The sequence below is a fragment of the Mauremys mutica genome, chromosome 17 (assembly GCF_020497125.1).
Source record: "Mauremys mutica isolate MM-2020 ecotype Southern chromosome 17, ASM2049712v1, whole genome shotgun sequence".
NCBI lineage: Eukaryota > Metazoa > Chordata > Testudines > Geoemydidae > Mauremys > Mauremys mutica.
Genome location: NC_059088.1, coordinates 12621029 through 12765207, shown reverse-complemented (window position 1 = coordinate 12765207; position 144179 = coordinate 12621029). Strand labels below are relative to the sequence as shown.

At 49.7% G+C, this 144179-nt stretch overlaps 2 long non-coding RNA genes across 2 annotated transcripts; both read left to right on the top strand.

Moving 5' to 3' along the window:
* The first annotated feature begins 46921 nt into the window (after window positions 1–46921).
* Window positions 46922–126701, top strand: LOC123352127. Its single transcript, XR_006574105.1, has 6 exons — window positions 46922–47111; window positions 49442–49472; window positions 50366–50398; window positions 52417–52446; window positions 89235–89267; window positions 126668–126701. It is a non-coding gene; the product is annotated as an uncharacterized LOC123352127 (long non-coding RNA).
* On the top strand, window positions 91842–95902 carry LOC123352128. Its single transcript, XR_006574106.1, has 4 exons — window positions 91842–91867; window positions 93276–93308; window positions 94596–94628; window positions 95847–95902. It is a non-coding gene; the product is annotated as an uncharacterized LOC123352128 (long non-coding RNA).
* Window positions 126702–144179: the final 17478 nt, after the last annotated feature.

Here is a 144179-nt window from a genome sequence, read left to right as displayed (position 1 = left end):
TTCATTAACGATCTGGAGGATGGTGTGGACTGCACCCTTAGCAAGTTTGCAGATGACACTAAACTGGGAGGAGTGCTTGAAACACTGGAGGGTAGAGCTAGGATACAGAGGGACCTAGACAAATTAGAGGATTGGGCCAAAAGAAATATGATGAGGTTCAACAAGGACAAGTGCAGAGTCCTGCACTTAGGACGGAAGAATCCCATGCACAGCTACAGACTAGGGACCGAATGGCTGGGCAGCAGTTCTGCAGAAAAGGACCTAGGGGTTACGGTGGACGAAAAGCTGAATATGAGTCAACAGTGTGCCCTTTTTGCCAAGAAGGCTACTGGCATTTTGGGTTGTATAAGTAGGGGCATTTCCAGCAGATCGAGGGATGTGATCATTCCCCTCTACTCAGCACTGGTGAGGCCTCATTTGGAGTACTGTGTCCAGTTTTGGGCCCCACACTACAAGAAGGATGTGGATAAATTGGAGAGAGTCCAGCGGAGGGCAACAAAAATGATTAGGGGGCTGGAGCACATGACTTATGAGGAGAGGCTGAGGGAACTGGGATTGTTTAGTCTGCAGAAGAGGAGAATGAGGGGGGATTTGATAGCTGCTTTCAACTACCTGAAAGGGGGTTCCAAAGAGGATGGATCAAGACTGTTCTCAGTGGTAGAAGATGACAGAACAAGGAGTAATGGTCTCAAGTTGCAGAGGGGGAGGTTTAGGCTGGATATTAGGAAAAACTATTTCACTAGTAGGGTGGTGAAGAACTGGAATGGGTTACCTAGGGAGGTAGTGGAATCTCCTTCCTTAGAGGTTTTTAAGGTCAGGCTTGACAAAGCCCTGGCTGGGATGATTTAGTTGGGTTTGGTCCTGCTTTGAGCAGGGGGTTGGACTAGATGACCTCCTGAGGTCCCTTCCAACCCTGAGATTCTATGATTCTATGATTCCGGGCACATCGAGGGGTTTGGGGCCCTGGCAGGCTGGGGAGAGAATTCCCCATTTTATACCTCCCCCATTGCACAGCAGCAGAGCGGGAAGGGGCATCTCGCACCCCGGGAGCTGCAGCAGCCCAGAAACGTTACGTTTGGGAGCAATGAGACCGTCTCCTTTCCAAGCGCAACGTCTGGCATTCCCCAGAAGGGAGCGGTTAGATACCTGAAGGGCACAGAGGGTGCAGAGTGTCCGGTTGCAGTTCCTCAGAGCTCTCAGGGGGTCGGGGGTGGGAGCGAAATCTCTTGGCACGTTACACAGCTCGGTTCTGTCCCTCCCTCTTGCTCAGTTCCAGGAAACTCGGCAGGTCACTCAGCAGGTGACCGGGCCATGAAGGGATCCCAGATCCCCACGCAGCCTGTGGGTGATGAACGTTCTGCCCCCGTCACACCGAGGATTTCACGGCCTCTCACGGACACGTCCTGAGCCAATGGGACCCTGCTCGCCCCTTCTGCACCCTCAGCAGATGCCCAGGGGCAGGGGGCTCTGGTACAGGCCAGGCCCTGGGGGCTCCTCTGCCCCATGGACTCGTGGGGTCTCCCGGGTCATTGTCCCAGACGCACACTGAGGCACTCGGCACCGTGTGCCCACCGCTCCTGCTGCCTCCTCTGCAGCCCCCGAGCTAGACCTGCTATGAGCAGGGCTGTCCCTGCCCCTGCCCCTGCTGGCTGCCGGCTGCATAGCAGGGAAGGGCAGTGGGGAGTTGGGGTGACCGGTTGCTTGCTGCCCGGGGGGGCTGTGCGAGCCCCAAGGAGAGCTGGATGGGAGCTGGGCCTGAGCCAGGGGATGGGGAACATGTGGCCTCACAACATTGCTGCACTAATCTCGTTGGGTGTCAGCCTAGGAAGGTCGGACCCTGCTGTGCTGGCTCACAGAGTCTCAACCTGGGGCCCCACCAGGGGATCGTAACCCCCCTGCCTCCCCCTCAGGGCTGCTGAGAGAACCTCAAAAGTGTGAGCGGAGCATGAACTGAGGCCTCCATCTGCGACCAGCCTGCAGCAATAGCTCCACGGGAAGGGTTGGTGAATGGGATGATCTATTTTGCAGTAAAAGGGTGATTGGGGTGTGGGTGCTTGGGGGTCTGTGTCTCAGTGAGGGGTGATTGGGCTGAGGGTCGCTGGGGGGTCTGTGTATTATTTAGGTGGTTAGTGGGATGGGAGGGGGCTGAGGTTTCTGCCAGTCCTTTAACAACCCGTCTTCCCATCCTAGACACTGACACAAACCCCTCAGTCTCCTGCTCTCCCCAGAAGCAGCTGTTTAATCCTTTGAAACCCACTGGGTAGCAACTCCTAGACCTGTCAGTCCCTGCCTGGCATCTCATCCAGAAAAACATTGCAGAGAATTCCCGCTTCCCCCCAGACACAGAAGCCCTCTCTCCTCTTCTCACTAATGGTGCACAAGTGGGTGCAGACTTAGCCCCGGCCTCAGGCACCCGGGTTCCCCTCCCCAGGCTGCCCAGGTCGGAGGCAGATGGGGTCTCCGAGAGTGAGGCGCTCCTCCGTGGGCTGAGGGCAGACGTCCCCTCTCTGCTCATCACCAGAAGCTCTGTGATCGGAGAGGTCAGTGTGATCTCCCTGCCCTGCCCAGGTGTGAGGTCAGACAGACGGAGGCGAAGGGCAGCAGAGGCTGGAGCTTGCCAGAGCCAGCAAGCTGCAGCCTGCGGCCCCCCTGCCCAAGAGAGGCCGGCACAGACCGGGCTGCAGGGGCCAGTTCATTGGAATCCAGGAGGAGGTTCGGGAGACTGGCTCTAGCCATTGATCAATGGTGGGTGCCACTGTCAGGCAGGGCCGGCTTTAGGCCGATTCCCTGATTCCCCGGAATCGGGCCTCGCACCTACGAAGGCCCCACTTTGCAGTCAGACGTGACTCTCAGCCAGCCAGTAACACAGAGGTTTATTTGATGACAGGAAGATGGTCTAACACAAAGCTTGTAGGTACCGTGAGCCGGACTCCTCGGCCAGGTCCATTCTGGGGGGCACTGAGCCAGACCCCCACGTCTGCACTTCACTCCTCGTCCCCAGCCAGCTCCAGACTGAAACCCCCTCCAGCCCCTCCTCTCTGCTTTATCCCTTTCCAGGCCAGGAGTTCACCTAATCCCTTTGTCTCCAACACCTTCAGTTGGCACCTTTGCAGAGGAGGGGCCCAGGCCATCAGTTGCTAGGAGACAGAGGGCCAGGCATTTAGGTGCACTGGCCCCTTGCTCTGCAGCAACCACACACCCTTATCCCACCACCTAGATATTAAGAACTGCATAGGGGACACTGAGGCACCAACACAGTATTCAGAGAAAACATTAAGAACATTCCCAGTTCGTCACAGGATCCTTCTTTGCCACGGAAGCCCCGGAGCAGACCCCCCGCTGCTAAAGTGTGGCCAAAGCCCCCGACTGTCACCGGGTATTTGAATCGGGCCCTGCACTGCATACAGCCAGCCCTGGTGCCAGGTGCTCACGGTGCCTCTTGCTCTTTCCCTAACGCTCTCCCTCTGCACTGCCAATGCCGGGCGCCAGCCCAGCCCCCTCCCAGCACTGCAGGCTCCAAACGTATCCCCGGCACTGCCAGTGCCTGACTCTCCCGGTGTCTGACCCCAGCTGTGAACAGGAGCAGGCCCGGCTGCCAGAGCTGTGTGGGGAATGGGGATTCCACTGCCGGGAGGAGTTGCTAGCTCAAAACCCTGCTGGGTTCCCATTTGGGGCAGAACCTGAAATGCTGAAATTTGCCATGAGGGGGAAGGTCGTAGGGTCCATGCAGGAGTGGCACCAGGGTTTTTGGCGCCCTAGGCAGGGGGGTCCTTCCGCGCCCCCGGTCGTTGGCGGCAATTCTATGGCGGGGGGGTCCTTCCCCGCTCCTGGTTTTCGGGGCACTTTGGCGGCGGGTCCCGGAGCGAGTGAAGGACTCGCCGCAGAATTGCCGCCGAAGACCCGGAGCGCGGAAGGATCCCCCGCCACCGAATTGCCGCCCCACCCCAAATCCTGGTGTCCTAGGCGACCATCTAGGTCACCTAAATGGAAGCGCCGGCCCTGGGTCCATGACTCTGGGGCTGCCCATCTGTCCCGCTGCCCTGGAGGCCAGAGCCTGTGGGCTCAGGGTGCTGTAGGGCTGCAAGCCTGGGAACATCACAGCCAGTGCTGCCAGGGGGATTCCGGGGCACGTCGAGGGGTTTGGGGCCCTGGTAGGCTGGGGAGAGACTTCCCCAGTTTATACCTCCCCCATTGCACAGCAGCAGAGCAGGAAGGGGCATCTCGCACCCCGGGAGCTGCAGCACCCCAGAAATGTTATGTATGGGAGCAATGAGACCGTCTCCTTTCCAAGCGCAACCTCTGGCATTCCCCAGAAGGGAGCGATTGGATACCTGCCTGGGCACAGAGGGTGCAGAGTGACCGGTTGCAGTTCCTCAGAGCTCTCAGGGGGCCAAGGGTGGGAGCGAAATCCCTTGGCACGTTACACAGCTCGGTTCTGTCCCTCCCTCTTGCTCAGTTCCAGGGAACTCGGCAGGTCACTCAGCAGGTGACCCGGCCATGAAGGGAACCCAGAGCCGCACACAGCCTGTGGGTAACGCACGTTCTGCCCCCTTCACACCAAGGGTTTCACGGCCTCCCACGGACACGTCCTGAGCAAATGGGACCATGCTCGCCCTTTCTGTACCCTCAGCTGATGCCCAGGGGCAGGGGGCTCCGGTACAGTCCAGGCCCTGGGGGCTCCTCTGCCCCATGGACTCGTGGTGTCTCCTGGGTCATTGTCCCAGATCCACACTGAGGCACTCGGCGCCGCCTGCCCACCGCTCCTGCTGCCTCCTCTGCAGCCCCCGAGGTAGACGTGCTCTGAGCAGGGCTGTCCCTGACCCTGCCCCTGCTGGCTGCCCGCTGCATGGCAGGGAAGGGCAGTGGGGAGTTGTGGTGACCTGTGGCTTGCTGCCCGGGGGGAGGGGGCTGTGGGAGCCCAGGGGGAGATGGATGGGAGCTGGGCCTGATCCAGGGGGTGGGGAACATGTGGCATGTGGCCCCGTAACCTTTCTGTAGTAACATCGTTGGGTGTCAGCCTGGGGAGGTGGGACCCTGCTGGGCTGGCTCACAGGGTCCCAACCTGTGGCCCCACCAGGGGATCGTAACCCCCCTGCCTCCCCCTCAGGGCTGCTGAGAGAACCTCGAAAGTGTGAGTGGAGCATGAACTGAGGCCTCCATCTGTGCCCAGCCTGCAGCAATAGCTCCGCTAGGCCCGGCCCGTGGATCTCAGTCCAGGCTGGGGGCTCTGCCAGTCTGTGCTCTGCGAGGTGGGAGTTGTTCCCCGGCCACAGAGTTCAGCCCGTTCCCCAGGCAGCACCATTCCCTGGAGACGAGCGCCTGCCAGGACCCCGGGGTCGTTAGCCGCCCAGCCTGCAGGTCCCAGCTGGATGGCAGGGAACGCTGGGACGGAAAGGGCTAAGAGACACTGGGCGACATTATCATCCACAGAGACTGCCAAGGGCTGGAGAGGAGCCGTGACGAGGGGGGAGGAGAGGGTCGGTTCTACCCCATACAACAGCCAGCCAAAATGAGGGGCTTATGTTCCCCCACGTGAGCACCCGGCGCCCCAGGGAAAGTGAGTGGGAGCTGCAGACAAGGCACCCGGGAGTTTATCTAGCCCTGCAGGAAGCAGAGGGGACACGAGCGGGGCAGGCGCACGTAGGAAGTGTTATGTCCTAGGGGCAGCCGGTGTAGGAAGCAATCACTTGAGGCCAGAGAGCAGACAGCTAACCAAAACCTCCATTTTATTTACAGAAACAGAGAGCTCACTCAGCCGGCTGAAACCGGCTGAGCTATCCCTTAATAGTCTAACTCAGTTGCCATAGTAACAAAACCCATGACAACCAAATACACAACATATTCCTCCCCCCATAATAAGAACATCCCCTAAATAAAACACACACTAAACTAGAGAAGGAGGGTAGACTGCCTCCATTCCCGGCTAAACCCTGGGGATTATTTTGCCCCATAACCGTGGGTTCGCCCTAACTAAAGATCCAGCCGATGAGGAGGCCTTCTGTCTCTAGGTGGATTACGGCGAACTTCTGGTGTTGTTGCACCCGAAAGTACTAGGGGCTCAGGGTCCGCAGCACGAATAGGTGAGGAGGTGGTATCATCTCTTGCTGGGCAAAGCGGTATCTCAGCTGCCGGCAGTAATGGAGGAGAACAGTCAAGAACAGGTGACTCATGATTCGGTGTCTCACCAGGAGGGGTGAAGTCAGACCCCTCAACTGCAGATGGGTCCTGAAGACTGGCATGACCTGGCAACAGCTGATCTGCATGTCGCCGCCAGGTAAGATTCTCTGCAGTCCGGACTGTATAGGAAACAGGTCCTGTTTGAGTGATGACTGTGGCCGGGACCCATTTAGCTCTGGAAGTATAATTCCGAGCCAAAACTGGCTGCCCTGGGCTAAAGGTTCGGTCTTTTGCTCTGGGTGCCCATCTGATTACTGGATATTGCTGCTGATGTTGCACAGTTTGTCTGGGTTCAGAAGATTTCAGCAGATCAAAGCAAGTGCGCAGCTGTTGTCCCATCATTAGAAAGGCTGGGGAAGCCTGGGTCGTAGCATGAGGTGTGTTTCTATAGGAAAGTAAGAAGGTATCCAGACGCTTTTGAATGGAGTGTTGTCCCATTGCTGATTTCAAAGCGTTTTTCATTGTCTGCACAAATCTTTCAGCTAATCCGTTGGTGGACGGATGATATGGTGCTGACGTGATGTGGTGTATCCCATTTGCCTTCATAAAATTTTGAAACTCCTGAGAGACGAAATGCGGTCCGTTGTCGCTCACAAGTTGTTCTGGCAGACCAAAACGACAAAAGAGTATTCGTAGTTTTTGGATAGTACTCTATGCAGTAGTGGACTGCATTATAGAGACTTCTGGCTGTTGTGTATTTGGTTGTCATGGGTTTTGTTACTATGGCAACTGAGTTAGACTATTAAGGGATAGCTCAGCCGGTTTCAACCGGCTGAGTGAGCTCTCTGTTTCTGTAAATAAAATGGAGATTTTGGTTAGCTGTCTGCTTTCTGGCCTCAAGTGATTGCTTCCTACACTGGCTGCCCCTAGGACATAACACTGGCGACGAGGATGGGATCCTGGTGCTGCTCCGGTAACAGAAGGAAGTAGAAGTCAAGGTAAAGACCAAACAAAAAAAAAAAGCTGCTTGTTTGCACTGACTGTGAAAGTGAAACTAAAAATCATGGCTACTCTGATCAGGCCCCTGGAGCCTTTTGATGAGAATACAGAGCAGTGGCATGTGTATACTGAGCGTTTTGAGCTTTTTGGTATTGCAAATGACATTACAGAAGCGAAGAAGGTGCCAATATTCTTAACTGTTGTAGGGGCTAAAACCTACTCTCTGCTACGCAGCTTACTACACCCTGTTAAGCCTGAGACTAAATCTTACAGTGACATTGTGGAAATCCTGGGGTCTCATTTCTCCCCAAAACCACTGGTAATTGTTGAAAGATACAGGTTCCACAAAAGAGACCAAAAGGAAGATGAAACAGTTGTACAATTTGTAGCCATTTTAAAAAAGCTAGCAGAACACTGTGAATTTAAAGAGATGTTAAATGATGCCCTGCGTGACAGGTTAGGGTGTGGCCTCTGCAGTGAAGCTATACGGAAGCGCCTACTGACAGAGGCTCAGCTTACATTACAGAAGGCTGTTGATATTGCTGTCTCCATGGAACTGGCTACAAGGGAGGCACAATACATCGGTGCACCCCCTAGGGTGCAAAAAGTGTCACAAGAACTGACCCACAAAACGGTGCAGAGTCAAGAATGTTACCGCTGTGGTAAGCTGGGTCACCAGGCATCAGAATGCTGGTATAAGGACCTGGTGTGTCGACACTGTGGCAAAAAGGGACACATTGAGTATGCCTGTAAACAAAAGAAAAAGAGGCCTGTGGTCTGGCCGACAAAAAGAGGAACCCTGCATACCCTAGAGCAGACCCAGGATGATCAAGGTGGCACCTCATCGCAAGAGGAAGTGCCACTGCATGTTTTGTCTTTGGCAATGGGCTCACATGAATACTGGGTAACCCCCTTATTGGAGGGCAAACCTATACGCATGGAACTAGACACCGGTGCAGCTGTCTCGCTGGTTCCTGAGACTGTGTATAAGGAAAAGCTACAGCATCTTCCGCTTAAGGCAACAAAAACTGTTCTGAAGACGTATACAGGTGAAGCTGTGCCCATGTTGGGCACTATTGATGTTAAGGTGGAGCTCAATGGACAGGCGGCTAAATTGCCACTGTTTGTGGTGAGAGGTGACTACCCAGCCTTAATGGGTAGGTCTTGGCTTGGGAAGATTCAGCTGAACTGGGCAGAAGTGCACCGGATGACTAAAGAAGAAACCAGTCTAACCCCTATACTAAGGAAACATGCTGCTGTTTTTGGAGATGATTTGGGAAGTATGAAGGGAATCACTGTGACATTGAACATTAAACCTGGCAGTCCACCAAAATATCTGAAAGCCCGAACTGTGCCATATGCCATCAGGCCAAAAGTTGAAGCAGACCTGGAGCGCCTGGTCACCAATGGAGTCCTAATACCAGTTACCCATAGCTCATGGGCCACTCCTATTGTTCCAATCGTGAAGAAAGATGGCTCTCTCCGGATTTGCGGTGATTTTAAAGTCACTGTCAACCCAGTGTTGTGTGCAGAGCAATACCCGCTTCCCCACATCGATGACCTCTTCGCAGGCCTGGCTGGGGGACAAAAGTTCAGTAAGATTGATCTGAGTCAAGCATATTTACAGATGCACGTCGATGAAAAGTCCCAAGAGCTGTTGACTATTGTGACTCATAAGGGGCTTTATCGATACTGTCGCCTACCCTTCGGAATCACATCGGCTCCCGCCCTGTTCCAGAGGGCTATGGACCAGATCTTGTGTGGCTTGTCAGGAGTTCAGTGCTCTCTGGATGATATCCTGGTCACTGGGAGAAATGAAGAGGATCACTTAAAGAATTTAGAGGCTACCCTACAAAGACTGGAAGAGTATGGCCTACGAGTTCTTGGTGGCAGTAGATGCCCATTCTAAATGGCCAGTGTTATGTCCTAGGGGCAGCCAGTGTAGGAAGCAATCACTTGAGGCCAGAAAGCAGACAGCTAACCAAAACCTCCATTTTATTTACAGAAACAGAGAGCTCACTCAGCCGGTTGAAACCTGCTGAGCTATCCCTTAATAGTCTAACTCAGTTGCCATAGTAACAAAACCCATGACAACCAAATACATAACATATTCCTCCCCCCCTAATAAGAACATCCCCTAAATAAAACACACACTAAACTAGAGAAGGAGGGTAGACTGCCTCCATTCCCGGCTAAACCCTGGGGATTATTTTGCCCCATAACCGTGGGTTCGCCCTAACTAAAGATCCAGCCGATGAGGAGGCCTTCTGTCTCTAGGTGGATTACGGCGAACTTCTGGTGTTGTTGCACCCGAAAGTACTAGGGGCTCAGGGTCCGCAGCACGAATAGGTGAGGTGGTATCAGCTCGTGCTGGGCAAAGGGGTATCTCAGCTGCCGGCAGTAATGGAGGAGAACAGTCAGGAACAGGTGACTCATGATTCGGTGTCTCACCAGGAGGGGTGAAGTCAGACCCCTCAACTGCAGATGGGTCCTGAAGACTGGCATGACCTGGCAACAGCTGATCTACATGTCGCCGCCAGGTAAGATTCTCTGCAGTCCGGACTGTATAGGAAACAGGTCCTGTTTGAGTGATGACTGTGGCCGGGACCCATTTAGCTCTGGAAGTATAATTCCGAGCCAAAACTGGCTGCCCTGGGCTAAAGGTTCGGTCTTTTGCTCTGGGTGCCCGTCTGATGACTTGATATTGCTGCTGATGTTGTACAGTTTGTCTGGGTTCAGAAGGTTTCAGCAGATCAAAGCAAGTGCGCAGCTGTCGTCCCATCATTAGAAAGGCTGGGGAAGCCTGGGTCGTAGCATGAGGTGTGTTTCTATAGGAAAGTAAGAAGGTATCCAGACGCTTTTGAATGGAGTGTTGTCCCTTTGCTGATTTCAAAGCGTTTTTCATTGTCTGCACAAATCTTTCAGCTAATCCGTTGGTGGACGGATGATATGGTGCTGACGTGATGTGGTGTATCCCATTTGCCTTCATAAAATTTTGAAACTCCTGAGAGACGAAATGCGGTCCGTTGTCGCTCACAAGTTGTTCTGGCAGACCAAAACGACTAAAGAGTCCTCGTAGTTTTTGGATAGTACTCTCTGCAGTAGTGGACTGCATTATAGAGACTTCTGGCCATTTAGAATGGGCATCTACTGCCACCAAGAACATGCTTCCTTCAAGGGGGCCAGCAAAGTCAACGTGAATACGTTGCCACGGGTTTTCAGGCCAGTCCCATGGGTGTAGGGGTGCCCACTGGGGTGCATTTCTTACACCCTGACATGACATACAAGCTTTTGCCTTCTCTTCAATAGCACTGTCCAATCTAGGCCACCAAAAATAGCTTCGTGCAATTTCCTTCATGCGCACTAATCCACAGTGACCGGAATGTAGCTGTTCTAACATCTGTGATCTCAGGGGTGGTGGAATAATGACACGCCTCCCCCACAACAAACAACCAGATTGGACCGATAACTCCGTCCGCCTGGACATGTAGGGAACAAGGTTGGGTGAGACCGGAGAGGTTTGTCGAGATTTTCCATGCATCACCAGGTCCATAACTTGGGATAATACTGGGTCAACGCGGGTTGCCTTCTTTATCTGAGTAGCAGTGATGGGTGTATTCTCTACCTGTTCAAAGTAGAAGATTTCCTTTTGGGCACTGTTTTGATGTTTGACCGGTAAAGGCAACCTTGAGAGGCCATCTGCATTGCCGTGCAGAGTGGATTTCCGATATTTGATTTGATATGTGTGTGCAGAAAGTATCAATGCCCAACGTTGCATACGACTAGCAGCTAATGGGGGAATGCCTGTGTAGGGTCCAAAAATTGATGTCAGAGGTCGATGGTCTGTAAGAAGAGTAAACTTTCGCCCAAACAGGTACTGATGAAACTTCCTAATTCCAAAAACAATTCCTAATGCTTCACGTTCGATTTGGGCGTAGTTAGTTTCTGCTTTGCTTAGAGTGCGTGAAGCAAAAGCAATAGGTCTTTCTTCTCCCGAAGGCATAATGTGTGACACGACCGCTCCCACTCCATAAGGGGAAGCATCGCAGGCCAATTGCAGGGGTAAGGATGGATCAAAGTGCGTTAGAACTTCAGAATTTAGCAATGCATCCTTAGCTTTGTTAAATGCAACATCACAGGCTTCAGTCCACTTCCAGGCCTTGTTCTGCCCAAGGAGCTCATGAAGTGGTTTTAGCAGTGTGGCTAACTGTGAGATGAACTTTCCATAATAGTTCAGTAGTCCTAGAAATGAGCGTAGCTTGCTTACATTTCGAGGTGGGGGAGCCTCCACAATAGCTTTAACTTTTGCAGGGGCCTTATGAAGACCTGCAGAATCGATGATGTGTCCCAAATATTCAATATAGGGCTTGAAGAATTCACACTTGTCTTTGCGAACTCGTAGGCCATACTCTTCCAGTCTTTGTAGGGTAGCCTCTAAATTCTTTAAGTGATCCTCTTCATTTCTTCCAGTGACCAGGATATCATCCAGATAGCACTGAACTCCTGACAAGCCACACAAGATCTGGTCCATAGCCCTCTGGAACAGGGCGGGAGCCGATGTGATTCCGAAGGGTAGGCGACAGTATCGATAAAGCCCCTTATGAGTCACAATAGTCAACAGCTCTTGGGACTTTTCATCGACGTGCATCTGTAAATATGCTTGACTCAGATCAATCTTACTGAACTTTTGTCCCCCAGCCAGGCCTGCGAAGAGGTCATTGATGCGGGGAAGCGGGTATTGCTCTGCACACAACACTGGGTTGACAGTGACTTTAAAATCACCGCAAATCCGGAGAGAGCCATCTTTCTTCACTATTGGAACGATAGGAGTGGCCCATGAGCTATGGGTAACTGGTATTAGGACTCCATTGGTGACCAGGCGCTCCAGGTCTGCTTCAACTTTTGGCCTGATGGCATGTGGCACAGTTCGGGCTTTCAGATATTTTGGTGGACTGCCAGGTTTAATGTTCAATGTCACAGTGATTCCCTTCATACTTCCCAAATCATCTCCAAAAACAGTAGCATGTTTCCTTAGTATAGGGGTTAGACTGGTTTCTTCTTTAGTCATCCGGTGCACTTCTGCCCAGTTCAGCTGAATCTTCCCAAGCCAAGACCTACCCATTAAGGCTGGGTAGTCACCTCTCACCACAAACAGTGGCAATTTAGCCGCCTGTCCATTGAGCTCCACCTTAACATCAATAGTGCCCAACATGGGCACAGCTTCACCTGTATACGTCTTCAGAACAGTTTTTGTTGCCTTAAGCGGAAGATGCTGTAGCTTTTCCTTATACACAGTCTCAGGAACCAGCGAGACAGCTGCACCGGTGTCTAGTTCCATGCGTATAGGTTTGCCCTCCAATAAGGGGGTTACCCAGTATTCATGTGAGCCCGCTGCCAAAGACAAAACATGCAGAGGCACTTCCTCTTGTGAGGAGGTGTCACCTTGATCATCCTGGGTCTGCTCTAGGGTATGCAAGGTTCCTCTTTTTGTCGGCCAGACCACAGGCCTCTTTTTCTTTTGTTTACAGGCATACTCAATGTGTCCCTTTTTGCCACAGTGTCGACACACCAGGTTCTTACACCAGCATTCTGATGCCTGGTGACCCAGCTTACCACAGCGGTAACATTCTTGACTCTGCACCGTTTTGTGGGTCAGTTCTTGTGACACTTTTTGCACCCTAGGGGATGCACCGATGTGTTGTGCCTCCCTTGTAGCCAGTTCCATGGAGACAGCAATATCAACAGCCTTCTGTAATGTAAGCTGAGCCTCTGTCAGTAGGCGCTTCCGTATAGCTTCACTGCAGAGGCCACACCCTAACCTGTCACGCAGGGCATCATTTAACATCTCTTTAAATTCACAGTGTTCTGCTAGCTTTTTTAAAATGGCTACAAATTGTACAGCTGTTTCATCTTCCTTTTGGTCTCTTTTGTGGAACCTATATCTTTCAACAATTACCAGTGGTTTTGGGGAGAAATGAGACCCCAGGATTTCCACTATGTCACTGTAAGATTTAGTCTCAGGCTTAACAGGGTGTAGTAAGCTGCGTAGCAGAGAGTAGGTTTTAGCCCCTACAACAGTTAAGAATATTGGCACCTTCTTCGCTTCTGTAATGTCATTTGCAATACCAGAAAACTCAAAACGCTCAGTATACACATGCCACTGCTCTTATTCTCATTAAAAGGCTCCAGGGGCCTGGTCAGAGTAGCCATGATTTTTAGTTTCACTTTCACAGTCAGTGCAAACAAGCAGCTTTTTTTCTTTGTTTGGTCTTTACCTTAACTTCTACTTCCTTCTGTTACTGGAGCAGCACCAGGATCCCACCCTCATCGCCAGTGTTATGTCCTAGGGGCAGCCGGTGTAGGAAGCAATCACTTGAGGCCAGAGAGCAGACAGCTAACCAAAACCTCCATTTTATTTACAGAAACAGAGAGCTCACTCAGCCGGTTGAAACCGGCTGAGCTATCCCTTAATAGTCTAACTCAGTTGCCATAGTAACAAAACCCATGACAACCAAATACACAACAGGAAGGTGTCGTAACAACGACCGTCTCCCCTGCCCTTCGCTGCCTCAGAGAGGGATCCCTGTGTCTATCCCTGCAGCCCCTGGGAATGGGCCATGGTGCAGCTGAACCCTTCCCCCAGCCCCTTGGTGGAATGGCTCTTGTGTGGCTTGACTCCCTTTGATCCCCTTATACATGCTCTCACCCCCCTGAACCCGGCCCACGGGCGCTAAGTGACTCCGCTGCCTGCTGTGGCGCTGGCCGATGGAGCAGGAGCAGGGTGTCTGTACAGCGCCTGGCACAACGGGGTCTGATCTCAGTAAGGCAGGGTCTGTTTTTCACTGTGTGACTCTGCAGCGCCTGGCACAATGATTCCCTGATCTTTGAGGCCTCTGTGTCCTATTCAATCCACTTCATAACACAACCCATTGGTCTGAGCTGTGGGAGCCCAGCGTGTGCTCCATCCACAATTGTGTGAAGTTCAGTATTTCAGGATGTCCTGTCGTACCCACCAGGCAGCAGAAGGAATCCCTGGAGCTGGATGGATTGATCCTGGGTGCTCAGCGGGTGCTAGTTATAGAGAATTCCTTGGGGCATCGCCCTGGCGTGGTTCTCTGTAATGCCACACATCTACTCTGGCAGCATCGCTGCTCAGACAGAACCCAAATCTGCCCCGTTCTGAGGAGAGTTCAGGGACGGGCTTTGTTTGTACAAGGACATGACTTGTGCTGATCAAAAATCTCCAGGGCGTGAAGGCACCCGGTCCCTCCTCTTTTCTAGGAAGCCTAGCCCATGCTCTGACCTTCCCCCAGGCTAGCAAAGGAGCCCAGCCCATGCCCTGACCTTCCCCTGGAGCAAAGGAGACTATATAAGTGCAGTTTGGCTGCTGGGGAAGGAACATTTCCAATCTGAGCATCCAGTGACTCCGAACTCTGACTGACGGCACGGCAGAACAGCATGGCAAATTTTGTCAGATTCCAGATGCACTCAGGAGCTGTTGTGACGATAAATGGAGACAACCCATTTATAACCAATGAACTAACTGAGAGCACTGTCCAGGACATCACTGTGGCAGGAGACCCCTGGGTCTTCTTTGATTCTTACTATTATGGAGGGAACTTCAAAATCCTCAGGGTAGGAAAAGGTCAACCCCGCCCAGAGCTCAAAGACAGGGTCATCAAATCTGTGCGCATGATCAAGGGCGGAATTGACAACTCCCAAGTCACCTTGTATGGTTACCCCTTTTTCAGCGGCCAAAAGGAAACAATTCAACGTAAGACACCTCAACTACAGGGCCCGTATTTTTCTCTCAAAGTTACTGAGGGAGCTGTGATCTTCTTCGATAATGAAAACTACACAGGAGAGAAGAGGATCCTGCTGAATGGAGACGAGGTGCAGAATTTCACGGCTGTGAAGTTAACCTCCATTGGCAAATCAGTGATGACTACCAGGGACATGGGGCTGCAATGAAAACGGGTGAGAAAGTTCCTCTTCCCTGCACACAGAGGAACGGCTCCAGGTCCCCACCTGGTCCCTAGAAGAGGATTCACTCCCTGCCCTGGTGATGATGGGCGCTGGTTGCAGACCCTGCCTGACCCTGCGACCCCTCCCTGAGCACACCATAAGCGCTGACCCCTTGAGTGACAGGCGCAGAATCAACCCAGCTGAGACGATGGGAGGAAGAAAGAACCTGTCCCAACCACTGTCCCCGGCCCTGGACTCAGCACCCCAGAGCTGACCCATGGAGCGGGAGCCCCTCTCCACTGCGGCACTGAGGTCCCTGCCTTTGCGGCCCCAGGGAAAGGCACCGCCAGTGACATGCAGTCAGAGCCTGTGGGCGAGAGCCCATCTCCCCACCGTGTGTCACCAAGGGGGCTGCAGACACCCCAGAGGGGCCAGGACAGTGACCCCGTGTCCATCAGAGCCTCCCCAGCCAGCTGCCTGACACAGACCCTGCCCCAGCTTCTCCTGCTGCTTTGCAACAATAAACATAATTTTCAAGTTGAATTTGCATCTAATTATTAATGAAAAAGGCAGGAGAAAGGAAAGGGGGAAACCTCTGTCTCACTGGGGTGAGGATGGCTGGGGGAGTCTGCCTCTCAGTGAGGGGTGACTGGGGTGGGGGTGGCTGTGGGGGTCTGTGTCACAGTGAAGAGTGATTCGGGTGGGGGTGTCTGGGGGGGCTGTGTCACAGTGAGGGGTGATTGTGGTAGGGAGGTGGCTGGGGGGGTCTTTGTCTCAGTGAAGAGTGATGGGGTGAGTGTGGCTGGAGCGGTCTCTGTCTCAGTGAGGGATGATTGTGGTGGGGGTGTCTGGGGAGGTCTGTGTCTCAATGAGGAGTGATTGGCTGGACGGTGAAATGGGGGGGTCTGTGTCTCAGTGAGGGATGATTGAGGTGGGGGTGACTGTGGGGTCTCTGTCACAGTGAGGGGTGATCCGAGTGGGGTAGCTGGGGGGTCTGTGTCTCACTGAGGGGTGGTTGCGGTGGAAGGGCAGGATGGGCTGTTTCTCAATAAGGGTGACGGGGGCTTTTGGTTGTGTGGGGGGGATCTGTAGCTCGGTGAGGGGTGATTAGGGTGGCTGGGGGATCCTGCGTCTCAGTGAAGGGTGGTTGGGGTGGCTGGGGGGCTGTGTCTCAGTGAGGCGTGATGGGATGGGTGTTGCCGGGGAGGGTCTGTTTCTTAGTGAAGGGTGATCGAATGGGTGTGGTTGGGGGGGTCTGCGTCTCAGTGAGGGGTGATTGGGGCGGGGGTGGCTGGGAGGGGTCTATGTCTCAGTGAGGGGTGACTGGGGTGGGGGTGGCTGGGCGGGGTCTGTGTCTCAGTGGGGGGTGATTGGAGCGGGGGTGGCTGGGGGGGGTCTGTGTCTCAGTGAGGGGTGATTGGGGTGGTTGATGTTACGGAGTGTGGGGCAGTCAGGGCCCTGCACCCTCCCACTTCCTGCGATTCACCGTGACTCTCAGCCAGCTGGTAAAACAGAACGTTTATTAGACGACAGGAACACAGTTTAAAACAGAGCTTGTAGGTACAGAGAACAGAACCCCTCAGTCAGGTACATCTTGCGGGATGGGGAGCCCAGACCCCAGTTCTGGGCCTCCCTGTCTCCCCAGCCAGCTCCAAACTGACACCCCCTCCAGCCCCTCTTCTGGCCTTTTCTCTTTCCCGAGCCAGGAGGCCACCTGATCTCTTTGTTCCCCAACACCTTCAGCTGGCACCTTGCAGGGGAGGGGCCCAGGCCATCATTTGCCAGGAGACAGGGTGTCGGCCATTGTCTGTGCAGACATCATCACACCTGCCTAGGGCTCTGCAACAATCACACCCCCTTATCCCACCACCTAGATACATAAGAAATGCATAGGGGAAACCGAGGCACCCACACAGTATTCAGAGAAAACATTAAGAACATTCCCACTTTGTCACATCTCTCCCCCTTTCGAGACCGAACTGAGCAGGGTCACTTTAGCCGGTGGCCTGGGGAAGTTCGAACCCACCAACGTTCCCATGGATGCCCCAGCACCTCTCCCATTCCTTGGAGGGAGTTACACCAGGACAGTCCACTTTCACGGCCTTCCTTAGGTCGGTTGTGCTTGATGGCACTCACAGGCCGCACGTGGGAAGGTTTATGCAGCCCGCGCCCCTTTGCCGCCCCAAAACCCCTGGGGTTCAAACTGGGATCGGGTCTTCTCCCAGCGCTCCAGTCTGCGGGGCTGTGATTCTGGCTCTCTTGGGTAAGAGCCCCCATCTTGACCTTGGTCACCAGGTGTCTCTGACCAGGTGTCTCTGTCACCAGCAGCTCAGCATCAGCCCCTTGCATTTGATGCAGCCACGTCAGAGAAGAGTCGTCAGTGTACTCAGTAAAGTGCCGCCCAACTAGGTACGGCCACAGCTGTTTAAGGGCCTGCACCATGGCCAAGCATTTCTTCTCTGTGGCCACATAGTTCTGCTCCCGGGGCAGCAGCTTCCTGCTCAGGTACCCGATGGGGTGTCTCCCCCCCTTAGCGTCGGCCTGCATCAGCACCACGCCCAGCCCTGCGTCTGAGGTGTCAGTGAACACTGAAAAGGGCTTGGCAAAGTCTGGTTTTACCAGATTTACCGGGCCCTGGACTAGAGCCTCCGTCAGCGCAGGGAGAGCCCTCTGGCACTGCTCCGCCCAGACCACCTCGTCTGGCTTCCCCTTCTCACATAGCTCAGTGATGGGGGCAGCTAGGGTGGGGTACAAACCCCCGGTAGTACCCCACCAGCCCGGTAAAGGCCTGGACCTGTTTCTTGGTCTGGGGAACAGGCCAATCTCTGATCATCTCCACCTTGGCCAGCTCTGGGCTTGGGCAGCCTCTCCCCACCTTGTGGCCCAGGTACGACCCTTCTGCCATAACCCACCTGACACTTTCCAGCTTTTACCGTCAGTCCTGCCTCCTTGAGTCAGCCCAGCCCCCTCTTCACCTGGGACACGTGTTTCTCCCAGGTCTGGCTAAAGACACAGATATCGTCAATGCACGCCAGGGCCAAGTTCTGCATCCCCCTCAGTAACCGACCCACCCGGCGCTGGGAGGTGGCCGGCGCCCCCTTGAGGTCGAAAGGCAGGACCAGGAACTCAAATTGCCCAAAGGGGTGGTGAAGGCAAATTTCAACCTGGCATCTGGGTCCAAAGGCACCTACCAGTCGCCCTTGGTGAGATCCATAGTAGAGAGGTAATGAGCCCCCCCGCCCCCAGCTTGTCTAGAATCTCACCAGGCCTAGGCATGGGGTAGGCATCTGACCTGGTGATGCCATTAAGCTTCCCATAGTCCCCACAGAACCAAATCGACCCATCTTTCTTGGGGACCAGCCCGACGGGTGAGGCCCGTGGGCTGCTGAATGGCTGGATCTCCTCTAAAGCCAGCATGTGCTTGACCCCTCTCTCCAGGATCTGGGCTGTTTTCCCAGTGACTCTGAATGGGGGACACCTGATGGGAGGATTGGCTCCCACCTCAGGGAAGAGATCCCCCAGGGGGGTCTTCCCCCTTCTCCTCCCAATCGTCCCTACTCCAGGGGTCCCCTCACTCTCCTCCCATACAGCAGCTTGAAAGGGAAGAACCCTGTGGATTCCTGAGGCACTTCCCTGTACCGCAGGTGGGGCAGATACTTGTCTCAGTCCTGCGGATACTGATTCATAAAAGTCCTCAGCATCATCCTCAGGGTCCCATAAAATCTCTCCACCAGCCTGTTGGACTGAGGGTGATATGCAGAGGCCCAGGTGGGCCAGACCCCACATTTCTCCCACAAGCCCCAGAGCACGGCTGACATGAAATTGGACCCCTGGTCTGTAAGGACCTCGCTTGGGACCCCCACTCTGCTGAAGATGGTCAGCAGCGCGTCTTCCACGCTGTCTGCCACGGTGTCTGCCTCAGTGGAGGACAGAGCCACTTCCTCTGGGTAGCAGGTGGCGAAATCCATCACCGCAAGGATGTATTTCTTCCCCGATTGGGTCGCCTTGCTGAGGGGCCCTGCTATGTCCATAGCCACCTTCTGGCTCTATGATGGGCAGAGGTCTCAAGGGAGCTTCACCCTTATCCCGGGCCCTCCCCACCCTCTGGCAGGGGTCGCAGGACCTGCAGTGCTACTGGATGGTGTCACAGACCCCAGGCCACTAAAAGTTCAGCAGCAGCTGCTGCCTGGGGTGCTGGATCCCCTGGTGTCCCAAGAGAGGGACATCGTGGGCCAGGTACAATAGCCTGCAGCGATACTTCTGGGGCACCACCAGCTGCCTCCTGATTCCCCACAGTTCTACTTCTCCTGGAGGAGCCAATTTCCGGTACAGGAATCCCTTCTCCTGCAGGACTCTGTCCCTGCAGCCTTCCCCAAGGGGTGGATCTGTGTCCAACTGAGAGGTGATTGGGGTGGGGAGTGTCTGGGAATAAAATTTTGCCAGAAAAGCTGGGGTCCACCATAAAATCTAAAGAAAATGCAGATGTGATTCACACTTAGGGTGACCAGATATCCCGATTTTATAGAGAAAGTCGAGACATTCAGGGCTTTTTCTGATATAGGCGCCAATTACTCCCCAGACACAGTCCTGATTTTTCACACTTGCTGTCTGGTAACACTTAGGAGGTGTGAATTTGCGCCTCCAAGAGGCAGGGCAACACAGACACTTATTAGTTGGTTACTGACTTTTATTTAACAGCTATGACTCTTTTCGCTCAGGCAGTATATACCTTACAGCCACCAACGGTCTTCAGGGGATTGTCATTAGCTGCCAGATGAATTCAACTTGAATTCCATTTAAATGTGTTTTCATTTCAGACTGATGCAATGTAGTTTGTTAAAATCTAATCCCCACTGATAATGACCTGTCCAAGGATGTCCCATTACAAGGTACCCGAGCATATAAAAGCATGAGTCTCTACTGTACGGGAATAAGAAGCCAGCTAAGCCACTGTGGTCCAGCCACCAGAGGGGGTCAGTGAGCCATGCTGTGTGAATGGTGATTAGGGCAGTGATTCTCAACCAGGGTATGGGTACCCCTGGGGGTACGCAGAGATCTTCCAGGGGGTGCATCAACTCATCTAGATATTTGCCTGGTTTTACAACAGGCTACACAAAAAGCACTAGCAAAGGCAGCACAAACTACAATTTCATACAGACAATGACTAGTTTATACTGCTCTATATACTACACACTGAAATGCAAGTACAACAGTTATATTCCAAATGATTTGTTTTATAATTATATGGTAAAAATGAGAAAGTCGGCAATTTTTCAGTACTAGTGTCTGTGACACTTTTGTATTTTTACATCTGATTTGTCTGCAAGTCGTTTGTGAGGGAGGTGAAACTTGGGGGTACACAGGACAAACCCGACTCCCGGAAGGGTCCAGTGCTCTGGAAAGGGTCAGAGCCACTGGATTAGAGGCAGTCTAGTGAACGCTTCCTAGCAGAAATCTTCCTTGTGGTTGTGCCTATCTGCAGAGGCAGCGCCCGTTAGGAGGCAATATTCATCCGCAAGGCTCAGGGCTGCTGATTCAGTTTTCTGCTCTAACCAGGCCCGGCAACAGGGGGCCAGGGGGAGGGAAGGGGGCAATTGCCCAGGGGCCTGGGTGACTTAAAAGGGCCCAGAGGCCCCCAACTGCTGACTGCCTGATGAGCCTGCCCACCCTGTCCATCAGGCTGACCTGGAGCATTGGCCTCTCCCCATTGTTCCTGGGAACTGTCAGTCTCAGGGTCCTGAGTTCCCATTGACCCCTCCCCTTTCTTTTGCTAATGGGATCTAGCAACCAACACGCCGCCTTACACAAAGGGAGTTAGGAGAAAACCTCCCCCCATGATGTTCCAACATTGCCCACTAGGGGGAGCTTCATGCCCCTTCTCCTAGAACTGCTGCTGCTGGCCAGGGCAGGGGGCAGGAGGCCAGACTGGCCCCCTTGCTGTGTGAGAGGCAGGAGGGACACCAGCCGTGCTGAGCTGGAGCCGGTTGTTAAATCTAGAAGCCCTTTTAGAACCGGTTTTCCGGCGCAGGACAACCAGTTCTAACAGCAGCAAAGAGTCCTGGGGCACCTTATAGACTAACAGACGTTTGGGAGCATGAGCTTTCGTGGGATGCAGCCGACGAAGTGGGTATCACCCACGAAAGCTCATGCTCCAAAACGTTTGTTAGTCTATAAGGTGCCCCAGGACTCTTTGCTGCTTTAACAGATCCAGACTAACACGGCTCCCCCTCTGATACTTGGTTCTAAAAAGGCTTTTAAATTTAAAAGCTCTGGCAGCTCCCTGCCCCCGGCCCCAGCTCATCTCGCTCTGCCTCCTCCCCTGACGATTCCCCCGGCTTCTTCTCCTCCTCCCCTGCTCTGGGGTGCGGGTGGGGGGGGCCGCGAGGAGGGATCCAGGCTTCGTTTGGGTCGGCCCCGACTCTGGCGGCACAGCGTGACTCCGGCCCTGGCCCCGACTCCGGCCCTGGCCCCGACTCCGGCCACATGGCTCCAGCCCGGGCCGGGCCCTGACTCCAGCTCTGGGCTTGGCCCTGGCCCTGACTCCAGCCGCACGGCTCCAGCCCGGGGCCAGGCCCCAGCTCCAGGCGGTGTGGCTCCGACCCCGGCAGGGGTAAGCACTATGGCTCCAACCCCGGGGGGTTGGATAAGGTGGGGACAGGGAGCCGGGGGGTTGGATGCTGCAGAGGTTCTTGGGGGCTGGTCAGGGGATGGGAGGGGGGTTGGGTAGGCGCCGCGTGGGATTTCTGGGGGTCTGTTGGGGTGGTGGTGGATGGGGTCAGGGCAGTCAGGGGACAGGGAGCAGGGTGAGTTGGGTAGGGGGTGGGGTCCTGGGGGCAATTAAGGTTGGGGGTCTCGGGAAGGAGTGGTCCTGGGACAAGGAGCTGGGGGGAGGTTTATGGGTTGTGGTTTCTGAGGGGGGCATTTGGAGGCAGGACATGGGTGGAGGTTGGATGTGGGGGGTGTACTCACCGGGCGGTTCTCTACTGGGTCTTCGGTGGTGGGTCCTTCACCTGCCAGAGCCGTGCCACCAAAGACCCGGTAGGGAACCGGTTCTTAAGATTTTGGCAGCTCATCACTGGATACCAGGGCAGAGTGGCCCGTAGGTCTGATCTGGTGAGGCAGTTCTTATGTTCCTAAGTTCCTTAGGACAAGAAGCAATGGGCTTAAATTGCAGCAAAGACGGTTTAGGTTGGACACTAGGAAAAACTTCCTGTCGGGATAGTTAAGCTCAGTAATAAATTGTCTAGGGAGGTGGTGGAATCTCCATCATTGGAGATTTTTAAAAGCAGTTTAGACAAACAGTGTCAGGAATAGTCTAGATAATACTTAGTCTTGTCACAAGTGCAGGGGACTGGATGACCTCTGGGGGTCCCTTCCCTACAATTCTATAAGTGACAGAAGTTCTGATACCTTCACGGACTGCTGAAAACGAATGTTATTAGCACCCGTCTTTTCTTTCCGCTCTTGCAGAAATACCCAAACGGGGCAGGATCGGTGAGTATCAGCAGTTATCTTTCCACTATCAAGCACTGCCTCAATGGTTTCGTGCATCGCTGCACTAACTGCCCACTCCTTTGCTGGCAAAGCCAGCTATGAAACTGTCCCTCCTGCCTCCCAGAACTCCATCGATCGGGCTTGGTGCCAGGAATTAGGCAGCCCTGGGACATATGAGTTTTTCTGAGGATTATCTGTAGGTTTCCTGGAGTGCATGAGAATGTGCATGGGGCCAGACTCACAGCTGGTGTCAATCAGTGTAATTCCGTTGAGTCAATAGGATCTCACTTAGGGGTCTTTAAGTGTTACCACAATACAAATAATAAATGCCTCCCCTTCAATTTTATTTTTTCAGAACTCCGGGAACTTCAGTGGCAATATAGCAGGCAACAACAAGAAGAGTGTTTAAGCAACAGAGATTCCCTCTGGATGTCACACTGATGCACACACATCAGGACAACCTGGTTTCATGTCTGGTTAAAAGTTTGCTAAGCAAGGCATATTTGCTGAGCTGTTACTGTGTTGTGAAGGCAGTTTGGAAATGTTACCTGCTCCAGGGGGCTTATGAACATCTCCCAGGGCTTATGGCAGGTTGAGTTCCTCTCTCACACTCCTCCCGGGCAGCTGCGAAGACTGCTACGAGAGGCTTTCCGATATCACCCAGAAGGCACTGCTGCTGCAAGCCACGTCACCAACTGAACAAGCAGTAGGCTCCAGGGGTTATGGGAGTTTTCCTGCAACTGAGGGGAGATTCATATCACCACAATTCCCTTTGGCATCCAATAACATATCACGCAAAAAGGCCTTCAGGAATCACCCAGAACGCACTGCTCTCGGCAACTGTCGCAGAAACTCAGGAAATATTTTGCAGTCAAGGATGCCTTGGCTACCTCTTTGCTATCAGAGTAAACCTGCGTTGTGCCTTGGAGTGGGAATATCACACGGCATTTTTCTTGCAGAATAACAATGGAGAGTCGCTTGTCCCTGTGACTGTCTCGCCCCGAGAGGGTCTCTCGCCAGAGTTTAGCAGCTACAGTAGTAGGGAGATGATATTAACTCTGTCTCTGGTACAGATGAGGCACCAGTGGAATCCTGGCCACTTTAGGAGACAAGATACCAGACTAGAAGGACCTATTGCTCTGTTCCAGCTCAGAGAGGAGGGGAGGGATACCAGGGCAGATTAACCCATTGGTTTTATCTGGAGTGATGATTCTTATGCTCCTTGGGAGGTAATAGATTTTCTCAGGATTATCTGTAGGTTTCCAGGAGTTGCTGAAAATGATGATGTGTCCAGATCCCCACCTGGTGTAAATGGTCTCTAGCTTCAGTGGAGTCAAAGGACCAGATCACCAGCTGGTGTAAATCAGCCATAATTCTCTTGGAGTCAATGGGATTTCAAGTAGGGACCTGTAGGCGGTACCGTAATGCAGACAATGAATACCCACCCTCTATCTTCTTCTTGGAGGACTCTGGCAGCTTGAAGGTCACCAGCAAGCCTGGGTACTCACTTGGGTTGCTAGCTCATGCTACCACATCTGTGCTATTATAGATTGAAGCTAGCAAAGGTATGCCTCCCTGTGCTCCAATCACACCTCCCGACTGCAGCGTGGACACACCCAGATGGACAAAGAGGAGAAATGAGCTGCCCAAAGTCATCGGGCATTCGGCCAAGAAAAAGCAGATGTTGGGGCCTCACAGGTCAGCTTCTCATTGGAAAAGAAATCAGTGGTCCAGAGTCTGGGTATCTTCCTAGTGCCATTTGTATATTTACATGCTATACACCTGAACTGGAACAGAGATGGTCAGAAACAGCACACAGACAAACCTCTCTATCAGTAATCTTAGCTCAAACACAAGTGCCCAGTTCCCAGGGAGCAGCTCTGCCCCAAGTACAGATTCTAGTAAGGGAGATTAACACAGACTGCAGACTCCCCTGTGTAGACGAGTAGACTCACCCCTGCGGCTCCTCCTGCTGGTGACTCCTGGGAATTAGCTCATTCTAGCTCTGGAGCGTCCTCTGCAGGCCAGTGATCTGCCTGTCCTCTAGCCCAGCCCCCATGTTCCTCACTGGACCCGGTGACCTTTTACATGGGTGCTGCCCCCTGGCAGTAACCCCTTTCCCTCAGGGTCTCCCCTCCCTGGGAAACCCCCACCCACTATCCCCACCTCGCCTCAGTGTATGGCTACTGCCAGTCATTGTCTAGCCCCATGCCCTGGGGCAGGCTGCAGTATCAGCCACTCAGCACTGGCAAGGAGGGTTTGGACCTGCTGCCTTGGCCTCCCCCTGGGCTGCCCTCTGCAACCCCCAGTACCTGTTGGCCCAATGCTAGGCCGCAGCCTGGGGCTTTCCAGGCTGGAGCTCCCCAGCTCCTCTGCCTTTCCCCAGCCCTGCTCCACTCAGGTACCCTGTGTCCAGCTCCCTGCAGCCAGGCCCTTCTCCCTCTATAGATGGAGAGAGACTCCCTGGGCTGTTGGCTCCCAGCCTCTTACAGGGGCCAGCTGGGCCTGACTGGAGTCTGGCCACAGCTGAGCCTGCTTCCCCAATCAGCCCAGGCTTCTTGCCCCAGCCACAGCCTCTCCCAGGGCTGTTTTTAACCCTTCAGTGCAGGAGCAGGGGTCCACCCCGCTACACCCTGCAACAGGGCCCTCAGACGGTTTGAACTTAATGGAGCTACACCTATTTACCCTAGCTGGGGATCTGGCGCCAGTGATTCCAGTGCAGCTATGGTCCATTCACACCAGCTTGGGATCTGGTCCCATTGACTCCAATGCAGCTATTGCCAATTCTCATCAGCTGTAGACTTGGTCCTGACAGAGCAGCTTAGCCTTTCACCCTCAATAACCTCGCACACCTACCTAGTGTGTCTGTCACTATCCACATGTCACAACCACAGAACAAAAAAGAGCTTGTGAGGCTCCTCTTTGACTTTGCCTCACGGCACATTTAACTTGTCACCGGAGGCAAATCCCTCTGTGAGGCGACATCTCTCTGCCATTTCCTCTGATGCAAGAATTCTTCCTAGAAACCAGCCTTGAGAACACCTCCTCTTGTTCATCTCTGGCAGCCGTCCGCCTCGTGCTGATAAGGGCAAGTCAGCAGCCCAGCGGAGGAACAATACGCACCTGTTCAGATCCCTGGATGACAGAACATGCTCCTCACGCCAACTCGGGCACACAGAGCACAAGCGACACGTCGCCTTCCGGAGCTTGTGTGGGGCGGGGGGTGGGTGCCGGCTCTTCAGAGACGGTGTTGTGTCAGAGAGAGTCCATGTCAGCCGCTCCTTGGCGTGTGGAACCCAAACCGCATCTCAGTCTTAACTAGAGTGGGGCTACCAACCCACTGTTACGTAGCGGAGCCTCAGATATACCAAGGCCTCTTTACCTCTCTGCCAGTGTAAAGGGAACATTTAAAGTGACTGTAAAATGCAATCACTGTCAGTGGTTTGTGTCACTGAGAATCTACTTCTCTAGGCCCTGATATTAGGCTGTAGATAAGGCAGGATCACCACACTTGAGATTTGGGTTTAATTCCCATCTCTCCCACAGACTCCCTGTGTGACCCTGGCAAGTCACTGCTTCGCTCTGAGCCTCAGTTTCCCCTAGTCTGCAAAGTGGGGATAATAATCCTTCCCTTGGCCATGTACATTGTAAACCCTTTGGCGGCAGGGGTTGTCTCTCACTCAGTGTTTGTGCAGTGCCCAGCATAATTATGGCAGAGTTGACAGAACTGCGGAGTCCTGACTCCCATCCTCTTTAATAGCCGTTCAGACTGTTTCAAAGTCCATCCATCTGGCATGGAAGATACAGGCCAATGCTTTGCCAAGTTGGCCACTGATTTTGTCTGACTCGGTTTGTAACTGTCCCAACTTAGGCCAGGATTTCACAGGTGCTGCTCTCTCACTGACTTCAGTGATGTAGCATTTGTTATAATTTATGTTAACCTAGCACCTAGAGACCCCAACTGAGACTGATGTCAGATTGTGCCGGGCGCTGCACAGCTGAGATCAGGGCCCCGTTGTGCCTGAGACACTCTATAGCTCGGGGGAGCGCCCTGTAACCCCGATATTCCTCATTTATATATAATTGTGATATTGCATAGAAATCATCCCATGTGAGGTATCAGGTTATGATGTGCTGCAACCCACTGTTCTATCTAAATATGAATATGATCAATGCATATGAAATTATAAGAATTGTGTTGTATGGTTTTCGCTAAAATATGCTGTGGCTTTGGGAAGCACCTGGATACTAGCTCTCCAAAGACAATGACAAGGGAGAAAACCAACGTCTGGGTGGGTGCTTACAGACATCACCAGCCATTGTCCAGCAGAGGAGTTACAATTCCATGACTCACTCGCAGGAGACACACCGGGGTGTTGCTTCACCTTGTGACTCAGCAGTTCCCACCAGACAGGCCTGGACTTGTGTTCTCCAAGCACACGGATTAAGGATATAAAACAGAACCCAGGGGCCTCATGCTGGGCCTTTTCTCTCTCTCTCTTGTGATAGGGTCACAAATGCAGAGCAGCTCACGCTGCGTGACCTCACACACCTATCTGGAAAGACAAAGACTCTTCCTGTTGGGTCCATCTCGGCTCACTTGTCACAATCAGGAAACAACGTTAGAGCAACAAAGAGCTTGTGAAGCTCCTCTTTGACTTTGCTTCATGGGACATTTAACTTGTCACCAGAGGCAAATCCCTCTGTGAGGCGACATCACCCTGCCATCTCCTCTGATGCAAGAACTCTTCCTAGAAACCAGTCTTGAGAACACCTCCTCTTGTTCATCTCTGGCAGCCGTACATCTCCTGCTGATAAGAGCAGATAAGGGCTTTGGATTGTTCTTCTTGAGCTTCAGAACAAGTCAGCAGCCCAGCTGAGGAACAATACGCACCTGTTCAGGTCCCTGAATGACAGAACATGCTCCTCACGCCAACTCGGGCACACAGAGCACAAGGGACACGTCGCCTTCCAGAGCTTGTGTGGGGCAGGGAGCGGGTGCTGGCTCTTCAGAGACGGGGTTGTGTCAGAGAGAGTCCATGTCAGCCATCCCTACCGACCCTAATTCACATCTCTAGCTTGGTGCTACCAACCCACTCGAATGTAGCCTATAACATGCGTAGCATAATTATGGTAGGGTTGAGAGAACTCAGGAATCCTGACTCCCATCCCCTTTAATAGCCTTGGTGACTCTTCCAGAGTCCAGCCCTCTCGCTTGGAAGCTAATGGGCCAATACATTCCCAAGTTGGCCACAGATTTTGGCTGACTTTGTTTAGGGTGACCAGACAGCAAATGTGAAAAATCGGGACAGGAGGTGTGGGGGGGGTGGTAATAGGTAATAGGTAATATAAGAAAAAGACCCAAAAATCAGAATTGTCCCTATAAAATTGGGACATCTGGTCACCCTAACTCTGTTTCAGTGGTTCTCAACCTGAAGGCAGCCCAATTAGCACACAGCTGTGGCCCAGCTGTGTGCTAAAGGCTGCCCAGCCCTGCACAGCAGGGTCCTGGGTCCTGGCTGCCCTGCTGTGCGGTTGGATCCGGGGTCCCAGTTCTCCGGCCCCACGTGCCCAGGGCTCCGCTCCTAACCCCGCTCTGTGGAGGAGTCTCTGGGTGGGGGCACTGGGCATTGGGGTCTGGGGGGAGGTTGGGGGAGTGGTTCTCAACCTCGGCCCACGTAACACACTGCATATGTGCCCCATATTGATAAATAGGTTGAGAACCACTGCTCTGTTTGTAGCCGTCCCCACTTGGGCCAGGTTTTCAGAGTTGCTGATCTCTCACACACTTCCCTACTGTAGGTTTTTGTTATAATTTCTACTAACTCGGCACTGACCAGATGTGACCGAGATCAGGGTCCATTGTGCCAGGTGCTGCACAGACACACAGTAAAACACAGTCTCTGCCCAGCTGAGATCAGGGCCCCATTGTGCCAGCATGGCACACACGGCGAGCGACACACCCTGCCACAAAAAGCTGAGAATCTAATAAGACAAAACAGACCGAGGGCAGGCATTCAATGAGAGAATTGACTTGCCGCAGATCATCCAGCAAGTCGGTGGCTGCACTGAGAATTTAACCCACATCTCCTGACTCCCAGACTTGTGCGTACTCTGGCACCCTGAACTTGGTTGGGTCCTCTAAGCATTACTGCCACTCAGATAGTAACAATAACAGGCTCAGGGCTAGAATTCAGCTGGGAAGGGTCAGCGTAGCCCTGCTGGCTTCAGTGGACGTATGGCCCCTCTACACAAGCTGGGCTCTGCCCCATTGAAGCCTGTGGGGAACGGCCAATTGACATGAGCTGAGGAACTGGTCCCAATGTCTCCAATGGAGCTTCGGTGGTTTACCCTGGAGGAAGGTCTGTCCCATTGGCTTCCATTGAGCAATTTACACCAACTGGGATTCTGGCCCCCGTGACTCCAACATAGCAACAGCTGACTTGCAAGGGAAGGGGAACCATCCCCATTGACTCCAGTGGAGAAGTGGCCAATTCACACTAAATGGAGACTCGGCCCCTGGTGCCTTTCTTGGTGTTACAATCTGGTAAAGGGCATAAGAAGCTTATTATGAACCATGTTCCCTGTCTGTTACGCAGCCTTCAGGTGTAGGGGTGGGAATAAAAGGTGCAGCTAAAGCACAATGTGGCCTGTACTCTGACACTAAAACGAGTCATCTCCAGACCCATCATAGAGGGGAATAATACAATCCATTCTTCAGCCTGAAGTTGGCTCCCAGCCTTTGGAAGCAGGGAGTTGATTCCGTATGGTGGAGTTTAGTGATAAATGAAATCTCTGACCTTTCCTGATTTGTAAAGGCGATTGGTCTCCTCGATAATGCCGGCATTAAGTTTGGGCAATCAAGCTTGTAATGTCATATACGACACACTATATAAATACAGCTGCTAAATCCGGCAGCCGGCAGGACCTGGAAGAACCAAACAGAATCCAAGATGAAGCTCCAGATCGTGGCTGCCGCTCTCCTCCTCTCCATCCTTTGCCCAGAGGAAAGCAGCGCAGAATGGAGCCTGGGGGTAAGCATCCAAACACTTCTAGTTTTCATTGCCATTGTCAGTGGCATAGCTGGAACTAGAACCGAGCTTTCCTGCCTCCCTATCCAGTGACTTGTCACCACAAAGACACTGTGTCCGATACTGCAGAACTGCTCACTGAGCTTTTCGAAATCTCCTCCTAACCTGAGTAAGAGTCCAGGAAAGACTCTCAGCTCTTCTCAGGAAGAGAGAGAAGATTAAATAAAAGAGCTTCTAGATTCTTCTTTTTCTTCTAGTTTTAAAAATAGCCCATGACATTTTTTTAATATTTTTCAACTGCTCTGTCCATAGATACTCCAGAGGCAGTTGACTCTGAGAGTCTGTAAAGTGATTCTGGTGCACTTAACAGTGACTGATCAGACGAAATGAAGGAAGGCAAAGACAAGAAAGAAAGGCATAGTCAGGGAAAGCAACTCATCTAAAGTCACTGGGAAGTTCAGCAGCAGATCCCAGAACAGATCCCTGAGCTCTTGTCTCCCAGCCCAGCTCCCTTTTCACCAGACCACACTGGCTCCCGTTTCCCAACCAGCAGCCGTTTGAGTCCAGTTCCTTTCAGGGCATCATTTTCATTTCACTGCTCCCAGAGAAAGAGCAGCAACAAGGAATTAATATTTTAGTAATAGTTGTTTTCTTCTTCTAGGCTGATTTAAGCCATGAAGGTGATTTGTCTGTGAGTATTCAGAATTTACTCTCCTTTGGGGTTTTTACATTAGTCTTTAAATCAGATTAAACATAGGAAGCGCATTGGCCTCCAGAGGTGGGCACAGAGGCCAGGTTAGCTGAGAGAGACGGGGGAGTCCAGCTCTCCCACCAACATAGCGCTGTGCACACTGCTGTTTATGCTGGCGGAACGTAAGCCACTCACGCGGGTATTTTGTTCACAGCCCTGAGCGATATAAGTTTTGCCGACGTAAATGGTAATGTAGATATGGCCTTAATGACCGAAAGTCTTTAAATCTCGATGGGATATATTTAGGAGTTATGCTCGAAATAGAACAGAAGTTATGGGCTAGACACAGGAATCACTGGGTGAGATTCTCTGCCCTGTGTCATTCAGGAGGTCAGTGTAGAAAAAAATTCACATTGAGCCCTGCTGGTGCTCTCCAAAGACACCTGACTGTGAGTGTCTGTAAAGTGATTCTGGTGCATTTAGCTGTGACCAATCAGATGAAATGAAGGAAGCCAAAGAGAAGAAACAAAGGCACAGGCAGGGGCAGCGACTCATCTAAAGTCACTGGGAAAGTCAACAGTAGAGCCCAGAACAGAACCCCAAGCTCTTGTCTCCTAGCCCAGCGCCCTTTTCACCAGACCACACTGGCTCCTGGCTCCTAACTAGCACCCGTTTGAGTCCAGTTCCTTTCAGGGCATCATTTTCATTTCCCTGCTGACAGAGAAAGAGCAGCAGCAAGTAATCAATATTTTAGTAATAGTTGTTTTTTTTTCTTCCAGGCTGATTTAAGCCATGAAGTTGATTTGCCTGTGAGTATTCAGAATTTACTCTCCTTTGGGGCTTTTACATTAGCCTTCAAATCAGATTAAGCACAGGAAGGCCATTGGCCTCCAGAGGTGGACTCAGAGGTTAGGCTAACTGAGAGAGCCCGGGGAGTCCAAAGACAAGCAGCACAATCTATTTAATTGACCACAGAGACAGATAAGAGGTGACTCGATCCTGGTATACACATAATTGCAGGGGGAAGAGACTTCTGATGGGAGATGGCTCTTTAATCACAAAAGAAAGACAAGATCCAATAATCTAAAACCGAAGCTAGACCAATTGAATCAAGAAAGAAGGTGCTAATTTTTAACAGTATTCATTAATCATTGGCACGATTAACCTAGGATGTGGTGGAGTCTCTGGCTGTGTCTACGCCAGAGAGCTTATAGCGGCACAGCTGTACCAATGCAGCTGTACCACTGTAACCTCTCGTGTAGCCGCTCTATGCAGACGGGAGAGAGCTCTCCCATCAATGTAATTAAACTACCCCCAATGAGCGGTGGGAGAAGCTCTCCCACCAACCTAGAGCGCAGCACGCTACCGCTTATGCTGCGAAAACTGATGTCACGTAGGGGTGTGTTTTTTTCACACCCCCGGGCCATATAAATTTTGCCAAGAAAAATGGTAATGGAGATAGGGCCTTAATTACTGAAAGTCTTTAAATCTAGATGGGATATCTTTAGGAAAGTTATGCTCTAAATCGAACAGAAGTTATGGGCTAGATGCAGGAATCATTGGGAGAGATTCTGTGCTGTGTGTCATTCGGGAGGTCAGTCTAGAAAAAAATTCATTGCTAAAAATTTCAACCAGCTCAAATTCTTATCCCAAGCAGTAAAGAAACTGCAAAACTCTGGAGGTTAATCCCAGCACAGAGAAAGAAGGGCAGTGGGAACATTGCCCATCACAGAGCTGTGTGGAGACATCTCTACACTGCAGACTTCTGCTGGAAAAGCCGTGTCGGTCTGGGAACTGAAGATATTTGACCTCAGACCGAGATGGCTGTGCTGGCAAATGGCCCCAGTGGAGACACATTCATAGCAGCAAAACTGTGCATTTGCCACAGAGATCATTTCGCTCGGAGACAGCTAGAATAAGCTACACCGACAAAAGTGCAGTAGTACGCTGGGATCACCATACTGACACAGTGCTGCTAGTGTAGACATGGTGTGGTTAAGATATGGACAATGAGAGGGAATTTTGATGGCATTGGAGAAAGAGCAGCAGCAATTAACTCCCAGCAATTTCCTTGCAGGCTTCTGGGAGACTAGCTAGAAGCCTTCTTGGGAGGAGTAATCACATTTGCTTTGTTGTCAGGCTGTTTTATATTATCCCAGCACCTCTTAGCAAGCCCAGACCCTGTGGAAGTGTCAGTTGGAATAGCCTGGGCAGATGTGGAAGGATTGGGATAAAAAACAGAGCAATGGGCTTCTAAATCCCAAAGGGGTTAATCCAGGAGTTTTTTCCAGTTTCATTTCCCCTCTAATACTAGTAGCCAGTTTATTCCATCTCTGTGGGCCTGTTCTTTAGAACCATCTGGAGAATCACTTGCCACTTTGCAGGGGCGTGCGCAGGAATTTAAATTTGACCCTTTTTGGGTGTGGGGGGCACAGAAGCTCACTCTCCTCCCTCACCCAACCTGCCCCGTGAGGATCTCGCTGCCACCCTCCCTCCACCCGACCCCAGCCCCGGCAGGAACTTGATATTCCCTGCCTCCATGGCATTCAGCTCCACAGGGCCGTGGGATAATAGTATCACCATGGACAGTCACAAACACACTCTTCACTATACACTGGAGCAGGTCCCCAGCATGTGGAAGTCAGCCTCTCTCCCCCGATGTCAACAGAGTAGTGGCAGTTTACACCAGAATAGAATTGGGCCCACTTGAAAAAGAGTTTCCTACCATGGCAGACAATGAAGCATCCAAGCGGGTGTCGAAGAAAAACTCAGTTCTCGCTTTTCGTTTGGGTGCAGCAAAACCAAATACTTTATTATTTCTCCAGTAATTACCATGGAGGGAGAGAGTGCCATAGGACACAGGGTCACCCCAGTCCTGGACAGGTCTCTCAACTGGTAAACAATCACAGCAAGCCTTTATACCTTTTACAGACAATTTCTAACAATAATACAGACAGTAAAAAGCAACAAATACATTTTGTTTATACATAAGCTTCTCTGCTATCTCACTAGAAAAACAAGACTGCAAGACTGCATATTGCAAGGTCGTAATAACTTTCACACAATTCCCTCTGTCTTACATTATCTTGCTTCCTCACGTCACCAGGGTCACAGTTAACCTAACTCATGCTAACTAACATTCATTAAGATCTCTTTAAAACCTTGTTAATTATTTACTGGCTTCCACACTCCCCCCTTTTGTACTTCTAGTACAACAAACAATTTCAACTCTCAATTCACATGAAACCATGGACTTCAGAGTCTACAGCAAACATGTCAACCGTCATGGGACGTAATGACAATGCATGATTAGCATGAACATAAAAGGTATTAGTACTATAATTATGTTTTTTTTTCAAAAACAACAACAATAACATAATCCTAAACTAACAACACAAAAAACAATAACAATCCTATAGGAATAATATAATGGGGCTGTCGTACAATCGTGAACACAAAGCACAAAACATCATAACTAGCACATAAAGTAAACACCCTATAAGCTGTATGAAAGGCATTCCTTTCAGCTTAATATATATTCTAAAGCATGTGAATTTGCCCTTGCAATTCAGAGATTCTTTGAACCTTTGGTAACAATGAAAGCAAATTTTGAAACCGATCAGGCACCACCCTAGTCCAATCAAGATATACCTGAAATCCAAGAGCTACTTACAACATTCTATCTGCATTCTATCTGCAGGCCAGTAAATGATATAATTGCCTGCAGCAGTGGTAAAATCAATATGTATATCTTGTAAAGTGGTGGCATTAACGCACACACAGCTATCATTAGCTCGAAAAAAATGGGTGTCCCGTCAGGGTAGTTCCTTGACCTCCACCCTCTCAACAAATATTGTCATAAACAGTGACAACTTCCCCTAGCTGCAGTTTATAGATACACTGAGCTGTGGTGGTTCTAACGGCCAAAATGTCCATTGACTCTCTATTCTTATCCAAAATGTCAGATGTCAAGCTAGGGGTACTGTCTAGAAATCAGTTGGAGATACCAGGTGGTCTAATTTCCCCAGATGTCTCGGTAAACAATTACAGTCCCACAGGCATCCTCCCCATGGACCCAGCAGGATTCGGTATGTGGGAGCCCACACCCACCCTAACCGGTCCATATGCTTGGAAGGAGCACTGGGAATGTCCACACTTCCATCCAGAAAGTGTCCAAGTATGTCTTCATGACCACAGATCAGATGGTACTCCTGACGTGTCTGTAAGGGCAGTGGGCCAAGTCTGGTCCAGATCCCACTGCAATGCCTTCCCAGCCTCAGTGATATTCAATACCATCTCTGTCAGTCTCCTTCTGGGTCATAGAACTAAGGGTGGAAATGACATGTAACTCACCAACTTCAGCCTGTACTTAAAATAGCTGAGCTTCAAAAATAAGACTAGCGGCCTTTTCTAGTTGCCCCAATTTCTTATCATGTTCTTGGCCTTTAAGAATAGTCCAAATGACTACTACACTATTGGCCCCAGCCCACAGGGATCTGGTCAATTCCCTTTTTGTCCAGAGGAAATAACCCATGCCTTTCGTTGTGCTAATCTAATGGCAGCCCCTTGTGAGCAATCTGGGTATGTAGAAAACTGGATAAGGGCAATGTCAGTTAAAATCCAATTAGGGAGGGCAATACATACTGAAGGATTTATCCAGAACACAGGGCGCAGCCTGTAGAATAAACCCCAAAATCCAATTAATACCACAGTCCCAAGCATGGGTCCCACAAATTTCTTCCTGCCAGTAGGTAATTCTTTGTTCCTTCACCAGGGTCAGTTCTCAGTGTCCTTTTCAGTCAGGAATTCCTGGACTTTGGCAATGTCAGTGGAGTGAGTGCATCTTCTTCTTTCCCAAAACAATCAAGGTTCAGCATCCTACAGGGGAGAGGTTTCCAGCACATATCACCCTGTAATAGCTGTGCTTTTTCTAGAAAAGTCTAAAGGCACAGTTGGTCTGTCAGTGGACAAGGGAGCTTTTTCCCTCCTGTCCAGAACTAGAAGAAAGAATAGGCTAATCATCAATAGGAAAATTCTTCTGATGTGGAGGGGTCTTTTTGCAGTGAGAATCCTGGGTCCAAGCAGTCAGTCTGTGGCACTTCACAGCGGTGTCGGTAGTCAGCAGGACTTGGAAAGGGCCTTTCCAGCATGGAGCCAAGGCAGTCTTTCGCTGATGGATCTTTATGTAGACCCAGGCTCCTGGTTCCAACGAGTGGCAAGGTTGCACAGGATCCTTTGGTAGTGCTTCCATCACCTGTGTATAAAAAGACTTAACACATTTCATTAGTGCCTGACAATATTTAAGCATTATGTTATCCAGCAAATGAATGTCCATCTGAGCTGGGGTTAGTGGGGGTGCAGTTGGTAGTCAGCATTGGGTGTCCTGTCAAATTTCATGAGGGCTGAGTCCAGTCGTTCGATTGGGAATGGCTCTCATACACATCAGTGCCAAAGGAAGGGCATCTGGCCACTTTAAGTGTGTCTCAGCACAAATCTTGGCCAGTTCATTTGTTGTAAGTCCCGTTCCGGCGTTCCACTGTCCCAGCAGACTGTGGGTGGTGAGGGCAGTGAGTTGCACATAACTCCTTTACAATCTGTCCAGTAAAGTGAGTTCCACGACCACTGTTGATAGTCACAGGGATGCCAAAACGTGGTACAAAATCTGTAAGCAAAGACATCTACTGTCCTGCAGGGAAAAGCTTCAACCCAAGTGGTAAATACATCAATTAAAACTAATACATATTCATAACCACAACATTTAGACATTTAAATAAAATCAATCTGAATATTTACAAAAGGTCCCAAGGAGGAGAGTGGGCTGGCCGGTGCACACCAATCTCGTGTAACTGCAGCAAGCAGTCCCCCCCCCCCTTCTCTTGGTAGGCAGCCAAGCGTGTCCTTGACTGGGGCCAGCGCATGTTAGCCATTCTCTTCTTGGCTTTTTTTTTTTTTTTTTTTTCATTTAACCTACAAAGGAAACTTTTACTCTTCAATTATACACCTTATTCATACCATGAACACATAAACAGTACTGTTATACAGTACAGAAGTATTATCATTCAATGTATGCCACATATACCCTTTCACTAAAATAACCTTATTACAGAACTTCGGAAGAACAAGCCAGGACAAGCACACCCACTTTGAGAAGTCCACTTAATATAACTTCTAGTCCAATAGCTATCCACCATCCCCAGCCCTCTGGCTAAAAGTCTGAGGTAGCCAGAAGGATCCCTTGTACAATATGGGGAGTGGGTTAACTTTTCATGTCCTCGCTTCCAATTAACCCTGTCAGTATGCAAATTTTAACAACAATTCTCAATTAAAAGATGTGGCCAATGTAGTTTCTTTCTCTTACTTAAGAAAATGTATTAGACTTTAGTATATCACATTTTCTGATGTAACCAAACACTTTGTATTCTAAATTGAACAAAACAAGTATCTGCATCTCAATCCAACATTTCCGCTTGATATCAAATCAGACCATCTCATGAAAATATTAAACACAAGAATTCTGGCTACGAAAAAAACACAACAAGACAGAACATAGAACACACAACATAATTTTTTACTGTGCCAGTAAATCAAGGTACGTTGAATGCTGTGCAGCTGGCATTAGTTTTCTTTGATTATCTGAAAGACAAAAACAGAGGTCCACCCCGTCTGGGCAATTAAATACTTAAAATATACAAATACTCTTGTTGATTCTAGGCAAAACAGAGGAATTACCCCATAGTTTCTCGTATGTGTTTCTTAGACAGCCTTGGTTTCAGAGGCCTTTACTTTATCAGTTAGTTAATTTGTATTAACATAGATGCTTCTGGCTTGCTTTTTATTTTCAACTCCTGCTTTTAAACACTGAAAGAAAACATCACCACTTATAGTGCCTGTAGAGCCTAATAAAATTCTCATTACATAGCACTGTATACATTCTTCAACTGATTTAACAAAATTGTTCATAGCCAAATGATTGCAATCTAATAAGTTCTTTGCCTGAATTTATTTACAAACATTTCATAGACACCAAAAACTGTTCTCTTAAAAATCACTAGCTTTTCCCTTCCAACAGCCACTTTTATCAACTCAAATCACCATTCCAAATATCCTCTTGAGTATTTGAAATCCTCATGCTTATATTCACTTACTCCTTCTTTCCACTACACCCTCAAAAGTTTCCAACCTGTTTTCCAAATCTCTTTGTCTGTTGCCTTCCCGCCTGGGCCCGATCCTTTTTCCCTCACTGAATCGTCCCGTCCATGGACACGAGCTTGTTCCACAACCAGTTCTTCGCTAGGAGGGTGGGCTACTCAACTAGCCCCCACCCTTCTGGTCTTGTCCCCAAAACATTTCTACTCACAAGACTACCTGAGTCCTCCCTAGTAAGGCTTGCCACCTGGGCAAAAAATACATGGCCATTCACTTAACACATAATCCAGACCCCTTTGGGGGTCTACCCAGAGACCCACCCATTTGTCTGCTGACACTTAAACAGAAAAAAAATTACACAGAAAGCAGAGAAAATTACAGTCTAAGCCAAATTTTTCTACTTCTATTATATTGTCCGCTACGGGGGGGCGGGACTGTAAAAATCTCAGGACAACCTCAGAGCTTCATCGCACACATGGCTTCCACCCTGAGGAATTACGAACGAGAAGTTCAGTTCCGCTCACACACCTAACGCCCAAATGAACAGAGCAGAAAAACATCAGTAACCGGTTAAACAAAACAGAGCCAAAGCTAAATAGTGTTTCCTTATTCTATTAGAGCTCACCTTTAATCATGCAACCAACAATACCAAACAAAGCAAACACAAAATAACAAGGGTAAACAGAGAGATGGTGTAAATTCTGCAGGGCCCCCCCATTATTAATTGCTCACCAAACTGTGACAAATTCCTGTTACTAATTTATCCCTCATGTCAGGTGATCAGACTGACAGAGCATACAATCAAATTTTAAAGCTTCATTAAAAATAATAAAACAACAATGGAGAGTGTTGGGAATGCTCCCACATCACTCAGGAAAAACATGAATGCCCCAAGCCTTAAACCACTTTAATACTCACACATGTCTCACTGGGAAGTTAAGCTTTGCAAATATAATTCCAATTCTGCAATCTGTACTGCCTTCGGTTTGCCTGTCTCTATTTTCCACAAGTGCAAAGCAGTTTTCTTTGCACTTAGCATAGTCCGCACTAATTCATGACCTTGAACACAAAACAACTTCTCCTTTATCTCTGGGCTAAGCCGAATTTCAAATTAACCCGTTCCTAGACAAATTGCTCACACTGTGTCAGAGGTTTTTCTCTGTGATTAAAGCTCCACTGAGATATATGATCTTATCTAGATTGAAGGTACCTTCTAATGGGCATTGTTTAAATGAAATTTCACGCGTGTACAAATTCCAATCATTTAAATACCTGCAGGTTTTAGAACCATAATGTACGTACATGTAATATGCTGGGGTACCCTTAGGGGGTAAGGTGGAATATTTAGACTGTCAGTAGCCCACACGGAAGGGAAAGGGGAGGGAAGATGGGTTCACACACCCCTAGACCCAGGCAGCTTCCTCGCCGGACTATGCCAGGCTGAGTCAGCCCACCGTGGGTCGGATCTCCTAAAGATCCACTAGTTACTGGGCTAGCCCGGTAACAGCCACTCATACTGGTGTACACACACACACACCAAGGCCTCTTTTTCTTCCTTTTTCTTTTTTTTTTTTTTTTTAACCTTTTTATCTCTTTTTTTTTTTTTTTTTTTTTTTTTTCCATGATGCATCTTTACCTGGTCCGGACCAATACCATGAGGCGGTATGACAACCCCTCTTGAGGTGGTAAAAACCCCTCAGCACCGGTGCATTCTAATGCATTTACCTATGCATTACCTTATGCATTACCTTATGCATTTCCTTGGCCAACTCAGCAGTTCCCAGTACTGCTATAAACTAACCTTATTGGGGCCTCTCCCCAATACCACTTTGCATCTGATCCTGCTGCACAGTCACTAAGTTCAGATGGCGTGAGCCCAACAGAGACAGACGTCCTCACGGAAAGTCCTCCTCCGATACCCCAATAGAAATTTCAAAAGGTCTCATACCTCTCATGTGGCGCCATGGGGTTTGAAGGGGAATAATCCGTAGTAGTTGTCTGTGGGTCCGTGGGCGTTGCCATCCCGGACGAGCCCCCAAATTGTCGAAGAAAAACTCAGTTCTCGCTTTTCGTTTGGGTGCAGCAAAACCAAATACTTTATTATTTCTCCAGTAATTACCATGGAGGGAGAGAGTGCCATAGGACACAGGGTCACCCCAGTCCTGGACAGGTCTCTCAACTGGTAAACAATCACAGCAAGCCTTTATACCTTTTACAGACAATTTCTAACAATAATACAGACAGTAAAAAGCAACAAATACATTTTGTTTATACATAAGCTTCTCTGCTATCTCACTAGAAAAACAAGACTGCAAGACTGCATATTGCAAGGTCGTAATAACTTTCACACAATTCCCTCTGTCTTACATTATCTTGCTTCCTCACGTCACCAGGGTCACAGTTAACCTAACTCATGCTAACTAACATTCATTAAGATCTCTTTAAAACCTTGTTAATTATTTACTGGCTTCCACACGGGGCATCTACGAGATATTTCAGTAGGGGTTGTCAGAGGGGGATATCCCAGAGGGAGGTGTCAGAGTTAATCCAGGTGTTCTTTGCAGTGTCAGTTCTCCCATTATCCCAATAGATGGTTTGTTGGGCCTCTCTAGGCTCTGTTTTCTACAATGGTGATAAGAACCACTTCCCAGTGGAGTCAGACACACTGGCAGCTGCGATTCACTGGGACCCCTCTCATTCTGCACCTTTGGAGTGGGGATAACAGAGAAATGCCAATTTACATTAGAATTGAATTTAGCCCATTTTAAAAAAATGGTTTCCTAACATAGAAGGCTATGAAGCATGTGTGGATGTAAGAAATATTTCAGTAGAAGGGAAGCCGGAAATCAACCAGGGAGCTGGGAAATTTCCCACACCAGAAGCTGCCTGGCTCAGTCACTGCCACGAAACCAGCATCATTTCAACGAGATTGGAGAAAGAGCAGCACTAAATAACTCCTGCCCTTGTCTGCCTAGCGGTTTGGGGGCACACTGAGCGCTGCTGGTGGTGCTCTGCCAAAAGAGACTCCAGAGGCAGTTGACTCTGAGAGTCTGTAAAGTGATTCTGGTACATTTAACAGTGACCGATCAGACGAAATGAAGGAAGGCAAAGAGAAGAAAGAACGGCCCAGAGAGGGGGAGCGACTCATCTAAAGTCACTGGGAAGTTCAGCAGCAGAGCCCAGAACAGATCCCTGAGCTCTTGTCTCCCAACCCAGCTCCCTTTTCGCCAGACCACACTGGCTCCCGTTTCCCAACCAGCAGCCGTTTGAGTCCAGTTCCTTTCAGGGCATCATTTTCATTTCACTGCTGCCAGAGAAAGAGCAGCAGCAAGTAATTAATGTTTTAGTAACTTGCTTTTTTCCTGTAGGTTGATGGAGGACTTGGAGGGGACGTTTCTGTGAGTATTCAGAATTTACTCTCCTTTGGGGCTTTTACATTAGTTTGGGACCTTTAAATCAGATTAAGCATAGGAAGGCCATTGGCCTCCAGAGGTGGGCACAGAGGTTAGGCTAGCTGAGAGAGCCCGGGGAGTCCAAAGACAAGCAGCGCAATTTATTTAATTGACCACAGAGACAGTTAAGAGGTGACTCGATCCTGGTATACACATAACTGCAGGGGGAAGGGACTTCTGATGGGAGATGGCTCTTTAATCAAAGAAAGGAAGAAAAGATCCAATATGCTAAAACCGAAACTAGACAAGCTGAATCAAGAGAGAAGGTGCTAATTTTAACAGTATTCGTTAATCTTTGGAACGATTAACCCAGGATTTGGTGGAGTCTCTGACAATGGCTATGCCAGAGACCTTACAGCGGCATGGCTGTACCGATGCAGCTCTGCCACTGTAAGATCTCTCGTGTAGCCGCTCTATGCAGACGGGAGAGAGCTCTCCCATCGATGTAATGAAACCACCCCCAACGAGTGGCGGGAGAAGCTCTCTCACCAACATAGCGCTGTGCACACTGCTGTTTGTGCTGGGTAAACGTATGTCACATAGGGGGGTGTTTTTTTCACACCCCGGGCCACATACATTTTGCCAAGAAAAATGGTAATGGAGATAGGGCCTTTATCACCGAAAGTCTTTAAATCTCGATGGGATATGTTCAGAAAAGGCATGCTCGAAATACAACAGAAGTTATGGGCTACATGCAGGAATCATTGGGTGATACGGTGACCAGAAAGCAAGTGTGAAAAATCGGAACAGTGGGCGGGGTGTAATAGGTGCCTAAATAAGAAAAAGCCCCAAATATCACGACTGTCTCTACAAAATCAGGACATCTGATCATCCTATTGGCTGAGATTCTGTGCCCTGTGCTATGCAGGAGGTCAATCAAGAAAAAAATCCCTTTGTAATAATTCTAACCAGCTTGAATTCTTATCCTGAGCAGTAGGGAAACTGTAAAACTCTGGAGATTAATCCCAGCACAGAGAAAGAAGGGCAGTGGGAACGTTGCCCATCACAGAGCTGTCTGGAGACATCTCTACACCACAGACTTCTGCTGGAAAAGCGGTGTTGGTTTGGGGACCGAAGATATTTGACATCAGACTGAAGTGGCTTTGCTAGCAAATGTCCCTAGTGGAGATACTTTCATAGCAGCAAAATCGTGCATTTGCCATAGAGATCATTTTGCTCAGAGACAGCTAGAATAAGCTACACCGACAAAAGTGCAGTAGTACGCTGGGATCACCATACTGACACAGCGCTGCTAGTGTAGCCGTGGTGTGGTTAAGCTATGGACAATGAGAGGGAATTCTGATGGCATTGGAGAAAGAGCAGCAGCAATTAACTCCCAGCAATTTCCTTGCAGGCTTCTGGGAGACTAGCTAGAAGCGTTTTTGGGGTGAGTAATCACATTTGCTTTGTTGTCAGGCTGTTTTATATTATCCCAGCACCTCTTAGCAAGCCCAAACCCTGCGGAAGTGTCAGTTGCAATAGCCTGGACAGATGTGGAAGGACTGGGATAAAAAACAGAGCAATGGGCTTCTAAATCCCAAAGGGGTTAATCCAGGAGTTAATCCACATCTTTTCTGCAGTTTCATTTCCCCTCTAATACTAGTAGCTGGCTTGTTCCATCTCTGTGGGCCTGTTCTTTAGAACCATCTGAAGAATCACTTGCCACTTCGCAGGGGCGTGCGCAGGAATTTAAATTTGACCCCTTTTGGGGTGGGGCACAGAAGCTCACGCTCCTCCCTCCCCAAGCCGTCCCCAGGGGGATCTCGCTGTCCTCCCACCCCAACCCACCCGGCTCCAGCCCCGGCAGGAACTTGATATTTCCTGCCTCCACGGCCCCGGTCCCAGAGAAGTTTTCTGTCCCCAATGACTCTTGGGGGGGGGGGCTGTGACCCTGATTGCCCTCCCATGTGCACACCCCTGCTAGTTGGAATCATACATACCGGGAGCTGTGATTCGCTGGGAATCCTGTCATTCTGCTCCAGGGCCTTGGCATAACAGTATCACCATGGACAATCACAAACACACTCTTAACTGTACAATGGAGCAGGTCCCCAGCATGTTGAAATCAGCCTCTCTCCCCTGACGTCAACAGAGTAGTGGCAGTTTACACCAGAATAGAATTGGGCCCACTTGAAAAAGAATTTCTGAATATGGCAGACAATGAAACATGTGAGTGGGGGCATCTACGAGATATTTCAGTGGGAGGGAGGGTGGAAAATTTGAAAAGCAATCAACAGGTTTTTTCATCTGGAAAAATTCCAACCAGCTCGAATTCTTATCCTGAGGAGCCAGGAAACTGCCAGACTCTGGAAGTTAATCCCAGCACCGAGAAAGAAGGGCAGTGGGAATGTTCCCCATCACAGAGCTGTCTGGAGACATGTCTACATGACAGACTTCCCCTGGCACAGTGGTGTTGGTCTGGGTTAGGAAGATGTTTGGTCCCTGGCTGACATGGCAAAAGCCCCTCATGTAAGACACAGTTATACCAGCAACACAGTGCTTTTGCTTGCATAGCTTATTTTGCTCAGGAGAGAGTAGAATAAACTGCAGCGACAAAAATACACCGGGATAGCTGTAGTGACAAGGTGCTCCTAGCGTAGCCATGGTGTGGTTCAGCTATGGACAATGTGAGGAAATCCGTTACCTTTTGATGGTATTGGAGAAAGCACAGAATCAAGTAACTCCCAGCAATTTCCTTGCAGGGTTCTGGGAGCGTATCTGGAAGAGTTCCACGGGTGAGTATTCAAAGTTGCTTTGCTGTCAGGCTGTCTTATATTATCACAGAACCGCTTCTGAAACCCCGGTGCTGAGCCCAGTGGTCAGCCAGAAAAGCCTAGACAGATATGAAAGGATTAAGGCAAAAGGCAGAGCAATGGGCTTCTAAATCCCAGAGGGGGGTGTCTGAGTTAATCCAGGTGTTCTTTGCAGTGTCAGTTCTCCCATTATCCCCAGAGCTCGTTTCTTAGGTCTCTGTGGGCTCTGCTCTTTACCGCCATGATAAGAACCAGTTCCCAGCGGAGTCAGACACACTGGCAGCTGTGATTCACTGGGACCCCTCTCATTCTGCACATCTGGAGTGGGGATAATAGCATCACCAGGGACAATCGTATACATGGTCTCAACCACACCAGGGAGCAGCTCCCCAGCAGATGTAAATTGGACTCGTGCCACTGAAGTCAATAGAGAAATGACAGTTTACACTAGTATAGAATTTAGCCCATTTGAAAAAAGAGGGTTCATGACATGGAAGCCAATGAAGGACGTGGGGATCTAGGAAATATTTCAATAGAAGGGAGGGCAGAAATCGACCAGGTAGCTGGGAAAATTCCCACGCCAGGAGCTGCCTGGCTCAGACACTGCCATAAAACTAGCATCATTTCAATGGTATTGGAGAAAGAGCAGCACTAAATCACTCCTGCCTTTTTCTTACTAACGTTTGGAGGCATGTTGAGCCCTGCTGGTGGTGCTCTGCCCATAGATACTCCAGAGGCAGTTGACGCTGAGAGTCTGTAAAGTGATTCTGGTGCATTTTGCTGTGACCGATCAGATGAAATGAAGGAAGGCAAAGAGAGGAAAGAAAGTCCCAGAGAGGGGCAGCGACTCACCTAAAGTCACCAGGAAAGTCAGCAGCAGAGCCCAGAACAGATCCCCAAGCTCTTGTCTCCCAGCCCAGCTCCCTTTTACCAGACCACACTGGCTCCCATTTCCTAACCAGCAGCCATTTGAGTCCAGTTCCTTTCAGGGCATCATCTTCATTTCCCTGCTCCCAGAGAAAGAGCAGCGACTAGTAATTAATGTTTTAGTAACTTGCTTTTTTCCTGTAGCTTGCTGGAAGACTTGGAGGCGGCGTGGCTGTGAGTATTCAGAATTTACTCTCCTTTGGAGCTTTTACATTAGTTTTAAGTCAGATGAAACGTAAGAACCCCATTTTGGCCTCAAGAGGTGGGCTCAGAGGTCAGGTTAGCTGAGAGAGCCCGGGGACTTCAAACTCTCCCACCGACACAGCACTCTGCACACTGCTGTTTATGCTGGTGAAACATATGTCACTCACGCGGGTATTTTTTCCACACCCCTGAGCGACGTAAGTTTTGCCAACGTAAATGGTAATGTAGATATGGCCTTAATGACCGAAAGTCTTTAAATCTCGATGGGCTATCTTTTGGAAAGTTTTGCTCTAAACAGAACAGAAGTTATGGGCTAGATGCAGGAATCTCTGGGTGAGATTCTGTGCCCTCGGCTATGCAGGAGGTTAGTGTAGAAGAAAATTCACTGTGAGCCCTGCTGGTGTTGCTCTCCAAAGTCACTTGACTTTGAGAGTCTGTAAAGTGATTGTGGTGGATTTAACTGTGACCGTTCAGACTAAATAAAGGAAGGCAAAGAGAAGAGGAAAGAAAGGCCCAGAGAGGGGAAGCGACTCATCTAAAGTCAACAGGAAAGTCTCGTGTAGCCGCTCTATGCCGACGGGAGAGAGCTCTCCGGTCAATGTAATTAAACCACCCCCCAACAAGCGGTGGGAGAAGCTCTCCCACCAACATAGTGCTGTGCACACTACCGCTTATGCTGGCGAAATGTGTCTCTCTCTGGGGGGTATTTATTTTGCACCGCTGAGCGACATCAAGTTTTGCTGACGTAAATGGTAGTGTAGATATGGCCTTCATCCCTGAAAGTCTTTAAAACTCGATGGGATATGTTCAGAAAAGTTATGCTTGAAATAGAACAGAAGTTATGGACTAGATGCAGGAATCATTGGGTGAGATTCTGTGCCCTGTGTCATTCAGGACGTCAATCTAGACAAAAAATTCCTTTGTAATAATTCTAACCAGCTCTAATTCGTATCCCGAGCAGCCATATTCTGTAGGTCAATCCCAGCACTGAGAAAGAAGGGCAGTGAGAACGTTGCCCATCACAGAGCTGTCTGGAGACATGTCTATACTACAGCCTTCTGCTGACATAGCAGTGTCGGTCTGGGGGCTGAAGATATTTGATCTCTGACCGACATGGCTGTGCTGGCTAATAGTATTGCCATGGACAATCACAAACACACTCTTAACTATAAAATGGAGCAGATCCCAAGCATGTGGAAGTCAGCCTCTCTCCACCGAAGTCAACAGAGTAGTGGCAATTTACAGCAGAATAGAATTTGGGCCACTTGAAAAAGAGTTTCCTAACATGGCAGACAATGAAGCATGCGAGTGGGGGCATCTACGAGATATTTCAGTGGGAGGGAGGGTGGAAAATTTGAAAAAAAATCAGCAACTTTTTTCATTTGGAAAAATTCCAACCAGCTCAAATTCTAATCCTGTTTTCCATTTTTTGCTGATGTTTTAACAAAAAGAATTAAAACCAAAACATGGGGAAAGTTTTGGTTCTTAATCGTCCATCTCTCTTCACACACCCCTTCCCCCAGGTTTAACCTCCCCTTTTCAGTGAGAAAGAAACGGGGAGAATTTTTCAGCTTCTCTTTAAAAAAACACTTTCAAAACATTTTCAAAAATTTTGACGCAGGCAATCATTTTGTGTGGAAAATGTCCGAAAACACACAATTTTTCAAACAGCTCTAGCCAGAGGGAAATAAGGAGTGAAAATCTAGGCAAGAAGGTGGCAATTTTATATGAGGTAATTGCAGATCCTTTTCATTTCTGATTTTGTCCAAAAAGGGGAAAAAATTGAAAAACAATTGACAATTTTTTTTCAAATAAATAAATAAATAAATAAATAAATTCATGTGAAAAAAACTTGAACTGGCTCTAATTCTTATCCTGAGCAATAAGGAAAATCCCCAACTCTGGACGTTAATCCCGGAACTGAGAAAGAAGGGCAGTGGGAATGTTGCCCAGGGCAGAGATGTCTGGAGACACGTCTATACACTGCAGATTTTCCCTGGCATAGTGGTGTGGGTCTGGTGTGTGAAGATGTTTGGTCCCTGGCTGACACGGCTGTGCTAGCAAAAGCCCCTAGTACAGACACAGTTATAGCAGCAAAACTGCATTTCCCCCTGTATATTTAGCTCAGAATGTGCTAGTATAACCTACACCCACAAAAGCGCACTGGTACGCTGGGATAGCTGTACTGACAAGGTGCTCCTGGTGTGGTTAAGCTATGGACAATGGGAGGGAAGTAGCTATATTTTGATGCTTCTGGAGAAAGCGTAGGATCAAGTAACTCCCAGCTTTCTCCTTACAGGCTGTGGAGGACCTACCTGGGAGCGTTCCTGGGGTGAGTATTCCAAATTCGATTTGCTGTCAAGCTGTTTTCTAGTCTCGCAGTGGCTCTTAGCAAGCCTGAACCCTGAGCCAGTGCTCAGTTGGAATAGCCTGGACAGATGTGCAAGGATTGGGGCAAAAGACAAAGCAAAGGGTTTCTAAATCCCAAAGGGTGTGTCAGAATCAATCCAGATGTTATTTGCAGTGTTAATTCTTCTATTCTACTAGTAGCCATTTTCTGGGGATTCTGTGGGATCTGTTCTTTATGCCCATGTTAAGAATCAGTCCCTAGTGGGGTCATACACACTGGGAGCTGTGACTGGCTGCAAAAGCTCTCATTCTGCACCTTTGGGGCGGGAATAGTAGTATCACCATGGACAGTCATATACATGGTCTCAGTTACACGAGGGAGCAGCTCCCCAGCAGATGTAAATCGTCCTCACACCACTGAAATCAATACAGTAATGCCGGGTAATACCAGCATAGCATTTGGCCTGGAAAAATAATGGAACAGGTCCACAAGGAATCAATTCTGAACCACTTAAAGGAGGGGAAAGTGATCAGGAACAGTCAGCATGGATTCACCAAGGGCAAGTCATGCCTGACTAACCTAATTGCCTTCTATGAGGAGATAACCGGCTCTGTGGATGAGGGGAAAGCAGTGGATGTGCTATTTCTGGACTTTAGCAAAGCTTTTGATACAGTCTCCCACAGTATTCTTGCCAGCAAGTTAAAGAAGTATGGGCTGGATGAATGGACGGTAAGGTGGATAGAAAACTGGCTAGATGGTCGGGCTCAACGGATAGTGATCAATGGTTCCATGTCTAGTTGGCAGCCGGTATCAAGTGGAGTGCCCCAAGGGTCGGTGCTGGGGCCAGTTTTATTCAATATCTTCATTAACGATCTGGAGGATGGTGTGGACTGCACCCTTAGCAAGTTTGCAGATGACACTAAACTGGGAGGAGTGGTTGATACGCTGGAGGGTAGGGATAGGATACAGAGGGACCTAGACAAATTAGAGGATTGGGCCAAAAGAAATATGATGAGGTTCAACAAGGACAAGTGCAGAGTCCTGCACTTAGGACGGAAGAATCCCATGCACTGCTACAGACTAGGGACCGAATGGCTGGGCAGCAGTTCTGCAGAAAAGGACCTAGGGGTTACAGTGGACGAAGAGCTGAATATGAGTCAACAGTGTGCCCTTGTTGCCAAGAAGGCTAATGGCATTTTGGGTTGTATAAGTAGGGGCATTTCCAGCAGATCGAGGGAAGTGATCATTCCCCTCTATTCAGCACTGGTGAGGCCTCATCTGGAGTACTGTGTCCAGTTTTGGGCCCCACACTACAAGAAGGATGTGGATAAATTGGAGAGTCCAGCGGAGGGCAACAAAAATGATTAGGGGGCTGGAGCACATGACTTATGAGGAGAGGCTGAGGGAACTGGGATTGTTTAGCCTGCAGAAGAGAAGAATGAGGGGGGATTTGATAGCTGCTTTCAACTACCTGAAAGGGGGTTCCAAAGAGGATGGATCTAGACTGTTCTCAGTGGTAGAAGATGACAGAACAAGGAGTAATGGTCTCAAGTTGCAGAGGGGGAGGTTTAGGTTGGATATTAGGAAAAACTTTTTCACTAGTAGGGTGGTGAAGAATTGGAATGGGTTACCTAGGGAGGTGGTGGAATCTCCTTCCTTAGAGGTTTTTAAGGTCAGGCTTGACAAAGCCCTGGCTGGGATGACTTAGTTGGGTTTGGTCCTGCTTTGAGCTGGGGGTTGGACTAGATGACCTCCTGAGGTCCTTTCCAACCCTGAGATTCTATGATTCTATGATTCCTCACATGGCAGATAATGAAGCGTTCAAGTGGGGGATGTAGGAGATAGTTCAGAGGGAGGGAGGGTGGAAATCACCTGCATGGCAGGGAAATGTCTCACCCCAGGAGCTTCCTGTCTCGGCCACTGCCACTATGATGACACCAGCATCACTTCAATGATATTGGAGAAAGAGCAGCATTAAAGAACTCCTGCCTTTTTTCTATCTAGCGGTTCGGGGGCACACTCAGCCCTGTTGCTGGTGCTCAGTCCATAAATACACCAAACCCAGTTGGCTTTGACTCCCCTAAACAATTCTGGTAGATAAAACAGTGACTGGTCAACCGAATGAAGGAAGGCAGAGAGAAGAAGAAAGACACACACATAGAGGGGAAATGATGTCTCTAAAGTCTAAATCATCAACATCCTCCCCCAACCCCGCCCCGAAAATGGAGTAGTGCCATTGTGAAGGAATCAGCTACATTGTGATAACACTGGAGAAAGCGCAGATCAAGTAACTCCTCGATTTTTCCTTACAGGCTGCTGTGGACACAGTCGAAGGCGCTGTTGGTATGAGTATTCATTACTGTTGCCCATTTTTTGCTGATGTTTTAACAAAAAGAATTAAAACCAAAACATGGGGAAAGTTTTGGTTCTTAATCGTCCATCTCTCTTCACACACCCCTTCCCCCAGGTTTAACCTCCCCTTTTCAGTGAGAAAGTAACAGGGAGAATTTTTCAGCTTCTTTTTAAAAAAACACTTTCAAAACATTTTCAAAAATTTTGACGCAGGCAATTATTTTGTGTGGAAAATGTCCGAAAACACACAATTTTTCAAACAGCTCTAGCCAGAGGGAAATAAGGAGTGAAAATCTAGGCAATAAGGTGGCAATTTTATATGAGGAAATTGCAGATCCTTTTCATTTCTGATTTTGTCCAAAAAGGGGAAAAAATTGAAAAACAATTGACAATTTTTTTTCAAATAAATAAATAAATAAATAAATTCATGTGAAAAAACTTGAACTGGCTCTAATTCTTATCCTGAGCAATAAGGAAAATCCCCAACTCTGGACGTTAATCCCGGCACTGAGAAAGAAGGGCAGTGGGAATGTTGCCCAGGGCAGAGATGTCTGGAGACACGTCTACACTGCAGATTTTCCATGGCATAGTGGTGTGGGTCTGGTGTGTGAAGAGGTTTGGTCCCTGGCTGACACGGCTGTGCTAACAAAAGCCCCTAGTACAGACACAGTTATAGCAGCAAAACTGCATTTTCCCCTGTATATTTAGCTCAGAATGTGCTAGTATAACCTACACCCACAAAAGCGCACTGGTACGCTGGGATAGCTGTACTGACAAGGTGCTCCTGGTGTGGTTAAGCTATGGACAATGGGAGGGAAGTAGCTATATTTTGATGCTTCTGGAGAAAGCGTAGGATCAAGTAACTCCCAGCTTTCTCCTTACAGGCTGTGGAGGACCTAGCTGGGAGCGTTCCTGGGGTGAGTATTCCAAATTCGATTTGCTGTCAAGCTGTTTTCTAGTCTTGCAGTGGCTCTTAGCAAGCCTGAACCCTGAGCCAGTGGTCAGTTGGAATAGCCTGGACAGATGTGCAAGGATTGGGGCAAAAGACAAAGCAATGGGTTTCTAAATCCCAAAGGGTTTGTCAGAATCAATCCAGATGTTCTTTGCAGTGTCAATTCTACTATTCTACTAGTAGCCATTTTCTGGGGATTCTGTGGGATCTGTTCTTTATGCCCTTGTTAAGAATCACTCCCTAGTGGGGTCATACACACTGGGAGCTGTGATTGGCTGCAAATACTGTTATTCTGCACCTTTGGGCTGGGATAGTAGTATCACCATGGACAGTCAAATACATGGCCTCAGTTACACGAGGGAGAAGCTCCACAGCAGATGTAAATTGTCCTCACACCACTGAAATCAATACAGTAATGCCGGTTAACACCAGCATAGTATTTGGTGTCTTTAAAAGGGGTTTCCTCACATGGCAGATAATGAAGCGTTCAAGTGGGGATGTAGGAGATAGTTCAGAGGGAGGCAGGGTGGAAATCACCTGCATGGCAGGAAATGTCCCACCCCAGGAGATTCCTGTCTCAGCCACTGCCACTATGATGACACCAGCATCACTTCAATGATCTTGGAAAAAGAGCAGCATTAAAGAACTCCTGCCTTTTTTCTATCTAGCGGTTTGAGGGCAGACTCAGCCCTGTTGGCGGTGCTCTGTCCATAAATACACCAAACACAGTTGGCTTTGACAAGGTGCTGCTTGTGTGGCCATGGTGTGGTCCAGTTATGGGAAATGTGAGTGAAGTAGTTAAAATGTAATGGTACTGGAGAAAGACCAGGATCAAATAACTCCCACCCATTTCCTTTCAGGCTTCTGCGAGTGTATCTGGAAGCGTCTCTGGGGTGAGTATTCACAGTTGTTTTGCTGTCCAGCTGTCTTATATTATTGAATACCTCTTCTCAAGCCCTAATGCTGAGCCCAGTGGTCACCTGGAAAAGCCCAGACAGATGTGAAAGGATTAAGGCAAAAGACAGAGCAATGGGCTTCTAAATCCCAGAGGGGGGTTTCAGAGTTAATCCAGGTGTTCTTTGCAGTATCAGTTCTCCCATTATCCCAATAGACGGTTTGTTGGGCCTCTCTAGGCTCTGTTCTCTACAATGGTGATAAGAACCACTTCCCAGCGGAGTCAGACACACTGGCAGCTGTGATTCCCTGGGAATCATCTCATTCTGCACCTTTGGACTGGGGATAATAGTGTCACCAGGGACAATCGTATCCATGGTCTCAACCACACCGGGGAGCAGCTCCCCAGCAGATGTAAATCAGCCTCGCGCCACTGAAGTCAACAGAGAAATGACAGTTTACACCAGTATAGAATTTATCCCATTTTAAAAAAATGGTTTCCTAACATAGAAGCCAATGAAGCACGTGGGGATGTAAGAAATATTTCAGTAGAAGGGAAGCCGGAAATCAACCAGGGAGCTGGGAAATTTCCCACCGCACAAACTGCCTGGCTCAGCCACTGCCACGAAACCAGCATCATTTCAACGAGATCGGAGAAAGAGCAGCACTAAATCACTCCTGCCTTTGTCTGCCTAGCGGTTTGGGGGCACATTGAGCCCTGCTGGTGGTGCTCTGCCCATAGATACTCCAGAGGCAGTTGACTCTGAGAGTCTGTAAAGTGATTCTGGTACATTTAACAGTGACCAATCAGATGAAATGAAGGAAGGCAAAGAGAAGAAAGAAAGGCCCAGAGAGGGGGAGCGACTCACCTAAAGTCACCAGGAAAATCAGCAGCAGAGCCCAGAACAGATCCCCGAGCTCTTGTCTCCCAGCCCAGCTCCCTTTTCGCTAGACCACACTGGCTCCCGTTTCCCAACCAGCAGCCGTTTGAGTCCAGTTCCTTTCAGGGCATCATTTTCATTTCACTGCTCCCAGTTAAAGAGCAGCAGCAAGTAATTAATGTTTTAGTAACTTGCTTTTTTCCTGTAGGTTGATGGAGGACTTGGAGGGGACGTTTCTGTGAGTATTCAGAATTTACTCTCCTTTGGGGCTTTTACATTAGTTTGGGACCTTTAAATCAGATTAAGCATAGGAAGGCCATTGGCCTCCAGAGGTGGGCTCAGAGGTCAGGCTAGCTGAGAGAGCCCGGGGAGTCCAAAGACAAGCAGCACAATCTATTTAATTGACCACAGAGACAGGTAAGAGGTGACTCGAACCTGGTATACACATACCTGCAGGGGGAAGAGACTTCTGATGGGAGATGGCTCTTTAATCAAAGAAAGGAAGAAAAGATTCAATAAGCTAAAACCGAAGCTAGACAAACTGAATCAAGAGAGAAGGTGCTAATTTTAACAGTATTCGTTAACCTTAGGAACGATTAACCCAGGATGCGGTGGAGTCTCTGACAATGTGTATGCCAGAGACCTTACAGCGGCATGGCTGTACCGATGCATCTCTGCCACTGTAAGATACCTCGTGTAGCCGCTCTATGCCGACGGGAGAGAAAAATGGCAATGGAGATAGGGCCTTAATCACCGAAAGCCTTTAAATCTCGATGGGATATGTTCAGAAAAGGCATGCTCGAAATAGAACAGAAGTTATGGGCTACATGGAGGAATCATTGGGTGACAGGGTGACCAGAAAGCAAGTGTGAAAAATCAGAACAGTGGGCGGGGTGTAATAGGTGCCTATATAAGAAAAAGCCACAAATTTCACGACTGTGTCTACTAAATCAGGACATCTGATCATCCTATTGGGTGAGATTCTGTGCCCTGTGCTATGCAGGAGGTCAATCAAGAAAAAAATCCCTTTGTAATAATTCTAACCAGCTTGAATTCTTATCCCGAGAAGTAGGGAAACTGTAAAACTCTGGAGATTAATCCCAGCACAGAGAAAGAAGGGCAGTGGGAACGTTGCCCATCACAGAGCTGTCTGGAGATATCTCAACACCACAGACTTCTGCTGGAAAAGCCATGTTGGTTTGGGGATCGAAGATATTTGACATCAGACTGAAGTGGCTTTGCTAGCAAATGGCCCTAGTGGAGATATTTTCATAGCAGCAAAATCGTGCATTTGCATTATAGATCATTTTGCTCAGAGACAGCTAGAATAAGCTACACCGACAAAAGTGCAGTAGTACGCTGGGATCACCATACTGACACGGCGCTGCTAGCATAGCCGTGGTGTGGTTAAGCTATGGACAATGAGAGGGAATTCTGATGGCATTGGAGAAAGAGCAGCAGCAATTAACTCCCATCAATTTCCTTGCAGGCTTCTGGAAGACTAGCTAGAAGCGTTTTTGAGGTGAGTAATCACATTTGCTTTGTTGTCAGGCTGTTTTATATTATCCCAGTACCTCTTAGCAAGCCCAAACCCTGCGGAAGTGTCAGGGCTTGGCTACACTTACGGTTTGCAGCGCTGGTAGTTTGCAGCGCTGGTCATCCAGCTGTGTAGGAGCAGCGCTGGTGTGTGGCCACACTGACAGCTACCAGCGCTGGTGTGTGGCCACATTTGCAACATTTGCAGCGCTGTTGGGAGTGCTGCATTATGGGCAGCTATCCCAGCATTCAAGTGGCAACAACGTGCTTTTCAAAAGAGGGGGGTGGAGGGTGGTGTACTGTGACAGGGAGCGGGGAAGAGAGAGAGAGTGGATTTTTGGAGCCAACAGTTTAGCTTCCTGGATTGAAAAATCACAAAATGTTCGCGAACCCTTGGTCTTAATTGCAAACAGCCTGCCTCCAACGCTGTTTCTCTGTCAAGCAAACATTCACTCCCTGCCTCTCATTTGATCGTTCACAGCCAGATACAGATAGCTCCTTGTAACAGTCCGGTGCGGGGGCTCGGCCCTCTCAGGTGCGGCCGGGAGCCAGGCCGCTTCACTACACGGCCTAAGTTCGTGATCAGTCTCCGAAGGTCCAGGGGTTCCGCCCCTCAGGCAGGGGCTGAACAAAAGGCAAGCAGTCAATAAAACCCACGCCCTTAGTCAGGGCGGGGCAGCAAATAACAGTTCTAAGCTCAGACCCTCAGTCAGGGGCTGAGCGGCACAGAGTCAGTGAGATAAACCCAGGCCCTCAGTCAGGGCGGGGCAGCAAACAATAGTTCAAGGGGCTCAGGTCCTTGCAGCAGGAGCTGAGCAATAACAAAGTCAGGAAGCCCAGGCCCTCAGTCGGGGCGGGGCAACAAACAATAGTTTAAGGGGCTCAGGGCCTTGCAACAGGAGCTGAGCACACAGAGAAAATAGCAAGCCCAGGCCCTCAGTGAGGGCGGGGCAGCAACACAGCAGTTCTAGGCTCGGATCCTTACAGCAGGAGCTGAGCAGCAATAATAGTTCAGGGCTCAGGTCCTTGCATCAGGAGCTGAGCAACAATAAGAGTTCAGGGCTCAGGTCCTTGCATCAGGAGCTGAGCAGCAACAATAGTCAGTAAGCCCAAGCCCTAGGTCAGGGCGAGGCAACACCCAATAGTTTAAGGGGCTCAGGTCCTTGTCCCAGGAGCTGAGCAACAATAAGATATCAGGGCTCAGGTCCTTGCATCAGGAGCTGAGCAGTAACAATCAGACAAGTGCAGGCCTCTGTGCCTGTGCGCTGGTGTGAGGGGGAGACTGCCACCCGTGAGTGGGGTGGCAGGGGGGGACACAGGCCCACCCACTCCACTGTGTCCCAGCCCGGGGCCCTATTAGCGGCTATCACTGCCGCTGGTCAGTGGGGTCCTGACCGCAACACACTGACATGGGCACCTCGGTGCCTACAGCCGGACAGGGGTCGGCTACCCCCGGGCTACACCCCGGGGTAGCGCTCGAACGGCTCCTCGGGGTACCGGGCTCGGGGCAGGCTCGGCCAGTCCTCCTCCGGATATCTGGCTCGAGGAAGGCTCGGTATGTCCACCTCGGGGTACCTGGCTCGGGGAAGGCTCGGCCAGTCCTCCTCCGGATACCTGGCTCGGGGAAGGCTCGGTCCAGCAGGAGCGCGGTCCAGAGCGTCTGTCCTCTCCGGCCGCCGGGTTACAACTGAGCGTTGGGGCCGGCCCTTTATACTTCCTGTCCCGCCCCTTGACTTCCGGGGGGCGGGGACAGGTGGTGGTGGCTCCGCCCACTGAGGTGGCTGTTCTGGTTCCTCTCTCTCAGGTGCGGCCGGGAGCCAGGCCGCCTCACTACACTCCTGTTTGCTGTGATCAGTGATTGTTTTTTAGATAAGCAGTTCAACGGAGCTCGGAGCTCCGATCGGAGTTCACAACAAAACAAAGAGAGGCTGCATAACAAAACAAAGAGAGTAATTTAGTTAAAAGCTTTCTGGGATATCTCCTTATTCCCTGGAGGCCAATAAAAGCGCTGGTGTGTGTCCACACTTGATGAGCAGCGCTGGATCACCAGCGCTGCAATCGCTACACCCCAACCTGGCCAGGTGTACAGCCAGCGCTGCAGCCAGGGAGTTGGCAGTGATGATTGAGCACCTCTATCAGGATAGAACCTCTATCAGGGAACATGTCCCACAGCAGAACGGAATTTGGGCCACTTGAAAAAGAGTTTCCTAACATGGCAGACAATGAAACATGTGAGTGGGGGAATCTACGAGATATTTCAGTGGGAGGGAGGGTGGAAAATTTGAAAAACAATCAGCAACTTTTTTCATTTGGAAAAATTCCAACTAGCTCAAATTCTAATCCTGTTTTCCATTTTTTGCTGATGTTTTAACAAAAAGAATTAAAACCAAAACATGGGGAAAGTTTTGGTTCTTATTCATCCATCTCTCTTCACACATCCCTTCCCCCAGGTTTAACCTCCCCTTTTCAGTGAGAAAGTAATGGGGAGAATTTTTCAGCTTCTCTTTAAAAAAACACTTTCAAAACATTTTCAAAAATTTGGACACAGGCAATTATTTTGTGTGGAAAATGTCCGAAAACATACAATTTTTCAGACAGCTTTAGCCAGAGGGAAATAAGGAGTGAAAACCTAGGAAAGAGGGTTGCAATGTTATATGAGGAAATTGCACATCTTTTTCATTTCTGATTTTGTCTGTTTTTAAACTAGGAGATGGGGGAAAGCCGACTGCTGCAGAGGAGTGTGTGGATCGGACACAGACTTCTCTTAGGGGAGAGTCTGATGATAGAGTATCAGAGGGGTAGCCGTGTTAGTCTGGTTCTGTAGAAGCAGCAAAGAATCCTGTGGCACCTTATAGACTAACAGACGTTTTGCAGCATGAGCTTTCGTGGGTGAATACCCACTTCTTCGGATGCATCCGAAGAAGTGGGTATTCACCCACGAAAGCTCATGCTGCAAAACGTCTGTTAGTCTATAAGGTGCCACAGGATTCTTTGCTGCTTCTGATGATAGAGAATCTCCAGGTTATAGTCAGGAGCAGAGGACTGGAGAGTATAATGAAAGGGCTGGGTCAGATGATAAACAGTCACATAAAAAAGAATTTGCACATCAGAAAAGGGCAGACAAATAAACAGGGGCAGGTTTTTAAAGTGCTTGTACACAAATGCTAGAAGTCTAAATAATAAGATGGGTAAACTAGAGTGCCTTGTGATAAAGGAGGATATTGATATAATAGGCATCACAGAAACCTGGTGGAATGAGAGCAATCAATGGGACACAATCATTCCGAAGTACAAATATCGGAAGGACAGAACAGGTCGTGCGGGGGGAGGAGTGGCACTATATGTGAAAGAAAATGTGGATTCAAATGAAGTAAAAATCTTACGCGAATCCACATGTTCCATAGAATCTCTATGGATAGAAATTCCATGCTCTAATAAAAATGTAACATTAGGGATCTATTATCAACCACCTGACCAGGACAGTAATAGTGATGATGAAATGCTAAGGGAAATTAGACAGGCTATCAAAATTAAGAACCCAATTGTCATAGGTCTCACCCCCACTTGGAGCTGTTGGGTTCCAATGTGGGGACCTGCACTGGTTTCCCTCTAAACTAAAATCCTAGTTTAGATCTAGTAAAAGCTGCCACCACTCAATCAGGAAATGTGGATTGAGACACAGTCCTTCCCCAAAATCCTAGGGGATTCCAAGAGCCCCAAATCCATGGGGTTCTTACATCCAGGAGAAATAAACCATTCCCCCCTGCTTCCTCCCCCCTCCCTTTTCCTAGGAGAGACACCGGGATTTAACTACAGAGGGATACCTCCCCCTCCCCTTTCCTTGAGAATCCACCCAAAGAAAGGTCAACCAAGTCCTTAATAGAAAAGAATTTATTAAAGAGTAAAAAAGAAAAGTCACTGTCTCTGTAACCAAGATGGAACAATACAGGGTCTAAACTTATCAATCTCTGGAGAGAATCCCCCCTCCCCCTTTCTTTCTCAGTGAAAGCAAAGTAAAAGCAAACAGGAATAAAGAATTTCCTTCAGCAAAACACACAATTGCAAATATAGAAAGCAACTCAAAAGACTAATCCGCCTTTCTAATTAATACTAACTATTAAATAGTGGAAACTACTCCAGGAGAACTTGGAGACATGACTGACCTCTCTTAGATCCAAAGAGAGCTCTGAGCAAACAAGGAACACAGACAAAGGCTTCCCTCCACAGAGATTTGAAAATAATCCTGTTCCTTGATTGGTCCTCTGGTCAGGTGTTTCTCAGGTTACTGAGCTTGTTAACCCTTTCCAGGGAAAAGAGACCTTAACCCTGATATGTTTATTTATGACACCAATAATAGTGGGGGATTTCAATTATCCCCATATTGACTGGGAACATTTCACTTCAGGACGAAATGCAGAGATAAAATTTCTCGATACTTTAAATGACTGCTTCATGGAGCAGCTGGTACGGGAACCCACAAGGGGAGAGGCAACTCTAGATTTAATCCTGAGTGGAGCGCAGGAGCTGGTCCAAGAGGTAACTATAGCAGGACCGCTTGGAAATAGTGACCATAATACAATAGCATTCAACATCCCTGTGGTGGGAAGAATACCTCAACAGCCCAAAACTGTGGCATTTAATTTCAAAAGGGGGAACTATACAAAAATGAGGGGGTTAGTTAGACAAAAATTAAAAGGTACAGTGACTAAAGTGAAATCCCTGCAAGTTGCATGGGCCCTTTTTAAAGACACCATAATAGAGGCCCAACTTCAATGTATACCCCAAATTAAGAAACACAGTAAAAGAACTAAAAAAGAGCCACCGTGGCTTAACAACCATGTAAAAGAAGCAGTGAGAGATAAAAAGACTTCCTTTAAAAAGTGGAAGTCAAATCCTAGTGAGGCAAATAGAAAGGAGCACAAACACTGCCAACTTAAGTGCAAGAGTGTAATAAGAAAAGCCAAAGAGGAGTTTGAAGAACGGCTAGCCAAAAACTCCAAAGGTAATAACAAAATGTTTTTTAAGTATATCAGAAGCAGGAAGCCTGCTAAACAACCAGTGGGGCCCCTTGACGATCAAAATACAAAAGGAGCGCTTAAAGACGATAAAGTCATTGCGGAGAAACTAAATGGATTCTTTGCTTCAGTCTTCACGGCTGAGGATGTTAGGGAGATTCCCAAACCTGAGCTGGCTTTTGTAGGTGACAAATCTGAGGAACTGTCACAGATTGAAGTGTCACTAGAGGAGGTTTTGGAATTAATTGATAAACTCAACATTAACAAGTCACCGGGACCAGATGGCATTCACCCAAGAGTTCTGAAAGAACTCAAATGTGAAGTTGCGGAACTATTAACTAAGGTTTGTAACCTATCCTTTAAATCGGCTTCGGTACCCAGTGATTGGAAGTTAGCTAATGTAACACCAATATTTAAAAAAGGGATCTAGAGGTGATCCCGGCAATTACAGACCGGTAAGTCTAACGTCGGTACCGGGCAAATTAGTTGAAACAATAGTTAAAAATAAAATTGTCAGACACATAGAAAAACATAAATTATTGAGCAGTAGTCAACATGGTTTCTGTAAAGGGAAATCATGTCTTACTAATCTATTAGAGTTCTTTGAAGGGGTCAACAAACATGTGGACAAGGGGGATCCGGTGGACATAGTGTACTTGGATTTCCAGAAAGCCTTTGACAAGGTCCCTCACCAAAGGCTCTTACGTAAATTAAGTTGTCATGGGATAAAGGGGAAGGTCCTTTCATGGACTGAGAACTGGTTAAAAGACAGGGAACAAAGGGTAGGAATTAATGGTAAATTCTCAGAATGGAGAGGGGTAACTAGTGGTGTTCCCCAAGGGTCAGTCCTAGGACCAATCCTATTCAATTTATTCATAAATGATTTGGAGAAAGGGGTAAACAGTGAGGTGGCCAAGTTTGCAGATGATACTAAACTGCTCAAGATAGTTAAGACCAAAGCAGATTGTGAAGAACTTCAAAAAGATCTCACAAAATTAAGTGATTGGGCAACAAAATGGCAAATGAAATTTAATGTGGATAAATGTAAAGTAATGCACATTGGAAAAAATAACCCCAACTATACATACAATATGATGGGGGCTAATTTAGCTACAACGAGTCAGGAAAAAGATCTTGGAGTCATTGTGGATAGTTCTCTGAAGATGTCCACGCAGTGTGCAGAGGCGGTCAAAAAAGCAAACAGGATGTTAGGAATCATTAAAAAGGGGATAGAGAACAAGACGGAGAATATAGTATTGCCCTTATATAAATCCATGGTACGCCCACATCTCGAATACTGTGTACAGATGTGGTCTCCTCACCTCAAAAAAGATATTCTAGCACTAGAAAAGGTTCAGTAAAGGGCAACTAAAATGATTAGGCGTTTGGAGAGGGTCCCATACGAGTAAAGATTAAAGAGGCTAGGACTCTTCAGCTTGGAAAAGAGGAGACTAAGGGGGGATATGATAGAGGTATATAAAATCATGAGTGATGTTGAGAAAGTGGATAAGGAGAAGTTATTTACTTATTCCCATAATACGAGAACTAGGGGTCACCAAATGAAATTAATAGGCAGCAGGTTTAAAACAAATAAAAGGAAGTTCTTCTTCACGCAGCGCACAGTCAACTTGTGGAACTCCTTACCTGAGGAGGTTATGAAGGCTAGGACTATAACAATGTTTAAAAGGAACTGGATAAATTCATGGTGGCTAAGTCCATAAATGGCTATTAGCCAGGATGGGTAAGAATGGTGTCCCTAGCCTCTGTTCGTCAGAGGATGGAGATGGATGGCAGGAAGAAGATCACTTGATCATTGCCTGTTAGGTTCACTCCCTCTGGGGCACCTGGCATTGGCCACTGTCGGTAGACAGATACTGGGCTAGATGGACCTTTGGTCTGACCCGGTACGGCCGTTCTTATGTTCTTATGTTCTAAAAAATTGAAAAACAATTGACCACTTTTTTTCCAAATAAATAAATAAATTCATGTGAAAAAACTTGAACTGGTTCTAATTCTTATCCTGAGCAATAAGGAAAGCCCCCAAACTCTGGACGTTAATCCCGGCACTGAGAAAGGGCAGTGGGAATGTTGCCCAGCGCAGAGATGTCTGGAGACACGTCTACACTGCAGATTTTCCTTGGCATAGTGGTGTGGGTCTGGTGTGTGAAGATGTTTGGTCCCTGGCTAACACGGCTGTGCTGGCAAAAGCCCCTAGTGCAGACACAGTTATAGCAGCAAAACTGCATTTTTCCCTGTATATTTAACTCAGAATGCGCTAGTATAACCTACACCCACAAAAGCGCACTGGTATGCTGGGATAGGTGTACTGACAAGGTGCTCCTGGTGTGGCCATGGTGTGGTTAAGCTATGGACAATGGGAGGGAAGTAGCTATATTTTGATGCCACTACAGAAAGCGTAGGATCAAGTAACTCCCAGCTTTCTCCTTACAGGCTGCTAAGAACGTAGCTGGGAGCGTTCCTGGGGTGAGTATTCCAAATTCGATTTGCTGTCAAGCTGCTTTCTAGTCTCGCAGTGGCTCTCAGCAAGCCTGAACCCTGAGCCAGTGCTCAGTTGGAATAGCCTGGACAGATGTGCAAGGATTGGGGCAAAAGACAAAGCAATGGGTTTCTAAATCCCAAAGGGTGTGTCAGAATCAATCCAGATGTTCTTTGCAGTGTCAATTCTTCTATTCTACTAGTAGCCATTTTCTGGAGATTCTGTGAGATCTGTTCTTTATACCCGTGTTAAGAATCACCCCCTAGTGGGGTCATACACACTGGGAGCTGTGATTGGCTGCAAATGCTGTCATTCTGCACCTTTGGGGCGGGGATAGTAGTATCACCATGGAGAGTCATCTACATGGTCTCAGTTACACAAGGGAGCAGCTCCCCAGCAGATGTAAATCGTCCTCACACCACTGAAATCAATACAGTAATGCCGGGTAACACCAGCATAGCATTTGGCCCATTTCAAAGGGGTTTCCTCACATGGCAGATAATGAAGCGTTCAAGTGGGGATGTAGGAGATAGTTCAGAGGGAGGGAGGGTGGAAATCACCTGCATGGCGGGAAATGTCCCACCCCAGGAGATTCCTGTCTCAGCCACTGCCACTATGATGACACCAGCATCACTTCAATGATCTTGGAGAAAGAGCAGCATTAAAGAACTCCTGCCTTTTTTCTATCTAGCGGTTCGGGGGCACACTCAGCCCTGTTGCTGGTGCTCTGTCCATAAACACACCAAACCCAGTTGGCTTTGACTCCCCTAAACAACTCTGGTAGGTAAAACAGTGACTGGTCAGCCGAATGAAGGAAGGCAGAGAGAAGAAGAAAGACACACACATAGAGGGGAAATGACGGTGCTCTGTCCAAAAATACACCAAACACAGCTGGCTTTGACAAGGTGCTGTTTGTGTGGCCATGGTGTGGTCCAGTTATGGGAAATGGAAGTGAAGTCGTTAAAATGTAATGGTACTGGAGAAAGAGCAGGATCAAATAACTCCCACCAATTTCCTTTCAGGCTTCTGGGAGTGTATCTGGAAGCGTCTCTGGGGTGAGTATTCACAGTTGTTTTGCTGTCCAGCTGTCTTATATTATTGAATACCTCTTCTCAAGCCCCAAGGCTGAGCCCAGTGGTCACCTGGAAAAGCCCAGACAGATGTGAAAGGATTAAGGCAAAAAACAGAGCAATGGGCTTCTAAATCCCAGAGGGGGGTGTCAGAGTTAATCCAGGTGTTCTTTGCAGTGTCAGTTCTCCCATTATCCCAATAGACGGTTTGTTGGGCCTCTCTAGGCTCTGTTCTCTACAATGGTGATAAGAACCACTTCCCAGTGGAGTCAGACACACTGGGAGCTGTGATTCCCTGGGAATCGTCTCATTCTGCACCTTTGGAGTGGGGATAATAGTATCACCACAGACAATCGTATCCATGGTCTCAAGCACACCAGGGAGCAGCTCCCCAGCCGATGTAAATCAGCCTCGCGCCACTGAAGTCAATATATAACTTGAAAGTCAATAGAAAAATGCCAGTTTACACCAGAATAGAATTTAGTCGAAGTGAAGCCAGAAATCAACCAGGTAGCTGGGAAATTTCCCACCCCAGTAACTGCTTGGCTCAGCCACTGTCACGAAACCAGCATCATTTCAACGATATCAGAGAAACAGCAGCACTAAATCACTCCTGCCGTTGTCTGCCTAGCGGTTTGGGGGCACATTGAGCCCTGCTGGTGGTGCTCTGCCCATAGATACTCCACAGGCAGTTGACTCTATAAAGTGATTCTCGTTCATTTAACAGTGACCAATCAGACGAAATGAAGGAAGGCAAAGAGAGGAAAGAAAGGCCCAGAGAGGGGAAATGACTCACCTAAACTGAAGTGAAGTCTGCACTAGGGGCTTTTGCCAGACTCACCCCTTCCCCCAAGCGTGCACCACCCTCACTCCCACTCCCTCGCCTCCAGCACCTCCTGCCCACCGCTGCACACTGCTGGGGCAGAGGGAGGAGCTGATCAGTAGGGCTCCTCTCCTCCCTTTCCCAGTCTATCAATAACACAGTTTGCAAAAGGCACTGATGTAAAATGCACCCAGCTGGCTGGGGATGGAAAGGGGTGGAATTCCTTCAGGGTATGGGGGAGGGTACTTGTCTTATTCCCAGTGGGTTACTGGGACTGTAATGGCTGTTTGCCATCTCTCCCTGGCCCTGCAGGCCCTGCGTTGGTGAATTAATAAGAGACACGCTGATGAAACCAGATTTGATGAACCGGCTACGATGCCATTACGCTTCTCGTGCTGCTGCCTCTCACCTCTCCTGACCAATCAAAGGCCACATGAGAATCATAAATCATACTGATTGGGACTCTAACTGATCACTGTGCTGTCCATTGATTGTGGTGTCTCTCGATGTAACAGGGGGCAAAGAGCTCTGTCCCTCTGTTGCCCTGGGGAATCCCAGGAGCTTTGCAAAAATAAAAATAAATGCAACTGCACAAAAAGCTTTGGGATTGTTTCTTTTTAAAATGTTTCTCTGTAAATTATTTTTACTTGCAGACTGGCACGGGATTTGCTTCATTCCAAGGGCATGTCTACACTACAGCCCTATGTTAGTAATTACTGCGGTGGCTAATGTCCACACTACCCTCCTCCTGTCGGTGGTGCGTGTCCTCACCAGCAGCGCTTCCACACACTAGAGAGGGGCAGGGTGGGAGGCTGAGAGACAAAGCTCTCAGTTCCCTGCAGCTCCCCGCCAGGAGCTCAGCTTCCTCCCCCACCCGTCATCCCCAGTGGGATCGGGGTCCAGCTGCCCGGGGTTCTTGACTCCCTGAACGGGAAGCGGGGAGCCTCCGGGCAGCAGCCTGGCTGAGAGTGGGGGACCGGGGGTAGCCGGGCTCAAGACAGCAAACAGCTGATATAAATAACACAGTGTTTGCACAGACACTGCGTCACCATAACTACACCAACACAAGTGCTACGCCTCTCGTGGGGTTATGATGTCGCTGTAGTAGGGCACTTTCATCAGCGGGACAAGGCTGCAGTGTGGACACTGACAGAATTAGGTTGAGGTGAACGGCCTCACGTTTAGACCAGGCCCAAGTGCTGTCGTTTCTGTTGGGGAATTCTGAACTTTGTGCAGGTGAGGCAGGGGGAACAGGTTGTGCTCTCCAGTATCCTTCCCTCTCCCTCAGTTGGGAAGCACCGAGAAAAAATAAATAATTGAGCAACTCACAAATCCAATGGAGCAGGGAGGAAAAGGGTCTGTTAACTGAGCTCCAGAGCGGCAGTTCCCAGGGCTGTGGCTGGGAGAACAAGTGGCAATTTTCTTTCAGGGTAGATGTTTCAGCACATACTCCCCAGAGGTCTGGAGATGTCTCCCTGCACTCCGTAAAACAAACCCTTTCCCGAACAGTTACACTCTTTTGGCCTGAACATCACACAGGCATTCGCTGCCATCAAAACAACCCAGAAAGTGCACCTCAGTCTTGCTTCTTCAAAGGACACAAGTAATGGCACAAACTTATGAAAAGGTTTAACTTGTTCTAAATTATTTCAGGTTTCAGCCCCTTCCACTGGCTTCTCAGCCTCATCCACTCCCCCTCTCTACTCCGGGACCAGCATTATTCATCCTTCACAGGACAAACAAAATCTTTTCAGTGAAAAAAAAGACATTAGAGTGGCATTTTTCAAAGGAGACTAAGGGTACGTCTACACTACAAGACTATTTCGATTCATCTTAATTCGAATTTCTGGAATCGACCTAATGTAGTCGAAGTTGTGTATCCACAATAAATACAGTAATTCGACTGTGTGAGTCCACAGTAACGGGCGAAGCGTCGACTTTTGAAGCAGTGCACTGTGGGAAGCTATCCCACAGTTTCCGCACTACCCGCCGCCCTTTGGAATGCTGGGATTTCCCACCAATGCATGCTGGGGGGGGGGAAACTGTGTCGAGGGTGGTTTTGGGTAACTGTCATCATTCAACCGTCACTCCCGCCGGCGGGAAATCAGTTCGTGCACTTTACCTGTTATAAGTGACAGCGCGGACACCACAGCACTCCACTGCGACCATGGAGCCCGCTGCGATCATCGCTGCACTTATGGCCGTTGTCAACACCTCGCACCTTATCGAACACCTCTTCCACAGTGAGATGTTGAGAACTCGGTCGAGAAGGCAATGGCAGCGTGGTGAGGACATGAAGTCTCAGAGTGGCACAGACCTCTCAGAAAGCACGGTACGCCGCGCCGTGGAGATCATGGTGGCAATGGGTCATGTTCATGCTATGGGACGTCGATTCTGGGCCCGGGAAACAAGCACGGACTGGTGGGACCGCATAGTGCTGCAGGTCTGGGATGAATCACCGTGGCTGCGAAACTTCAGGATGCGTAAGGGCACTTTCCTTGAACTGTGTGACTTGCTGTCCCCTGCTCTGACGCGCAAGGACACCCGGATGCGAGCAGCCCTGACTGTGCAGAAGCGAGTGGCCATAGCCCTCTGGAAACTTGCAACGCCAGACAGCTACCGCTCAGTAGCAAACCACTTTGGTGTGGGCAAATCTACCGTGGGGCTTGCTGTGATGCAAGTAGCCAACGCAATTGTTGATCTCCTGCTCTCGAAGGTGGTGACCCTGGGAAACGTACAGGTTGTCATAGATGGCTTCGCCGCAATGGGATTCCCAAACTGCAGTGGGGCTATAGATGGGACTCACAATCCTATCCTGGGATCGGCCCACCAGGCCAGCCAGTATATAAACCGCAAGGGCTACTTTTCCATGGTGCTGCAAGCACTCGTGGACCATAGGGGACGGTTTACCAACATCAACGTCGGGTGGCCGGGCAAGGTTCATGACGCGCGATTGTTCAAGAACTCTGGTCTGTTTAGACGCCTGCAGGAAGGTAGTTTCTTCCCAGACTACAAAATAAATGTTGGGGATGTGCAGATGCCTACAGTGATCCTTGGGGACCCAGCCTACCCGCTAATGCCCTGGCTCATGAAGACCTATACAGGCGCCTTGGACAGTGAGAAGGAGCTCTTCAACTACCGGCTGAGCAAGTGCAGAATGGTGGTGGAGTGTGCTTTCGGACGTCTGAAGGGGAGATGGAGGAGCTTACTGACTCGCTCGGATCTCAGCAAAAACAATATCCCCATTGTCACTGCAGCTTGCTGTGTGCTCCACAATCTGTGTGAGAGCAAGGGGGAGACGTTTATGGCAGGATGGGAGCTTGAGGCACATCGTCTGGCTGCTGATTATGCTCAGCCAGACACCCGTGCGATTAGAAGAGCACAGCGGAAAGCGCTGTGCATCCGGGAGGCTTTGAAAGCCAGGTTCCTCAGCGAGCAGGGTAACCTGTGACTATTAACTTTGTGTATAGAGAAGCGGAACCTGCCCCTGTTTCTTTACCCAGTTTCTGTTGACTCTCCTCTACAGTTTCATATCCCGTTCACCCCGTTTGCCCCCTTCCAACACACGTGTACAAATAAAGTTAATAGAGCATTGTTCAGCAACAACCTTCTCTGGACTACTGACTTCGCGTGAAAGGGTTGACACAGGGACGGTGACTGTGCTGGGTTGGGTGTGCAGTGATGTAGAGACCGCTTCTAGACTATAGGACTGATAGGCTCCTGCTCGTACAGCGGTCTCTGTGGTGAGGACTGGTACAGGTGCGTGTGCAGGAATGGGTGAGGGGTGCAGGCTTTGCGACGGAGTTTGGGTGCAGGCTCTGGGCTGGGGGTTGGGGGCGTAGGAAGGTGTGAGTGGTGTGTGATAATGGGGAGGAGGTGTAGGGGGTTGCGGGCTGGGGGCTGATGGTTTGATGCATTGTAGAGTCTCAGGGCTATGATAGAAGGGCAGGGTGAGGGCAACCTGCCTTTCCACTTGTGGATGGCATGCTCAATGACCCTGGGGCAGCAGACAGCATTTCTGCGGGTAGCCTCTCTACTGTGAGACAGGGATGTGGCGCGGCGGGGTGTGTGTGAGACGACACGCCGGGGGAGGGGTGGCAGGTGGGGGCTGGTACCTGCTCCAGGCAGGGAATTGACGGGGCTGGGGGAGACCCGCGTGGGACAGGGCATGATCCAGGCATGGCCGGTGGAGAGACCCACCTGCAAATATACCTGGCGCAGGGCACCTTCCGCCTATGAGCAGAACATGAAAATCACCCCACAGACTGACCAGGGTGACTAGAGGCTGCACTCTGTGAGTGACCAGCTGTTGATCTTGCCCCCATATCTGTACCACTATTAACGGTGAAAGTCCTATGCAATTCCCAAACCATTCTCCCCCCTTCACGGAAAGTATTCTGCAAAGAAACCTGACGGGAAAAGAAATTACCAACAAATAAAAACTTTTTATAATGAACAGCACATTAAGGGAAGGACTTCTCAAAAGTAAGGTACTGAGAGCGTTTTGTAAGTTTAGCACTCTGCTGTGGTGCATTAACATTTTTCACGGCCCCTGGTGCCCCTTCCTCTAGTCATTTTGGGTGATGGTGGGATTGGACTTTGCGGCGGGGGACGGCGGTCGCAGATGCAGTGAAGGGGAGCTCCGTCCTCCTTCCTGCGGTGCTGCAGAACATCGACAAGGCGCCTGGATCAGGTAGGGATACAGTTGCACCTGTGTGACGGGAAAAAGTGAGTGAATTCCATAGAGAGATATTTTTGGTCAAAAAAGAAACAAAGTCTACTCAGTGTGTGTGAACAAGAGCAAGCACAGCACCTCTCTCATGAGCACTCATTCGGGGAAAGTTCGATTTCTCTGGGTTCGTTTTCATTGCCTCTGGTATTGCACTGCAGACCAGAGAAGCGAGGCAGGAAAGAAGAATCCATGGAGCGGCCAGGCATGGTAAGCCTAGTTTTTTTTGCAGCTTTAAGTTGCATCTACAGCACTGTCCTCCTGCTGCAGGCAAACATGAAAGCAGAATCGGTGCCCCTGTTGCAGCCCCTCGCGGCCGTTCCCTGTTAGAGATCCCTGTATTTTCCCACTCTGCAGCCTCCTACACGTGGCTGTACAGTGACGCTTCTTGTTATGCAAAGGAACAGTTAAGCACAACCATTACTAATGGTACACAAATTACTCTAATTACATGCAGGAGTCTGCGCGCGACATCACACTGAGGAGAGTGTCACGGAGAGAGAGAGCGCGCATGCTGGAGGAAAGCCAACACAACCCTGGGGCATATGCTACCATGCTCGTGAAGGCGCTGGTCCCCGAGTTCCAGCTGAGAGCGTTGCGTGGAAAAGTGTGCTTCCTCGGGGCACCCAATAAGCAAGCCCTGCCCAGGAACCTCATGCAGAGGCTTGGCGATTACCTCCTGGAGAGCTTCCTGGAGATGTCAGAGGAAGATGACAGTTCCATCCACCTGTACATAGACCTTGTGTTCGCCTAGTTGTTTTCCCAGTTTATTTAAAAAATAAATGTTAACATGTTTGAAGCAGTTACCGATTGATCCTTCTCCTGAATCAGGGTCCGTGGTAATGGGTGGGGAGTGTTGGTAGGGGATCTCATTGACGGTGACGAAGAGATCCTGGGTGTCAGGGAAATCTGTGTTGTAAGCGCTGTCGACTGCCTCGTCCTCTTAAACTTTCCCGTACGCGAACATCTCCGAGGAACAGTCCGTCAACAGTATCCCATCCTCTCAGTCTACGGTCACTGGTGGGGCAGTGGTGGCAGACCCACCGAGAATGGCATGCAGTGCCTCGTAGAATCGGCATGTCTGGGGCTGGGCTCCGGAGCGTCCGTTTGCCGCTCTGAGTTTCTGGTAGCCTTGTCTCAGCTCCTTGACTTTCACGCGGCACTGCGTTGTATCCCGGCTGTATCCTCTGTCTGTCATGGCTTTGGAGACCTTCTCGAAGGTCTTTGCATTCCGTTTGCTGGAGCGCAGCTCCGAAAGCACAGACTCATCGCCCCACACAGCAATCAGATCCGAGACTTCCCGGTCAATCCATGCTGGGGACCTGGTGTGGACGGGTGCACGCTGGACTCCTCTGGTGGAGAACTCTGCATCGTTGCCGGTGCTGCTGAGCTCGCCCCGATGAGCAACCAGGACATGGGATTCAAACTGTCCAGACAGGAAAAGGAATCCAAATTTTCCAGGGGCATTGACTGTGTGGCTGGTCAGAGCATCCAAGCTCGGACTGGCGTCCAGAGCGTCAGCAGAGTGTTGCACTGTGGGATAGCTCCCGGAGCTACTAAGATCGATTCGCATCCACACCTAGCCTAATTCGACATAGCCGTGTCGAATTTAGCGCTACTCCCCTTGTCGAGGTGGAGTACCGAAGTCGAACTAAAGAGCCCTCTATGTCGAATTAAATGGCTTCCTGGTGTGGACGGGTGCCCGCTTAATTCGATTTAATGCTGCTAAATTCGATTTAAAGTGCTAGTGTGGACCAGCCCTAAAGGTGTAAAAAGATAAAAGGACCTGGCCACCTAACTTCCTTAGCCCTGTCTGAAAATCCCAGCCTAGGGCAGTAGAACAATATGTTTTGCCAAACACATGGATGCAGGGCTGCTGTTTGGATCATTTCAGGAGGGGCGGCTGTCGAACACTATTGGGGAAAACAGTGGTAGCTCCTTCCAGAGCCCCTCTCCTCACTCTCCTGGATTGTGACAGCACAAGCGGCAACACCCACACAACCTGTTAGGGAGCAGCTGTCACAGCTCGGATTGAGCGCCCCCTCTTGGCCACTCACCAGACTGCTGTAGGGAGACCCAGCAGCTGCCTTCCATATTTTAAGCCGCTGGGGTCTGAACAGAGCCCAGGCACTGCCCATCTGGAGGTCCCTCCCTATGAGGTGCTGATCCTCTCTCAAGCACCCCCTGTTGAGAGTTGCAATGCAGTCCAACCCCCACCCCCTGGTATCAGTGCTGCCCCCTCAACTTACGCTGTATCTTAAACAGACCCTCTCTCAGAATCCCACTGAACACATGTAACCCTTCTGCCCCTCTGAGTTGGCAGCAACAAGGGCCGGGTTCAGTATCCAGGGATTCCGTTTCAATAACACAATGCAAAACCGGCTCGAGCCCCCACCCAGTGACCTAGGACAATTACCTACCACCCCCCCCCGGGCGCCTCTAGGAGGCAATACTTCCCCACTCGCAAGCACGGAACCTGAGTGTAGCAAAATCCTTTTAATAAAGGAGGGAAACAATGTGGCATCACGTTGGAGAGACACCACAAACAGGATTATACACAAACCATAAGCAAAAACCCACCTCCAAGTACATTTGGCACTGTCCTTTCCCCCGTAGGGTCTTAAGTCCAATCACCCCAAAGTCCAACAACCCAAAAGTCTCTGTCTCTGGTCAATGCCACCCCAGAGTTCAAATGTTTATCTGCAGAGTTTCACCCCCCCAGCCTGGGTGGAAATGGGGGGGGGGCACACACAGGGTGTTAAGGGGCACCTTACGTGGGCCAGGGCCGGCTGCTCCGCCTCTCCGTGGAGTTCTGCTGCAGCCTTCACCATGACTGGCTCCACTCCACCAGCTGTGCCACTCCTCCTGCCGACCTGTGAACCGCGTCAGCCATCCCCACAAACCGCTCCACACTGCTCACTGCTCCATGGGCTGCTCCAACGTGCTGCAGACTGCTCTGCTCTGCCAGCCGCTTAGCGATAGATGTTCAGGCTGCCCCCACTAGTTGACACAGCACTCCATGATCTCAGCTCAGTAAGCTCAGCTCTTTCAGTAATTTCAGCTTTTAGTGGTTTCAGCTTGTAGCAGGGGAGCCCCCTTGCAGGTGCACCATTGGCCCAACATTAATTCAGGTCAGCAGCCTCTAGATGGACTCCTAAAGGATTCAAAATTAGCTCTGCTCTTCAACAGTGGAGAGAGGACGATGTGCAATTGGTGCTCCAAGCCCTCAAAACGCACCCATCCCATCAGATACACAAACCACTCCCCACCCTCTCTCAATTCACTGGGTTTTGGAACCCATGTCCCTTGTCTAGCAAGTACTATTTAATGTAGGTTGAGTCATTTCTGTCATAAAGCAGTCTCATAGTTCCTCACTCACAGAATTAGGGTGACAGCACTTTTTTTCCTTCCTGCCCCAATAACAAAGGAATTGGGGATCCCAGCTAGGGTGACCAGATGTCCCGATTTTATAGGGACAGTCCCGATATTTGGGGTTTTTTCTTATATAGACTCCTATTACCCCCACACTCCCGTCCCGGTTTTTCACACTTGTTGTCTGGTCACCCTAATCCCAGCTGTCAAAATAACCATCCCAGGCTGCCATGGGCTATTGCAATGCGAATCTTTGCCACTCCTTGAAATTCTTTCCACACTCCCCATAATTCACCACCAGATGTCAGGGTAGAGCTCATCCTGACTCTGCTTATACACACAACACAAGCCGTACAGTTTAACTCTCTCGCTGGGCCCAAGATAAGATGTAGCACATCACAAGGGTGATTAAATGATTAAAACACAGGCCTTATAGTGCAAGACTCAGGGAACTCAATATACTTTGGTTACCAAGGAGAAGGTTAAGGGGTGACTTAATGACAGCCGATAAGTACCTACAAGGGGGACAAATATTTAACAAGGAGCTCTTCAGTCTAGCAGAGAAAGGTGTAACATGATCCAACAGCTAATAGCTGAAACCAGACAAACTCAGATCGGAAGCAAGGCACACACTTTTTAACAGTGCAAGTAATTGTCCATTGGAACAATTTGTCAAGGGTCATGGTGGATTCTCCATGCCAGGCAAATTGTAAATCAAGATTGGATATTTTTCTGAGAGATTTGCTTTGGTAATGATTTTGGGGAAGTTTTATGGCATGGGCTATATAGGTGGTCAAACTAGATGATTACAATTGTCCCTTCTGACCTTATGTATAAGGCATGAATAACACAGACAGACTTGGCATAGGATCCTAACACACTATTGCCCTTTACTTAAGCAGGAAAAATACACAGAGTGAGCAGATCATATAGAAAACCTCCAACATCCTGAACACGATGACCCTCACTCTGGCGCACCCCCCCTGTGAGAACCCAGGCGTGGGGGGTCTCACAGCAGAGCAGGGTAAGGCTGGCTCCCAGAGTTAAGGATTGGAGTGACCTGGAAGATCACCGGTCCAGATAATACCAGGGGAACATCACGGTGGGTTTCTGTCAGTCCTTTAATGACCCGTCCTCCCAGCCCAGACCTGGCACAGACCCCCTCATTCTCCTGCTCTGCCCACAGCCGGCTGTTTAACCCTTTGGCACCTGCTGGGTAGCAACCCCTAGACCAGTCAGTCCTTGCCAGGCATCGCATCCAGAAAAACATTGCAGAGAATTCCCGCTTCCCCCCAGACACAGAACCCCTGGGGTAGAAATGAAGCATTCATCCCTATCTCCAGTTGTTGCTAACGGTGCACAAGTGGGTGAAGACTTAGCGCCAGCCCCAGGCACCCGGGTTCCCCTCTCCAGGCTGCCCAGGTCAGAGGCAGATGGGGTCTCTGAGAGTGAGGGGCTCCTCTGTGGGCTGCTTGTGTAACACACAGATAGAGGTTGGAGTCGTTCTCCCCTGACGGCCCCTGTCACAGGCAGGCGGGGTCCCCGTCACTCTCTGAGATTCAGGTCAGCTCCCCATCCCTCAGAGCACACACAGAGTGGGGGTCAGCCCAGACCCCACAGGGTCACTGGAGGCAGAGGGGTTAGTGGCTAGTACCATACTCTAGGCTGACTCCGAGAGAAAAGAGGGGAGCCACTTAACAGCCACTTCATCTACCCTGAAGAGAAACCAACTTCATACCAACAGCCCATGGTGGCCAAAGATACTGCAGGCGGGGTCCGAATAAAGCTGTGCAGACGCCCGCTCTCTGCTCATCGCCAGAAGCTCTGTGACAGGGGCGAAGGGCAGCAGAGGCTGGAGCTTGCCAGAGCCAGAGTGCTGCAGCCTGCGGCCCCCCTGCCCAAGAGAGGCCGACACAGACCGGGCTACAGGGGCCTCGTCATTGGAATCCAGGAGGAGGTTCTGGAGACTGGGTCTAGCCATTGGCACTAGCTCAAAACCCGGCTTGGTTCCCATTTGGGGCAGAACCTGAAATTGCTGAAATTTGCCATGAGGGGGAAGGTCGTGGGGTCCACTAGGCCCGGCTCATGGGTCTCAGCCCAGGCTGGGGGCTCTGCCAGTCTGTGCTCTGTGAGGTGGGAGTTGTTCCTTGGCCACAGAGTTCAGCCCTTTCCCCAGGCAGCATCATTCTCAGCAGACAAGACGCTGCCAGGACCCCGGGGTCGTTAGCCGCCCAGCCTGCAGGTCCCAGCTGGATGGCAGGGGGACGCTGGGATGGAAAGGGCTGAGAGACACCAGGCAAGATTATCATCCCCAGAGACTGCCAAGGGCTGGAGAGGAGCCGTGACAATGGCGGGAGGAGAGGGTCGGTTCTACCCCAGCCAAAATGAGGGTTTGGTGTTTCCCCCACGCTGAGAACCTGCACAGCAGCAGAGCGGGAAGAGGCATCTTGCACCCCGGAAGCTGCAGCAGCCCAGAAACATCACCTATGGGAGCAGTGAGACCGTCTCCTTTCCAGGCGCAACGTTCCGCATTCTCCAGAAAGGAGCGGTTTGATACCTGCCTGGACATGGATGATTTAGGGTGTCCGGGTGCAGTTCCTCAAAGCTCTCAGGGGTGTAGGAGCAAAATCCCTTGGCACATTACACAGCTGGGTTCTTTCCCTCCCTCTCGCTCAGTTCCAGGAAACTCGGCAGATGATTCAGCAGGTGACCATGAAGGGAACCTAGATCTGCACGCAGCCTGTGGATGACGCACGTTCTGCCCCCTTCACATCACGGACTGGAACCAGCTCCTGTTGCAGGCCTCACACCTGCTCCATCAGTTTAGGCAGTGCAGCCTCCTGCTGCTTCATCACCCCAAGCCCCCAGCTGCAGACCCTGCCCAGAAACCCAGTGAGGCGTGTTACAGAGCCCAGCAGCCCCCATCCCGCTGCCTGTGCGAACACCCAGAGAGAGGCTGTATGGGGGAGTGAGAGCTGCTATCGCCTGAGCTAGCAACTCCGTGAGCTCAGGGGCCATAACAGACAGGGGTGGGGTGAGGAGGAGGCGCTGTATGTGGGAGGAGAGATATGGGAGGTGTCTGTACAGCACCTGGCACAACAGGGCCTGATCTCAGCTGGGGCAGGGACTGTCTCTCACTGTGTGACAGGGTAGGGCCTGGCTGGAGAGTATATTTCTCAGAGGCGTTGGTGAATGGGATGATCTGTTTTGCAGTAAAAGGGTGATTGGGGTGAGGAGTGGCTGTGGGGGGCGATCAGTGTGTCAGCGAGATGTGATTGGGGTGGGGTGGCTCTGGGAGTCTGTGTCTCAGTGAGGTGTGATTGGGGTGGGGTGGCTTTGAGAGTCTGTGTCACAGGGAGGGGTGATTGAGGTGGCAGGTGACTTCAGGGGGGTTCTCTGAGTAAGGTGTGATTGGGGTGGGGGTGTGGCTGAGGGCGACTCTTTCTCAGTGAGAGGTGATTCGGGAGGGGGTTGTCTAGGGAATCTTTGTCTTAGTGACGGGTGATTGGGGTGGGAGGTAGTGGGGGGGTTGTGTGTCAGTGAGGGGTGATTGGGTTGAGGTTGCTGAATGATCTGTGTCTCAGTGAGGGGTGATTGTGTAGTAGGAGGAGTTCATGTTCGTATTTTGTATAATTCTGTATCTGAGCTAATTTCAAGGCAGTAACAGTCACCACTTTGTTGCAGGTTTAGCATTTCCAAGTAAGTAAAAGAACGCCATGAGTGTTTTCCTTTTGCATTGCAACTTGATGTCCCTGTTCAAAATGTTCGGTGTAAATTAATTCCGTTTTGTGTGTGAATAAGGAACATGGGTTAAAAATAATTCTCAAGGCCATTACTGAACCAGGAAGGAACTGGAGACAAACGCAAGGGTGCCCGGAGGCTGCAACATGCCCCTATTAAAACGTCAAAAAAGACAAATTAACAACTCTAAAAGTAAAACCGGCGCCTGTCAATGAAAACAAAATAACTGTGATCAAAACCAGCATAAAACAACTCCATAAAAAAAGTAATAAAAAAAAATAATTAAAAAAAAAACAACCAAGCACTCGTCAAACAAAAATTAATTACAGCATAATGGTGCAAAACTCATTAATCCCAATAAAAAAAAATCACAATATAAACAGGATGCCTTGCCATGAAACTTTGGGTTCGTCCTGCCAAGACTTTCCTGGAGCATCATGTTGCAACCGACAGAACCCGGTTCCCCCTACCCATGATGAACCTAGCTGGCCACTAGGTTGATCTAGACGCTGAATTGGTAACTACAGTTTTGACTGGCGGGACAGTGTGTGTGTGTGTGTGTGTGTGTGTGTGTGGTGTGATTGAATGCATATGCTAATTTTGTCTTCAATAAATGTGGCGTATTGTCTTTTCCCCTGAAAAAGATCCCATGTGCTTCTTATAAGCATAACATTTTTACATAATATCTTTAATATTGAACTTTAATAAAAACTGAGGTACACCACCTCATACATTTAATATCTAAACAATGGAATAATTTCCCCTAAACACTTAGAAAGCAGAGGCCATTGAAAGCTGGCCTGCCTATAAAACAAAAACACAGGAAAGTATGGGAGTAATTCCTGCAATCGACAAAGGAATTTGTAAAAAAAAAAAAAAAAAAGGCGGGAGGGGGGAGGAGGTATTTTAAGCAGAGCGGGAAGGGGCATCTTGCACCCCGGAAGCTGCAGCAGCCCAGAAACGTTACGTATGGGAGCAGTGAGACCGTCTCCTTTCCAAGCGCAATGTCTGGCATTCCCCAGAAGGGAGTGGTTGGATACCTGCCTGGGCACAGAGGGTGCAGAGTGTCCGGCTGCAGTTCCTCAGAGCTCTCAGGGGGTCAGGGGTGGGAGCGAAATCCCTTGGCCCGTTACACAGCTCGGTTCTGTCCCTCCCTCTCGCTCGGTTCCAGGGAACTCTGCAGGTGGCTCAACAGGTGACCCGGCCATGAAGGGAACCCAGATCCACACGCAGCCTGTGGGTGACGCACGTTCTGCCCCCTTCACACCGAGGATTTCACGGCCTCCCACGGACACGTCCTGAGCCAATGGGACCCTGCTCGGCCCTTCTGCACCCGCAGCAGATGCCCAGGGGCAGGGGCTCTGGTACAGTCCAGGCCCTGTTGGCTACTCTGCCCCATGGACTCATGGTGTCTTCCAGGTCATTGTCCCAGCTGCACACTGAGGCACTCGGCGCCGCCTGCCCACCGCTCCTGCTGCCTCCTCTGCAGCCCCCGAGCTAGACGTGCTCTGAGCAGGGCTGTTCCTTCCCCTGCCCTTGCCGGCTGCTGGCTGTGTGGCAGGGAAGAACAGGGGGGAGTTGAGGTGAACTGTTGTTTGCTGCCCTGGGCGGGGGGGCTGTGGGAGCCCCAGGGGGAGCTGGATGGGAGCTGGGTCTGAGCCAGGGGATGGGGAACATGTGGCATGTGACCCCGCGACCTTTCTGCAGTATTAACTCCTTTCTCTTGACAGCCATTCTGTGACGGACAGATTCCGTTCACACAGCCTGGCTTGACCAGTGTCCACTGCATTTTTTAATCCCTTTGTGTACCATGATCGGGGCTTAGACACAGATCCTCCTGCCTTTCTGGAGAAGGCTCTCAACTCAGGCATGTGTTTGAGGTTTTGGTGAGGAAAGGATGCACCGCAGCCCTGCCTGCCCTCGACCCCTCCCTCTGGAATTTCTTTGTGTTGGACCCCACTCCCTTGTGAAGCTTCCCAAATGCAACGTTTTTCTTTCCCCAGACCTGAAGAGACAGACTTATCTTTTACAAGGGTAGAAGGAACAATATTTTTAATGGAGAGCTTTGGACTGTTAAGATCCCCTCAGTTACTCCACGCTCTGTTCCCAAAAGGTCAGCTGGGAGAACTCTCCTCTCCCATAGATCTGACCCCCAGTCCTCCCTTAAAACCTGACCCACAGGTGAGTGGTCTGGCATTTAAATGCAGATCCTTCACCCTCCTTCAGGGGAAAAGCCTCCCTACAAAAGATGGGCAGACCCTCCTGTTCCCCCTCACCTTCCATCTGGACTTTTCTCTCTGGGCTTCCCTCTGACACAGACACCCCTGTGTCCCCCAAAAGGGAAGGTGACCCTGATCCAGCTGTGGGCTCACAGCTACCAGCTAGGACAGACCCTTCACTGGCCAGCAAAATCCCCCCTTTCACTCAGGTTGGGCTTGCTTCCAGCTACAACCCCCTTCCCACCACAGTGGTCACCAGGACCCCAACTAACATCTCCGGGATACATGTCTCTGTGAATCCCAGAGCAGGACCTGTCCCATGCTGAGTTGCAACTTCCTGGCAATCAGCAGTTGGGATGGCCTCCCTGTTGCAAGGAGAAACATTCCCCTTCCTCCAAGGAGATGGTCACAGACAGGAGCTGGCTGTATCCTGCCCTTCCTGCAGGGACCTGCCTTGAGCCCAGGGCTGCAGAAACTGCTTACGACCACCCTTGCTGCTACCGAGGAATTAAAGAAACACTCTACTATTCCCCCAGCAGCACTTGTGACTTAAAGGATAAAGGAGTTTGAGGTGCAAGTGGTGTTCTCGTCTATCCTCCCTGTGGCAGGAAAAGGCCAGGGTAGAGACCGTCGAATCGTGGAAATCAACGAATGGCTACGCAGATGGTGTCGGAGAGAAGGGTTTGGATTCTTTGACCATGGGATGGTCTTCCAAGAAGAAGGATTGCTAGGCAGAGACGGGCTCCACCTCACGAAGAGAGGGAAGAGCAGCTTTGCAAGCAGGCTGGCTAACCTAGTGAGGAGGGCTTTAAACTAGGTTCACCGGGGGAAGGAGACCAAAGCCCCGAGGTAAGTGGGGAAGTGGGATACCGGGAGAAAGCTCAAGCAGGAGACTGCAAGAGGGGAGGACTCCTGTCTCAGACCGAGAAAGCGGGACAATCAGCGAGTTATCTTAAGTGCCTATACACAAATGCAAGAAGCCTGGGGAACAAGCAGGGAGAACTAGAAGTCCTGGCACAGTAAGGGAATTATGATGTAATTGGAATAACAGAGACTAGGTGGGATAACTCACATGATTGGAGTACTGTCATGGATGGATATAAACTGTTCAGGAAGGACAGGCAGGGCAGAAAAGGTGGGGGAGTTGCGTTGTATGTAAGAGAGCAGTATGACTGCTCAGAGCTCCAGTATGAAACTGCAGAAAAACCTGAGTGTCTCTGGATTAAATTTAGAAGTATGAACAACAAGGGTAATGTCGTGGTGGGAGTCTGCTACAGACCACCGGACCAGGGGGATGAGGTGGACGAGGCTTTCTTCCAGCAACTAACAGAAGTTGCTAGATCACAGGCCCTGGTTCTCATGGGTGACTTTAATCACCCCGATATCTGCTGGGAGAGCAATACAGCAGTGAACAGACAATCTAGGAAGTTTCTGGAAAGTGTAGGGGACAATTTCCTGGTGCAAGTGCTGGAGGAACCAACTAGGGGAAAAGCTCTTCTTGACCTGCTGCTCACAAACAGGGAAGAAATAGTAGAGGAAGCAATAGTGGATGGGAACCTGGGAGGCAGTGACCATGAGATGGTCGAGTTCAGGATCCTGACACAAGGAAAAAGGGAAAGCAGTAGAACAGAGACCCTGGACTTCAGAAAAGCAGACTTCGACTCCCTCAGGGAACTGATGGGCAAGGTCCCCTGGGAGAATAACATGACGGGGAAAGGAGTCGAGGAAAGCTGGCTGTATTTCAAAGAAACCTTATTGATTTTGCAGGAACAAACCATCCCGATGTGTAGGAAGAAAAGTAAATATGGCAGGCGACCAGCTTGGCTTAACAGTGAAATCCTTGCTCGTCTTAAACACAAAAGAACCGCTTACAAGATGTGGAAGATTGGACAAATAACCAGGGAGGAGTATAAAAGTATTGTTCAGGCATGCAGGAGTGAAATCAGGAAGGCCAAATCACACTTGGAGTTGCAGCTAGCCGGAGATGTTAGGAGTAACAAGAAAGGTTTCTTCAGGTATGTTAGCAACAGGAAGAAAGTGAAGGAAAGTGTGGGCCTCTTGCTGAATGAGGGAGGGAACCTAGTGACAGAGGATGTGGAGAAAGCTAGTGTACTCAATGCTTTTTTTGCCTCTGTCTTCACAGACAAGGTCAGCTCCCAGACAGCTGCACTCTGCAGCACGGTATGGGGAGGAGGTGACCAGCTCTCTGTGGAGAAAGAAGTAGTTCGGGGCTATTTAGGAAAGCTGGACGAGCACAAGTCCATGGGGCCGGATGCCCTGCATCCGAGGGTGCTAAACGAGTTGGCCGATGAGATTGCAGAGCCATTGGCCATTATCTTTGAAAAATCACGGCGATCGGGGGAGGTCCCGGATGACTGGAAAAAAGCTAATGTAGTGCCCATCTTTAAAAAAGGGAAGAAGGAAGATCCAGGGAACTACAGGCCAGTCAGTCTCACCTCAGTCCCTGGAAAAATCATGGAACAGGTCCTCAAGGAATCAATCCTGAACCACTTAAAGGAGGGGAAAGTGATCAGGAACAGTCAGCATGGATTCACCAAGGGCAAGTCATGCCTGACTAACCTAATTGCCTTCTATGACGAGATAACCGGCTCTGTGGATGAGGGGAAAGCAGTGGATGTACTATTTCTGCACTTTAGCAAAGCTTTTGATACAGTCTCCCACAGTATTCTTGCCAGCAAGTTAAAGAAGTCTGGGCTGGATGAATGGACGGTAAGGTGGATAGAAAACTGGCTAGATGGTCGGGCTCAACAGGTAGTGATCAATGGTTCCATGTCTAGTTGGCAGCCGGTATCAAGTGGAGTGCACCAAGGGTCGGTGCTGGGGCCGGTTTTGTTCAATATCTTCATTAACGATCTGGAGGATGGTGTGGACTGCACCCTTAGCAAGTTTGCAGATGACACTAAACTGGGAGGAGTGGTTGATACGCTGGAGGGTAGGGCTAGGATACAGAGGGACCTAGACAAATTAGAGGATTGGGCCAAAAGAAATATGATGAGGTTCAACAAGGACAAGTGCAGAGTCCTGCACTTAGGACGGAAGAATCCCATGCACTGCTACAGACTAGGGACCGAATGGCTGGGCAGCAGTTCTGCAGAAAAGGACCTAGGGGTTACAGTGGACGAAAAGCTGAATATGAGTCAACAGTGTGCCCTTGTTGCCAAGAAGGCTAATGGCATTTTGGGTTGTATAAGTAGGGGCATTTCCAGCAGATCGAGGGATGTGATCATTCCCCTCTACTCAGCACTGGTGAGGACTTATTTGGAGTACTGTGTCCAGTTTTGGGCCCCACACTACAAGAAGGATGTGGATAAATTGGAGAGAGTCCAGCGGAGGGCAACAAAAATGATTAGGGGGCTGGAGCACATGACTTATCAGGAGAGGCTGAGGGAACTGGGATTGTTTAGTCTGCAGAAGAGAAGAATGAGGGGGGATTTGATAGCTGCTTTCAACTACCTGAAAGGGGGTTCCAAAGAGGATGGATCTAGACTGTTCTCAGTGGTAGAAGATGACAGAACAAGGAGTAATGGTCTCAAGTTGCAGAGGGGGAGGTTTAGGCTGGATATTAGGAAAAACTTTTTCACTAGTAGGGTAGTGAAGAACTGGAATGGGTTACCTAGGGAGGTAGTGGAATCTCCTTCCTTAGAGGTTTTTTAGGTCAGGCTTGACAAAGCCCTGGCTGGGATGATTTAATTGGGTTTGGTCCTGCTTTGAGCAGGGGGTTGGACTAGATAACCTCCTGAGGTCCCTTCCAACCCTGAGATTCTATGATTCTATGATTCTGTGATACCCTCCCTTCTGGGATTTTCAGCACAAGATTCCTTCTTGCTGCTAACAAACCCTGGGACAGATTCTGCCACATCCAAAAAATCATGTCTCAGTAGAAACGGTGCAAAATTGTGTGCCACCGCTGCAACAGTCAGTTCAGGTTGCTAATCAACAGTGTCCATGTGTACCTTAGCTAAAGGTGCAAGGACTTTGTCACCTCCCACCAGTTCTAATTCTCCCATTTTTCCTGATAACAAATCCTTCTCCTGGATCAGGTCCCTCCTGACCAGAGAAATTTCTGCACCAGTGTCTCTCCATCCTTGGAGCACTTTGCCATTAAGCTTCACAGCATGCACAGGCTCACTGCTTGGCTGTGTAGAAGCAACCTTTACAAATCCTGCCTGGAAAGAGGCAGTAGCCCGGGATACCCCTGTGCTCTGAGAAGCAGCAGCTTCATGTGTTACCTGCTGCCTCTTCCCACTTAGCCTCGGACATTTATTCCTCAGGCGCTCAGTGGCCTTACAATGATAGCACCTCTTGGGCTCCTCTGCTTGTACAGGAGACTTCGGACAAGTGCTTTCCCTTTGCCAGTGGTTTATGTTTAATTGCAGCTTGTGACTGCTTGTAAGAGTCTGCAAACTCAGCTAATTCCCCCACTGCATCCACCTTTTTCTCCCACAAATACTGTTTTACATCATCACTGCACATATTCAGGAACTGCTCCTGAGTAACCAAATCACACATTATTTCAAAGCTTGTAATTCCTTTTCCCCTCACCCACTTGTCTAACAAATCTCTCATTTCATTTAAATAGGCCCCATTACTTAATCCAGATCCCCTCTTAAGATTCCTATATTTAACCCTGTAGGTTGCAGGTGTAATCTGAAACTGTTTTAAAACCAGCTCCTTAAATTTACCATAGTTTGAAGAATCAGTCAATTTTGCAACTCAAGTAGTAAAATTTGATCTTCAGGAATCACATGGAGAGTGCACAGTCTCTCAAAGGTGATGAAATATTCAGCAATATCACTGGATTCATCATACTGCGGCCATAATTGTTCCCATTTGTGGGTTTTGGGGGAAGCAGAGCCAGCTGCTGAAGGGTTCTGTCTCTTCCACCCTATTACAGCCAGTTCATGCTTCTGGGTCTCAATTTGGTCCTCTATTTCTCTGTCTTTTAGCTCCAGGACTAGCTGCCTCTCTCGTTCCTTCTCCTACTGAGCATGTTGCCTCTCCCTTTCCTCCTCCTCCTGGGCAGCTTTCTGTGCCTCAATTTCCTTGTCTTTTAAGTCCATGGCTCTTTCCTCCCTGGCTGCCTTTGCTTCTTTTTAGCCTCATTTGAAACTCACTGTCCTTTGCCTTCTCTTCCGCTTCCAGTCTGGCCAGCTCTAGTTTTGTAGCTGATTCACTGGTAGTCATTTTCCTGCTTTTTTGTGCTTATTTCACTTACCAGAAATAAACAAACCGAAAATAATAAACCAGTAACCACTTTGTTTGTTCTCCAGCCACCACACTCAAAACTCACTTACAATCACTACCAGTATCTCAAAGCAATCAGCTGTGCACAGATCCTGCCGACTACGCCACTGTGATGAGTTCAGTCACAGAGACCCCCTTGGGACTGTCTGCTGAAGTGCTGAGACTACCTCTGAGCCCGTTTTCTCTGCCAGTTTGGGACTCCAGAACCATGACTTGTTGAGCCAGACATGCTAACCTGCTGCAACACAGACCCAGGATCTGAACCATGCCCCCAAAGCTGCAGACTTAACTGAAAACAGCTTAAGAAGTGCTCCTGTCTCCAGCACCCAGACACCCAGGTACCAATGAGATCCAAACCCCAAATACACCTATTTCACTCTGTATAAAGTTTATACAGGGTAAACTCATAAATTGCCCACCCTCTATAACACTGATAGAGACACATGAACAGCTGTTTGCTCCCCCAGGTATTAATCACTTACTCTGGGTTAATTAATAAACAAAGGTGATTTCATTAAGTATAAAAGTAGGATTTAAGTGGTTTCAAGTAATAACAGACAGAGCAAAGTAAGTTACCAAGCAAAATAAAACAAAATATGCAAGGCTAACTTAATACACTAAGGCTCTAGTTACAAATAGTAACTTCTCACCCTAGATGTTATCTCAGGTACAAAACTTTTGAGGCCAATGTTGTAGTTATGGCCTGGGTCCAGCAATCACTCAACCCCCGTAGTTACAGTCCTTTTTTTCCAGTTTCTTTCAGGCATCTCTTTGGGGTGGAGAGGCCGTCTCTTGAGCCACCTGAAGACAAAAATGGAGAGGCTTCCAGGGCCTTTTATATTCTCTCTCTTGTGGATGGAAACCCCTTTGTTCTTCTGTGCAAAATCACAGCAGCAAGATGGAGTTTGTAGCCACCTGGGCAAGTCACATGTCCATGAATGATTCAGCGTTTTTCAGGCTGACGCCATTGTTTATATATTAGGTTGAACGTTCCCAGGAAAGCTCAGATGTGGATTAACGTCTCTACAAGTTCATTGTTAGTTAAGCACTCCCAGTACTTGAATTGTCCCTTCACAATATGTTGGCCAAACCTCCCTTGTGTTTACCCTAGAGCAAACACTTCAAATACAAGCATGGAGCCAACACTCCTAACTTCAGATATAAAAATGATACATGCCTACAAATCGGATGAATATATTCAGGAAATCATAACCTTTGCAAAGATACGTTACATGGCATATCTAGCACAGAGCACATTCCAGTTATGTCATATTAACACTCATAAGAATATTTCCATAAACATATAGAGGGCAACGTCACAGTCTCATGAAACCACTTGATTCCAGGAGTGAGAAGGAACAATTAGGCCATGTCTACACTTATGCGTGGTGAAGACGCTCACCTGCAAGCATAAAAAACCCACTCCCGTGAAAAGGAAAAACTCTCAGGAGGAAAAACTTTCCAGCTGATGTAGCGCCGTGCACACTAGTGCTCATGTCAGTGTAACTTACATCACTTGGGGGTGGAATATTCACACCCTTGAGCGACATATGTTTTGCTGAAGTAGGCAGTAATGTAGACATAGCTTACATAATAATCCCGTATGGTAATGAGCAATACCATTAGGGAAGTTGTACCAATTAATTATATCAACACAAAGTGCCTGGGCGACTTAGGAACCTACTTCCCATTTTCAGATGTGTGCTCCAGGCCAACGACCACCGGGGTTGTGACCTGTTTCCTGCGGCCTGACCTCGTTCAGCCTCTCTTGAGTCTCAAAAACCTGGGACTGCTGCAGAATGAGAAAGTGAGTATGAAAGTCTGGGCTACAGCAGGATGTGGTGGATGAAAGTCTGGGCTACAGCAGGATGTGGTGGAGGAAAGATTAAGAGGGAATGAGGGTGTGACGGGGGGAAGGAGGAATGGGAGGGACTAGGGGAGGAGAAGGAAGCAATTGGCTCTCACTGCAATCACGTTATCAGGGGTTGGAACAAGGTGGTGGCAGTGCCCAGCCCAGCATACAGTATAAATACAGTGCTCAGCCTTGCCATCTCCCACTCAGCGTGCCAGACCAGAAACAACTCCGCTCCAGAGAAAGGAAAGACGCAAAGATGAAGGTGTCGTACGTGGCCGCTTTCCTCATCGGGCTCCTCTCCCTGGAGAGCCCCACAGCAGCTCCACTGGTGAGATGATGTACCTATTATTTATATTACAGTAGCACTTAGAGGGTCCATCTGAAATCAACACCCCATTTTGCTGGGCACTGCCCTGACACAGCAGAGACACTCCCTGCCCACACTCTGGTGAGGATTTATTCTGCTGGGTGTTCAACAGACAGAGAGCGAGGGACAGACGTGGACCCAACTGGAATCAGGGCACCTTATGCCAGGTGCTGCACAGACACACCATGAGGGCAGCACTGCAAAACGGGCCCATGTAGGAGGCAGGATACCAGACTAGAGGGGCCCATTCCTCTGTTTCAGCCCTGGCAGGATATCAGGCTATGCTGGCCCATCGGTCTCATCAGGAGCAGCAGTTCCTAAGTTACTACATGACGTGAACTCTGGTAGCCTGGTGGGGGGCCAAACAGGTTTCCAGGATTGGGTAGAATGATGTTGGGAGCAGGGCCAAGCTGTTGGAAATGCCCCGTAGATCTACTGGAGTCAAGGAGGCCAGCTCCCCCAGATGATGTAAATTGTCTGTAGCTCCATTTGGTCAATGGATAATCAGGAAGGGGCCTCTAGAAGAAGGGCCGGCTCCAGACCCCAGCGCGCCAAGCACGAGCTTGGGGTGGCATTTTCCCGGGAGGGCGGCAGGCGGGTCCGGCGGACCTCCCGCAGGCATGACTGCGGACGGTTCGCTGGTCCCGCGGCTCCAGTACACCTCCCACAGGCATGACTGCTTGGGGCGGCCAAATTCCTAGAGCCGCCCCTGTCTAGAAGTTACCGTAATACACATAATAAATACCCCTCATCTTACAGGGCTCTGGTAGCTTCAGTGACGACAAAGTGGGTGATAGCAACTTTAATGACAACAGCATAAATATCGGTGATTCCCTCCTCCCGTCATGTAGCTTTATACATATCAGGTCAATCAACCCTGCTCCAGCTGGTTTCTTCTCTGGTAAGGTTACCAAGTAAGGAGCATTTCCATGTTACAAAGGCAATTTAGAAATGCCACCTGCTGCAGGGAGCTTACAAAAATCTCCATGGGACTATGGCAGGTTGACTACCTTTGCCACAATTCCCCTGCATTCCTATAAGTCGGACTATCATGCTTTGCCTCAAAAGTATTCTGTATTGCTGCTCACTAACAGCCCGACCCTTTGCTGGCAAATCTCTCTACGCAAATGCCATCCTAATCCTTTTTTTCCCATCAGTCCAGACTTGTATAACAAATTTACGGCCTTGGAATGTTGGAGCTTTACCAAGAATTAACTCTTGGTTTCCACCAGTGGATGAGAAGGAAGTTGGTGAAGATCTCCAGTTCATCTAAATTTGCTGTAGTTTCATAGTAACCAATGGGGCCAGATTCCCACTGGGGTAAATTGTCCAGAGAAGCACTGAAATCAACACACCACATCCCCAGATGCTATAAATCATCATTACACAATAAACATAATAAACATTACTCAACTTGCAGGGCTCTGGTAGCGTAAACACCGGCAACGTGGGAGATGGCAGCTTTGACGACAACAGCGTAAGTAGCAGAGATTACCTCTCCATGCTATGTAGCTTCACACACATCAGTGAATGGACCACATTTCAGCTAGTTTGATGTCATGCTTTGCCTCAATAGCATTCTGTAACAGCCCAACCCTTTGCTGGCAAAGCTCCCCACACAACTGCCCTCCTGAACCCTTTTCTCCCATCAGTCCAGCCTTGTATAAAAGATTTGCAGCCTTGGAAGGTCGGAGCTTTACCAAGGATTATCTCTTGGTTTCCACCAGTGGATGAGAATGATGTTGGGGTAGATCCCTAGTCAGGGCCAGCTCTAGCGTTTTTGCTGCCCCAAGCACACACACGCACACAAAAAGCCAAGATCGCGATTGGCATAATTCGGCGGCAGGTCTTTCACTCCGAGAGGGAGTGACGTCCCTGCCGCTGAATTGCCGCCGAATGGCCGGATGTGCCGCCCCTCTTCATTGGCCGCCCCAGGCACCTGCTTGCAACTCTGGTGCCTGGAGCCGGCCCTGATCCTAGTTCATGTATAATTGCCGTTGTTTCGTATGAATCAACGGGTCTAGTTTCCCATTGGTGTAAATTGTCCAGAGAAGCACTGGAATCAATACACCACATCCCCAGATGCTATAAATTGTTCAAGGCCCACTGGGTAGATGGAATATCTATTGGAGCTCTATAGGTGTTACACAGTAAACATAATAAACATTCCCCATCTTGCAGGACACCAGTAGCGTAAAGACTGGCAACGTGGATGATGGCAGCTTAGACGACAACAGCGTAAGTAGCAGAGATTACCTCTCCATGCCATGTAGCTTCACACACATCAGTGAATAGACCCCGTTTCAGCTAGTTTGATATCTGGTAACTTTTGCCTCCGAGGAGCATTGGCTGCATTTGCCCATGTTGCAAAGGCAGCATGGAAAGTCCTCTCATTCCACAGGGCTTATGAAGATCTCCAGAGGCTTATAGCAGGTTGACCTCCCTCTCCCATGGTCCCTGGGGTAATAATGAGGCTTTTATGATATCACTCAGAGTCACTTCTGCTGTGAGCTATCTCAGAGGGTCTCCAGGTGAACACATATTTGGAAGGTTTGTATGAGATTGCCAGGGTTGATGGGAGGTTGTCCTCTCCACAATTCCTTTGGGCACCCATGAAATATCTTGAAAGGGGGTTGATGACATCACCCAGAATGCATTGCACCTGGGAGCTATCCCAAGAGTTTTGGGATACGTACCCATCCAAACTGAGGGCTTCATGGGAGGATGATCTCTTCTCCTACAAGTCCACTGGACAGGCATGAAGTGTCCCACAGTTCCTTTGGGTACCCACTAAATATCTCACAGGAGATCCTTCCAAAATGACACAGAATGCACTGCTCTTGGCAACAGTCCTAGGAACTCACTGTAAATTGTATCCTATCAAGGATACCTAGGCTGACTCCATCACTATCAGATTAATTTTGCCACATGTCATCTGAGAGGGAATAACAGAAGAAATCTCCAAGTTCTTGTCTCCCAGCCCAGCTCCCTTTTCACCAGACCACACTGGCTCCCGTTTCCCAACCAGCAGGAGTTTGAGTCCAGTTCCTTTCAGGACATCATTTTCATTTCACTGCTCCCAGAGAAAGAGCAACAACAAGAAATTAATGTTTTAGTAACTTGCTTTTTTCCTGTAAGTTGATGGATGATTTGGAGGGGGTGTTCCTGTGAGTATTCAGAATTTACTCTCCTTTGGAGCTTGTACATTAGCCCGGTACCCGTAAATCAGATTTTGAATCAGATTAAGCATAGGAAGCCCATTGGCCTCCAGAGGTGGGCTCAGAGGTCAGGCTAGCTGAGAGATCCTGGGGAATCCAAGGACAAGCAGTGCAATCTATTTAATTTACCGTAGAGACAGTTAAAAGGTGACTTGATCCTGGTATACACGTAACTGGAGGGGGAAGAGATTTCTGATGGGAGATGGCTCTTTAATCAAAGAAAGGAAGAAAAGATCCAAGAACCTAAAACTGAAGCTAGACAAACTTTTATCAGCATTAATTAACCATCAGAACGATTAACCCAGGATGTGGTGGAGTCTCTGGTTATGTGTATGCCAGAGACCTTAAAACGGCACGCCTGTACCAATGCAGCTCTGCCACTGTAAGATCTCTTGTGTAGCCGCTCTGTGCCGACAGGAGAGAGCTCCCTCATTGATGTAATGATACCACCCACAATGAGCGGCGGGAGAAGCTCTCCCACCAACATAGCACTATGCACACTGCTGTTTGTGCTGGCGAAACGTATGTCACTCAGGGAGGTATTTTTTTCACACCGCTGAGCGACATCAATTTTGCCGATGTAAATGGTAGTGTAGATATGGCCTTAATGACTGAATGTCTTTAAATCTCGATGGGATATGTTCAGAAAAGGCATGCTCGAAATAGAACAGAAGTTATGGGCTACATGCAGGAATCACTGGGTGATAGGGTGACCAGACAGCAAGTGTGAAAAATCGGGACAGAGGGTGGGGGGGTAATAGGTGCCTATATAAGAAAAAGCACCAAATATCAGGACTGTCTCCATTAAAATTGGGACATCTGGTCACCCTATTGGGTGAGATTCTGTACCCTGTGCTATGCAGGAGGTCAGTCTAGAAAAAAATTCCATTGTAATAATTCTAACCAGCTTGAATTCTTATTCTGAGCAGTAGGGAAACTGTCAGACTCTGGAGGTTAATCCCAGCACGGAGAAAGAAGGGGAGTGGGAACATTGCCCATCACAGAGCTGTCTGGAGACATGTCTACACTATAGATTTCTACTGGCATAGTGGTGTCAGTCTGGGGACTGAAGATATTTCATCTCTGACCGACATGGCTGTGCTGGCAAATTGCCCTAGTGGAGACACATTCATAGCAGCTTAACCATACATTTGCCATAGAGATCGTTTCACACAGAGGCAGCTAGAAAAACTACACCGACAAAAGTGCAGAAGTATGCTGGGATCGCCATACTGACACGGCGCTGCTAGTGTAGCCGTGGTATGGTTAAGCTATGGACAGAGAGCAGCAGCAACTAACTCCCAGCAATTTCCTTGCAGGCTTCTGGGAGACTAGCTAGAAGCGTTTTTGGGGTGAACAATCACATTTGCGTTGATGTCAGGGTGTTTTATATTATCCCAGCACCTCTTAGCAAGCCCAAACCCTGCAAAGTGTCAGTTGGAATAGCCTGGGCAGATGTGCAAGGATTGGGATAAAAACAGAGCAATGGGTTTCTAAATCCCAAAGGAGTTAATCCAGGAGTTAATCCAGATGTTTTTTGCAGTTCCATTTCCCCTAGAATACTTGTAGCCAGTTTGCTCCATCTCTGTGGGCCTGTTCTTTAGAACCATCTGAAGAATCACTTGCCACTTTGCAGGGGCGTGTGCAGGAATTTAAATTTGACCCCTAGGGGGGCACTGAAGGTCACTCTCCTTCCTCCCCCACCCAGCACTGGGAGGATCTTACTGCCCCCCTCCCTTCACCTGGCCCCAGTCCCAGTAGGAACTTGATATTCGCTGCCTCCACGGCCCTGGGGCGGAGAAGTTTTGTGCCCCCAATGATTATTGGGGGGAGGGGATGGGGTTGTGACCCTGATCGCCCCCCCATGCACACACCCCTGCTAGTTGGAATCATACATACCAGGAGCTGTGATTCGCTGGGAATCATGTCATTCGGCTCCAGGGGCTTGGGAGAATAGTATCACCATGGACAACATGATGGGGCAAGGCCAGATGGCTACAGTAAAGTGGTGAGGAACAGGTATGTCAGCCCCAGGCTAAAGAAATCCCTGGTATCATGGTAACCAAATGGCATTTGCTCCAGGTTAATCAAGACACCTGTTAAGATCGCCAGTTAAGATCCTTCTAGAAAGAAGCAAGGAATCCTGTGGCACCTTATAGACTAACAGACATTTTGCAGCATGAGCTTTCGTGGGTGAAGGCAGTGGAGATAATTAGATTGATTGGGACAATCAAGGGCTGGCTGGAATTAGTTAAAAGCCTCCCAGTTAGTCAGTGAGGCACTGTTGGAGGATCGAAGCAGTACGAATCCATATCAGGTGTAAGGAAGGAGGCCAAGAGGTAATGGTGAAGGAGGTATTGAGTGGGGTCTGCTATGGGGAAATGACCCAGGGAATAGTACACATCCTATTTTCAAAAAGTCAGCTACCACAGCTCCTAATTTTAGGGTTCCTGGGCTGGAGCCCGGAGTAGAGGGTGGGCCTGGGCTCCCCACTTCAGGGGCGGCTCTAGGAATTGCTCCACCCCAAGCAGGGCGGCACGCCGCGGGGGGCGCTCTGGCGGTCGCCGGTCCCGCGGCTCCGGTGGACCTCCTGCAGACGTGCCTGCGGATGCTCCACCGAAGCCGCGGGACCAGCGGACCCTCCGGAGGCACGTCCGCAGGAGGTCCACCGGAGCCGCCCCCAAGCACGCGCTTGGTGCGCTGGGGTCTGGAGCCGGCCCTGCCCCTTTCCCTCCTTGATTAATCATTGAGACTGGGAGACAACAGAGAATGTACGAGGGAGGGTTGCTTCTCCTCACCTCCCTTGCTGGCTTATGAAAATGGCTCAGGAAGCTGTGACCCTTGCCTCTAGAGAGAAAAGGGCTACGTGGAGGATCACAGTGAGCCTCTGAGGCTAGCAAACATCCATCAGGAAATGCAGGACCCATGGAGTCAAGGACAGAACGTTGTCACAACAATCACAAACACACGCTTAACTATACACTGGAGCAGGTCCCCAGCATGTGGAAGTCAGCCTCTCTCCCCCGACGTCAATAGAGTAGTGGCAGTTTATACCAGTATAGAATTGGGCCCACTTGAAAAAGAGTTTCCTAACATGGCAGATAATGAAACATGCAAGTGGGGGCATCTAGGAGATATTTCAGTACAGGGTGTCAGAGGGGGATATCCCAGAGGGGGGTGTCAGAGTTAATCCAGGTGTTATTTGCAGTGTCAGTTCTCCCATTATCCCAAGAGATGGTTTGTTGGGCCTCTCTAGGCTCTGTTCTTTACAACCATGATAAGAACCACTTTCCAGACACACTGGCAGCTGTGATTCACTGGGACCCCTCTCATTCTGCACATCTGGAGTGGGGATAATAGCATCACCAGGGACAATCGTATCCATGGTCTCAACCACACCAGGGAGCAGCTCCCCAGCAGATGTAAATCGGCCTTGCGCCACTGAAATCAATAGAGAAATGCCAGTTTACACCAGTATAGAATTTAGCCCATTTGAAAAAAGAGGGTTCATGACATAGAATCCAATGAAGGACGTGGGGATCTAGGAAATATTTCAATAGACGGGAGGGCAGAAATCGACCAGGTAGCTGGGAAATTTCCCACGTCAAAAGCTGTCTGGCTCAGCCACTGCCCCGAAACCAGCATCATTTCAACGATATCGGAGAAAGAGCAGCACTAAATCACTCCTGCCTTTGTCTGCCTAGTGGTTTGGGGGCACATTGAGCCCTGCTGGTGCTGCTCTGCCCATAGATACTCCAGAAGCAGTTGACTCTGAGTGTCTCTAAAGTCTCATTTAACAGTGACCGATCAGACTAAATGAAGGAGTCCAGTTCCTTTCAGGGCATCATTTTCATTTCACTGCTGCCAGAGAAAGATCAGCAACGAGTAATTAATGTTTTAGTAACTTGCTTTTTTCCTGTAGGTTGATGGAGAATTTGGAGGGGGCGTGTCTGTGAGTATTCAGAATTTACTCTCCTTTGGGGCTTTTACATTAGTTTGGGACCTTTAAATCAGATTAAGCATAGGAAGGCCATTGGCCTCCAGAGGTGGGCTCAGAGCTTAGCCTAGCTGAGAGAGCCCATGGAGTCCAAAGACAAGCAGCGCAATTTATTTAATTGACCACAGAGACAGTTAAGAGGTGACTCGATCCTGGTATACACATAACTGCAGGGGGAAGGGACTTCTGACGGGAGATGGCTCTTTAATCAAAGAAAGGAAGAAAAGATCCAATAAACTAAAACTGAAGCTAGACAAACTGAATCAAGAGAGAAGGTGCTAATTTTAACAGTATTTGTTAACCTTTGGAATGATTAACCCAGGATGCGGTGGAGTCTCTGACAATGTCTATGCCAGAGACCTTACAGCGGCATGGCTGTACCGATGCAGCTCTGCCACTGTAAGATCTCTCGTGTAGCCGCTCTATGCAGACGGGAGACAGCGCTCCCATCGATGTAATGAAACCACCCCCAACGAGCGACGGGAGAAGCTCTCCCACCAACATAGTGCTGTGCACACTGCTGTTTGTGCTGGGAAAACTTATGTCACGTAGGGGGGTGTTTCTTTCACACCCCGGGCCACATAAATTTTGCCCAGAAAAGTGGTAATGGAGATAGGGCCTTTATCACCGAAAGTCTTTAAATCTTGATGGGATATGTTCAGAAAAGGCATGCTTGAAATAGAACAGAAGTTGTGGGCTAATTCCAGGAATCATTGGGTGATAGGGTGACCAGAAAGCAAGTGTGAAAAATCGGAACAGTGGGCGGGGTGTAATAGGTTCCTATATAAGAAAAAGCCCCAAATATCACGACTGTCTCTACAAAATCAAGACATCTGATCATCCTATTGGCTGAGATTCTCTACCCTGTGCTACGCAGGAGGTCAATCAAGAAAAAAATCCCTTTGTAATAATTTTAACCAGCTTGAATTCTTATCCCGAGCAGTAGGGAAACTGTAAAACTCTGGAGATTAATCCCAGCACAGAGAAAGAAGGGCAGTGGGAATGTTGCCCATCACAGAGCTGTCTGGAGACATCTCTACACCACAGACTTCTGCTGGAAAAGCGGTGTTGGTTTGGGGACCGAAGATATTTGACATCAGACTGAAGTGGCTTTGCTAGCAAATGGCCCTCGTGGAGATACTTTCATAGCAGCAAAATTGTGCATTTGCCATAGAGATCATTTTGCTCAGAGACAGCTAGAATAAGCTACACCGACAAAATTGCAGTAGTATGCTGGGTTCACCATACTAACACGGTGCTGCTAGTGTAGCCGTGGTGTGGTTAAGCTATGGACAATGAGAGGGAATTCTGATGGCACTGGAGAAAGAGCAGCAGCAATTAACTCCCAGCAATTTCCTTGCAGGCTTCTGGGAGACTAGCTAGAGGCGTTTTCAGGGTGAGTAATCACATTTGCTTTGTTGTCAGGCTGTTTTATATTATCCTAGAACCTCTTAGCAAGCCCAAACCCTGCGGAAGTGTCAGTTGGAATAGCCTGGACAGATGTGCAAGGATTGGGATAAAAAACAGAGCAATGGGCTTCTAAATCCCAAAGGGGTTAATCCAGGAGTTAATCTAGATGTTTTATGCAGTTTCATTTCCCCTCTAATACTAGTAGCCGGTTTGTTCCATCTCTGTGGGCCTGTTCTTTAGAACCATCTGAAGAATCACTTGCCACTTCGCAGGGGCATGCGCAGGAATTTAAATTTGACCCCTTTTGGGGTGGGGCACAGAATCTCACGCTCCTTCCTCCCCCAGCCGGCCCCAGGGGGATCTCGCTGTCCTCCCACCCCAACCCACTCGGCCCCAGCCCCGGCAGGAACTTGATATTCCCTGCCTCCACGGCCCCGGTCCCAGAGAAGCTTTCTGTCCCCTATGACTATGGGGGCGGGGCTGTGACCCTGATTGCCCTCCCACCCCTGCTAGTTGGAATCATACATGCCGGGAGCAATGATTCGCTGGGAATCCTGTCATTCTGCTCCAGGGCCTTGGCATAATAATATCACCAAGGACAATCAAAAACACACTCTTAACTATACAATGGAGCAGGTCCCCAGCATGTGGAAGTCAGCCTTTCTCCCCTGACGTCAACAGAGTAGTGGCAGTTTACACCAGAATAGAATTGGGCCCACTTGAAAAAGAGTTTCTGAACATGGCAGACAATGAAACATGTGAGTGGGGGCATCTACGAGATATTTCAGTGGGAGGGAGGGTGGAAAATTTGAAAAGCAATCAACAGCTTTTTTCATCTGGAAAAATTCCAACCAGCTCCAATTCTTATCCTGAGGAGCCAGGAAACTGCCAAACTCTGGAAGTTAATCCCAGCACCGAGAAAGAAGGGCAGTGGGAATGTTCCCCATCACAGAGCTGTCTGGAGACATGTCTACATGACAGACTTCCCCTGGCATAGTGGTGTTGGTCTGGGGTAGGAAGATGTTTGGTCCCTGGCTCATGTAAGGCACAGTTATGCCAGCAACACAGTGCTTTTGCTAGCATAGCTTATTTTGCTCAGGAGGGAGTAGAATAAACTGCAGCGATAAAAGTGCACCGGGATAGCTGTAGTGACAAGGTGCTCCTAGCGTAGCCATGGTGTGGTTGAGCTATGGACAATGTGAGGGAATCCGTTACATTTTGATGGTATTGGAGAAAGCGCAGAATCAAGTAACTCCCAGCAATTTCCTTGCAGGGTTCTGGGAGCTTATATGCAAGAGTTCCAGGGGTGAGTATTCAAAGTTGCTTTGCTGTCAGGCTGTCTTATATTATCACAGAACCTCTTCAGAAGCCCCGGTGCTGAGCCCAGTGGTCAGCCAGAAAAGCCTAGAAAGATGTGAAAGGATTAAGGCAAAAGGCAGAGCAATGGGCTTCTAAATCTCAAAGGGGGGTGTCTGAGTTAATCCAGGTATTCTTTGCAGTGTCACTTCTCCCATTATCCCCAGAGCTCGTTTCTTAGCTCTCTGTGGGCTCTGCTCTTTACCGCCATGATAAGAACCAGTTCCCAGCGGAGTCAGACACACTGGCAGCTGCTATTCACTGGGACCCCTCTCATTCTGCACATCTGGAGTGGGGATAATAGCATCACCAGGGACAATCGTATACATGGTCTCAACCACACCAGGAAGCAGCATCCCAGCAGATGTAAATCGGCCTTGCGCCACTGAAGTCAACAGAGAAATGCCCATTTACACCAAAAAAGAATTTATCCCATTTTAAAAAAATGGTTTCCTAACATAGAAGCCAATGAATTATGTGGGGATGTAAGAAATATTTCAGTAAAAGGGAAGCCGGAAATCAACCAGGTAGCTGGGAAATTTCCCACCCCAGTAGCTGCTTGGCTCAGCCACTGCCACGAAACCAGCATCCTTTAATGATATCGGAGAAAGAGCAGCACTAAATCACTCCTGCCCTTGTCTGCCTAGTGGTTTGGGGGCACATTGAGCCCTGCTGGTGGTGCTCTGCCCATAGATACTCCAGAGGCAGTTGACTCTGAGTGTCTATAAAGTGATTCTGGTGCATTTAGCTGCGACCGATCAGACGAAATGAAGGAAGGCAAAGAGAAGAAAGAAAGGCCCAGAGAGGGGAAGTGACTCACCTAAGCTGAAGTGAAGTCTGCACTAGGGGCTTTTGCCAGACTCACTCCTTCCCCGAAGCGTGCACCACCCTCGCTCCCACTCCCTCACCTCCAGCACCTCCTGCCCACCGCTGCACACTGCTGGGGCAGAGGGAGGAGCTGATCGGCAGGGCTCTGACTCCTCTCTGACTCCCTTTCCCAGTCTATCAATAACACAGTTTGCAAGGGGCACTGATGTAAAATGCACCCAGCTGGCTGGGGATGGAAAGGGGTGGAATTCCTTCAGGGTATGGGGGAGGGTACTTGTTTAATTCCCAGTGGATTACTGGGACTGTAATTGCTGTTTGCCATCTCTCCCTGGCCCTGCAGACCCTGGAATGATTGATTAATAAGACACGCTGATGAAACCAGATTTGATGAACCGGCTACGATGCCATTACGCTTCCCGTGCTGCTGCCTCTCACCTCTCCTGACCAATCAAAGGCTACATGAGAATCATAAATCATAGTGATTGGGACTTTAACTAATTACTATGCTGTTCATTGATTGTGGTGTCTTTCGATGTAACAGAGGGCAAAGAGCTCTGTCCCTCTGTTGCCCTGGGGAATGCCAAGAGCTTTGCAAAAATACAAATAAATGCAACTGCACAAAAAGCTTTGGGATTGTTTCTTTTTAAAATGTTTCTCTGTAAATTAATTTTACTTGCAGACTGGCACGGGATTTGCTTCTTTCCAAGGGCATGTCTACACTTCAGCCCTATGTTAGTAATTACTGCGGTGGCTGATGTCCACACTACCCTCCTCCTGTCGGTGGTGCGTGTTCTCACCAGGAGCACTTCCACACACTAGAGAGGGGCAGGGTGGGAGGCTGAGAGACAAAGCTCTCGGTTCCGTGCAGCTCCCCTCGAGGAGCTCAGCTGCCTCCCCCACCCCGTCACCCCCAGTGAGACCAGGGGCCAGCTGCCCGGGGTTCTTGACTCCCTGAACGGGAAGGAGGGAGCCTCCGGGCAGCAGCCTGGCTGTGAGTGGGGAACCGGGGTAACTGGGCTCAAGACAGCAAACAGCTGATATAAGTAACACAGTGTTTGCACAGACACTGCGTCACCGTAACTACACCAACACAAGTGCTACGCCTCTCGTGGGGTTATGATGTCGCTGTAGTGGGGCACTTTCATCAGCGGGACAAGGCTGCAGTGTGGACACTGACAGAATTAGGTTGAGGTGAACGGCCTCATGTTTAGACCAGGCCCAAGTGCTGTCATTTCTGTTGGGGAATTCTGAACTTTGTGCAGGTGAGGCAGGGGGAACAGGTTGTGCTCTCCAGTATCCTTCCCTCTCCCTCGGTTGGGAAGCACCGAGAAAAAATAAATAATTGAGCAATTCACAAATCCAAGGGAGCAGGAAGGAAAAGTCTGTAAACGGAGCTCCAGAGCGACAGTTCCCAGGGCTCTGGCTGGGAGAACAAGTGGCAATTTTCCTTTCAGGGTAGATGTTCCAGCACATACTCCCCAGAGGTCTGGAGATGTCTCCCTGCACTCCGTAAAACAAACCCTTTCCCGAACAGTTACACTCTTTTGGCCTGAACATCACACAGGCATTCGCTGCCATCAAAACAACCCAGAAACTGCACCTCAGTCTTGCTTCTTCAAAGGACACAAGTTATGGCACAAACTTATGAAAAGGTTTAACTTGTTCTAAATTATTTCAGGTTTCAGCCCCTTCCACTGGCTTCTCAGCCTCATCCACTCCCCCTCTCTACTCCGGGACCAGCATTATTCATCCTTCACAGGACAAACAAAATCTTTTCAGGAAAAAAAAAGACATTAGAGTGGTATTTTTCAAAGGAGACTAAGGGTACATCTACACTACAAGACTAATTCGATTCATCTTAATTCGAATTTCTGGAATCGACCTAATGTAGTAGAAGTTGTGTATCCACAATAAATACAGTAATTCGACTGTGTGAGTCCACAGTAACGGGCGAAGCATCGACTTTTGAAGTAGTGCACTGTGGGAAGCTATCCCAAAGTTCCCGCACTCCCCGCCGCCCATTGGAATGCTGGGATTTCCCACGAATGCATGCTGGGGGGGGGAAACTGTGTCGAGGGTGGTTTTGGGTAACTGTCATCATTCAACCGTCACTCCCGCCGGCGGGAAATGAGTTCGTGCACTTTTCCTGTTATAAGTGACAGCGCGGACGCCACAGCACTCCACTGCGACCATGGAGCCTGCTGCGATCATCGCTGCACTTATGGCCGTTGTCAACTCCTCGCACCTTATCGAACACCTCTTCCACAGTGAGATGTTGAGAACTCGGTCGAGAAGGCAACGGCAGCGTGGTGAGGACATGAAGTCTCAGAGTGGCACAGACCTCTCAGAAAGCACGGTACGTCGCGCCGTGGAGATCATGGTGGCAATGGGTCATGTTCATGCTATGGGACGTCGATTCTGGGCCTGGGAAACAAGCACGGACTGGTGGGACCGCACAGTGCTGCAGGTCTGGGATGAATCACAGTGGCTGCGAAACTTCAGGATGCGTAAGGGCACTTTCCTTGAACTGTGTGACTTGCTGTCCCCTGCTCTGACGCGCAAGGACACCCGGATGCAAGCAGCCCTGACTGTGCAGAAGCGAGTGGCCATAGCCCTCTGGAAACTTGCAACGCCAGACAGCTACCGCTCAGTAGCAAACCACTTTGGTGTGGGCAAATCTACCGTGGGGCTTGCTGTGATGCAAGTAGCCCACGCAATCGTTGATCTCCTGCTCTCGAAGGTGGTGACCCTGGGAAACGTACAGGTTGTCATAGATGGCTTCCCAAACTGCGGTGGGGCTATAGATGGGACTCACAATCCTATCCTGGGATCGGCCCACCAGGCCAGCCAGTATATAAACCGCAAGGGCTACTTTTCCATGGTGCTGCAAGCACTCGTGGACCATAGGGGACGGTTTACCAACATCAACGTCGGGTGGCCGGGCAAGGTTCATGACGCGCGATTGTTCAAGAACTCTGGTCTGCTTAGACGCCTGCAGGAAGGTAGTTTCTTCCCAGACTACAAAATAAATGTTGGGGATGTGCAGATGCCTACAGTGATCCTCGGGGACCCAGCCTACCCGCTAATGCCCTGGCTCATGAAGCCCTATACAGGCGCCTTGGACACTGACAAGGAACTCTTCAACTACCGGCTGAGCAAGTGCAGAATGGTGGTGGAGTGTGCTTTCGGACGTCTGAAGGGGAGATGGAGGAGCTTACTGACTCGCTCGGATCTCAGCGAAAACAATATCCCCATTGTCATTGCAGCTTGCTGTGTGCTCCACAATCTGTGTGAGAGCAAGGGGGAGACGTTTATGGCAGGATGGGAGCTTGAGGCACATCGTCTGGCTGCTGATTATGCTCAGCCAGACACCCGTGCAATTAGAAGAGCACAGCGGAAAGCGCTGTGCATCCGGGAGGCTTTGAAAGCCAGGTTCCTCAGCGAGCAGGGTAACCTGTGACTATTAACTTTGTGTATAGAGAAGCGGAACCTGCCCCTGTTTCTTTACCCAGTTTCTGTTGACTCTCCTCCACAGTTTCATATCCCATTCACCCCGTTTGCCCCCTTCCAACACACGTGTACAAATAAAGTTAATAGAGCATTGTTCAGCAACAACCTTCTCTGGACTACTGACTTCGCGTGAAAGGGTTGACACAGGGACGGTGACTGTGCTGGGTTGGGTGTGCAGTGATGTAGAGACCGCTTCTAGACTATAGGACTGATAGGCTCCTGCTCGTACAGCGGTCTCTGTGGTGAGGACTGGTACAGGTGCGTGTGCAGGAATGGGTGAGGGGTGCAGGCTTTGCGACGGAGTTTGGGTGCAGGCTCTGGGCTGGGGGTTGGGGGCGTAGGAAGGTGTGAGTGGTGTGTGATAATGGGGAGGAGGTGTAGGGGGTTGTGGGCTGGGGGCTGATGGTTTGATGCATTGTAGAGGCTCAGGGCTACGATAGAAGGGCAGGGTGAGGGCAACCTGCGTTGCCACTTGTGGATGGCATGCTCAATGACCCTGGGGCAGCAGACAGCATTTCTGCGGGTAGCCTCTCTACTGTGAGACAGGGATGCGGCGCGGCGGGGTGTGTGTGAGACGACACGCCGGGGGAGGGGTGGCAGGTGGGGGCTGGTACCTGCTCCAGGCAGGGAATTGATGTGGCTGGGGGAGACCCGCGTGGGACAGGGCACGATCCAGGCATGGCCGGTGGAGAGACCCACCTGCAAATATACCTGGCGCAGGGCACCTTCCGCCTATGAGCAGAACATGAAAATCACCCCACAGACTGACCAGGGTGACTAGAGGCTGCACTCTGTGAGTGACCAGCTGTTGATCTTGCCCCCATATCTGTACCACTATTAACGGTGAAAGTCCTATGCAATTCCCAAACCATTCTCCCCCTTCACGGAAAGTATTCTGCAAAGAAACCTGACGGGAAAAGAAATTACCAAAAAATAAAAACTTTTTATAATGAACAGCACATTAAGGGAAGGACTTCTCAAAAGTAAGGTACTGAGAGCGTTTTGTAAGTTTAGCACTCTGCTGTGGTGCATTAACATTTTTCACGGCCCCTGGTGCCCCTTCCTCTAGTCATTTTGGGTGATGGTGGGATTGGACTTTGCGGCGGGGGGCGGCGGTCGCAGATGCAGTGAAGGGGAGCTCCGTCCTCCTTCCTGCGGTGCTGCAGATCATCGACAAGGCGCCTGGATCAGGTAGGGATACAGTTGCACCTGTGTGACGGGAAAAAGTGAGTGAATTCCATAGAGAGATATTTTTGGTCAAAAAAGAAACAAAGTCTACTCAGTGTGTGTGAACAAGAGCAAGCACAGCACCTCTCTCATGAGCACTCATTCGGGGAAAGTTCGATTTCTCTGGGTTCGTTTTCATTGCCTCTGGTATTGCACTGCAGACCAGAGAAGCGGGGCAGGAAAGAAGAATCCATGGAGCGGCCAGGCATGGTAAGCCTAGGTTTTTTTGCAGCTTTAAGTTGCATCTACAGCACTGTCCTGCTGCTGCAGGCAAACATGAAAGCAGAATCGGTGCCCCTGTTGCAGCCCCTCGCGGCCGTTCCCTGTTAGAGATCCCTGTATTCTCCCACTCTGCAGCCTCCTACACGTGGCTGTACAGTGACGCTTCTTGTTATGCAAAGGAACAGTTAAGCACAACCATTACTAATGGTACACAAATTACTCTAATTACATGCAGGAGTCTGCGCGCGACATCACACTGAGGAGAGTGTCACGGAGAGAGAGAGCGCGCATGCTGGAGGAAAGCCAACACAACCCTGGGGCATATGCTACCATGTTCGTGAAGGCGCTGGTCCCCGAGTTCCAGCTGAGAGCGTTGCGTGGAAAAGTGTGCTTCCTCGGGGCACCCAATAAGCAAGCCCTGCCCAGGAACCTCATGCAGAGGCTTGGCGATTACCTCCTGGAGAGCTTCCTGGAGATGTCAGAGGAAGATGACAGTTGCATCCACCTGTACATAGACCTTGTGTTCGCCTAGTTGTTTTCCCAGTTTATTTAAAAAATAAATGTTAACATGTTTGAAGCAGTTACCGATTGATCCTTCTCCTGAATCAGGGTCCGTGGTAACGGGTGGGGAGTGTTGGTAGGGGATCTCATTGACGGTGACTAAGAGATCCTGGGTGTCAGGGAAATCTGTGTTGTAAGCGCTGTCGACTGCCTCGTCCTCTTAAACTTTCCCATACGCGAACATCTCCGAGGAACAGTCCGTCGACAATATCCCATCCTCTCAGTCCACGGTCACTGGTGGGGCAGTGGTGGCAGACCCACCGAGAATGGTATGCAGTGCCTCGTAGAAGCGGCATGTCTGGGGCTGGGCTCCAGAGTGTCCGTTTGCCGCTCTGAGTTTCTGGTAGCCTTGTCTCAGCTCCTTGACTTTCACGCGGCACTGCGTTGTATCCCGGCTGTATCCTCTGTCTGTCATGGCTTTGGAGACCTTCTCGAAGGTCTTTGCATTCCGTTTGCTGGAGCGCAGCTCCGAAAGCACAGACTGATCGCCCCACACAGCAATCAGATCCGAGACTTCCCGGTCAGTCCATGCTGGGGACCTGGTGTGGACGGGTGCACGCTGGACTCCTCTGGTGGAGAACTCTGCATCGTTGCCGGTGCTGCTGAGCTCACCCCGATGAGCAACCAGGACATGGGATTCAAACTGTCCAGACAGGAAAAGGAATTCAAATTTTCCAGGGGCATTGACTGTGTGGCTGGTCAGAGCATCCAAGCTCGGACTGGCGTCCAGAGCGTCAGCAGAGCGTTGCACTGTGGGATAGCTCCCGGAGCTACTAAGATCGATTCGCATCCACACCTAGCCTAATTCGACATAGCCATGTCGAATTTAGCGCTACTCCCCTTGTCGAGGTGGAGTACCGAAGTCGAACTAAAGAGCCCTCTATGTCGAATTAAATGGCTTCCTGGTGTGGACGGGTGCCCGCTTAATTCGATTTAACGCTGCTAAATTCGATTTAAAGTGCTAGTGTGGACCAGCCCTAAAGGTGTAAAAAGATAAAAGGACCTGGCCACCTAACTTCCTTAGCCTTGTCTGAAAATCCCAGCCTAGGGCAGTAGAACAATATGTTTTGCAAAACACATGGATGCAGGGCTGCTGTTTGGATCATTTCAGGACGGGCGGCTGTCGAACACTATTGGGGAAAACAGTGGTAGCTCCTTCCAGAGCCTCTCTCCTCACTCTCCTGGATTGTGACAGCACAAGCAGCAACACCCACACAACCTGTTAGGGAGCAGCTGTCACAGCTCGGATTGAGCGCCCCCTCTTGGCCACTCACCAGACTGCTGTAGGGAGACCCAGCAGCTGCCTTCCATATTTTAAGCCGCTGGGGTCTGAACAGAGCCCAGGCACTGCCCGTCTGGAGGTCCCTCCCTATGAGGTGCTGATCCTCTCTCAAGCACCCCCTGTTGAGAGTTGCAATGCAGTCCAACCCCCACCCCCCGGTATCAGTGCTGCCCCCTCAACTTACGCTGTATCTTAAACAGACCCTCTCCCAGAATCCCACTGAACACAGGTAACCCTTCTGCCCCTCTGAGTTGGCAGCAACAAGGGCCGGGTTCAGTATCCAGGGATTCCGTTTCAATAACACAATGCAAAACTGGCTCGAGCCCCCACCCAGTGACCTGGGACAATTACCTACCACCCCCGCGGGCGCCTCTAGGAGGCAACACTTCCCCACTCGCAAGCACAGAGTCTGAGTGTAGCAAAATCCTTTTAATAAAGGAGGGAAACAATGCGGCATCACATTGGAGAGACACCACAAACAGGATTATACACAAACCATAAGCAAAAACCCACCTCCAAGTACATTTGGCACTGTCCTTTCCCCCGTAGGGTCTTAAGTCCAATCACCCCAAAGTCCAACAACCCAAAAGTCTCTGTCTCTGGTCAATGCCACCCCAGAGTTCGAGAGTTTATCTGCAGAGTTTCACCCCCCCCAGCCTGGGTGGAAATGGGGGGGGCACACACAGGGTGTTAAGGGGCACCTTACGTGGGCCAGGGCCGGCTGCTCCGCCTCTCCGTGGAGTTCTGCTGCAGCCTTCACCATGACTGGCTCCACTCCACCAGCTGTGCCACTCCTCCTGCCGACCTGTGAACCGCGTCAGCCATCCCCACAAACCGCTCCACACTGCTCACTGCTCCATGGGCTGCTCCAACGTGCTGCAGACTGCTCTGCTCTGCCAGCCGCTTAGCGATAGATGTTCAGGCTCCCCCCACTAGTTGACACAGCACTCCATGATCTCGGCTCAGTAAGCTCAGCTCTTTCAGTAATTTCAGCTTTTAGTGGTTTCAGCTTGTAGCAGGGGAGCCCCCGTGCAGGTGCACCATTGGCCCAACATTAATTCAGGTCAGCAGCCTCTAGATGGACTCCTAAAGGATTCAAAATTAGCTCTGCTCTTCAACAGTGGAGAGAGGTGGATGTGCAATTGGTGCTCCAAGCCCTCAAAAGGCATCCATGCCATCAGATACACACACCACTCCCCACCCTCTCTCTCCTCACTGGGTTTTGGAACCCATCTCCCTTGTCTAGCAAGTGCTATTTAATGTAGGTTGAGTCATTTCTGTCATAAAGCAGTCTCATAGTTCCTCACTCACATAATTAGGGTGACAGCACTTTTTTTCCTTCCTGCCCCAATAACAAAGAAATTGGGGATCCCAGCTGTCAAAATAACCATCCCAGGCTGCAGTGGGCTATTGCAATGCGAATCTTTGCCACTCCTTGAAATTCTTTCCACACTCCCCATAATTCACCACCAGATGTCAGGGTAGAGCTCATCCTGACTCTGCTTACACACACAACACAAGCCGTACAGTTTAACTCTCTCGGGGGGCCCAAGATAAGATGTAGCACATCACAAGGGTGATTAAAGGATTAAAACACAGGCCTTATAGTGCAAGACTCAGGGAACTCAATATACTTTGGTTACCAAGGAGAAGGTTAAGGGGTGACTCAATGACAGCCGATAAGTACCTACAAGGGGGACAAATTATAACAATGAGCTCTTCAGTCTAGCAGAGAAAGGTGTGACATGATCCCATGGCTAGTAGCTGAAACCAGACAAACTCAGATCGGAAGCAAGGCACATACTTTTTAACAGTGCAAGCAATTGTCCATTGGAACAATTTGTCAAGGGTCATGGTGGATTCTCCATGCCAGGCAAATTGTAAATCAAGATTGGATATTTTTCTGAGAGATTTGCTTTGGTAATGATTTTGGGGGAGTTTTATGGCATGGGCTATATAGGTGGTCAAACTAGATGATTACAATTGTCCCTTCTGACCTTACGTATAAGGCATGAATAACACAGACAGACTTGGCATAGGATCCATTCCTAACACACTATTGCCCTTTACTTAAGCAGGAAAAATACACAGAGTGAGCAGATCATATAGAAAACCTCCAACATCCTGAACACGATGACCCTCACTCTGGCGCACCCCCTCTGTGACAACCCAGGCGTGGGGGGTCTCACAGCAGAGCAGGGTAAGGCTGGCTCCCGGAGTTAAGGATTCGAGTGACCTGGAAGATCACTGGTCCAGATAATACCAGGGGAACATCACGGTGGGTTTCTGTCATTCCTTTAATGACCCGTCCTCCCAGCGCAGACCTGGCACAGACCCTCTCATTCTCCTGCTCTGCCCACAGCTGGCTGTTTAAACCTTTGGCACCTGCTGGGTAGCAACCCCTAGACCAGTCAGTCCTTGCCAGGCATTTCATCCAGAAAAACATTGCAGAGAATTCCCGCTTCCCCCCAGACACAGAACCCCTGGGGTAGAAATGAAGCATTCATCCCTATCTCCTGTTGTTGCTAGCGGTGCACAAGTGGGTGCAGACTTAGCACCAGCCCCAGGCACCCGGGTTCCCCTCTCCAGGCTGCCCAGGTCAGAGGCAGATGGGGTCTCTGAGAGTGAGGGGCTCCTCTGTGGGCTGCTTGTGAAACACACAGATGGAGGTTGGAGTCGTTCTCCCCTGACGGCCCCTGTCACAGGCAGACGGGGTCCCCGTCACTCTCTGAGATTCAGGTCAGCTCCCCGTCCCTCAGAGCACACACAGAGTGGGCTCAGCCCAGACCCCACAGGGTCACTGGAGGCAGAGGGGTTAGTGGCTAGTACCATACTCTAGGCTGACTCCGAGAGAAAAGAGGGGAGCCACTTAACAGCCACTTCATCTACCCTGAAGAGAAACCAACTTCACACCAACAGCCCATGGTGGCCAAAGGTACTGCAGGCGGGGTCCGAATAAAGCTGTGCAGACGTCCGCTCTCTGCTCATCGCCAGAAGCTCTGTGACAGGGGCGAAGGGCAGCAGAGGCTGGAGCTTGCCAGAGCCAGCGTGCTGCAGCCTGCGGCCCCCCCACAGAGACTGATAGAGACCGGGCTGCAGGGGCCTGGTCATTGGAATCCAGGAGGAGGTTCTGGAGACTAGGTCTAGCCATTGGCACTAGCTCAAAACCCGGCTTGGTTCCCATTTGGGGCAGAACCTGAAATTGCTGAAATTTGCCATGAGGGGGAAGGTCGTGGGGTCCACTAGGCCCAGCTCATGGGTCTCAGCCCAGGCTGGGGGCTCTGCCAGTCTGTGCTCTGCGCGGTGGGAGTTGTTCCCCGGCCACAGAGTTCAGCCCTTTCCCCAGGCAGCACCATTCTCTGCAGACAAGAGCCTGCCAGTATCCCGGGGTCGTTAGCCGCCCAGCCTGCAGGTCCCAGCTGGATGGCAGCGGGACGCTGGGACGGAAAGGGCTGAGAGACACTGAGCGAGATTATCGTCCCCAGAGACTGCCAAGGGCTGGAGAGGAGCCGTGACAATGGCGGGAGGAGAGGGTTGGCTCTACCCCAGACAACAGCCAGCCAAAATGACGGTTTGGTGTTTCCCCCACGCTGGGAACCTGCACAGCAGCAGAGCGGGAAGGGGCATCTTGCACCCCGGGAGCTGCAGCAGCCCAGAAACATCACCTATGGGAGCAGTGAGACCGTCTCCTTTCCAAGCGCAACGTTCCGCATTCTCCAGAAAGGAGCGGTTTGATACCTGCCTGGACATGGATGATTTAGGGTGTCCGGGTGCAGTTCCTCAAAGCTCTCAGGGGTGTAGGAGCAAAATCCCTTGGCACATTACACAGCTGGGTTCTTTCCCTCCCTCTCGCTCAGTTACAGGAATCTCGGCAGATGATTCAGCAGGTGACCTGGCCATGAAGGGAACCTAGATCTGCATGCAGCCTGTGGGTGACGCACATTCTGCCCACTTCACACTGAGGACTGGAACCAGCTCCTGCTGCAGGCCTCACGCCTGCTCCATCAGTTCAGGCAGTGCAGCCTCCTGCTGCTCTATCACCCCAAGCCCTCAGCTGCAGGCCCTGCCCAGACACCCTGTGAGGCGTGTTACAGGGCCCCGCAGCCGCCGTCCCACTGCCTGTGCGAACACCCCGAGAGAGGCTGTCTGGGGGAGTGAGAGCTGCTATCGCCTGAGCTAGCAACTCCGTGAGCTCAGGGGCCACAACAGACAGGGGCGGGGTGAGGAGGAGGCGCTGTATGTGGGAGGAGAGATATGGGGGGTGTCTGTACAGCACCTGGCACAACAGGGCCTGATCTCAGCTGGGGCAGGGACTGTCTCTCACTGTGTGACAGGGCAGGGCCTGGTTGGTGAGTATATTTCTCAGAGGCGTTGGTGAATGGGATGATCTATTTTTTAGTAAAAGGGTGATTGGGGTGAGGGGTGGCTGTGGGGGGCGATTGGTGTCTCAGTGAGGTGTGATTGGGGTGGAGTGTACGGGGGGGTCTGTGTCTCAGTGAGGGGTGATTGGGGTGGGGTGGCTCTGGGAGTCTGTGTCTCAGTGAGGGGTGATTCGGGAGGGATTTGTCTAGGGAATCTTTGTCTTAGTGACGGGTGATTGGGGTGGGAGGTAGTGTGGGGGGGTTGTGTGTCAGTGAGGTGTGATTGTGTAGTAGGAGGAGTTCATGTTTGAATTTTGTATAATTCTGTATCTGAGCTAATTTCAAGGCAGTAACAGACCATTGAGGGTCACCACTTTGTTGCAGGTTTAACTTTTTAAAGTAAGTAAAAGAACGCCATGAGTGTTTTTCTTTTGCATTGCAACTTGATATCCCTGTTCAAAATGTTCGGTGTAAATTAATTCTGTTTTGAGTGTGAATAAGGAACATGGGTTAAAAATAATTCTCAAGGCCATTACTGAATCAGGAAGGAACTAGAGACAAACGCAAGGGTGCCCGGAGGCTGCAACACGCCCCTATTAAAACATCAAAAAAGACAAATTAACAACTCTAAAAATAAAACAGGCGCCTGTCAATGAAAACAAAATAACTGTGATGAAAACCAGCATAAAACAATTCCCTAAAAAAGTAATAAAAAACCAAAATATTTAAAAAAAAACAACCAAGCACTCGTCAAACAAAAATTAATTATAGCATAACGGTGCAATACTCATTAATCCCAATAAAAAAAAATCACAATATAAACAGGATGCCTTGCCATGAAACTTTGGGTTCATCCTGCCAAGACTTCCCTGGAGCATCATGTTGCAACCAACAGAACCCGGTTCCCCCTACCCGTGATGAACCTAGCTGGCCACTAGGTTGATCTAGACTCTGAACTGGTAACTACAGTTTCGACTGGCGGGACAGTGTGTGTGTGTGTGTGGTGTGATTGAATGAATATGCTAATTGTGTCTTCAATAAACGTGGCGTATTGTCTTTTCCCCTGAAAAAGATCCCATGTGCTTCTTATAAGCATAACAATTTTACACAATATCTTTAATATTGAACTTTAATAAAAACTGAGGTACACCACCTCATACATTTAATAACTAAACAATGGAATAATTTCCCCTAAACCCTTAGAAAGCAGAAGCCATTGAAAGCTGGCCTGCCTATAAAACAAAAACACAGGAAAGTATGGGGGTAATTCCTGTGTTTTGCCTGCAATCGACAAAGGAATTTGTAAAAAAAAAAAATAAGTGGGGGAGGAGGTATTTTAAGCAATAATCTGCCACCCCTAGTTTATAGCTCCCCTGCACAGCAGCAGAGCGGGAAGGGGCATCTTGCACCCCGGAAGCTGCAGCAGCCCAGAAACGTTATGTATGGCAGCAGTGAGACCGTCTCCTTTCCAAGCACAATGTCCCACATTCCCCCGAAGGGAGCGGTTTGATACCTGCCTTGACACGGATGGTTTAGAGTGTCCGGCTGCAGTTCCTCAGAGCTCTCAGGAGTGTAAGAGCGAAATCCCTCGGCACGTTACACTCGTGGTGTCTTCCAGGTCATTGTCCCAGATCGACACTGAGGCACTCGGCGCCGCCTGCCCACCGCTCCTGCTGCCTCCTCTGCAGCCCCCGAGCTAGACGTGCTCTGAGCAGGGCTGTTCCTTCCCCTGCCCTTGCCGGCTGCTGGCTGTGTGGCAGGGAAGGGCAGGGGGGAGTTGGGGTGACCCGTTGCTTGCTGCCCTGGGCGGGGAGGCTGTTGGAGCCCCGGGGGGAGCTGCATGGGAGCTGGGTCTGAGCCAGGGGATGGGGAACATGTGGCATGTGACCCCGCGACCTTTCTGCAGTATTAACTCCTTTCTCTTGACAGCCATTCTATGACGGACAGATTCCGTTCACACAGCCTGGCTTGCCCAGTGTCCACTGCATTTTTTAATCCCTTTGTGTACCATGATAGGGGCTTATACACAGACTCTCCTGCCTTTCTGGAGAAGGCTCTCAACTCAGGCACGTGTTTGAGGTTTTGGTGAGGAAAGGATGCACCGCAGCCCTGCCTGCCCTCCACCCCTCCCTCTGGAATTTCTTTGGGTTGGACCCCACTCCCTTGTGAAGCTTCCCAAATGCAACGTTTTTCTTTCCCCAGACCTGAAGAGACAGACTTATCTTTTACAAGGGTAGCAGGAACAACATTTTTAATGGAGACCTTTGGACTGGTAAGATCCCCTCTGTCACCCCACTCTCTGTTCCCAAAAGGTCAGCTGCGAGGACTCTCTCCTCCAGGAGATCTGACCCCCAGTCCTCCCTTAAAACCTGACCCACAGGTGAGGGGTCTGGCATTTAAATGCAGATCCTTCACCCTCCTTCAGGGGAAAAGCCTCCCTACAAAAGGTGGGCAGACCCTCCTGTTCCCCCTCACCTTCCATCTGGACTTTTCTCTCTGGGCTTCCCTCTGACACAGACACCCCTGTGTCCCCCAAAAGGGAAGGTGACCCTGATCTACCTAGGACAGACAATTCACTGGCCAGCAAAATCCCCCCTTTCACTCAGGTTGGGCTTGCTTCCAGCTACAACCCCCTTCCCACAACTGTGGTCACCAGGACCCCAACTAACATCTCCGGGATACGTGTCTCTGTGAATCCCAGAGCAGGACCTGTCCCATGCTGAGCTGCAACTTCCTGGCAGTCAGCAGTTGGGATGGCCTCCCTGTTGCAAGGAGAAACATTCCCCTTCCTCCAAGGAGATGGTCACAGACAGGAGCTGGCTGTATCCTGCCCTTCCTGCAGGGACCTGCCTTGAGCCCAGGGCTGCAGAAACTGCTTACGACCACCCTTGCTGCTACCGAGGAATTAAAGAAACACTCTACTATTCCCCCAGCAGCACTTGTGACTTAAAGGATAAAGGAGTTTGAGGTGCAAGTGGTGTTCTCGTCTATCCTCCCTGTGGCAGGAAAAGGCCAGGGTAGAGACCGTCGAATCATGGAAATCAACGAATGGCTACGCAGATGGTGTCGGAGAGAAGGGTTTGGATTCTTTGACCATGGGATGGTCTTCCAAGAAGAAGGATTGCTAGGCAGAGACGGGCTCCACCTCACGAAGAGAGGGAAGAGCAGCTTTGCAAGCAGGCTGGCTAACCTAGTGAGGAGGGCTTTAAACTAGGTTCACCGGGGGAAGGAGACCAAAGCCCCGAGGTAAGTGGGGAAGTGGGATACCGGGAGGAAGCTCAAGCAGGAGACTGCAAGAGGGGAGGACTCCTGTCTCAGACCGAGAAAGCGGGACAATCAGCGAGTTATCTTAAGTGCCTATACACAAATGCAAGAAGCCTGGGGAACAAGCAGGGAGAACTAGAAGTCCTGGTACAGTAAGGGAATTATGATGTAATTGGAATGACAGAGACTTGGTGGGATAACTCACATGATTGGAGTACTGTCATGGATGGATATAAACTGTTCAGGAAGGACAGACAGGGCAGAAAAGGTGGGGGAGTTGCGTTGTATGTAAGAGAGCAGTATGACTGCTCAGAGCTCCAGTATGAAACTGCAGAAAAACCTGAGCGTCTCTGGATTAAATTTAGAAGTATGAACAACAAGGGTAATGTCGTGGTGGGAGTCTGCTACAGACCACCGGACCAGGGGGATGAGGTGGACGAGGCTTTCTTCCAGCAACTAACAGAAGTTGCTAGATCACAGGCCCTGGTTCTCATGGGTGACTTTAATCACCCCGATATCTGCTGGGAGAGCAATACAGCAGTGCACAGACAATCTAGGAAGTTTCTGGAAAGTGTAGGGGACAATTTCCTGGTGCAAGTGCTGGAGGAACCAACTAGGGGAAAAGCTCTTCTTGACCTGCTGCTCACAAACAGGGAAGAAATAGTAGAGGAAGCAATAGTGGATGGGAACCTGGGAGGCAGTGACCATGAGATGGTCGAGTTCAGGATCCTGACACAAGGAAAAAGGGAAAGCAGTAGAACAGAGACCCTGGACTTCAGAAAAGCAGACTTCGACTCCCTCAGGGAACTGATGGGCAAGGTCCCCTGGGAGAATAACATGACGGGGAAAGGAGTCGAGGAAAGCTGGCTGTATTTCAAAGAAACCTTATTGATTTTGCAGGAACAAACCATCCCGATGTGTAGGAAGAAAAGTAAATATGGCAGGCGACCAGCTTGGCTTAACAGTGAAATCCTTGCTCATCTTAAACACAAAAGAACCGCTTACAAGAAGTGGAAGATTGGACAAATAACCAGGGAGGAGTATAAAAGTATTGTTCAGGCATGCAGGAGTGAAATCAGGAAGGCCAAATCACACTTGGAGTTGCAGCTAGCCAGAGATGTTAGGAGTAAGAAGAAGGGTTTCTTTAGGTATGTTAGCAACAGGAAGAAAGTCAAGGAAAGTGTGGGCCCCTTGCTGAATGAGGGAGGGAACCTAGTGACAGAGGATGTGGAGAAAGCTAATGTACTCAATGCTTTTTTTGCCTCTGTCTTCACAGACAAGGTCAGCTCTCAGACAGCTGCACTCTGCAGCACGGTATGGGGAGGAGGTGACCAGCTCTCTGTGGAGAAAGAAGTAGTTCGGGGCTATTTGGGAAAGCTGGACGAGCACAAGTCCATGGGGCCGGATGCGCTGCATCCGAGGGTGCTAAAGGAGTTGGCCGATGAGATTGCAGAGCCATTGGCCATTATCTTTGAAAAATCATGGCGATCGGGGGAGGTCCCGGATGACTGGAAAAAAGCTAATGTAGTGCCCATCTTTAAAAAAGGGAAGAAGGAAGATCCAGGGAACTACAGGCCAGTCAGTCTCACCTCAGTCCCTGGAAAAATCATGGAACAGGTCCTCAAGGAATCAATCCTGAACCACTTAAAGGAGGGGAAAGTGATCAGGAACAGTCAGCATGGATTCACCAAGGGCAAGTCATGCCTGACTAACCTAATTGCCTTCTATGACGAGATAACCGGCTCTGTGGATGAGGGGAAAGCAGTGGATGTACTATTTCTGGACTTTAGCAAAGCTTTTGATACAGTCTCCCACAGTATTCTTGCCAGCAAGTTAAAGAAGTATGGGCTGGATGAATGGACGGTAAGGTGGATAGAAAACTGGCTAGATGGTCGGGCTCAACAGGTAGTGATCAATGGTTCCATGTCTAGTTGGCAGCCGGTATCAAGTGGAGTGCCCCAAGGGTCGGTGCTGGGGCCGGTTTTGTTCAATATCTTCATTAACGATCTGGAGGATGGTGTGGACTGCACCCTTAGCAAGTTTGCAGATGACACTAAACTGGGAGGAGTGGTTGATACGCTGGAGGGTAGGGATAGGATACAGAGGGACCTAGACAAATTAGAGGATTGGGCCAAAAGAAATATGATGAGGTTCAACAAGGACAAGTGCAGAGTCCTGCACTTAGGACGGAAGAATCCCATGCACTGTTACAGACTAGGGACCGAATGGCTGGGCAGCAGTTCTGCAGAAAAGGACCTAGGGGTTACAGTGGACGAAAAGCTGAATATGAGTCAACAGTGTGCCCTTGTTGCCAAGAAGGCTAATGGCATTTTGGGTTGTATAAGTAGGGGCATTTCCAGCAGATCGAGGGATGTGATCATTCCCCTCTACTCAGCACTGGTGAGGACTTATTTGGAGTACTGTGTCCAGTTTTGGGCCCCACACTACAAGAAGGATGTGGATAAATTGGAGAGAGTCCAGCGGAGGGCAACAAAAATGATTAGGGGGCTGGAGCACATGACTTATCAGGAGAGGCTGAGGGAACTGGGATTGTTTAGTCTGCAGAAGAGAAGAATGAGGGGGGATTTGATAGCTGCTTTCAACTACCTGAAAGGGGGTTCCAAAGAGGATGGATCTAGACTGTTCTCAGTGGTAGAAGATGACAGAACAAGGAGTAATGGTCTCAAGTTGCAGAGGGGGAGGTTTAGGCTGGATATTAGGAAAAAACTTTTTCACTAGTAGGGTGGTGAAGAACTGGAATGGGTTACCTAGGGAGGTAGTGGAATCTCCTTCCTTAGAGGTTTTTAAGGTCAGGCTTGACAAAGCCCTGGCTGGGATGATTTAATTGGGTTTGGTCCTGCTTTGAGCAGGGGGTTGGACTAGATAACCTCCTGAGGTCCCTTCCAACCCTGAGATTCTATGATTCTATGATACCCTCCCTTCTGGGATTTTCAGCACAAGATTCCTTCTTGCTGCTAACAAACCCTGGGACAGATTCTGCCACATCCAAAAAATCATGTCTCAGTAGAAACGGTGCAAAATTGTGTGCCACCGCTGCAACAGTCAGTTCAGGCTGCTAATCAACAGTGTCCATGTGTACCTTAGCTAAAGGTGCAAGGACTTTGTCACCTCCCACCAGTTCTAATTCTCCCATTTTTCCTGATAACAAATCCTTCTCCTGGATCAGGTGCCTCCTGACCAGAGAAATTTCTGCACCAGTGTCTCTCCATCCTTGGAGCACTTTGCCATTAAGCTTCACAGCATGCACAGGCTCACTGCTTGGCTGTGTAGAAGCAACCTTTACAAATCCTGCCTGGAAAGAGGCAGTAGCCCGGGATACCCCTGTGCTCTGAGAAGCAGCAGCTTCATGTGTTACCTGCTGCCTGTTCCCACTTAGCCTCGGACATTTATTCCTCAGGCGCTCAGTGGCCTTACAATGATAGCACCTCTTGGGCTCCTCTGCTTGTACAGGAGACTTCAGACAAGTGGTTTCCCTTTGCCAGTGGTTTATGTTTAATTGCAGCTTGTGACTGCTTGTAAGAGTCTGCAAACTCAGCTAATTCCCCCACTGCATCCACCTTTTTCTCCCACAAATACTGTTTTACATCATCGCTGCACATATTCAGGAACTGCTCCTGAGTAACCAAATCACACATTATTTCAAAGCTTGTAATACCTTTTCCCCTCAACCACTTGTCTAACAAATCTCTCATTTCATTTAAATAGGCCCCATTACTTAATCCAGATCCCCTCTTAAGATTCCTATATTTAACCCTGTAGGTTGCAGGTGTAATCTGAAACTGTTTTAAAACCAGCTCCTTAAATTTACCATAGTTTGAAGAATCAGTCAATTTTGCAACTCAAGTAGTAAAATTTGATCTTCAGGAATCACATGGAGAGTGCACAGTCTCTCAAAGGTGATGAAATATTCAGCAATATCACTGGATTCATCATACTGCGGCCATAATTGTTCCCATTTTTGGGTTTTGGGGGAAGCAGAGCCAGCTGCTGAAGGGTTCTGTCTCTTCCGCCCTATTACAGCCAGTTCATGCTTCTGGGTCTCAATTTGGTCCTCTATTTCTCTGTCTTTTAGCTCCAGGACTAGCTGCCTCTCTCGTTCCTTCTCCTCCTGAGCAGCTTTCTGTACCTCAATGTCCTTGTCTTTTAAGTCCATGGCTCTTTCCTCCCTGGCTGCCTTTGCTTCCTTTTAGCCTCATTTGAAACTCACTGTCCTTTGCCTTCTCTTCCGCTTCCAGTCTGGCCAGCTCTAGTTTTGTAGCTGATTCACTGGTAGTCATTTTCCTGCTTTTTTGTGCTTATTTCACTTACCAGAAATAAACAAACAGAAAATAATAAACCAGTAACCACTTTGTTTGTTCTCCAGCCACCACACTCAAAACTCATTTACAATCACTACCAGTATCTCAAAACAATCAGCTGTGCACAGATCCTGCCGACTACGCCACTGTGATGAGTTCAGTCACAGAGACCCCCTTGGGACTGTCTCCTGAAGTGCTGAGACTACCTCTGAGCCCGTTTTCTCTGCCAGTTTGGGCCTCCAGAACCATGACTTGTTGAGCCAGACATGCTACCCTGCTGCAACACAGACCCAGGATCTGAACCATGCCCCCAAAGCTGCAGACTTAACTGAAAACAGCTTAAGAAGTGCTCCTGTCTCCAGCACCCAGACACCCAGGTACCAATGAGATCCAAACCCCAAATACATCTATTTTACTCTGTATAAAGTTTATACAGGGTAAACTCATAAATTGTACACCCTCTATAACATTGATAGAGACACATGCCCAGCTGTTTGCTCCCCCAGGTATTAATCACTTACTCTGGGTTAATTAATAAACAAAGGTGATTTCATTAAGTATAAAAGTAGGATTTAAGTGGTTTCAAGTAATAACAGACAGAGCAAAGTAAGTTACCAAGCAAAATAAAACAAAATATGCAAGGCTAACTTAATACACTAAGGCTCTAGTTACAAATACTAACTTCTCACCCTAGATGTTATCTCAGGTACAAAACTTTTGAGGCCAATGTTGTAGTTTAGGGCCTGGATCCAGCAATCACTCAACCCCCGTAGTTACAGTCCTTTTTTTCCAGTTTCTTTCAGGCATCTCTTTGGGGTGGAGAGGCCGTCTCTTGAGCCACCTGAAGACAAAAATGGAGAGGCTTCCAGGGCCTTTTATATCCTCTCTCTTGTGGATGGAAACCCCTTTGTTCTTCTATGCAAAATCACAGCAACAAGATGGAGTTTGTAGCCACCTGGGCAAGTCACATGTCCATGAATGATTCAGCGTTTTTCAGGCTGACGCCATTGTTTATATATTAGGTTGAACATTCCCAGGAAAGCTCAGATGTGGATTAACGTCTCTACAAGTTCATTGTTAGTTAAGCACTCCCAGTACTTGAATTGTCCCTTCACAATATGTTGGCCAAACCTCCCTTGTGTTTACCCTAGAGCAAACACTTCAAATACAAGCATGGAGCCAACACTCCTAACTTCAGATATAAAAATGATACATGCCTACAAATCGGATGAATATATTCAGGAAATCATAACCTTTGCAAAGATACTTTACATGGCATATCTAGCACAGAGCACATTCCAGTTATGTCATATTAACACTCATAAGAATATTTCCATAAACATATAGAGGGCAACGTCACAGTCTCATGAAACCACTTGATTCCAGGAGTGAGAAGGAACAATTAGGCCATGTCTACACTTATGCGTGGTGAAGACGCTCACCTGCAAGCATAAAAAACCCACTCCCGTGAAAAGGAAAAACTCTCAGGAGGAAAAACTTTCCAGCTGATGTAGCGCCGTGCACACTAGTGCTTATGTCAGTGTAACTTACATCACTTGAGGGTGGAATATTCACACCCTTGAGCGACATATGTTTTGCCGATGTAGGCAGTAATGTAGACATAGCTTACATAATAATCCCGTATGGTAATGAGCAATACCATTAGGGAAGTTGTACCAATTAATTATATCAACACAAAGTGCCTGGGCGACTTAGGAACCTACTTCCCATTTTCAGATGTGTGCTCCAGGCCAACGACCACCGGGGTTGTGACCTGTTTCCTGCGGCCTGACCTCGTTCAGCCTCTCTCAAGTCTCAAAAACCTGGGACAGCTGCAGAATGAGAAAGTGAGTATGAAAGTCTGGGCTACAGCAGGATGTGGTGGATGAAAGTCTGGGCTACAGCAGGATGTGGTGGAGGAAAGATTAAGAGGGAATGAGGGTGTGACGGGGGGAAGGAGGAATGGGAGGGACTAGGGGAGGAGAAGGAAGCAATTGGCTCTCACTGCAATCACGTTATCAGGGGTTGGAACAAGGTGGTGGCAGTGCCCAGCCCAGCATACAGTATAAATACAGTGCTCAGCCTTGCCATCTCCCACTCAGCGTGCCAGACCAGAAACAACTCCGCTCCAGAGAGAGTAAAGACGCAAAGATGAAGGTGTCGTACGTCGCCGCTTTCCTCATCGGGCTCCTCTCCCTGGAGAGCCCCACAGCAGCTCCACTGGTGAGATGATGTACCTATTATTTATATTACAGTAGCACATAGAGGGTCCATCTGAAATCAAGACCCCATTTTGCTGGGCGCTGCCCTGACACAGGAGAGACACTCCCTGCCCACACTCTAGTGAGGATTTATTCTGCTGGGTGTTCAACAGACAGAGAGCGAGGGACAGACATGGACCCAACTGGAATCAGGGCCCTTATGCCAGGTACTGCACAGACACACCATGAGGGCAGCACTGCAAAACGGGCCCATGTAGGAGGCAAGATACCAGACTAGAGGGGCCCATTCCTCTGTTTCAGCCCTGGCAGGATATCAGGCTATGCTGGCCCATCGGTCTCATCAGGAGCAGCAGTTCCTAAGTTACTACATGACGTGAACTCTGGTAGCCTGGTGGGGGGCCGAACAGGTTTCCAGGATTGGGTAGAATGATGTTGGGAGCAGGGCCAAGCTGTTGGAAATGCCCCGTAGATCTACTGGAGTCAAGGAGGCCAGCTCCCGCAGATGATGTAAATTGTCTGTAGCTCCATTTGGTCAATGGATAATCAGGAAGGGGCCTCTAGAAGAAGGGCCGGCTCCAGACCCCAGCGCGCCAAGCACGCGCTTGGGGTGGCATTTTGCCGGGAGGGCAGCAGGCGGGTCCGGTGGACCTCCCGCAGGCATGACTGCTTGGGGCGGCCAAATTCCTAGAGCCGCCCCTGTCTAGAAGTTACCGTAATACACATAATAAATACCCCTCAATCTTACAGGGCTCTGGTAGCTTCAGTGATGACAAAGTGGGTGATAGCAACTTTAATGACAACAGCATTAATATCAGTGATTCCCGCCTCCCGTCATGTAGCTTTATACATATCAGGTCAATCAATCCTGCTCCAGCTGGTTTCTTGTCTGGTAAGGTTACCAAGCAAGGAGCATTTCCATGTCACAAAGGCAATTTAGAAATGCCACCTGCTGCAGGGAGCTTACAAAAATCTCCATGGGACTATGGCAGGTTGACTACCTTTGCCACAATTCCCCTGCATTCCTATAAATATGCTACAAGCGGATTTCCAATTTCATCCAGAAGAAACTGCTGCTTGGAGATACTTCAGAAGGTCCCCATCCCATGTGAACACAGAGTAGGTTAAAGGAGCCTCATGGGAGAAGGACTCATTTCTCTGCCCCAGCTGAGGCAGGGATATTAAGATAGACTGGCTCATTGTTCTGACTGGGTGTGTCAATTCTTTAATTACTCAGTGATACAACCCTTGATACCCTGGTGGGGAGCTGAACGGTATGTTTTGCTAACAAGTTCTGGTCAGCGGTGGCTATCAGCGGTCTTCTTTCCTATCGGACTATCATGCTTTGCCTCAAAAGTATTCTGTTTTGCTGCTCACTAACAGCCCAACCCTTTGCTGGCAAATCTCTCTACGCAAATGCCATCCTAAGCCTTTTTTTCCCATCAGTCCAGACTTGTATAACAAATTTACGGCCTTGGAATGTTGGAGCTTTACCAAGAATTAACTCTTGGTTTCCACCAGTGGATGAGAAGGAAGTTGGTGAAGATCTCCAGTTGATCTAAATTTGCTGTCGTTTCATAATAACCAATGGGGCCAGATTCCCACTGGGGTAAATTGTCCAGAGAAGCACTGAAATCAACACACCACATCCCCAGATGCTATAAATCATAGTTACACAATAAACATAATAAACATTACTCAACTTGCAGGGCTCTGGTAGCGTAAACACCGGCAACGTGGGAGACGGCAGCTTTGACGACAACAGCGTAAGTAGCAGAGATTACCTCTCCATGCTATGTAGCTTCACACACATCAGTGAATGGACCCCGTTTCAGCTAGTTTGATGTCATGCTTTGCCTCAATAGCATTCTGTAACAGCCCAACCATTTGCTGGCAAAGCTCCCCACACAACTGCCCTCCTGAACCCTTTTCTCCCATCAGTCCAGCCTTGTATAACAGATTTGCAGCCTTGGAAGGTCGGAGCTTTACCAAGGATTATCTCTTGGTTTCCACCAGTGGATGAGAATGATGGTGGGGTAGATCCCTAGTCAGGGCCGGCTCTAGCGTTTTTGCCGCCCCAAGCACACACACGCACACAAAAAGCCAAGATCGCGATTGGCAGCAATTCGGCGGCAGGTCTTTCACTCCAAGAGGGAGTGATGTCCCTGCAGCTGAATTGCCACCGAATGGCCGGATGTGCCGCCCCTCTTCATTGGCCGCCCCAGGCACCTGCTTGCTACTCTGGTGCCTGGAGCCGGCCCTGATCCTAGTTCATGTATAATTGCCGTTGTTTCGTATGAATCAACGGGTCCAGTTTCCCATTGGTGTAAATTGTCCAGAGAAGCACTGGAATCAATACACCACATCCCCAGATGCTATAAATTGTTCAAGGCCCACTGGGTCGATGGAATATTGGAGCTCTATAGGTGTTACACAGTAAACATAATAAACATTCCCCATCTTGCAGGACACCAGTAGCGTAAAGACTGGCGACGTGGATGATGGCAGCTTTGACGACAACAGCGTAAGTAGCAGAGATTACCTCTCCATGCTATGTAGCTTCACACACATCAATGAACGGACCCCGTTTCAGCTAGTTTGATGTCTGGTAACGTTTGCCTCCGAGGAGCATTGGCTGCATTTGCCCATGTTGCAAAGGCAGCATGGAAAGTCCTCTCATTCCACAGGGCTAATGAAAATCTCCAGTGGCTTATAGAAGGTTGACCTCCCTCTCCCATGGTCCCTGGGGTAATAATGAGCCTTTTTTGATATCACTCAGAGGCACTTCTGCTGGGAGCTACCTCAGAGGGTCTCCAGGTGAACACATATTTGGAAGGTTTGAATGAGATTGCCAGGGTTGATGGGAGGTTGTCCTCTCCACAATTCCTTTGGGCACCCATGAAATATCTTGAAAGGGGGTTGATGACATCACCCAGAATGTATTGCACCTGGGAGCTATCCCAAGAGTTTTGGGATACGTACCCATCCAAATTGAGGGCTTCATGGGAGGATGATCTCTTCTCCTACAAGTCCACTGGACAGGCATGAAGTGTCCCACAGTTCCTTTTGGTACCCACTAAATATCTCACAGGAGATCCTTCCAAAATGACACAGAATGCACTGCTCTTGGCAACAGTCCTAGGAACTCACTGTAAATTGTATCCTATCAAGGATACCTAGGCTGACTCCATCACTATCAGATTAATTTTGCCACATGTCATCTGAGAGGGAATAACAGAAGAAATCTCCAAGTTCTTGTCTCCCAGCCCAGCTCCCTTTTCACCAGACCACACTGGCTCCCATTTCCCAACCAGCAGGAGTTTGAGTCCAGTTCCTTTCAGGACATCATTTTCATTTCCCTGCTCCCAGAGAAAGAGCAGCAACAAGAAATTAATGTTTTAGTAACTTGCTTTTTTCCTGTAAGTTGATGGATGATTTGGAGGGGGTGTTCCTGTGAGTATTCAGAATTTACTCTCCTTTGGAGCTTGTACATTAGCCCGGTACCCGTAAATCAGATTTTGAATCAGATTAAGCATAGGAAGCCCATTGGCCTCCAGAGGTGGGCTCAGAGGTCAGGCTAGCTGAGAGATCCTGGGGAATCCAAAGACAAGAAGTGCAATCTATTTAATTTACCGTAGAGACAGTTAAAAGGTGACTTGATCCTGGTATACACGTAACTGGAGGGGGAAGAGATTTCTGATGGGAGATGGCTCTTTAATCAAAGAAAGGAAGAAAAGATCCAATAACCTAAAACTGAAGCTAGACAAATTGAAACATGAAGGAAGGTGAAAACTTTTATCAGCATTAATTAACCATCAGAACGATTAACCCAGGATGTGGTGGAGTCTCTGGTTATGTGTATGCCAGAGACCTTACAGCGGCACGCCTGTACCAATGCAGCTCTGCCACTGTAAGATCTATTGTGTAGCCGCTCTGTGCCGACAGGAGAGAGCTCCCTCATTGATGTAATGAAACCACCCACAATGAGCGGAGGGAGAAGCTCTCCCACCAACATGGCAATATGCACACTGCTGTTTGTGCTGACGAAACGTATGTCACTCAGGGAGGTATTTTTTTCACACCGCTGAGCGACATCAATTTTGCCGATGTAAATGGTAGTGTAGATATGGCCTTAATGACTGAAAGTCTTTAAATCTCGATGGGATATGTTCAGAAAAGGCATGCTCGAAATAGAACAGAAGTTATGGGCTAGACTCAGGAATTATTTGGTGATAGGGTGACCAGACAGCAAGTGTGAAAAATCGGGACAGAGGGTGGGGGGGGGTAATAGGTGCCTATATAAGAAAAAGCACCAAATATCAGGACGGTCTCCATTAAAATTGGGACATCTGGTCACCCTATTGGGTGAGCTTCTGTACCCTGTGCTATGCAGGAGGTCAGTCTAGAAAAAAATTCCTTTGTAATAATTCTAACAATCTTGAATTCTTATTCTGAGCAGTAGGGAAACTGCCAGACTCTGGAGGTTGATCCCAGCACGGAGAAAGAAGGGGAGTGGGAACATTGCCCATCACAGAGCTGTCTGGAGACATGTCTACACTACAGATTTCTATTGGCATAATGGAGTCAGTCTGGGGACTGAAGATATTTCATCTCTGACTGACATGGCTGTGCTGGCAAATTGCCCTAGTGGAGACACATTCATAGCAGCTTAACCACGCATTTGCCAAAGAGATCATTTCACACAGAGGCAGCTAGAAAAACTACACCGACAAAATTGCAGTAGTATGCTGGGATCGCCATACAGACATGGCGCTGCTAGTGTAGCAGTGGTGTGGTTAAGCTAGGAACAGAGAGCAGCAGCAATTAACTCCCAGCAATTTCCTTGCAGGCTTCTGGGAGACTAGCTAGAAGCGTTTTTGGGGTGAGCAATCACATTTGCGTTGATGTCAGGGTGTTTTATATTATCCCAGCACCTCTTAGCAAGCCCAAACCCTGCAAAGTGTCAGTTGGAATAGCCTGGGCAGATGTGCAAGGATTGGGATAAAAACAGAGCAATGGGTTTCTAAATCCCAAAGGAGTTAATCCAGGAGTTAATCCAGATGTTTTTTGCAGTTCCATTTCCCCTAGAATACTTGTAGCCAGTTTGCTCCATCTCTGTGGGCCTGTTCTTTAGAACCATCTGAAGAATCACTTGCCACTTTGCAGGGGCGTGTGCAGGAATTTAAATTTGACCCCTGGGGGGGGCACTGAAGGTCACTCTCCTTCCTCCCGCACCCAGGACTGGGAGGATCTTACTGCCCTCCTCCCTTCACCTGGCCCCAGTCCCAGTAGGAACTTGATATTCGCTGCCTCCGCGGCCCTGGGGCGGAGAAGTTTGGTGCCCCCAATGATTATTGGGGGGAGGGGATGGGGTTGTGACCCTGATCCCCCCGCCCATGTGCACACCCCTGCTAGTTGGAATCATACACACCAGGAGCTGTGATTCGCTGGGAATCATGTCATTCGGCTCCAGGGGCTTGGGAGAATAGTATCACCATGGACCACGTGATGGGGCAAGGCCAGATGGCTTCAGTAAAGTAGTGAGGAACAGGTATGTCAGCGCCAGGCTAAACAAATCCCTGGTACCATGGTAACCAAATGGCATTTGCTCCAGGTTAATCAAGACACCTGTTAAGATCGCCAGTTAAGATCCTTCTAGAAAGCAGCAAAGAATCCTGTGGCACCTTATAGACTAACAGACATTTTGCAGCATGAGCTTTCGTGGGTGAAGGCAGTGGAGATAGTTAGATTGATTGGGACAATCAAGGGCTGGCTGGAATTAGTTAAAAGCCTCCCAGTTAGTCAGTGAGGCACTGTTGGAGGAACGAAGCAGTACGAATCCATATCAGGTGTAAGGAAGGAGGCCCTGAGGTAACGGTGAAGGAGGTATTGAGTGGGGTCTGCTATGGGGAAATGGCCCAGGGAATGGTACACATCCTATTTTCAAAAAGTCAGCTACCACACCTCCTAATTTTAGGGTTCCTGGGCTGGAGCCCAGAGTAGAGGGCGGGCCTGGGCTCCCCACTCCAGGGGCGGCTCTAGGAATTGCACCGCCCCAACCAGGGCGGCACGCCGCGGGGGGCGCTCTGGCGGTCGCAGGTCCCGCGGCTCCGGTGGACCTCCTGCAGACGTGCCTGCAGATGCTCCACCGAAGACGCGGGACCAGCGACCCTCCGCAGGCACGTCCGCGGGCGGTCCACCGGAGCCGCCCCCAAGCACGCGCTTGGTGCGCTGGGGTCTGGAGCCGGCCCTGCCCCTTTCCCTCCTTGATTAATCATTGAGACTGGGAGACAACAGAGAATGTGCGAGGGAGGGTTGCTTCTCCTCACCTCCCTTGCTGGCTTATGAAAATGGCTCAGGAAGCTGTGACCCTTGCCTCTAGAGAGAAAAGGGCTACGTGGAGGATCACAGTGAGCCTCTGAGGCTAGCAAACATCCATCAGGAAATGCAGGACCCATGGAGTCAAGGACAGAACGTTGTCACAACAATCACAAACACACGCTTAACTATACACTGGAGCAGGTCCCCACCATGTGGAAGTCAGCCTCTCTCCCCTGACGTCAATAGAGTAGTGGCAGTTTATACCAGTATAGAATTGGGCCCACTTGAAAAAGAGTTTCCTAACATGGCAGATAATGAAACATGCAAGTGGGGGCATCTAGGAGATATTTCAGTACAGGGTGTCAGAGGGGGATATCCCAGAGGGGGGTGTCAGAGTTAATCCAGGTGTTATTTGCAGTGTCAGTTCTCCCATTATCCCAAGAGATGGTTTGTTGGGCCTCTCTAGGCTCTGTTCTTTACAACCATGATAAGAACCACTTTCCAGACACACTGGCAGCTGTGATTCACTGGGACCCCTCTCGTTCTGCACATCTGGAGTGGGGATAATAGCATCACCAGGGACAATCGTATCCATGGTCTCAACCACACCAGGGAGCAGCTCCCCAGCAGATGTAAATCGGCCTCGCGCCACTGAAATCAATAGAGAAATGCCAGTTTACACCAGTATAGAATTTAGCCCATTTGAGAAAAGAGGGTTCATGACATGGAAGCCAATGAAGGACGTGGGGATCTAGGAAATATATCAATAGACGGGAGGGCAGAAATCGACCAGGTAGCTGGGAAATTTCCCACCCCAAAAGCTGCCTGGCTCAGCCACTGCCCCGAAACCAGCATCATTTCAACGATATCGGAGAAAGAGCAGCACTAAATCACTCCTGCCTTTGTCTGCCTAGCGGTTTGGGGGCACATTGAGCCCTGCTGGTGCTGCTCTGTCCAGAGATACGCCAGAAGCAGTTGACTCTGAGTGTCTCTAAAGTCTCATTTAAAAGGGACCGATCAGACTAAATGAAGGAGTCCAGTTCCTTTCAGGGCATCATTTTCATTTCACTGCTGCCAGAGAAAGAGCAGCAACGAGTAATTAATGTTTTAGTAACTTGCTTTTTTCCTGTAGGTTGATGGACGATTTGAACGAAGCGTGTCTGTGAGTATTCAGAATTTACTCTCCTTTGGGGCTTTTACATTAGTTTGGGACCTTTAAATCAGATTAAGCATAGGAAGGCCATTGGCCTCCAGAGGTGGGCTCAGAGGTCAGGCTAGCTGAGAGAGCCCGGGGAGTCCAAAGACAAGCAGCACAATCTATTTAATTGACCACAGAGACAGGTAAGAGGTGACTCGATCCTGGTATACACATAACTGCAGGGGGAAGGGACTTCTGTCGGGAGATGGCTCTTTAATCAAAGAAAGGAAGAAAAGATCCAATAAACTAAAACCGAAGCTAGACAAACTGAATCAAGAGAGAAGGTGCTAATTTTAACAGTATTCTTTAACCTTTGGAACGATTAACCCAGCATGCGGTGGAGTCTCTGACAATGTCTATGCCAGAGACCTTACAGCGGCATGGCTGTACCGCTGTAGCTCTGCCACTGTAAGATCCCTCGTGTAGCCACTCTATGCAGACGGGAGAGAGCTCTCCCATCGATGTAATGAAACCACCCCCAACGAGCCGCCGGAGAAACTCTCCCACCAACATAGCGCTGTGCACACTGCTGTTTGTGCTGGGAAAACTTATGCCATGTAGGGGGGTGTTTTTTTCACACCCCAGGCCACATAAATTTTGCCAAGAAAAATGGTAATGGAGATAGGGCCTTAATCACCGAAAGTCTTTAAATCTCGATGGGATATGTTCAGAAAAGGCATGCTCGAAATAGAACAGAAGTTATGGGCTACATGCAGGAATCACTGGGTGATAGGGTGACCAGAAAGGAAGTGTGAAAAATCGGAACAGTGGGCGGGGTGTAATAGGTGCCTATATAAGGAAAAGCCCCAAATATCACTACTGTCTCTACAAAATCAAGACATCTGATCATCCTATTGGGTGAGATTCTGTGCCCTGTGCTATGCAGGAGGTCAATCAAGAAAATAATCCCTTTGTAATAATTCTAACCAGCTTGAATTCTTATCCCGAGCAGTAGGGAAACTGTAAAACTCTGTAGATTAATCCCGGCACAGAGAAAGAAGGGCAGTGGGAACGTTGCCCATCACAGAGCTGGTGTTGGTTTGGGGACAAAAGATATTTGACATCAGACTGAAGTGGCTTTGCTAGCAAATGTCCCTAGTGGAGATACTTTCATAGCAGCAAAATCGTGCATTTGCCATATAGATCATTTTGCTCAGAGACAGCTAGAATAAGATACACCGACAAAAGTGCAGTAGTACGCTGGGATCACCATACTGACACAGAGTTGCTAGTGTAGCTGTGGTGTGGTTAAGCTATGGACAATTGGAGGGAATTCTGATGGCATTGGAGAAAGAGCAGCAGCAATTAACTCCCAGCAATTTCCTTGCAGGCTTCTGGGAGACTAGCTAGAAGCCTTCTCAGGGTGAGTAATCACATTTGCTTTGTTGTCAGGCTGTTTTATATTATCTCAGCACCTCTTAGCAAGCCCAAACCCTGCGGAAGTGTCAGTTGGAATAGCCTGGAGAGATGTGGAAGGATTGGGATAAAAAACAGAGCAATGGGCTTCTAAATCCCAAAGGGGTTAATCCAGGAGTTAATCCACATGTTTTATGCAGTTTCATTTCCCCTCTAATACTAGTAGCCGGTTTGTTCCATCTCTGTGGGCCTGTTCTTTAGAACCATCTGAAGAATCACTTGCCACTTCGCAGGGGCGTGTGCAGGAATTTAAATTTGACCCCTTTTGGGGTGGGGCACAGAATCTCACGCTCCTTCCTTCCCCAGCCAGCCCCAGGGGGATCTCGCTGTCCTCCCACCCCAACCCACCCGGCTCCAGCCCCGGCAGGAACTTGATATTCCCTGCCTCCACGGCCCCGGTCCCAGAGAAGTTTTCTGTCCCCAATGACTATTGGGGGGGGGGCTGTGACCCTGATTGCTCTCCCATGTGCACACCCCTGCTAGTTGGAATCATACATACCGGGAACTGTGATTCGCTGGGAATCCTGTCATTCTGCTCCAGGGCCTTGGCATAATAGTATCACCGCGGACAATCACAAACACACTCTTAACTATACAATGGAGCAGGTCCCCAGCATGTTGAAATCAGCCTCTCTCCCCTGACGTCAACAGAGTAGTGGCAGTTTACACCAGAATAGAATTGGGCCCACTTGAAAAAGAGTTTCTGAACATGGCAGACAATGAAGCATGTGAGTGGGGGCATCTACGAGATATTTCAGTGGGAGGGAGGGTGGAAAATTTGAAAAGCAATCAACAGCTTTTTTCATCTGGAAAAATTCCAACCAGCTCGAATTCTTATCCTGAGGAGCCAGGAAACTGCCAGACACTGGAAGTTAATCCCAGCACCGAGAAAGAAGGGCAGTGGGAATGTTCCCCATCACAGAGCTGTCTGGAGACATGCCTACATGACAGACTTCCCCTGGCACAGTGGTGTTGGTCTGGGGTAGGAAGATGTTTGGTCCCTGGCTGACATGGCAAAAGCCCCTCATGTAGGACACAGTTATGCCAGCAACACAGTGCTTTTGCTTGCATAGCTTATTTTGCTCAGGAGAGAGTAGAATAAACTGCAGCGACAAAAATGCACCGGGATAGCTGTAGTGACAAGGTGCTCCTAGCGTAGCCATGGTGTGGTTCAGCAATGGACAATGTGAGGGAATCCGTTACATTTTGATGGTATTGGAGAAAGCGCAGAATCAAGTAACTCCCAGCAATTTCCTTGCAGGGTTCTGGGAGCGTCTCTGGAAGAGTTCCACGGGTGAGTATTCAAAGTTGCTTTGCTGTCAGGTTGTCTTATATTATCACAGAACCTCTTCACAAGCCCCGGTGCTGAGCCCAGTGGTCAGCCAGAAAAGCCTAGACAGATGTGAAAGGATTAAGGCAAAAGGCAGAGCAATGGGCTTCTAAATCCCAGAGGGGTGTGTCTGAGTTAATCCAGGTGTTCTTTGCAGTGTCATTTCTCCCATTATCCCCAGAGCTCGTTTCTTAGGTCTCTGTGGGCTCTGCTCTTTACCGCCATGATAAGAACCAGTTCCCAGCGGAGTCAGACACACTGGCAGCTGTGATTCACTGGGACCCCTCTCGTTCTGCACATCTGGAGTTGGGATAATAGCATTGCCAGGGACAATCGTATCCATGGTCTCAACCACACCAGGGAGCAGCTCCCCAGCAGATGTAAATTGGCCTCGCGCCACTGAAGTCAACAGAGAAATGCCAGTTTACACCAGAAAAGTATTTATCCCGTGTTTAAAAAATGGTTTCCTAAGATAGAAGCCAATGCAGCATGTGGGGATGTAAGAAATATTTCAGTAGAAGGGAAGCCGGAAATCAACCAGGTAGCTGGGAAATTTCCCACCCCAGTAGCTGCTTGGCTGAGCCACTGTCACGAAACCAGCATCATCTCAACGATATCGGAGAAAGAGCAGCACTAAATCACTCCTGCCCTTGTCTGCCTAGTGGTTTGGGGGCACATTGAGCCCTGCTGGTGCTGCTCTGCCCATAGATACTCCAGAGGCAGTTGACTCTGAGAGTCTGTAAAGTGATTTTGGTACATTTAACAGTGACCGATCAGACGAAATGAAGGAAGGCAAAGAGAGGAAAGAAAGGCCCAGAGAGGGGAAGTGACTCACCTAAGCTGAAGTGAAGTCTGCACTAGGGGCTTTTGCCAGACTCACCCCTTCCCCCAAGCGTGCACCACCCTCGCTCCCACTCCCTCGCCCCCAGCACCTCCTGCCCACCGCTGCACACTGCTGGGGCAGAGGGAGGAGCTGATCGAAGAGGCTCTGACTCCTCTCTGACTCCCTTTTCCAGTCTATCAGTAACACAGTTTGCCAAGGGCACTGATGTAAAATGCACCCAGCTGGCTGGGGATGGAAAGGGGTGGAATTCCTTCAGGGTATGGGGGAGGGTACTTGTCTTATTCCCAGTGGGTTACTGGGACTGTAATTGCTGTTTGCCATCTCTCCCTGGCCCTGCAGACCCAGCATTAGTGAATTAATAAGAGACACGCTGATGAAACCAGATTTGATGAACCGTTGACAATGCCGTTACGCTTCCCGTGCTGCTGCCTCTCACCTCTCCTGACCAATCAAAGGCCACATGAGAATCGTCAATCGGACTGATTGGGACTCTAACTGATCACTGTGCTGTTCATTGATTGTGGTGTCTTTCGATGTAACAGGGGGCAAGGAGCTCTGTCCCTCTGCTGCCCTGGGGAATGCCAAGAGCTTTGCAAAAATACAAATAAATGCAACTGCACAAAAAGCTTTGGGATTGTTTCTTTTTAAAATGTTTCTCTGTAAATTAATTTTACTTTCAGACTGGCACGGGATTTGCTTCATTCCAAGGGCATGTCTACACTTCAGCCCTATGTTAGTAATTACGGTGGTGGCTGATGTCCAGACTACCCTCCTCCTGTCGGTGGTGCGTGTCCTCACTAGCAGCGCTTCCACACACTAGAGAGGGGCAGTGTGGGAGGCTGAGAGCCAAAGCTCTCGGTTCCCTGCAGCTCCCCTCCAGGAGCTCAGCTGCGTCCCCGACCCCGTCACCCCCAGTGATAGCAGGGGCCAGCTGCCTGGGGTTCTTGACTCCCTGAACGGGAAGCAGGGAGCCTCCGGGCAGCAGCCTGGCTGGGAGTGGGGAACCGGGATAGCTGGGCTCAAGACAGCAAACAGCTGATATAAGTAACACAGTGTTTGCACAGACACTGTGTCACCGTAACTACACCAACACAAGTGCTACGCCTCTCGTGGGGTTATGATGTCGCTGTAGTAGGGCACTTTCATCAGCAGGACAAGGCTGCAGCGTGGACACTGACAGAATTAGGTTGAGCTGAACGGCCTCACGTTTAGACCAGGCCCAAGTGCTGTCATTTCTGTTGGGGAATTCTGAACTTTGTGTGCAAAACACATGGACGCAGGGCTGCTGTTTGGAGCATTTCAGGACGGGCGGCTGTCGAACACTGTTGGGAAAAACAGTGGTAGCTCCTTCCAGAGTCCCTCTCCTCACTCTCCTGGATTGTGACAGCACAATCAGCAGCACCCACACAACCTTTTAGGGAGCAGCTGTCACAGCTCGGATTGAGCGGCCCCTCTTGGCCACTCACCAGACTGCTGCAGGGAGACCCAGCTGCTGCCTTCCATATTTTAAGCCTCCAGAGTCTGAACAGAGCCCAGGCACTGCCCGTCTTGAGTTCCCTATGCCTGCTCTTCAGGGGCAGCTCTAGGAATTGCACCGCCCCAAGCAAGGCGGCACGCCGCGGGGGGTGCCCTGGCGGTCGCCGGTCCCGCGGCTCCAGTGGACCTCCCGCAGGCACGCCTGCGGGTGCTCCACCGGAGCCACGGGACCAGCGGGCACGTCTGCGGGAGGTCCACCGGAGCCACCTGCCGCCCTCCCAGCGACCGTCAGAGCACCCCCCACAGCATGCCGCCCTAAGCACGCGCTTGGCGTGCTGGGGCCTGGAGCCGCCCCTGCCTGGGGGAAGGGCTCATCTGCACCACCTGAGTCTCCCTGTCACATCACGAAGGGCCTGACCACGGGGCTTGCCCCTCAGATGGCCCATGACCCGGGAGACACCACGAGTCCATGGGGCAGAGGAGCCCCCAGGGCCTGGACTGTACCGGAGCCCTTTGTCCCTGGGCATCTGCTGAGGGTGCAGAAGGGGCGAGCAGGGTCCCATTCGCTCAGGACATGTCCGTGGGAGGCCGTGAAATCCTCGGTGTGAAGGGGGCAGAACGTGCGTCACCCACAGGCTGCGTGCGAATCTGGGTTCCCTTCATGGCCGGGTCACCTGCTGAGTGACCTGCAGAGTTCCCTGGAACTGAGCGAGAGGGAGGGACAGAACCGAGCTGTGTAACGTGCCAAGGGATTTCGCTCCCACCCCCCTGGGAGCTCTGAGGAACTGCACCTGGACACTCTGCACCCTCTGTGCCCAGGCAGGCACCAAACCGCTCCCCTCTGGGGAATGCCGGACGTTAAGCTGGGAAAGGAGACGGTCTCATTGCTCCCATAAGTGACTTTTCTGGGCTGCTGCAGCTCCCGGGCTGCAAGATGCCCCTTCCCGCTCTGCTGCTGTGCAATGGGGGAGGTATAAACTGGGGAATTCTCTCCCCAGCCTGCCAGGGCCCCAAACCCCTTGACGTGCCCGGAATCCCCCATGGCAGCACTGGCTGTGATGTTCCCAGGCTTGCAGCCCTACAGCACCCTGGGCCCACAGGCTCTGGCCTCCAGGGCAGCGGGACAGGTGGGGAGCCCCAGAGTCATGGAGCCCAGGGAAGGCAGGGTCTGGGCTCTAGGGCAGCCTGTCACAGACTCACAGGACTCGTGCTTTCTCGGCTCTGTACGGTTCCTGGGAGGAACCCCCTTCAGTGCGACACCCTTCTTGGCAGTCCACTCTCTCTCAGGGTTAAGCCATAGGCCCCTCCGCCTCCTGGAACCGCACCTCTCCAAGCCTTCTGCATGCCTGTCTCTTGCCACAAGACCCCTCATGGAATCCACTCGCTCTGGACCCCCAGAACCTCCACTCCCAGAGGGAATAATGCCACCTTGTTCTCTAGCCCGGAGTGACTCTCAGCCAGCATAAAACAAGAGGCTTTACTGAGTGTCTGAACACAGCACAGGAAACTCTCAGGGCCTCAGGCCTGGCCTCCCTCAGCACCGTACATCTAGGACTGTCCCGCCTCCAGGTGGGCTCTGGCAGCTCTCTCCTTCTAGCCCAGAAAACCTCCTCCTTCCAGATGGGCATCTGATATCACCGTCCCCCAAGTCCCACCTTTGTCCTTTGTCTTCTGTCCCAGGTAGACAGGTTGCCTGGGCCTGCTTTCCTTCAGCCTCTCCTCCCATCCGTCCTTTTTTCCCCACTGGTTGGAACTGGCTGGTCAGGTCACCGGGGTCTTCTCTCCGCAGCCCATTGTCCCTCCACTGGCCAGAACCGGCTGTGACTCCCAAGCTGGGCCTCCCGCTCACCAGCTCACCAGTCGCTGGGGTCTGCATTTCAGCATTTCAGGTTCTGTCCGAAACGGGAACCTGTTGTGTATTTGGTTGTCATGGGTTTTGTTACTATGGCAACTGAGTTAGACTATTAAGGGATAGCTCAGCCGGTTTCAACCGGCTGAGTGAGCTCTCTGTATATCTGTAAATAAAATGGAGGTTTTGGTTAGCTGCCTGCTCTCTGGCCTCAAGTGATTGCTTCCTACACCGGCTGCCCCAAGGATATAACACTGGCGACGAGGGTGAGACTCCAGTGCTGCTCCAGGAACAGAAGGAAGTAGAAGTTAAGGTAAAGAACAAACAAACAAAAAACGCTGCTTGTTTGCACTGACTGTGAAAGTGAAACTAAAAATCATGGCTACTCTGACCAGGCCCTTGGAGCCTTTTGATGAGAATACAGAGCAGTGGCATGTGTATACTGAGCGTTTTGAGCTTTTTGGTATTGCAAATGACATTACAGAAGCGAAGAAGGTGCCAATATTCTTAACTGTTGTAGGGGCTAAAACCTACTCTCTGCTACGCAGCTTACTACACCCTGTTAAGCCTGAGACTAAATCTTACAGTGACATTGTGGAAATCCTGGGGTCTCATTTCTCCCCAAAACCACTGGTAATTGCTGAAAGATATAGGTTCCACAAAAGAGACCAAAAGGAAGATGAAACAGTTGTATAATTTGTAGACATTTTAAAAAAGCTAGCAGAACACTGTGAATTTAAAGAGATGTTAAATGATGCCCTGCGTGACAGGTTAGTGTGTGGCCTCTGCAGTGAAGCTATATGGAAGCGCCTACTGACAGAGGCTCAGCTTACATTACAGAAGGCTGTTGATATTGCTGTCTCCATGGAACTGGCTACAAGGGAGGCACAATACATCGGTGTATCCCCTAGGGTGCAAAAAGTGTCACAAGAACTGACCCACAAAACGGTGCAGAGTCAAGAATGTTACCGCTGTGGTAAGCCAGGACACCAGGCATCAGAATGCTGGTGTAAGGACCTGGTGTGTCGACACTGTGGCAAAAAGGGACACATTGAGTATGCCTGTAAACAAAAGAAAAAGAGGCCTGTGGTCTGGCCGATAAAAAGAGGAACCTTGCATACCCTAGAGCAGACCCAGGATGATCAAGGTGACACCTCCTCACAAGAGGAAGTGCCACTGCATGTTTTGTCTTTGGCAGCGGGCTCACATGAATACTGGGTAACCCCCTTATTGGAGGGCAAACCTATACGCATGGAACTAGACACCGGTGCAGCTGTCTCGCTGGTTCCTGAGACTGTGTATAAGGAAAAGCTACAGCATCTTCCGCTTAAGGCAACAAAAACTGTTCTGAAGACGTATACAGGTGAAGCTGTGCCCATGTTGGGAACTATTGATGTTAAGGTGGAGCTCAATGGACGGGCGGCTAAATTGCCACTGTTTGTGGTGAGAGGTAACTACCCAGCCTTAATGGGTAGGTCTTGGCTTGGGAAGATTCAGCTGAACTGGGCAGAAGTGCACCGGATGACTAAAGAAGAAACCAGTCTAACCCCTATACTAAGGAAACATGCTGCTGTTTTTGGAGATGATTTCGGAAGAAATAAAGAGGATCACTTAAAGAATTTAGAGGCTACCCTACAAAGACTGGAAGAGTATGGCCTACGAGTTCGCAAAAACAAGTGTGAATTCTTCAAGCCCTCTGTTGAATATTTGGGACACATCATTGATTCTGCAGGTCTTCATAAGGCCCCTGCAAAAGTTAAAGCTATTGTGGAGGCTCCCCCACCTCGAAATGTAAGCCAGCTGCGCTCATTTCTAGGACTACTGAACTATTATGGGAAGTTATCTCACAGTTAGCCACACTGCTAAAACCACTTCATGAGCTCCTTGGGCAGAACAAGGCCTGGAAGTGGACTGAAGCCTGTGATGTTGCATTTAACAAAGCTAAGGATGCATTGTTAAATTCTGAAGTTCTAACGCACTTTGATCCATCCTTACCCCTGCAATTGGCCTGCGATGCTTCCCCTTATGGAGTGGGAGCGGTCGTGTCACACATTATGCCTTTGGGAGAAGAAAGACCTATTGCTTTTGCTTCACGCACTCTAAGCAAAGCAGAAACTAACTACGCCCAAATCGAACGTGAGGCATTAGGAATTGTTTTTGGAATTAGGAAGTTTCATCAGTACCTGTTTGGGCGAAAGTTTACTCTTCTCACAGACCATCGACCTCTGACATCAATTTTTGGACCCTACACAGGCATTCCCCCATTAGCTGCTAGTCGTATGCAACGTTGGGCATTGATACTTTCTGCACACACATATGAAATCAAATATCGGAAATCCACTCTGCACGGCAATGCAGATGGCCTCTCAAGGTTGCCTTTACCGGTCAAACATCAAGATAGTGCCCAAAAGGAAATCTTCTACTTTGAACAGGTAGAGAATACACCCATCACTGCTACTCAGATAAAGAAGGCAACCCGCGTTGACCCAGTATTATCCCAAGTTATGGACCTGGTGATGCATGGAAAATCTCGACAAACCTCTCCGGTCTCACCCGACCTTGTTCCCTACATGTCCAGGCGGACGGAGTTATCGGTCCAATCTGGTTGTTTGTTGTGGGGGAGGCGTGTCATTATTCCACCACCCCTGAGATCACAGATGTTAGAACAGCTACATTCCGGGCACTGTGGAATAGTGCGCATGAAGGAAATTGCACGAAGCTATTTTTGGTGGCCTAGATTGGACAGTGCTATTGAAGAAAAGGCAAAAGCTTGTATGTCATGTCAGGGTGTAAGAAATGCATCCCAGTGGGCACCCCTACACCCATGGGACTGGCCTGAAAACCCGTGGCAACGTATTCATGTTGACTTTGCTGGCCCCCTTGAAGGAAGCATGTTCTTGGTGGCAGTAGATGCCCATTCTAAATGGCCAGAAGTCTCTATAATGCAGTCCACTACTGCAGAGAGTACTGTCCAAAAACTACGAGGACACTTTAGTCGTTTTGGTCTGCCAGAACAACTTGTGAGCGACAACGGACCGCAGTTCGTCTCTCAGGAGTTTCAAAATTTTATGAAGGCAAATGGGATACACCACATCACGTCAGCACCATATCATCCGTCCACCAACGGATTAGCTGAAAGATTTGTGCAGACAATGAAAAACGCTTTGAAATCAGCAAAGGGACAACACTCCATTCAAAAGCGACTGGATACCTTCTTACTTTCCTATAGAAACACACCTCATGCTACGACCCAGGCTTCCCCAGCCTTTCTAATGATGGGACGACAGCTGCGCACTTGCTTTGATCTGCTGAAACCTTCTGAACCCAGACAAACTGTGCAACGTCAGCAGCAAAATCAAGTCATCAGACGGGCACCCAGAGCAAAAGACCGAACCTTTAGCCCAGGACAGCCAGTTTTGGCTCGGAATTATACTTCCAGAGCAAAATGGGTCCCGGCCACAGTCATCACTCAAACAGGACCTGTTTCCTATACAGTCCGGATTGCAGAGAATCTTACCTGGCGGCGACATGTAGATCAGCTGTTGCCAGGTCATGCCAGTCTTCAGGACCGATCTGCAGTTGAGGGGTCTGACTTCACCCCTCCTGGTGAGACACCGAATCATGAGTCACCTGTTCCTGACTGTTCTCCTCCATTACTGCCGGCAGCTGAGATACCCCTTTGCCCAGCACGAGCTGATACCACCTCCACACCTATTCGTGCTGCGGACCCTGAGCCCCTAGTACTTTCAGGTGCAACAACACCAGAAGTTCGCCGTAATCCACCTAGAGACAGAAGGCCTCCTCATCGGCTGGATCTTTAGTTAGGGCGAACCCACGGTTATGGGGCAAAATAATCCCCAGGGTTTAGCCGGGAATGGAGGCAGTCTACCCTCCTTCTCTAGTTTAGTGTGTGTTTTATTTAGGGGATGTTCTTATTAGGGGGGGAGGAATATGTTGTGTATTTGGTTGTCATGGGTTTTGTTACTATGGCAACTGAGTTAGACTATTAAGGGATAGCTCAGCCGGTTTCAACCGGCTGAGTGAGCTCTCTGTATATCTGTAAATAAAATGGAGGTTTTGGTTAGCTGCCTGCTCTCTGGCCTCAAGTGATTGCTTCCTACACCGGCTGCCCCAAGGATATAACAGAACCCATCCGGGGTTTGAGCTAGCGACTCATCCTGGCAGTGGAATCCCCGTTCCCCACACAGCTCTGGCAGCCGGGCCTGCTCCTGATCACAGCTGGGGCCGCAGTGAGGCAGTGGGGCCGCAGGCTGCAGCACGCTGGCTCTGGCAAGCTCCAGCCTCTGCTACCCTTTGCCCCCGTCCATCTGACCTCACACCTGGGCAGGGCAGGGCGATCGCACTGACCTCGCCGATCACAGAGCTTCTGGCGATGAGCAGAGAGCAGGCGTCTGCCCAGCTTTATTTGGACGCACTCCCTGCCTGCAATACCTTTGTCCCCCAAGGGCTGTTGGTGTGAAGTTGGTTTCTCTCTGGGGCAGATGAAGTGGCTGTTAAGTGGCTCCCCTCTTTTCTCCCTGCGACAGCCTAGAGCACGGTACTAACCGCTAACCCCTCTGCCCCGTGTGACCCTGCAGGGTCTGGGCTGGCCCCCCACTCTGTGTGTGCTCTGAGGGACGGGGAGCTGACCTGAATCTCAGAGAGGGACGGGGACCCTGTCTGCCTGTGACAGGGCCCGTCAGGGTAGAATGACTCCAACCTCCATCTGCGTGTTACATAAGCAGCCCATGGAGGGGACCTTCATTGTCAGAGACCCCATCTGCCTCTGACCTGGGCAGCCTGGGGAGGGGTTGCTAGCCAGAGGGTGCCAAAGGGTTAAACAGCTGGCTGTGGGCAGAGCAGGAGAATGAGGGGGTCTGTGCCAGGTCTGGGCTGGGAGGACGGGTCATTAAAGGACTGGCAGAAACCCACTGTGACATTCCCCTGGGGTTATCCGGACCGGTGATCTGCTAGGTCACACCAATCCTCAACAGAGGGAGCCAACCTTACCCTGCTCTGCTGTAAGAACCCCACTCCTGGGTTCTCATAGAGGGGATGCGCTAGAGTGAGGGTCATCGTGTTCAGGATGTTGGAGGTTTTCTATATAATCTGCTCGCTCTGAGTATTTGTCCTGCTTAAGCAAAGGGCAATAGTGTGTTAGAATCCTATGCCAAGTCTGTCTGTGTTATTCATGCCTTATACATGCGGCCAGAACGGACAACTGTAATCATCTAGTTAACCATCTACATAGCCCATGCCATAAAACTCCTCCAAAATAATTACCAAAGCAAATCTCTCAGAAAAATATCCAATCTTGATTTACAGTTTGCCTGGGATGGAGAATCCACCATGACCCTTGAAAAATTGTTCCAATGGATATTTACTTCTACTGTTAAAAATGTGCCTTGCTTCCGATCTGAGTTTGTCTGGTTTCAGCTACTAGCCGTTGGATCATGTCAGACCTTTCTCTGCTAGATTGAAGAGCTCATTGTTAAATATTTGTTCCCCTTGTAGGTACTTATAGATTGTCATTAAGTCACCCCTTAACCTTCTAATTGGTTTTAAAGCAGGAATTATTTATAAATACTGTAGACCTAAAGGTAATTAAAAATAAATCAAGCTCCTTGTCACAACTGCAAAATAGTCTCATTCGCAAGCTGGCAAATACTACTATAAACTTAGTACAAATAGGTCTGGGAAACGTAAAAGCCATATGGAATATGTAGCGGTGGCTGAACACCACCTCCTGGCTGCTGTATAAACAAATAAAATTAGGGAATAAAACTGCTTTAGACATAAAAGGTACTAAAATGCAAACTCTTTAGTTTAGCATCACTTTAACACGAAATGTAGCAATCACACGTACTCTTTACCACAGAGCACTAAAACCACCACCCCAGTTAATTCTTCTGTTAGCCTTGGGCTGGACTGGCGCAATCTACTGATCACTTATTGTCAAAAACAAAGGTGACTCAGTTTTAACAACAGACACAGAGGGATATAGGGAAGCGTGTCGTTCAAATATTACATGCAAATGAAGACATGCTAAAAATTGCTAAGTCTGAAAAAAAACAGCCTATACAATGTTTTTTACAGGCTGGTCCTCGACCTCTAAGGGCAAATTATCTATTATGTTTCACCCATTCCTAGTTGTGTTAATATTTCCTATGTTTGCTTGCTAGAAATGTGTTGTATGTGCTGTTAAACAAAAAGAATGTTTGTTAAATTACAAACACAAGCTCAAATGGCCTCTCAGTATATTGCTATGAAACAGTTGTATGCAATAGGATCCACTCAAGAATTGTCCTTGAAGGGTCAAAAGGGGGTTATGTAGTAGTAGGATTTTCTGTTTGTCTTTTGTATAATTCTGTATCTGAGCTAATTTCAAGGCAGTAACAGACCTTTGAAGGTCACCACTTTGTTGCACGTTTAGCATTTTAAAATAAGTAAAAGAATGCCATGAGTGTTTTTCTTTTGCAATTTGATGTTCCTGTTCAAAATGTTCTGTGTAAAGTGATTCTGTTTTGTGTGTTAATTAAAAATGTGTGTTAAAAATAAGTATAAAGGCCATCACTGAACCAAATGTTCTAAAAAAAATCCCCAGAAACATAAGAAACCTTGACTTATGTCTGAGCTACTGAACTATCAACTTGTAGTTTAAAGATTTCAAGGTGCAGAGAATCCTGCAGCAAGTGACCCATGCCGCACACTGCAGAAGAAAGTGTTATATCCTTGGGGGCAGCCGGTTTAGGAAGAAATCACTTGAGGCCAGACAGCAGACAGCTAACAAAACTACCATTTTATTTTACAGACACAGAGCTCACCCAACTGGCCGAAGCTGGCTGGGCTATCCCCTAATAATCTAACTCAGTTGCCATAGGAACAAAAAACCATGACAACCAAATACACAACATATTCCTCCCCCACAATAAGAACATCCCCTAAATAAAACACACACTACACTGGAGAAGGAGGGTAGACTGCCTCCATTCCCAGCTAAACCCTGGGGATTATTTTGCCCCGTAACCATGGGTTCGCCCTAGCTAAAGATCCAGCCTATGAGGAGGCCTTCTGTCTCTAGGTGGATTACGGAGAACTTCTGGTGTTGTTGCACCCGAAAGTATCATGGGCTCAGGGTCCGCAGCACGAACAGGTGAGGAGGTGGTATCAGCTCGTGCTGGGCAAAGGGGTATATCAGCCGCCGGCAGTAATGGAGGAGAACAGTCAGGAACAGGTGATTCGTGATTCGGTGTCTCACCAGAAGAGGTGAAGTCAACCCCCTCAACTGCAGATGTGTCCTGAGGACTGGCATGACCTGGCAACAACTGATCTACATGTCGCCGCCAGGTAAGATTCTCTGCAGACCAGACTGTGTAGGAAACAGGTCCTGTTTGAGTGATGATTGTGGCTGGGACCCATTTAGCTCGGGAAGTATAATTCCGAGCCAAAACTGGCTGTCCCGGGCTAAAGGTTCGGTCTTTTGCTCTGGGTGCCCGATGACTTGATATTGCTGCTGATGTTGCACAATTTGTCGGGGTTCAGAAGGTTTCAGCAGATCAAAGCAAGTGCGCAGCTGTCATCCCATCATTAGAAAGGCCGGGGATGCCTGGGTCGTAGCATGAGGTGTGTTTCTGTAGGAAAGTAAAAAGGTATCCAGACGCTTTTGAATGGAGTGTTGTCCCCTTGCTGATTTCAAAGCGTGTTTAATTGTCTGCACAAATCTTTCAGCTAATCCGTTGGTGGATGGATGATATGGTGCTGACGTGATGTGGTGTATCCCGTTTGCCTTCATAAAATTTTGAAACTCCTGAGAGACGAACTGCGGTCCGTTGTCGCTCACAAGTTGTTCTGGCAGACCAAAACGACTAAAGAGTCCTCGTAGTTTTTGGATAGTACTCTCTGCAGTAGTGGACTGCATTATAGAGACTTCTGGCCATTTAGAATGGGCATCTACTGCCACCAAGAACATGCTTCCTTCAAGGGGGCCAGCAAAGTCAATGTGAATACGTTGCCACGGGTTTTCAGGCCAGTCCCATGGGTGTAGGGGTGCCCACTGGGGTGCATTCCTCACACCCTGACATGACATACAAGCTTTTGCCTTCTCTTCAATAGCACTGTCCAATCTAGGCCACCAAAAATAGCTTCGTGCAATTTCCTTCATGCGCACTATTCCACAGTGCCCGGAATGTAGCTGTTCTAACATCTGTGATCTCAGGGGTGGTGGAATAATGACACGTCTCCCCCACAACAAACAACCAGATTGGACCGATAACTCCGTCCTCCTGGACATGTAGGTAACAAGGTCGGGTGAAACCGGAGAAGTTTGTCAAGATTTTCCGTGCATCACCAGGTCCATGACTTGGGACAATACTGGGTCAACGCAATTTGCCTTCTTTACCTGAGTAGCAGTGATGGGTGTATTCTCTAGCTGTTCAAAGTAGAAGATTTCCTTTTGGGCACTATCTTGATGTTTGACCGGCAAAGGCAACCTTGAGAGGCCATCTGCATTGAAGTGCAGAGTGGATTTCCGATATTTGATTTCATATGTGTGTGCTGAAAGTAACAATGCACAAAATTGCATACGACTAGCAGCTAATGGGGGAATGCCTGTGTAGGGTCCAAAAAGTGACATCAGAGGTCGATGGTCTGTGAGAAGAGTAAACTTTCGCCCAAACAGGTACTGATGAAACTTCCGAATTCCAAAAACAATTCCTAATGCCTCACATTCGATTTGGGCGTAGTTAGTTTCTGCTTTGCTTAGAGTGTGTGAAGCAAAAGCAATAGGTCTCTCTTCTCCCGAAGGCATAATGTGTGACACAACTGCTCACACTCCATAAGGGGAGGCATCGCAGGCCAATTGTAGGGGTAAGGATGGATCAAAGTGCGTTAGAACTTCAGAATTTAGCAATGCATCCTTAGCTTTGTTAAATGCAACATCACAGGCTTCAGTCCACTTCCAGGCCTTGTTCTGCTCAAGGAGCTCATGAAGTGGTTTTAGCAGTGTGGCTAACTGTGAGATGAACTTTCCATAATAGTTCAGTAGTCCTAGAAACGAGCGCAGCTGGCTTACATTTCGAGGTGGGGGAGCCTCCACAATAGCCTTAACTTTTGCAGGGGCCTTATGAAGACCTGCGAATCAATGATGTGTCCCAAATATTCAACAGAGGGCTTGAAGAATTCACACTTGTCTTTGCGAATTCGTAGGCCATACTCTTCCAGTCTTTGTAGGGTAGCCTCTAAATTCTTTAAGTGATCCTCTTCATTTCTTCCAGTGACCAGGATATCATCCAGATAGCACTGAACTCCTGAGAAGCCACACAAGACCTGGTCCATAGCCCTCTGGAACAGGGCGGGAGCAGACGTTATTCCGAAGGGTAGGAGACAGTATCGATAAAGCCCCTTATGAGTCACAATAGTCAACAGCTCTTGGGACTTTTCATCGATGTGCATCTGTAAATATGCTTGACTCAGATCAATCTTACTGAACTTTTGTCCCCCAGCTAGGCCTGCGAAGAGGTCATCGATGCGGGGAAGTGGGTGTTGCTCTGCACACAACACTGGGTTGACAGTGACTTTAAAATCACCGCAAATCTGGAGAGAGCCATCTTTCTTCACTATTGGAATGATAGGAGTGGCCCATGAGCTATGGGTAACTGGTATTAGGACTCCATTGGTGACCAGGCGCTCCAGGTCTGCTTCAACTTTTGGCCTGATGGCATATGGCACAATTCGGGCTTTCAGATATTTTGGTGGACTGTCAGGTTTAATGTTCAATGTCACAGTGATTCCCTTCATACTTCCCAAATCATCTCCAAAAACAGCAGCATGTTTCCTTAGTATAGGGGTTAGACTGGTTTCTTCTTTAGTCATCCGGTGCACTTCTGCCCAGTTCAGTTGAATCTTCCCAAGCCAAGACCTACCCATTAAGGCTGGGTAGTTACCTCTCACCACTAACAGTGGCAATTTAGCAGCCTGTCCATTGAGCTCCACCTTAACATCAATAGTGCCCAACATGGGCACAGCTTCTCCTGCATACATCTTCAGAACAGTTTTTGTTGCCTTAAGCAGAAGATGCTGGAGCTTTTCTTTATACACAGTCTCAGAGACCAGGGAGACGGCTGCACCGGTGTCCAATTCCATGAGTATAGGTTTGCCATCCAACAACGGGGTTACCAAGTATTCATGTGAGCCCACTGCCAAAGACAAAACATGCAGTGGCACTTCCTCTTGCGATGAGGTGTCACCTTGATCATCCTGGGTCTACTCTAGGGTATGCAGGGTTCCTCTTTTTGTCGGCCAGACCACAGACCTCTTTTTCTTTTGTTTACAGGCACGCTCAATGTGTCCCTTTTTGCCACAGTGTTGACACACCAGGTCTTTACACCAGCATTCTGATGCCTGGTGACCCGGCTTACCACAGCGGTAACATTCTTGACTCTGCACAGTTTTGTGGGTCAGTTCTTGTGACACTTTTTGCACCCTAGGGGATGCGCCTCCCTTGTAGCCAGTTTCATGGAGACAGCAATATCAACAGCCTTCTGTAATGTAAGCTGAGCCTCTGTCAGTAGGTGCTTCCATATAGCTTCACTGTAGAGGCCACACACTAATCTGTCACGCAGGACATCATTTAATATCTCTTTAAATTCACAGTGTTCTGCTAGCTTTTTTAAAATTGCTAGAAATTGTACAACTGTTTCATCTTCCTTTTGGTCTCTTTTGTGGAACCTATATCATTCAGCAATTACCAGTGGTTTTGGGGAAAAATGGGACTCCAGGATTTCCACAATGTCACTGTAAGATTTAGTCTCAGGCTTAACAGGGTGTAGTAAGCTGCGTAGCAGGGAGTAGATTTTAGCCACTACAACTTAAAAATATTGGCACCTTCTTCGCTTCTGTAATGTCATTTGCAATAACAAAAAGCTCAAAACACTCAGTATACACATGCCACTGCTCTATATTCTCATCAAAAGGTTCCACTGGCCTGGTCAGAATAGCCATGATTTTTAGCAGCACCGGAATCCCATCCATCGTCGCCACTTGTTATATCCTTGGGGGCAGCCAGTTTAGGAAGAAATAACTTGAGGCCAGACAGCAGACAGCTAACAAAACTACCATTTTATTTACAGACACAGAGCTCGTTCAACTGGCCAAGCTGGCCGGGCTATCCCCTAATAATCTAACTCAGTTGCCATAGGAACAAAAACCATGACAACCAAATACACAACAAGAGTGGTGCCCCAGAGGTCCAGAGCGAGTGGACACCCTGAGGGGGCCCATGGCAGAGACAGACGTGCTAAGGCTCAGAGATGTGCGGTTCCAGGAGGTGGAGGGACTTAACCCCTGAGAGAGAATGGACCCCCGAGAAGCCTGTCACACTGAAGGTGGTTCCTCACAGGGACCATAGGGGCCAAGAGTGGGCACGACCTGTGAGTCCGAGACAACGTGGTAGTCGAGGATGGTTGGTGGATGTAGACAGTATCAGAGGGGTAGCCGTGTTAGTCTGGATATGTAAAAAGTGACAAAGAGTCCTGTGGCACCTTATAGACTAATAGACGTATTGGAATCTGAGCTTTCATGGGCGTATACCCACTTCGTCAGACAGTTGGCTGCGAGTGCAGGCACTTTGCAGTGAGTGGCTGCCAGCGATAAAATGAGGGAATTGAAGGAAGCAGCACGGAAATGGCCTATAGCCAGCAACTTAAGAGGGACCTGGGACGACTGTGCAGGGAGAGAGGCTGAGCATTGGGAGGCTCACCCAGGAGCAGCTGATTGCCCGGCTGGTAGAGAGTGACCAGCCTGAGGAGCTGGTTCCAGATGCCAGCAGGGCTTCCGGGATGCCTAGTGAGCCTGGGAGTAGCAAGGGGGCAGTTCCTGAGCCAGGGGCCAGGCTCCCCACCTGGGTTCCCCCCAGTGCAGGTGAAGAGATGGGAACTGGAGCTGAGAGGGAAGCCCGCAAACGACATTTATGGGAGCAGTGATACCCTCTCCTTTCCAAGATCAATGTCCCGCATTCCCCAGAAGGGAGCGGTTTGATAAGGGCTTGGGCACAGAGGGTGCAGAGTGTCCGGGTGCAGTTCCTCAGAGCTCTCAGGGTCGGTAGGAGCGAAATCCATTGGCACATTGCACAAGTCGGTTCTTTTCATCCCTCTCGCTCAGTTCCAGGGAACTCGGCAGATCACTCAGCAGGTGACCCGGCCATGAAGGGAACCCAGATCCGCACGCAGCCTGTGGGTGACGCACGTTCTGCCCCCTTCACACCGAGGATTTCACGGCCTCCCACAGATACGTCCTGAGCGAATGGGACCCTGCTCGCCCCTTCTGCACCCTCAGCAGATGCCCAGGGGCAAGGGGCTCCGGTACAGTCCAGGCCCTGGGGGCTCCTCTGCCCCATGGACTCGTGGTGTCTCCCGGGTCATTGTCCCAGATCCACACTGAGGCACTCGGCGCCGCCTGCCCACAGCTCCTGCTGCCTCCTCTGCAGCCCCCGAGCTAGACGTGCTCTGAGCAGGGCTGTCCCTGCCCCTGCCCCTGCTGGCTGCCGGCTGCATGGCAGGGAAGGGCAGTGGGGAGTTGTGGGGACCCATTGCCTTCTGCCCGGGGGGGCTGTGGGAGCCCCAGGGGGAGCTGGATGGGAGCTGGGCCTGAGCCAGGTGATGGGGAACTTGTGGCCCCGCAACCTTTCTGCAGTAACATCGTTGGGTGTCGGCCTAGGGAGGTCGGACCCCGCTGGGCTGGCTCACAGGATCCCAACCTGGGGCCCCACCAGGGGATCGTAACCCCCCTGCCTTCCCCTCAGGGCTGCTGAGAGAACCTCGAGAGTGTGAGCGGAGCATGAACTGAGGCCTCCATCTGAGGCCAGCCTGCAGCAATAGCTCCGCTAGGCCCGGCCCATGGGTCTCAGCTCTTGCCTCTTGCCCTAACGTTCTTCCCCTCAGCGCTGCCGATGCCGGGCGCCAGCCCAGCCCCCTCCCAGCACTGCAGGGTCCAAACGTATCCCCGACACTGCCAGTGCCTGACTCTCCCTGTGCCTAACCTCAGCTGTGATCAGGAGCAGGCCCGGCTGCCAGAGCTGTGTGGGGAACGGGGATTCCACTGCCGGGAGGAGTCGCTAGCTCAAAACCCGGCTGGGTTCCCATTTGGCGCAGAACCTAAAATTGCTGATATTTGCCATGAGGTCAGAGGTCATGAGGTCCATGTATCTGGGGCTGCCCACCTGTCATGCTGCCCTGCAGGCCAGAGCCTGGAGGCCCAGGGTGCTGTCGGGCTGCAAGCCT